We start from the raw sequence: 144179 nt of genomic DNA, 5'->3' as shown, positions 1-144179 counted from the left end.
ACTTTTTTTCAAAGCGCCGAATCGCAGACTAACGGATAAACCTTGGTACGAAACCTATATAATTGTGATCAAGTAAACGTGTTCCCGAAATCGTCGACAAAAAATTGTATCCGCAAACTCACGCATACATATATACATACACACGCATACATTTGTGCCAAAGTGTTCAGAAACCTCTGAAACGTGAAGATATAGAAAAATTATCATTCTCGATTTTTTTAGAGTACTATAACTTACTTTCATAAATATAATATTGTAAGTTGACTATTATTTTTCTTTATTGATTAGTTTCTAATCACAATTTATTAATATTTTATGAATTAACCTTAAACGTGAAAGGCAAAATTATCATATAGTTACACATCACACTAACATTTTTGAGATTTGGATTTCTCGAAAATGTGCTGCATTATATTATTGTTGAAAAACTTCTTCTACTCGAAGTTTTTGATCGAATTTTCATATCTGTTGATGACAATATCATCATCATCCACAATAAGACTTGTCCATCATAATTAAAATGCATGGATACTCAGCACATATAGAAATTCAGTTATGAAATGTATCAAGTGAGCAGTCGACAATTTCTGGGGCACATGCAGAAGCAATAACGGGCGGGCACTTGCATCAAATGACATAATATCAGTTTACGACAACAATATTATATATTTGATGTAAATCTAAATTAATATCTCTACAATATTAACCAATTTGAAAAGGCGATAAGTGAAGGATAATCAACGTTAAAGTTTATGAAACCTTGATAAACCGAGTTCAAAACCAATAGCTGCGAAAAATAATGAATTTATTCCTTAACAAAAAGAAGGTTAAAATAACATACTGTTTTAATAGGATTAATTTAAGTGCCATAAAGGTGCGCTTAATGAATGCAGTTCGTGACATCTATTTATCGTCTTCGTATGAAGCAGAAGTACGTTTAAGTGCACGTGAACCGAAAAGCATTTCAACGAAATCGACAGTTCTCAACAATTGGAACTTTAGTGCTTCTACTATCTGCAATGAATTGTGAAGCAACAAAATAATGATACATATTTATTTTGTGAAGTAAAATGAATTTTGTAATAGTGGTTCTCTGCACCTACACAGGAAAATGTGATGGGAGTAACCAACAGATATAAGTAACTAATGAAATGTTAATACAAAACGCTTAAAAAAAATAAGAGGGTTTTAGACTGATATGCTTTATTGATATAACTAAGGTAATAATAAATAATTTTCCACAAGTTTATATTATATATATATACACACACATTTATATATATATATAATCTATAATATATATATATAATCTAATTCTAACTAGTCAAATGACAATTCTATATCGGAACCAGGGTATATCGGTGTGAGTCGGGCACGCTACTGACTGAGCCATTCCCGCCCCAAATTTATATTTCATTTTCTAACGATTTTAGGTATTCTGTCTAATATTTCCATATTTTGTTTTTTATCTTTTGTAATATAATAACAAGTTTGTGCATGTTGCATCATCCAATTTAGTTTCACACATATCACATTTTTTCTATTATGAAAACATTTTGCAATTGGTTTTGTTGCTTTTTCATGAGGACTATCACCGTATTTTTGGGTCCAAACGAAATAAATCAGCTTGCTGCCCATTCTGTAAAAACAGCTTTAGCGTTATAAAAGGCAAAAATATCGATACTATATATTAATATAAATAATAACAAAAACAACAGGCGTATTGTGAAAATGTAATTCCAAAAGTCATAATTTTAAAAATTGTTGTGCTAGAGAAATCGTATACTATAAACTGACTAGTCTAAGGTAAAACCTTTAAACTGGCAATTTATTAATTAAATTGCTTTTAACTATTGTAATCGCCCTTTTTTCCATCTACAAGCAATAATTCATTGAATCGAAAAAAAAATATATAAAAATCAGTTTAAGTATTTAGGCTACTCAGAAGGTATGTCATCGATTAGGGTAAAATGAGTTTCAACTACAAAAGTGTGAAAAAATATTTCAAATTCAACATTGATGTGATGAACCTGGGCAAACTGCCGACGTAGACATTGAACATCTGAATTTCCAACGAATCCCGTATAGGGCAACCGGTCCATCGGACAATAGGTCAAGGAGCAAGAAATTGAACGCAGCGCTCGTCCCAGAATGCGCTTGCATCGATGAGCCGGGTTTTGCACCGGCTCGTTGGCCCGAAGAAAACGAGTTGGAACTAGTGTTGGAAGTACATGAGCAAAGTATCGATACAGGGTACTAACTAGCTGTAAGTAGAATTCTGTCTTAAGGCAGTTAGGGCATCGTGCCTTGAGGCAAATTGCTGGAACTTCCCGTACCGCAATTCAAAATTCGAGTAATTAAAAATAATCAATAAAAGTTGATCAATGATTTGAAACTTATAATAGAATTTTGAACCATATTAAATCATTCTATCTTAAATCATTTATTTTGAAATATTTTGGAAATTCTAAACTTTTCTTCAAAGCAATCGTACTGCTTTAACTGCATAAAGACGAAATATCGAAGCGCGTAAGCGCCACGTCGCCGTCTAACGCATAAGCATTGGTACGGAACCCATAGAAATGTAAAAAAATGTTATACTTATTGTTAAAATCTCTATAAAATATCTGATAATTTGATGTGCATATGTCTAATGTTCATTTTTGACCGCCAAATGGCTCCTTGTTTTACTTTTTCCTCCATATCTCTAAAGTCGTTGGACCTGCTTCCCAAAAATTTGAACAGTTCTTCATTTAGTCAATACAAATAAAATGTTTTTTGAATTATTCAAATCGGACGCTCCGTTCTCTTAAAAACTGAGTTACCGTTTTCGGCACTTCTTGCCCCGTATCTTCGGAACGGCTAGACCTGCTTTTGCCAAAAACTAATCAGCACGTCTCCTTATCAATACGAATCGAATGTTTTTTTAATTACTCCAATCGGTTGATCCGTGTTCCCGAAATCGTCGACAAAAATTTGTATCCGAACATACATACATACACGCACACACACACATACACACACACACATACATTTTTTCTAAGGTATGACAAAATGTTCAGAAGGTTTTGAAACATAAATATCTATAAAAAATTTCATTTTTGATTTTTTGCGATTACTATAACTTGCCTTACGAGAAGTTAAAAAAGTATTGAAGCGAAATATCGATAGTAAAAAGTATTGCGAAACAAGGGCCAGAAATACTTCTAAATCAAAAGTCAAAATTATTTATATCTAAAAAAATATTTAAAATCAAGTTTACCCATATCCTGAAAAATAATTTTTCTGAGAGTGAAAGTAAAAATTAAGAATAGGGCAAAACTCATAACATAATTTATTTACAAATTAGATAAACATAATTAATTTTCTGTTGTTGGTCTTCATTGCAAAAAGCAGTACATTCATTGGCTATATCCGTTAACTGACCCTTCTGTCAATCTTTCAGAATGAATTCGCACATTTTCCAATGCCTCCTGTTCTTTATTATTTTTAATATCGCAAGCTGGATCTTCAATGTTATTGCTTCTTCTAATATTTTTTATTATCAGTTCAAACTTTTTATAGTCTTCTAGAATTCTTCTGGATATTTCTGAATATATATACGACATATGACTTCCTCAAAAATCAAATCTTCCGGGTTTAAAATACCTTTCTCGATATTTGCTTCATCTTGATCAGTTTCTTTACTATTTCCATTTTCTTTAAAATTATCTTCCACATTAAAGCTAATAGGTAAAACTTTTTTTATATAAATTTTTTTAATGGATTTATTTTGCCCAAACGTTTTTGCCCAGCTTTTTTTTTGTTTCTTAACAAAACATGCATGTCCAAATGATATAAATAATATCGAATCTAGTTGTCAGAGAATAGAAGGCTTTGGAAAAACTTAAATCCTCTCTGACAACCCTTATGTTCTGACACCATCTCATATTCAAATCGTCTCTGATCATATTGAAAATATTTTTCATATACATTTATATGATTAAAAAATGCCAAAAACATCAGAGCAGTATGTGTCATTGGACAATGTTCGAAAATAAATTTTAATGGCAGTACCGATGTCCATTTTCACAAATGATGTCCATTGAAACAAAAACAAAGTTTGAAAACAAATTGAAAATCTCTCAAGCTATTCTTCGCTGAATCGAGTTAGAATTTAACTCAGCTCGCGGACCTACCCTGGGACAGTACTACCTATTATTATTATACATAAGTAATAAGAGAAGTGAATAGAAAATGGCCTAGCGGTACCTCAAAAACTTAGCAGATTAATTTGAACTGTATTTATTTATAACTCATTAGTCTATAAAGTGGTAATCTGATTGTTAAAATAACCATATTTTTTATATAATCCAGAGAATTCTAACTGGCAATTTATAAATATTAACCAGAAGAATATTAACTTGAAGATTATCGATTGATCGATTATTTTGAGTAGGAGCGAGAAGCACAGTGCTGAAGCATCGAAATCAAAAGTACTCATTATCGATAACAAAGTATCGATACTCAGTCAGTACTCGATACTTTCGTTAACCACTAGTGGTAACACGCCATAGTACACTTTCTGTTCGTTATGTAATGTTACGAGAGCTGATTGCCAAACGGAGACGTAGGCAAATGATAATAGACCGCGACTGCCGCCGACTACATGTAGGGATGACTTGACGAAACGATTATTTTTCGCACATCGTTAGCGATATCAGGCGATCTAAATAAAATTACTTATTTACTCCGAAGTATTGAATTTTTCGTTGAGTATACGATTACACAAAGAAAGTAAATTGGTTGGAATAGAATGAAGAGATAACTAGTAGCGCATGGCATCGTGACTTAAGGCAAATTGCTGAAACTTCCAGCACCGTAATTTAAATTTTTTAAAAGCTTTACCATTTCTGAAAACTTTGAAAAACGTTACTGTTTTAAAGATCGAAACGCGTAAGCGCTGCGTCCCAGTCTCTGTTGAACATTATAAATCTTGGCACAGAACCCATAAAACAACTTATTATTAAACGTATTACTTATTATTAAAATCTCTATAAAATATTTGATAGTTTGTTGTGCAAATATCAAATTATCATTTTTGGCTGCCAAATTTCACTTTTTTCATTGAATCTTCGAAACCGCTGGATCTACCTTCCAAAAAATTTAATAAGTTCCTCATTTTAATTTAATTTTTAATACAAGTAAAATGTTTTTTGAATCATTTAAAAGAGATGTTCCTTTCTCTAAAAAATTAAATTAACATTTTTGGCCCGTATATTTGAAACGGCTGGAATTGGCTTGGCCAAAATCGAATCGAATATTTTTTGAATCATTCAAATCGGCTGATCCGTGTCTCGAAACCGTCAACGAAAGATTGTATCAGCACATACATACACACACTCACACACACAACGTTGAGACAACGTTCAAACAACAATGATAAATATGGGTACAAAACATCTGAAAATATCTTAAGGCCTAGAAGCATTAGTTAATCAGAATCATTAAACCTTATTTGTCTATAACATACTGACTGATTGTGAAAAGAACATTATGCTATCTTCGGTGATTAGAAATACCCCAAACCCTGAATAGAATGTGTAAATAATATGAAAATTTTAATTTCATTTAAAAATCGAAGTTACTAATCAGAGTTTTGCATCAGCCTAAACAATAAGCATTAATATTAATAAATGGTGATTAATATCTTAAAACTGGATCAATTTACTTCCATTAAATGTGGTATTCTAAGAAATAGTCAAGTTATAAAACTTAAGTACTTGTTTAATTGCGAGCTCATCATCAAATTTTAATATAAATGCTCAAAATACTAACTCAGAAACTGTTAAAGTTAATGAAATATCAAGGTAAATCATAATATATTTCATTAATAAACATTCTTAAAACTTTTTTTCAAATTCTTGCTTATTATATAACAACAAGCAAATCGATAAAACTAATTGCCAACTTAAAAATAGTGGAACAATATTATTGTAGCAATCTAATCAAATTTTGTAATAAATAACAATAATGATAAAATTAATGATTTAATAATAGCTTTGTTTTTTGTGTTTTAATTATTTTATTTTGCGAACGAAAGCAAATTACTAAATTAAGTTCTGCATATATTGAACTTCGACAATATAAACTCACCTTGAAAAACAAAACTTTATATAAATTGAATACGAATACGAAACATAATATGTATAATTTTCTCTTATTTTTGACAGCCAATGTTCTTTTTGACAATTTAATTTTTTTTATGTTATCATTATTAATCTAGATCAATTATTAGTGATCATTTCTAAAACAATGCAACCATTTTATTGATATTACAAATTGTAAAAAATATTTTTTACATACAAGCTTTGCTACAGAAACTCTTAAATAAATCAAATAAATGACATTTTGTTAGGTATGAAATTATAGTAGGGTAAGGCAGGGCACAAAGGTCCAATTTGACTTTGAGTAATTATACCGTCTAAACCAAATCAACTACATCAAAACCAAAACACATTTCAAACAAACAATTACCTAAGTATGTTCAATAAAATTTCCGGTTAATTCCTTATTACTGAAATGTGTTTTTACAGTCTTTCGAAAATTTGTTTTTTTTATTCGGCCTCTTATTTACAAACTAGCCATATACAAAGTTTCCTACATTCAAATTCTAATTTTAATTTAACTAAAAAATTATATATAATTTTATAATATTCAATATTTGACACTAAATTAAATAAATTAAATGGTTTGACTTAATTTTTAATTCTATATAATTCATATAATAAATAATCCCTATTTTCTTAATATCTACTACAGGATAAAATTATATGCTCTAAAGATTCCACATCCTTCCCACAGTCACAAATAGCTGATTTTCTCATTTTTATGAAAATTTGTTATTTATCCCTTTTTTATTCCATAGGATAGGTAAGAAGGGACAGCCAGTAGCCAAACAGATCTAATGTTTTAATTTTGAATTTAAATGGGTTTTACGAAATATTACTTACATTATTCAACAAATGAAAAATATATATTTCATGGGCACATTTTTCACAAAGATAACACTGTATATAACCTTGATCTGATATTTTGTCTGCAATTTCATCAGCAAAGTTGGAATTTTATATATATATATATATATATATATATATATATATATACAGGGCCGGTCCTGGGGTCTTCAGCGCCCGCATGCATGATTTGTTCTAGCGCCCCCCCCCCGCCACTAATTTTAACTGTTTTAACAGTTATTTCATTAAAATTATATAAACATTTACGTTAAATTTTTAAATTAATTTTTAATCATTCTGGAGTTACTACAAAAAAAATTAGGCATAATCTGAAAGCGTATAAAATACATTGATTTTAAATTTATTTAGGAAATCGAAACGATTCGCGGGTTGATCATAATCAAATATTTTTAACTTCTCAATTATTTCTAACGTATGTGTGATATTAATATTTGGGTTTTGAAAAACATTTAACTTATTTATTGTGCGATTTATTCTATAGAGCAAATCACGCCAAAAGAGCAAAAAAACTAGTCTTTAATTTTTAAACATTATACTAGTATTTCATGTTTTAAATTAAATTTTATTTCAATTTATTTTTCTATTTTTTACAATATTCAAAATTGCATCGTAAACTCCTCCTTATTGGTATCGCAAGGGCCGAATTGTATTCAGCTTTACATTCCCATCAGATTCAGAGTATCAGATTGTTGTTTTAAAGTTAAACTTTTAACGTATGTTCAAAGTATTTTCTAAAGATTAGTAAAAGATGCAAAGAAATTACATATTTCCTTATCTATACTGAAACAAACAAATTATATTTGTTTCTGTATTATTTCTGCATAGTTAATAATTATGTGTAAAAAAATGCCTAAAGATACAATAGAATTTTTCGGAATAAACAAGCCATCTTCTAAGCACTGACTCTCCATTTGTCATTTTCTCTATTATAAATAGTATGTATTTCTTTAACAAGTTCCATTTCAACTAAATCAGCTCGCCATTTTTCACCAAAGACGCCTAATACTTAATTTAAACTTTCGTAGGTTTGCTCTTACGGGATTGAACACTAAATAATATCTTTTTCGATTCCACGTTAAATTCAAACAAAGAAAAAAATTAAGAAGTACATTAAACAATAAGCAGAACAATAATTTACAAATTTGCAGAGTTTTTATTTGGTTAATTGTTTCTATTGTTGATCACATTGCAAACTGTATATGCTTTTTGTGTCTCATAGTTAAATTGGATTGTTTATTGTAATCTATTAGGTATTCTAAATTTCATATTTATAATAAATAATATATTATAAATTTCATTTCCGAACCTCGTTTTGGCGCCCCCTAAGGCGTGCGCCCGCATTTTTTGCATGCATCGCATGCAAGGCAGGACCGGCCCTGTATATATATATATATATATATATATATATATAATATATATATATATATATATATATATATATATTAGGGTGGTCCTTAAAATGGTCATTTTCGAATTTCCTTGCTCCCAGGGGCTCAAATGGTTCCAAATAGATAAAAAACAATTTTTATATTTAAAAAGTTTTAGCTCTTAATATTAACGTTTAGATAGAGCGCAATTCAATCAAAGTTTTGTATGGAAATTTTTCAAAAATTTTAAAAATGTTTTTTAGATGTAATTTAGCGAACAAATGAATGAATAAAACTCATTCATTTGTCGCTAAGTTATACCTAAAACATTTTTTTTAAATTTTCAAAAATTTTTCCATGCTCTTTCCATACGAAGTTTGATTGAATAGCGCTCTAACCATTAATATTAAGAGCTAAAACTTTCAGAGAATTATTTTTTATCTATTTAGAAACATTTGAGCCCCTGGGAGTAAGGAAATTCGAAAATGACCATTTTAAGGACCACCCTAATATATAAATATATATATATATATATATATATATATACATATATATATATATATATATATATATATATATATATATAAATGAATGTATATATGTATGTATATGTATGGCTGTATTAGTATAAAATAATAATTTTTTACTAGAAATTTCATACGTGCGAACTATTGAAATTGCGTAATGACGGGCACAAAATATGCGCCAAAAGAGAAAAACTCAATAAAGCAAAATTGATTAGATATCACGTATAATACACCCGTCCACAAAATTTCTCCTGACTCACCGGATCTCCAAATTAACTCTTTTGTTGCGCTATTCATAATTCAGAATCGTTCGATTATAGATTATAGAATTATTAAGTGAAACTTCTTACACAACATCTCCCGTTGCAACGGTTTTGCTCTGCGGACGAACACAATTGATGTTGAAGGCCTGATTGTTATTGCTAATTGCAAGTTGCAAAAACCACTTGAAATAAAAAAAAACATATTGCAGACTCAAATTAATGAACTGATGTGTAGTTATTTTCAAGTTATATGTCATTTAACAGATGCTTTCATATATCCTTTGTAATAGCTCACACGTGGGTGGAGTAAAAAGGACTAACCCTGGAAAACGTATGAACAATAAAAAATAGTAAAAACATGTGTAAATAATAGGCAGTATTATAACTGAAAGTTAAATTGAACCTTTCATGAAAATACCCAATTATTTTCTAATTCTAAAAATATGTTTTTTTGATATTTTCCTAAAATTTGTAAACATCTCTTTTTAGCCCACATATGGTTTAAATAGATCCAATATTCTATTTTTAATTTTAGAAGAATTATACGAATTAATATCTACATTAATATTATACGAATTAATATCTTGAGACTTTGCTAGAAATATTCATCTGCATACTTGAAATAACTAATCATTTAATTTATCTTAAGCGAAATTTTCTACCCTATATAAAAATGTATTAAAACAATGCTTTTTCGTTTTTACAGAGTACTTTCTACTTTCTATACTTTTTAAACATTTTAATACCTTCTGATTTATAAAATATATTTATAAATTATATACCAGAATTATCCAGCTAATATCCAAAATTTAATGCATTTGTCGATTATTCATTTTGAGACTTTGCCGTGATTCACAAATCTTGCGAACAATATAAAACTGAGAGTCACTTCAAGAACTCACATAGCATGGACGATCATGGACAAATGACCTAAACTAATAATATAACATAATTACTACTATTAATACAAAATATAAAAACGTGACAAACACAGAGCTCTAAGCGATTAAGTTTTTATATGTACCACATTATAGCACAACAATAATTTCTGCTACCAGTCACTTTTCTTCTTCATCGTAGCAGTTTCAAGATGTGACTAAATAGTACAAACAATTTTCCTTCTTTGTGCATTACTTCTTTCACTATATTGTATTGGGTTTTTGCATTAATATCAATTTTGTTGTGTTGACACGTTATGTGTTGTATACTGCATTTATTTGTTATATACTTTTGAATTATATTTGCCATACTGGGACTTTTTTTTATTGGCCTTGATTACTCGAGCATTTAGCCACCTACAACATATTTCAACTTTAATACAATATTTCAATTTTAATACAATCTTCATGTTCATAATATTTTCCTTTTATGAATCCTATTCTTCTTTATATTTTATATTCTATACTATTCTATGTACTCTTCAACGTAACTTCATTCTTCTTTCTCTTCTTTATTATCTATTATTGTATCTTCTACCTTCTTACGTCTTCATTACTTCTATTCTTACTTTCATTACTTCTATTTAATTTAATTTTTATTCTCAAGTCTTTTATACGCGAGTGAACTATTTTTAATACTATTTCAAACTATTTTTAACATTATTTCAAACTATTTCTTTTAACAGTATTTCTATATTTTGGGGAATTCGAACTCGTGAGTTTGTCGGGAACGCTACTCATGAGCTAATCCCGCCACTACTAGGACATTTAGTAATTGTTTTGACGTTTGTAAGTTTCTAACTTTTTTAAACAGACTCTATAAAATTACGAAGTCTCCAGATAAGATGCTCCAATTGTAATTTATGCGGATAAATCTTTTCTGTCGTCATTTAGTCGCTGACTACGCTAATGACACCGTTCCATAGGAAAACCTTACAGAAATCATCTCATATTAGCCCTGTTTGGTTTAAAGACTTCATACGAATCTGTTAACATTAGTTTTTTTTATTATCTATAACATTGTGATAATTAATGAAAATATTGGGACATTAAATGGTAAAAAGAGTTTCGTCTCGAACAGCCTGATGTTAAGCGGTTTTGACATCGGTTTTTACTTGAAAATAAAGATAACAGTATATTTTCAAGTGAAAATAACCCTTTCCGGCATTGATGTACCCATAAATAGCCATCGGTGTTAGAATTTCTAATAATAACGTCATCATATAGAATATAGAACATAACAAAGATAGGACAACCGTTGGGTTTCCATCTATAAAGCCACATTATTAAGAATGACAACACTCATTGGACTTGTTAAGTTCTAATTGCTGTTAATAAAAAATAAAAATCAAATGTAAAAATTGCCTGTTAGTTTAATTTAATTTTACATTAAATAAATCAGAAACTTTCCATTAACGACAATAAAATATTATTAAGTCATTGTTATAACCTATTGTTTCCTGTTTCAAATTTTAAATTGTAAACGTCAGTTAATCAATTAGTGAAATGAGTCAATAAAAATCAATTCAATTTTTATTTACAATTCAATGTTTACACGTGCAGTTAATTATTATTTGATACGGCTCGAAATAATTATCGAATATTTAAACTTATCGTATCAACATTAACCGCGTAATCACGATTAATAAACAACGAACAATAGCGTTGTGTATATTTTTTTTTAAAATTAAATTTTTATTATACATTTTAATTTTTAATTAGAGTTGGTGCAGGTCCGCGCAATATACACACCTAGGCACACACACAAATGTACATAGAATAAAACGGGGCTTAAAGGTTTGCGGATAAAAAGGCCAATATCTCAAAAACAAGTAAAGTTAGGAATTCATTTACAACATGGTTTGAAGAGAAAAAAATATGTATATAAACGGCAACGTTTAAAAATCCACAACAAAACTATTTTCTTTCGTTGTTATTTTATTGCCTGTGAGCACCATTGTTTAGTTTACGAGACCTTAATAGAATTTTTAAGTTTACGTTACGTAATTATTTTATATGATGTATTATTAATTTTAAGTCAGATTCAACCGTTTTTTTCATATAGCCTTTATAAAAACTAACACGTGGCTGGGGTAAGAAGGATCCTTCACCTTGGCATGGACGTAAATAATAACAAAACTGTGAATAAAGTGAATTAAGTTAAAATAATCAATTTTACAATATATAAGTTAAATAAATATTTATTCCAATCTCGCTGGTGATTTTTTTTAGGAAATACCACATCAAGGTTACATGCAGTATTATATCTAAGACAAATCTACTCGTAAAATTTATATTTTGCATTGGTTGCATAATGTAGCTGTTCGTAAAAAACCCTTTGAAATTTTAAATAAACATTGGACCTGTTTACTCCATGGCCGTCTCATTATACCCCACTTATGGGGTATGAGGAAAAAGAACCAGGTGACAAATTTTTGAAAAACAGCAAAAAACACATTTCTACAATGATGAATTAGCTAGGACTAGTTTTTACTGAATATAGTTGTTTGTTTGAAATGTGTTATTTATTATGATGCAATTGGTTTGGTTTTCACAACATAATTGCTCAAATCAAATTGAACCTTTGTGCCTCGCCCTATCCTATATATATATATATATATATATATATATATATATATATATATATAGCCATGGAATTTAAATATAATAAACGTATTTATGTAAATATTAAAAAACATTAGATATGATTTTTTTTTTGAAAAATAGAGCACATATTGAAATTATATGATTATATAACATTGTCGACAAGAAATTAATAAGGTATGCATCAGAAGCACTATATATTTAATGAATTTTTATACCAAAACTACCTTTGATCTCTTCATAATAGCCTGGAATGTTAGGACTAGTTTTTATGCTGTTTCAAGTGTTTTGCATTCGCTTTGACGTTCGATCGATTTGCATATTCGTATAATTTATGCAACTTCTAGATACATTTTATCATTTTTATATAACACAGAATGTCTTTTTAGCTTGAATTAGAATATAAGTAGTGTTCCATGTGCAGGCAGGGGAAGATCGTGTAAGGTCAGATTTTTCTTAATCAATTCAATTGATTAATTTAAAGTATTTTTATTATTTTACTTTTTGTTACAATTCCATTGATGTGACTAAACTACGCAAGTATGCACAGAAGTTTTTCTCTTAGAAAATAAAAAAAGCTAACACGTGAGTAGGTTAAGAAGGATCAACTAAACCTTGAACCTGGCAAAGGTGTAAACAATAAAAAATTGTAAATAAAAAAATAGCTAAAAAACAATTTTACAAGTGATAAATTAAATAAATAGTTATTGCAACTCCGTGATGACGAAACACCAGATCAAATTTATACACAGTGTTATCTCTGTAAAAAATGCCAATGTGGCTATTAATTCGTGAAAGCCCTTTAAAATTAAAATCAAAGCAGTGGACCTGTTTGCCCCCTGGCTGTCCCATTTTACCCCGCTTATGGGGTGAAAAGGACCAGGTAACAAATTTAAAAAAAAAAACAGCAAAAAACTTGTTTTCAGAATGATTTGCTGGGAGTTTTACTGAACATTGTCAAATAGTGCTGTGAAATTATTGGTTTGGTCCTCACAATATAATTGCTCAAAGTCAAATTTGACATTTGTGTCCCGCCTACTCTATATATGTATATATATATATATATATATTATTATATATATATATATATATATATATATATATATATATATATATATATATATATATATATATAATTTAATTAAAAGAGGTTGTGCTGTTTCGATTTCTTGATCTTTGTCTTTTCTGTGACTTCAACATTTGTTTTTTTCGAATAATTTTTCTACAAAGTTTGTGGCTAGTTTAAATAATAATCATCACAAAAGCTTAAATTAAAAAAGTCTATTTAATCATAAATTATGTAAAATGCAATTAAAATCACATTACATATGAATGTTGCACCCAGCACGTGCTAAGTGTCGAGGTCTATAGGTCTTGAATAAGTATTCCTACAGAAACATTCCAATCCGTCGGTTTAAAGCACAACCTCATTAACAAAAAAACATCCTTAAGAATAATTAGCAACGAATGCACAACTGACGTAATAAAGAGAAAAAATATTGAAACAAAAAGCTGAAGTAAACAAGATACTCTGGAACGCACATATAAAATGTAATAAATACAATGAATTGATTATTATAAATATTAGTATGCATTTATTTAATATTATTTGTATTATGAGATAACGATGCAATTTTCACTGACGACTTTGAATGAAGTATTGACGCATTATATCATAAAAAAATAATGTTTATTGATAAGGTATAAAATAAGTTATATTATTTAATAAATTTATTCATTCAAATTATATATTCTTTTAACGCGTTTTATTATTTTGCATAACTTTTTCAATATATCTTTCAAACCTTGTTTTTTGCAGCCAGGGGCAGAAAAATTCACCATTTTATTTTTGTTTTAAAACAGGTTTTATGGCATAATAGTTACAGTATTTAATTAATGTGATGCAGTTTAATTATTAGGTTGTAAAATATCACATCTTATAAAACAATTAAAGAAGGTACAGTAGAACCTCGATTAACCGGACTAATTGTTGTCGATAGGTTATTCAATTCGGATAATCAAAAATCAAAAAAAAAAACTCATATATATATATATATATATATATATATATATATATGAGTAAGTTCTTTAAGGGCGATACGTCAAACAGCAAAAAACAAAGATTTCTAAAATAATCTTTAATTCCAAACATCCCGATATACCATTTGATGTCATCATCAGTGGATATTGAACTTGTTATTTTACATCTAAAAATGTGTACACATCACAAAATTTTGCACCAACATTGATACAACTAACCAGTCAATAATCATGAATTTCTTGCTAATTTCTAGTGTTGTATACACATCATTAAATGTAAGCTACCAAAGTTAATATACTCTGATGATGACATTAAATTGTATGTCGAAACGTTTGGAATTAAAGATTAATTTATAAATCTTTGGTTTTTATTCTTTGATGTATCGCCCTACAAAAACTTACTCACACACACACACACACACATATACGAGTATATATATATATATATATATATATATATATATATATATAATTTGCCGCGATATTATCAACAAACAAGCACAAATATAATTGTGTGATTGTACGTGTGCATAATTATTTCCATTATTTAACGAACTATATTCCTTATTAAAAATCATATCATTATATTAGGACTTTGTTAAACAATTTATCATAAGAACAATAATGAAATTAATTCCTTATGTTATAGCTTTGACGCCAATGAATCGATGTTTATCGCAGTGTATATTAAAAGCTTTATATACTTACAACCGTAAATGTTACCGAGTCAATGAAAACCGCGTTTTTTATTCGAATTCGCCTTGCGCATTTATATAATTATGTGTTTTTATTACCATTTTTGTGTCCGCGGACTATGACCTTATTTTTTAACAATATTGTTAAACCCCCGCTAAGTTTTTATTCGCTTATTATGTGTCTAAATTGTTTGATAAGGTGTCGTTTTTCGAAGAATATGGCACTGACCTCAACCTTCAGATTTGAAGAAATAAATTTTTTCCTAACGACTTCGTCAAATGACGGAGAATTGAAAAAGATATTCTGCCGCGGCCTTTTGTTATGTAATGCAAAAACCGCACATTGTTAACTTAACAGCTAAGTCATATGATGCAAATATTGTGATTCGTACTTCCTAGATTTTAATGTTTTCCATCGCCTTATTCAATACTTGAATATGTGCCAGTCATATATTTATGTACGTAAATATACTTCTTATTCTGTAAAACAAATGATTTTGCAAGAATTAAGTTTGTGATAAATTTTGTATTCGAACACTCAATTTGTTGGAAACTTTCATTATAAATTGATTGCAAGCATAAAATTTTATAGGCTTCCTAAAAAATTCTCACAATATCTATTCTTATACTAATGATAAAAGAAAACAAACCATGCAAAAAAGGGGTAACATTTTACAGATGATATTAATTTCTCGATCGCTGAGCTTTCGAGCTTTTTGAACAAAATTATATTTTTTTACAAAACATTAATTACTGTTTATACTTATCACAGACATATAATATGGGAGACGGTTGTGTCAGGATATGGTAGTGACATTCGTCATGACAGCTAAACTATACTGATTTTGAGATAGGGTCCAAGGGGTGAAAGATGAAGTATGTTTGTTCGAACAAGTTTTTATCATTGCTTTCAGCCAGTGCCTTAAAAGTCAAAAATAAGATATAACTAGTGGTGTGTGGCATCGTGCCTTAAGGCAAATTGCTGAAACTTCCCGTAACAAAAATTATTTTTTTTGGAAAAGATTAAATTTTTTTTGGGAAAATTAAATTGACATTTGGAAAAAAATGTTTTTTTTATTTTGAAATATTTTGAACTTTTTCTCAAAGCAATCGCACTGCATAGAGACGCAATATCGAAGCGCGTAAACGCCGCGTCGTCGTCTAACGGACAAACAATGTTACGGAACCCATACAAATGTAAACAAAATTGATACACATTATTAAAATCTCCATAAAATATCTGATAATTTGATGTGCATATGTCTAATGACCATTTTTGACCGCCAATTGGCTTTTTTTACTTTTTCCACTAGATCTTTAAAACCACTAGACCTGCCTTTCCAAATTTAATTAGTTCTTCATCTTGCCAATACAAGTAAAATGTTTTTTGAATTATTAAAGTCGGACGCTCATTTCTCTTAAAAATTGAATTACGTTTTTGACACTTTTTGCCCCGTATCTTCGAAACGGCCGGACCTGCCTGTGCGAAAAACTAATCAGCACGTTTCCTTATCAATAGAAATCGAATGTTTTCTGAACAAATGAAATCGGTTGAACTATGTTCATGAAATCGTCGACAAAAATTTGTATCCGCACACACACACACATACACATATGTTTTGTTATATATTGTTACATTTTATTCATAACCTTGTTCGAATGTTTATGGTATATTTTGTTACATATTATTACTATTAACGGCAATAAAAGTTATTATTATTATAAACTATTTTGGTGTTTATACCTTGTTTTAAAACTATTTTTAGGTCTGGGGTGTGGACGGTAACATTTTAAAATGTTAATTTTCCATAAACATTTTAAAATCATGATTTTTCTACAGCTTTTAGGCATAGATATCTCCATAAAGTCAGTGAAGAAATTATCTTTTATGATACCGTCCGTCTTTTAGACAATGTTGAAGATATAGTTAAATGTAATTTATTGTCTCGTTATATAAAAAGCAATAATTTTTATGTTGTTGGTATAAAAGGCAGTGAAATAATTATAATAGGCCACTTATTTTCGAAACAACTTTAAGAGCTATCATAAAACTTTATATTTCAATAATAACTATGAATATTTAATGAGTTTATTGTATTATGCAATCGTGAAATGCGTTCAAAAGCATCGTCATTTGTACATACATTTTAAAGGATAAACAGAAATAAACAAAACAAAGAGCAAGTTTATATTATTTAATATATTGACAATTGAACCTACAAATATATCTAACGGTAATGTCGTAATCTTTCGGTTTATAAGGAGAAGTGAATGAACAAATGAAATAGATGAATAGAATTAAGAATCAAATTAAAGCTGGAATTTTATATGAAGAAACTGAATATACCATAAATATTTGCAGCTAGAAAATAGCTATTTTTATTATTTTTCTACGGTAATTCTAAAATGTTTTTCACACTATTCATTCGAATGTAATGTTTTATGAATCATTCAACTGATTGATCTGTTTCATCAAAAATATACTAGAAAATCTGTTCTAGGTACCTATATATGTTCATATATTTTCATACAAGGTAGGGCGCGGCACAAGGTTCAAATTGACTTCTAGAAATTATATTGCAAAAACCAAATCAATTACATCACAACTAATAGCACTATTTAACTAAGTTTAGTAAAATTCTCATTTAGTTCATAATCGTAAAAAAATTTTTTTTGCCATTCTTCAAACATTTTGCTATCTGTTCCTATTTGATTTGATTTGATTCGAATGATCACACTTTTAATCACAATTCGTAATTAGAAATCGAATAATTATAGATTTTATCTCATGTAAAATTGTCTTTTTTAACTTATATTCTTTTAATATTGGGTAAAGTAAAAAGTTTGTTTCGTTTTCCGCGATAGACGGCTTTAGTTACAAATAATTCAGAAATTGCAAATCGCAGCGACACCAGTGGACCCTTGTTAGAAAGGTGACACTCTGAGTATTATTTTGATGGTATAATCAAAGAAATTGATTCAAGTGGTTAAAAAGTTATTTGTGTTCGAAAATGGAGAAAACTAATGAAAAAATTCGCTATTATTTGCAATATTATTATGATGGAGGGAAGAACGCTGCGCAGGCTTGTGAAAAGCTGTATAAGGTGAAGGTATTTTATCAAAATCTGCTACTCGGAAATGGTTCGCTTGCTTTTGATCTGGTAATTTTGATGTGGAAGGTGTGCCACGTTCCGCTCGTCGAATCACTGATAAAGTTGATAAGATTTTTGAAAAAGTAGCGCACGATAAGTAAATTAGCTCTGTCGACATAAGGACGGGACTAGCTAAGTATAAAAGGAAGCCCGATGTGTGGAACCTTCATGAGTTGGGCGCGATAGACCGAATCAACTTCTGCGATAAGCTACTGAAATGCAATGAAATCGATCCATTCCTGAAACATTTCATAACTGGTAAGAAAAAGTAGATCGTATACGACAATCGAAGGCAAAATAAATCATGGTTTAGTGATGATGAGCGACGACAAACCTTTACAAGTCAGAAAAAGGTAATCGTCACTCTGTTTGTGGTGAGACTGGAAGGTGATCCTCAATCGTGAGCTATTTCCAGTGGATCAGACAATTAATTATCAATCCTACTGTAAATAAATAGAGAGATTATGCCAGATAATTGAAAGAATACGATCTTAATTAAAGATATTGTCTTCCATCATGACAAAGCTCGACCATACACTTATTTGATAAAGTGGCAAAAGTTGCGAAAGCTTAGTTGAGAAATGTTTATGCATCCACTGTTTACTTCGACTATACATAGTACCCACTGACTAATATTTGTTCTGATCTCTGCAAAACTATCTTAATGGAATGATTTCAAAAAGAGTTTGCAAAAAGTACTTGATTTCGTTTTTCAACAAGAAACCACAGAAGTTCTTCATCAAAGGGATCATAGCTCCACTCTAAAAATGTCGAAACATTGTCGATATTAATGAAGCATATTCAGTTTGAATAAATTTATTTTCACCCTATAAAAAAAACTTGTTGAGTTTCATTAAATGAACGAAACGAACTTTTTACTTGACTCAATATTTACTATTTCCTTACAAATTACACTTGGTAAATTTTCAGGGTGTGCTTTATACCTCAACCACATGTAAGCTATTCTATAAGTAATATATAAATCTAACTTAGTAATAACAATTCTGTACAGAAAAATTATATCCAGGTATCGTAAATTATATAACACTGCTCAAAACGAGAAGAAAAAAAAATATTTTCATTAATAAGTTTACACTATGGCCGTTTATCTCGCCTGATTTAAAAAGTTCTATACTTTACTTGTTTTTGAGATAATGGTGGTGGACCTTTACGGCCCGCTCTGTCATATGTATATACATATACATAAATATATAAATGCATATACATAGTCTATACCTAAATCTACTGCCATTTATTTTTTCCTATGTGCGCCAAAAATAATACAAATTTTGAATACGTAAATGTGAATTTTCGGTTCTGAAGAAAGTTAATCATGGCGAGACTTCTAAAAACGGTTTTCCTGCTTTATTCTCATAAACGGATTAAATCTTAAATATTATTTTGGTTGCCGACAAAACTGAACTTATCAGATTAAAAATGATAAGTATCGTTTTTTGTACGTCTTTATGTATGCTCTAACATGTCTTATGATTTATTCAGTTTATTTCCATTATGTCTTAGAAAGCAAAAATCTGTAATAGCCACTCAAACCGCACGGATGGCCTCTGATATGATACACAACATTCTTGGAATGAAATAATATTGAAGGTTTCAGAAGCTATTCATACAATTTATTACGCATGCCAATGATTATGAATATTGAGAATTGTTAAAATGGGAAACTTACTTAGTAGCGAAAACAAATACTGATTTACTTTGAAAATTCACTCATACTTTCCGAGAATAGAGGACGAATTTTAATATTATTCATAATGATCTTATATCAATTCTATTCAATACAGCATAGAAATACATTTGATTCAATCAAAATTATTTTAGCTCAATTGCTTTCAAAATACATACAACGTTAGTTACAATTATTGAGTTTATTTATTTATAAATATTTCGCTTTTTATTTCTTCTCAAACTTTAACAAAACTTCCTAACGAACTAAAAAAAACTCCTCAGCAAACTTCAACAAAAATGTCTGTGAATGAATATGTCGTCTGAATTGTCTCATGATAATAAGAAGATCATTTTAATAATTTCCTAAGAAACGAAGAAGTTTACGACGTTAGTAGGTACTTGTACAATTATAAAAATGTGACCAAAAATACAAGAATTTATTGGGGCATATTTTATTCTGAAAAACATTCATTCCGTATAAAATATAACTTTCTACAACCTGCCTGAAAACAGTTTTTAGTAATTACTATTCATAGTAATTAGTTATATATATTTTAAACATGTTATGAATATTTGAAGCTTTTCTTCTAATTGAAATATTCTACATAGAGACTGTTACCAATGGTATTGATTTTATTAGTCATTTTAAATGCAAGCCAGTATGGTGAACATTAAAAAATTGAATATATGCGAAAAAAAAATTTAGAGATCTCAAAGCGGATCCGTATAATTGTTTACGTTAACGACGGAAATCATCGACTCAATTTTTATCAAAAATCTTTATAAAGTGCAGAAAAATGCAAATGTAACCGAACAAAGAATATTTTAGTAAATGAAATAAAATGCACTCTTGCATTCGCACGAATTCATTCATTTAGTAAAAACCCTCACTAATCAAGGCTTCTTGGCTTATCTATAAAACTGTTTTACATAATACATATTAATACTATTATTTTAATTATTATTTATTCATTCATTTATTCTATTTCTTTTCTTTAATTTCCTTTATTCTATTTTTTTTCTTTTTGATTTTGATTTTCAATACCATAACTTTTAACTTATAGATTGTATTGTAATCTGATTGTTAAAATTAACAGAAATAAAAAAAAAAAAAAAAACATAATACATGTCATCCCAGTGAATAAGTGATTAAGTAACTATTTTGTAAGTTTGAATATTCGTGTAAAAACGCGTAGTATAGAGTAGAGCGGGGCTTAAAAGTCTGCGGGTAAAAAGATCCAACACCGATATCTCAAAAACAAATAAATTTTTAACGAAAATTTTCGAATGTAGAGGAAAAAATATGTATAACCAGCCATCACCTTAATTCTTACGACTTTTGTATCGGAAGATACACGTAAATGTATGCAAATCCACAATAAAAGAATTTTTTTTCGTTGTTAGTTTTTGGGTTATGAGCACTGTTGTTTGATTTACGAGATCTTCATATAATGTTTAAGTATAAAGTACTGAATCGTTATACGATGTTTTGTTAAGTTGAAGTTAGATTCAACACTTTATTCTATATAACCTCTATAAAACTTCACACGTGGGTGGGGTGAAAAGAACCAACTGAACCTTTACCCCGGCAAAGTAAACAATAAAAATAGTGAATTAAAAAAAAATAAGTAGAAAATATCAAGTTTACAACAGATAAAGTGAACTAAAATTAAAATGTTTTCCCTCTGCACTTTCCATTTTAGTCCGGGGTAAAAAGGACGGGGTAACAAATTTTTGAAAAACAGTAAAAAACACACATTTCTATAATAATAAATTAACATAGTCAGATAATTGTTTGTTTGATATGTGTTATTTGTTGTGGTTTAATTGGTTTGGTTCTCACAATATCACTCGCTCAGTGAAATTGAATCTTTGTGCCCCGCTCTACCATGTTTGAAATTATACGCTTCTGGAGTTTATATAATGTTGTTCTTAATTATTTTTGTTTTTCACCGACAATTGTTTAATACAATAACTATTAAGTTGACATGACGGCTTGAGACATTTTGTTCGAATTTCGACTTCGAACTATTAAGTTGAAATGACGGCTTGAGACATTTTGTTCGAATTTCGACTTTAACTGTTATATAGTACTCTATATTTATATAGAGTACCGAAATCTCTAGAAATATGCAAGTTTAAACTAAATCTTGAGGTTCAATAGTTTTATAAAATAAATTATTTTTTTTTAATTCAATTCGATTAAATTTATCAATAACAAGAAAATAATATAAAATTTATTTATTAAAATTTAGTTCTAAAAAACTTAAAATCAAATTACAAAATAAAGTTAACAATAAATACGCAGCATGAGGTTATTTTAATTTATTTCAATGTCTTTATATTGAAAATCGTCATAATGAACAAGAGATACTATCGAAAAGATTTACGCTTTTGTTCGATCGACGTCAAATTTTCTCTTTTCGATGGTACAAGGTCTCGTTAGCTTGTTGTCTCAACGAATGTGTTACAAATGCGAACGATAAATACTCTGCTACTTTATGATGCAATAGAGACATGGTCAATAAAAACAGCAAATACTCGTACATTTAGAAATTATTATAATAATTTTCCCCTTTGTTCACAACTCATTTTGCAACTGAAATGTTTGCAAGTGTTAAATTCACTTTCTTTTATATTTTTTTTAATTTTTTATGCAAAATTTTTGCGAAATAATTCATAATGAATTCACAGAGATAAATTATAAAGTCACAACTTACATGATTCATATAATTAACTTTCCGTAGGGTAAGTTATAGTCAGGGCCGGTCCTACCTTGAATGCAATGCATGCAAAAAATGCGGGCGCACGCCTTAGGGAAATACGAGTGTTATGTTTAAAAATCATAGACTAGTTTTTTTTTGCTCTTTTGGCGTGATTAGCTCTATAGAATAAATCGCGAAATGAATAAGTTAAATGTTTCAAAGTCTAAATATTAATATTACACATCCATTAGAAATAATTGAGAATTTAAAAATATTTGATTATTATCAACCCGCGAATCGTCTCAATCGTCTAAATAAATTTAAAATCAATGTATTTTATGCGCTTTTAGATTATATCTAATTTTTTGTGTACTAGATCCAAAATGATTAAAAATTAATTAAAAAACTTAACGTAAATGTTTATATAATTTTAATGAAAAACTGTTAAAACAGTAAAATTATTGGGGGGGGGGGGCGCTAGAACAAATCTTGAATGCGGGCGCTGATTACCCCAGGACCGGCCCTGGTTATAGTAATCGCAATGAAATCGGAAATGATTTTTTTTTATTTTTTTTAAATTGTTTCAAAGATTTCTGAACATTTTGGCACACCATAAAAAAGGCGTATGTGTGTGGATACAATTTTTCATCGGTGATTTCGGGAATACGGATTAAACGATTTGAATAATTCAAATCCTATTGATGAGTAGACGTGCATATCAGATGCAGGTCCAGCCGTTTCGAAAGATGCGGAGCAAAAATGCCAAAAATGATAATTCAGTTTATGACAGAGTGTCCGATTTGAATGATTTCAAAAAAATTACTTATTTTGACTACATAAAAAACTGATTAAATTTTTGAAAAGACAAGTCCAGCGATTTCGGAGACTTAATGAAAAAGGTGAAAAAATGCCGTTTGGTGGTCAAAAATGATCATTAGTCATATGCAAATTAAATTATTAGATATTTTATAGAGATTTTAATAAGTACCAACTTTTCAAATATTCAATGTTTAACCGTGACTCTGCAACGAAGCGCTTCTATATTTGCTTTAAAAAAATCAATTTTATTAAAAAGTCTATTTTTTTTCAAAATTCCCAAAAGCTTTTCTTTCCAAAGTTTTCAATAAATTTTAAAGCTTTTGCAAATTTTCAATTACTGTATGGAAAGTTTCAGCAATCTGCCTTAAGACACAATCGCGATGCACCACTAGTTTAGATTTTAAATTCTACAAAGCTTGAATTGACAAATTGAAGGACTGAAGTGTTTATAGTTGTTGTATTTAACAACAAATTAATGGATGTTTGGACTAAACGTTTTTGCACAATGACATATGACCTTTCAGAAAAATTCCATGCAACATGAAGAAAACAACAAAAGCCTCACATCATCAAAATAGAATCGCAATGTGTTCAATGATTATCTAATAGAACAAGGATATTTGCATTCTTCAGCATCAGAACATTAATCCCAAAACTAATAATTACGAATGTTTTTCAAACGATTAGTTAATCAAAAACTGCCGCGGAATGACGACCTTAACATATACCGACCTACGAAATTGACTTAAGCAAAAAGTGACACTTAATAAAAGAAATATGTTGTTATTAAATTTTGAAGTTTTTTAGTATAAAAGAGTACATCCGTAATTGATTATAATTTTATTAAGAAAAGGCAAATGATCCTTTCCATATGATGAAAAAACTATGTTTTCTAAAATATGCTTAGATTAAAGAAAATTTTAAATGAAGTAAACAAATGATTCTATAGGCAATAACAAAAAAAATGTTTCAATTGCTCTTGGTATTGCCTCTGTTCTGATGATCTATGTTCTATTGTTATATGCTAGGTTTCCCTCTTCAAAAATTGTTACACATAGTATCTTCTCCTACTCTATTTTACTTTATATCTGGACAATACATGGAATGAGCATTAGAGTATGGCAGAGATAAAGGACCGCGGGTAAGAAGACCCACCGCCATTATCTCGAAAACGAGTAAAGTTAGAAAGTTTTTAACAACAATAAGTAGACGGCTTTAATTAAAAAAACAGTTCAATTATCATTCCAATTCTGATGATGAATATTTCTGACAAGGTTCTGTATGAGGGTTGTATCCAGTGCGATCTTTTGTGCATTTAGACCGCACAGACACAAAAAATGTGCATATGAAATATGTTTTTGAAAGAAAAGTTGTATTCACTTTATTTATAATATTTGTATTTCAATGCAGACTAAGTCTGATTGTGATAAATTTAACAAAATACATACCAAAGCATCAAATTATGATAATAATACGAGTTGATAATTATTTGATTATTATATTTAAAAATACCTATTTAGATTATGTAGTTCAATTCTGTTGTTCAACCTAATAATAACGTCATCGCATTAAATAAACTAGTGGTAGCATCTTGGCATCCAGCAAAAAAACGTATATTTTGGCCATTTCTTTTCGGGCGGAAGAAAAAGTAATATAATCATGATATCAAGGATAGTTATTTATTGCACTTTGAAGTAACAAAATAAAATGTAATTGTAAAAAAAAATTAAAAACGGCGAGGCGGTACCACACCCATTTCGGCGAGCCGCATCAAATCAGCAATATCATATAGTGAATCCTTATATGAGCAGACTCTTTACCGATTATCAAATGCTTAAAAATGCTTTTACAGTTTATTTATACAATATAAATGCTTTATAATAACATTTTTAGGATATTTAAGAAGATACACGTTGTCATTTAGCTTTATAATATTTTTTGTTAATGTATTTGAGCGGTGTCGGTTCGGAGCAGTCCGACACGCATGGGAAATAAAGTTATAAGTATGAAATATTTATCCTCATATTCTGAAAGGTTCAAAGTATATTTTAGACCTAAATTTTTTTTTTTTTTTGGTTTTTCGAAAAATCTACGGTGGTGTAACCCTTTAAGGCAAATTTCTATTTCGTAATTCAAAAAATATTAAATGTTTTCAATTATATTATTATAAATACTGTAACTTTCATTATTTATATTTTATAGACAAAAGAGAAGAGCTTATGAATCAAACGATGACGTTTATATAAGTTTACATAAAAAGTGAATAAACAAAACTTAATGAATCAGAGTTAGAATTTCATATTTCTAAGAATTAGATAAACTGATTTGCAAAGTTTAAATTATTTATCTCAAGTATATAAGTAAGCTTTAGAAATATAAGGCAAATTAAAATTAAAATCCGAATTATTTGCGATATTCAAAAAACAAATTTAGCTTTCTCCAAAAATAATAGTTTTGTCAATGCAAGCAAAATGTTTTTTTAATCATTCAAATCAGAGGCTTCTCACAAAAACTGCCATTGTTTGCACATTTAGCTCACTATCTCCGGCTGGACCTGCCTTTGCCAAAAACTAATCACCACTTTTCCCCATTATTACGAATATAATGTTTTTTAACCATTCAAATCGGTTGTTCCGTACTCTGAAAAACTAGATTTCTTTTTTCTACACTCTTCGCCTTGTATCTCCGGAACGGCTCGACCAACTTTTGCTAAAAACTAATCAGCACGTCTCCTCATCAATAGGAATCGATTGGTTTTTGAATAATTCAAATCGGTTGACTGCTCCCAAAAACGTCGACGAAAAATTGTATTCATACTACATACACACATCCTTTTTTACAAAGCCAAAATGTTCAGAAACTCTGAAACGTGAAAATATGCAAAAAATTTCATTTTCGATTTTTGGCCCATTTCTATAACTAACCCTACGGGAAGTTAATAATGTAGCTATCATGCCATAAATCATGTTTAAAATAAAATAGTGGATCTTTTTGCTCCTTAGCCGTGCTTTGTACCTCCATAAAGTAAAAAGAATCAGGTGACAAATTTTTGAAAAATAGCAAAAAATACGGTCCTACAATGATGAATTAGCTGGGAATTATCCTGAACATAGTCAGTTATTTATTTGTTTCGATGTAGTTGGTTTGATTTTCACAGTGCAATTGCTCAAAGTCAAATTGTACTTTTGTTCCCCGCCGAAATCAGAATCTTAAACAATAGAGACATGGTAATTACAGAGTCGTACTGCTTTTGAACAGAATAGGCGAATATTTGATGAAAGAATTATCAAAAAAGTGCAAAATCCCCAAAAGTGTGTCCAAAGATGCTGCATCATCGTTGCCGCGCACGCGAAGAGACGATGGGTTGATGGATGGGTGATGTGTCGTCCGTCCAGAAGGCGACAATAGAGCAAAGGCGGGATAGAGGCCGCGGAGTGGGGCTAGCGCAAGACCTCGCGTAGTATCGGAATCGTTTCCACCGGTCAGTTCGTTCAAGTATACAAGAAAGAACAGTCGGAGAGGCGACACTCTTGCAAAATCGCGCATGCCGTCCGTCAACACGCGAAAGTGTACTAGCATGCTATTTATTCAAAATCTTTTCGAAATGTCTGTGTTGTAATAACCGTCGACGGAACCGATTCGCTCTCATTCGAAACACGGCTTGGTGAACGGTGGATTATATATTACTGATTACAAGTGGATTAATTTAAATTAAGTACAGTGTGTTGCTGTAGTGTACAATTTCGTTGTGAAGTTTAACTGTTAATTGGCCAAAACGGAAGGAAAGCTCAAGAAGGATAACGTAAGGCAGGAACCGGCCATTGGGATGTCTGTCTTACCGTCGCGTGTGACGCCGCCTAACCCCACCGAAATTCCCATCGGGTGTGTTAATATTTACAATTTTACAAATATTTTAATATTCATATTATATTTGTGCTTGATGTAAATCGCTGATTAATGAAATATTGTTCAGTGTATAATCCTTATTCCTTAAATCGATCACTGATAATCGATCAATTGTGATTGCCTTGCGACAGTTTAGCGAAAATGAAGTAGCGAGTATTCAACTTGCGTAACGCATGTTTGGTCAGTCTGTCGATTGTATCGATTGCGTACTTAATTCCATATGAATAATATAATTAGCATCGTGTGGCCTCATGGAAATTACGAGCGGGAAATTTCAATATCGAAGACGTTACTGTCATATTGCTTTCGATATATCTTATAATTAAAACAAACTACTGCTCGATTAATTACCATTTTTACAAACCTTAGTGGAAACTGGGTACGGTTGTGCCAGGGTACGGTAGTTACAGTCATCATCACAGCTAAACTATACTAATTCTGAAATAGGGCCCAAAGCGAGAAAGATGAAGCATTCGTGTTCAAACAAATTTCCATTATTGCTTTCAGTCAGGGCTTTACATAAACATAATCTGAAGTTTCCATGTTCGAATTATTTTAATAATAACTGTTAATTGTATACAGATAGATTACTTTGTTTGTCATTTTGCTGAAAGTTGAACATAAGTAGTTAATTACCAGTAATTAGTTTTTGCGTAGATAATTTAGCTCAGTCATAACGATGATTTGTTTTGAAAAGTGTGCATTGGATAAGGTTGTGACAAATTTTGTGGGAACGGTTGTGAACATTTTTGTCCTTTTTGCCTGATAAGACAAAATCAAAAGAGAAAGGAAAAGGAAAATGCAATACAAAAACAAAAATTATACAAAGAATTCTTGTTTACATTGTTTAATATGTTTGTTATATTTTATTCAAAAGCTTTGTTTAAATAATCATGTTGTGTTGTGTTATATATTTCTGACAAGAAAAGTCTTTATAAACGATTTTGGTGTTCATACCTATCGTCCTGGGGTTGTGAACGATTATGACATTCTTTTCTTGTACAATTTGATTTTATGTCAAATCCATCGTATTTAAGGACAGTATTTCAGTATTTCGACGTAGATCAATGTTTAAATTACCATTTAATTTAATTTTCTCCCAGATAACTGGTTAATTAACAAAATAGTAGTTGATCAAAAAAATGGCACAAACGTACCCAGTGTCCCCTACTATTTGAAATCATGAATTATGAATCATAAGTATAACAATATTTGAGTGTGCATAATAATTGTAAATGGCATTTTCAACATATCTTTACATGTGGAATATTTACATATATGTGGCTCTTAATTCCTTTGAGATTTCTATATGTGTTTATATACACAATTTGGAAAATGATTACCAAATAAGAAATTTTAATTTAGTCTTTGAGAATATATAAACCTCGAATGTTTTTTATTTAAAAGTATTTAACAACGCTTATATCATTTATATAATCGTAAACATAAAGTAGTTTAATTTACGATGTTCAACTTTCCTTTATTCGGAATGCAAATTATTTACTAAAATTGGATAACGGATGTAGTATTACAAATATTTGACAAACGTGTTCATAGACAGATTAATTTATGTTGCGAATAATAAAATAGTTATACGGTACATGTAATATTTTATGTGTTTTAAACACAACTATATACAGTAATACAACTTCTATAACTGAAAAGAAATGGTTTCACTATCGATGATTTTTTAAATTTATTGACATAAGTCTTCTGAAAAGATTCTGAAAACAAGTTTTTTTTGGTAAGTCCATAATGCAAATTTCGCATAGTATAATAAATGGTTGCATAATAATACTTTCAAACAAGTGTGATTTCGTTGTTCAGCCGTCTGGCAAAATCCGGTGTAAAGCTTAAAAAATTCTTGATATCTATAACGATAGTCGGTATCTATTTTAAAACTTCTGAAAAGTTTGTACGCTTTTATGCTTTCATGTGTATATAGGTCGCACCCGTAATACTTGGCTAATTACCAATGCGATAATATGTCTCCGGGCGTTCCGCAGACACGCGTCCACCAATAAATGAATTGCGAAAGAAAAAAAAACGTATTTGCTTTGAATGAAATACATCTTTATTTTCCATTATCTAACGAGACTCAAGACTATTTATCTGACAAATAACTATCGCATAGAATTCCACAAAGTCATTCCAACAGGATGCACTTTCTTTCCTTATCTCGATGCTTTTAAAAAATTCCTGCGTAAAAATTGCGCTCGTCAAGTTTTTTGTCTTCCTGTCGAGTAATATAGAGACATGTCATAATTTTAACTATAAGCAACTGGTGTAATATAACCATAGGTTGCATTGTTTTTTGCAGTATGTTGCAATGTAAAATTTGTGATAAATTACGTGCACAGTTTGATAGGAAAAGTATTTAAATCAGAAAAATACAGTAAACAACTGTAGTGTACTTATCACAAAGGAGTAATTCATCAATGTATTTTATGCATACAAAGAACAGCTATAAGTTGCTATAAAATACATTCTTCATTTAAGTCAATGCTCTATATGAATAATTGATAATTTGTTTTTTACTATCCTCACGTACTTACAATTAGAACATTTACTATTTTTATTCTTTATTATCTTCATATATATATATATATATATATATATATATATATATATATATATATAGCTACCGTTGTGCCACTTTATTTGTTCAGTCATAATTTTGTTAATTTACCAGTTAGCTGGAAGAGAAAAAAATTAAATAGCAATTTGAACATTTGTCCACTGAAATACTGTCCTTAAATACGATATATTGATCTTAAAATCAAATCATACAAGAACAATAGCGAGTGTCACAACAGTCTACACTCCTAGAACGGTTGTGACAGACAATATTGGTTATAAACACCAAAATGGTTTATAACGACATTTATTGCCAGAAATATATAACACAACACAACTTAATCATTTAATCAAAGCTCATGAATATAATATAACAACATACAGCAAACAATCTTTTAAACAAGAAATCTTTGTGAAATTCAATACAAGGAAATTGAAATGAATTTTTTTTTTCTCTTTTGCATTTTGTCTCAGCTAAGTTAGATTTTTCTTCATCTGTTTAATCTTCACCCGCAAAGGACAAGACCCACAACAACGTCATTATGAATGAGCTAAATTATCTACGGATAAACTAATTGCTGGTAATTAACTACCAATTGTTCAACTTACTGCAAAACATTAAACAATGTGATCCACATCTTCCCCCTTTGGACCCTATGCCAAAATCACTATAGTTTAGCTGTTATGGTGACTGTCACTAACGTACCCTGGCACAACCGTAACCATCTAACTTTTTTATAACTGATTTCTTCATTCTTCTCTTCTACTAAATCTGATTTTTTAGGATTCTAATCTTGATTTTTCTCCTTACCTCCAATTTTATTCAAATTCAACCCAACAATTCAAGTTCTACTTAATTTTATAATTACTATGTCGGTGACAGAACTCGATCCGAGGATCCCTGTCGTATGAGTCGGGCACTTTACTGACTGAGCTATGCCCGCCACAGATAATTGAGTAAAAATAAATATAAATCATTTATTTTATGTAATCATTACGTCAATTATAATTAAATAATTATTTTTTTCGACGAACTTCAAATAATTTTTAATAGATTCGACGAACAAAATTAATGATTAAGACAAGAACTATGCACATTAATTCAACACCTTGAATTAATATTAGCACTTCAAACTTTGAATATTTATGAATTGATCTGTATCAGTACCAAATTATATATTAATTTATTTGGAAAATATATAAAAAAAACAAAATATGTAAAATATATAATTAACTATTTAAGATAAAGAAAGGTTGAATATTAGCACCTAATTAAAAACTGAAAAATAGACTGTTATTCTAAATGATTCATACACCAATAATTCTCAAGGCAAAAAAAAAATAATTTTGTGTTTATAATATAATTATTTGCTTATTAAATATAGACTCCCAAAATAAATTTTCTGTTTTCAATTTATTCTTAACATCAGCTCTGAATTATATAACAAATTCTAATTTATTTCTTGAAATTTTACAATTCATTCTAATGCATATTAATTATGACTTTATATTATTATATTTTTGATTATATTATTTATTATTTAGGAATGTCATTAATATGATTGCGTTCAGGAATGCAACTAATTATAAAATAAAATAATTTGATATAAATGAAATACTTCATTGTGTACGAACTCGTAATAATAGATTTGTGACAAATATATATATAGGAAAATGGTATTGATATTAAATGAGTTCTCAGCAATATTTATTATATATGGTTTTGCTGGAATATGTGGCTGTGACATATCATAATCGTTTAATAGAAAAGACTTATATAGCGGAAAAATAGAACGTTTAGGAATTGTTCCTACAATTCCTTAATGCGGAAAAAAATGTCTAGAGAAATATCTAGTTACTTGAGAAATGCTTTTATATATTATTTATTAAGTGACTGATTGTGTTTTTGAATTTTGAATTACAGTATATTAGTCCTATAAAATTATTAGATAAAATGATAAAAACATCTTCAAAATCCAAAATTTACAATAAGGAAATGATAAGGCTAGACTGCCTGTAGACGACAGCACCATGAGCTGATTTGAAACTTGAATCAGGGAATATATTTAGTATATATTTACTATATTTTCAAGTAAAACTGAATATATATATATATATATATATATATATATATATATTCAGTTTTACTTTGTACCAATAAACTTATTTACTATTATATCTTTATTAAATAATGCTACCCTTGCAAGTGTTTTAGTGCACATTTAAATTTTGTGCATTGAAATTTTTATAAAAATATAATTTACCAAATTTAATATGTGAATAGTTAGATGAAATAATACTGGCCTTTATGCAATAACTTCAGTATCATAACATAATGTTTGCCGATTTGGCTCATATAAATATTATAATACAAAATTTACACGGGCGATTGGACGAAACATAGCTTGTAATCTCAACATAATCTAATAAAGCTAGTAAAAAAAGAGTGTAGTGTATTCAAACTTAAAATTTTTTGATTATAATACTATTCATATTTTATACATTACATCTACAAATAAAACAGAACATTACTGTCGTTCCTAAAAAATCAATAGAGCAATTTATACGCTCTATTCTCCTTAGGAGAAAATGTCAACAGTCATACCACGTGCAAACTCCAACTAGAGTAAAACAATCAATAACAAACCGAGAGCAGTAGAATTAATTGCAACTCATTCTGCAACTTTAACTACTTCCCAATATCCCTTAAATAGATACTGTTTGTCCATCGATCATTTGTCATTAGACAACCATTTAGTGATGATATTGCGAAACAAATGTTGTACTTTGAATTTTTAATTAATGGGTAAATTTTGTGTCGTAACAGAGCAGGATACTTTTGTGGGTTACTAATTACAGCATGTTTTTGTTTTATTATTAATTATGAACAACACTCATATTAACCATACGTAGGTATTTCATGCATTGATATAAAAAATTAAATTAAAAAATAATGGGTAGTACTACCAACTCGTTTTAGGGAAAAAAGATTTCCCATTGCCATTCCACACCACAATGCTAGAAATGTGCTATTTTCAATTGTAAAGATATTTTTGATCTATATTTTTAAGTGAAACTGGACATTGCTACTACACGATGTCAGGTTGCCGGAGCGGTTTTAAATATATATATATACTCGTATATATATATATATATATATATATATGTATATATATATATATATATAAATAATTAATAAATTATGTTACATCGGTGTGAATAGTAAGCTTTGTAAATTGAAATATGTTTCAAATTTATATGATAACTGTTTATAGATTAATATATTTTAACACGATATTATATGGAATTATTTAAAAAAAACTGAATGATTGGTGAACCATTTTCAAAAGTTTTGGTCTAATAGGTGGTAATGTAATTTTAATAATCTAATATAATAAATGTATTGAAATATTTAAATATTTACAAGAAAATCAAACAAAACATCAGTATCTTCTAGTTTATAATTTGTAAAAATATTTATAACTTTTAGCCAAATTGCCATCGTCAACCGTCATAATAAATTGCTAAAGGTAATACACTTACTAATATAATACACTTTGTTTTAAACTTATTAAAATCTCTCTCTCTCTCTCTCTATATATATATATATATATATATATATATATATATATATATATTTATATATATATATATATATATATATATATATATATATATATATATATATATAGGGCGAGGCACAAAAGTTGGATTTGACTTTGACCAATTATATTGTGAAATGCGAACCAATTATATTTACATATAAAAAAGCACATATCAAACACACCAAATATTTGACTATATTCAGTAAAACTCCCGCCAAATTCATCATTGTAGAAATTTAATTCTTTTTTGTTGTTTTTCAAATATTTGTCACCTTGTACGTTTTACCCCAAAAGCGGGGTAAAATAGGACAGTCAGGGTGCAAACATGTTCAATGTCTTATTTTTAATTTTAAAGGCATTTTAGTAAATAATAGCTAAATTATTCAACTAAAGCAAAGTATAAATTCCATAGGTACATTTTTTATAGAGATAATAATACTAATATTAGTATTATAACTTTGATCAATTATTTTGTCAGAAATATTTATCAGCAGAGTTAGAATAACTATTTCTTTAATTCATCTCTTGTAAAATTGCTGTTTTAACTTCATTTACATTTTTATTTACTATTTTTTATTGTTTAAACATTTTCAAGAGCAAAGTTATAGTTGGTCCTTTTTACCCCAGTCACGTGTAAGATTTTATGGACGTTATATAAAAAAACGGTTGAATCTAACTTAAAATTAACAACGCATCTTATAAAACAATTAAATAACTTATACCTACTTAAAGGTCTCGTAAACTAAACAACAGTGCTCACAACTATAAAAACTTACAACAAAAAACAAATACTTTGGTTATAGATTTTTAAACGTTCCTGGTAATCTCCCGTAGGGCATTAACTTCCCGTAGGGTAAGTCATTGTAATGGGCCGAAAATCGAAATTGAAAGTTTTTACATTTCTCGACGTTTTGAAGGTTTCTGAACATTTTGGCATACCTCAGAAAAAATGAATGTGTGTGTGTGTGTATGGATACAAATTTCCAGTCACGTTTTCGGGCGCACGGATCAACAGATTTAAATTGTTCAAAAAACATTCGATTCCTATTAATAGGGAGAAGAGCTGATTAGTTTTTGGCAAAGGCAGATCCAGCCGTTACGGAGATACAGAGCAAAGAGTGCGGAAAATAAAAATCGAGTTTTTGAGCGAATGGAGCATCAGATTTGAATGATCTAAAAAACATTCAATTAGTAATGATTGGGAGAAGTGATTATTAGTTTTTGGCAATGGCAGGCCCAGCCATTTCGAGGATACAGAGCTAAATGTGCAAAAATGGCAGTTTTTGAGAGAACTAGGCGTCCAATTTAAATGATTAAAAGAACTTTCAGCTTGTTTTAACAAAATAATTGATTTTGGAAAAAAAATTGTATCATTTTTTAAATTTTTTTTCTTGTATATCGAAAATAATTCAGATTTTATTTTTAATTCTGACTATAGTTCTAATATACTTTAAGCAAATATTTTCAACTTTGCAATTTAGTTTATATAATTCTTATAAATATTAGACAATGTTACAATATTAATAAAAATCTATTTGAAAACATTCAGTATTCCTCGAACATTTCATTACGGTACGGGAAGTTCCAGCAATTTGCCTTAAGGCACGATGCCATACCCCACTAGTTTTCATTTATAATAGTCTAATCTTAAGCCTAAGGCAAAGATCGTTATGAAATCGTTCTGCTATCCGATATCTTAGCTGGTATTTGATGCATTTCGTCGGAGTCTTATTGTCGTCCGTCCGGCCAGCCGGGTTTTCACTTTCTTCCATTTCCGGTGCGAAGAAAACGAGAACTATGCGTTCGGTTCTTGACCGCATGCGTAACAAACCGCCACAAACCGCGATTCGAACGAACTAATTCGTTTTTTATTCACAAATAAAACGAGAATTTGTCACGAGATGTGAGATATTTGCATCGAAATATATGCATGACTCCTTATAGTCCTATCTACTATTTTTTTATAAATAATCATTCTAACAACGAAAATTAATTAAAAACCAATGCATTGCATTGCTGTAACATTCCCTACAGTCATTCAAAATTTTTAAAAGCTTTAATTTTTTTTTGAGAAGATTGAAAAAAATAGAGTTTTGAAAATGTTGAGAAAATTCGACACTTGTGGAAAATTTGTATTTTTTTATTTTTTTCAAAGCGCTGCATAGCTTCACAGGCGAGACGAATCGCGTAAGCGCCGCGTTCCAGCATAACGGTTAAATATTAATTTCGTTGTGGAACCCATAGAAATGTAAACAAATTTTTGTACTTATTATCAAAATTTTTATAAAATATCGGATAATTTAGTACGCATATCTCTTATGATCAATTTTGACGGCCAAGTGTTTACTTTTTCTATTGAATCTCCGAAAAGGTCCGCTGCCTTCCCAAAAAGTTAAACATTTCTTGATTTTCCCGTCAATACAAGTAAATTGTTTTTTGAATCATTCAAATCGAACGCTCCGTTCTCTCAAAAACTGAATTTCCATTTTTGGCAGCTTTTGCCCCTTATCTTCGAAACGACTGGATCTGCCTTGGCTACAAACTAATCAGCATGTCTGCCCATCAATAGGAATCGAATATTTTTTAAGTTATTCAAATGGTTGATCTGTGTTCTCCAAATCGTCGACGAAAAATTGTATCCGCACATACATACACACTCGCACACTCACGCTTTTTGCTAAATTATGCCAAAATGTTCAGTAGCTTTGAAACGTAAAGATATATTACAATTTTTGTTCTGGATGTTTTTGCGATTACTCTAACTTACCTTACGAAAAATTAATAAATTATATTATTGGTGGTCAACAATTAAATGATAAATCACTTAACAATTGAAAACAACAGACCTGTACAAGGTATTTCTCTATTCTCATCTTACATTTTGTTTTCAGAAAGCAAAATAATTTCATAAGCTTACAAATACCTAGACTTATACAGATGTAAAAATAGTATATTTAACATTAAAATTTATTATTTATCAAAATAAATTAACTAAATTTTTTTGATTTACTAAAGCCACATTATTTAAAAAACTACATTTTACATTTATGCAATATTTGAAAATGTAATACAATAATTGTATATATCGTTTATTTTTATATAGAACATCATTTTAAATATATAAAACAATGTTATATCTATAAAACAATTTTATATCTATAAAACAATGTAACTCATTTTCATATGAAGTTTGTTTATAAATAAATGAAAAATAATTTAATTTGAATAACCAAATTGTAGTTTTCAATAACTCGATGGCACATTTTTAGAACAAATCATTTCTTAATCATTTACTTAAATATGTTATCGATAATCCAGTTTGAAGCAAAAAACTGTAATATGACATACGACGTCCTTGGTATGTTCCAAATCAATAATATTTAATAAGTAAAGGATAAACCAATAGAACTATGTTTGTGTTGTATTAAAGTAAACTAATCCAGCATCTGTAAAACGTCTTAGATAGGTTAAATCGATTCCATCTTCTAAACAGTTATGGATTCTTATTTATAGAACTTAGAAAACGTGGAGATGATCTCGAGATAAATATTTGTGCATCTCATTATTCCAAACATAATGCGACTGGCTGTGTGTTTCTTTGTCAAAGATCACTTTGTGCATTATGGTAAATGGGCAAATAGCAACAAGATTTTAAAATAAACATCAATTATAAACTATTGAAACTGCTGAATAAGGAACAAATAAATATATATTATTGAATAAATTTACTACTTCTGCAACTTAGTTTGTGATATAATGTAAATATTTGATTTAATTAGACATTCCCACCATGGAATTTTAAAATTCAAGCATTTGCGACTATTATAAGTTATTTTCATTCAGATTCAATTATAGGGTAGTAGTGTGAGGTTTAAAGGTCTGCGGGTGAAAAGTTTAATACCTATTATATATCTCCAGAACAAGCAAAATGAGGAATTTTTTAACAACAATATTTAAAAGTAGAGGGGAAAGATATTGAATCAGCTTAAATCAAACAACGTCGCTATCAGAAGATAAACTATCATGTTTGAAAATCTATAACACAACTATATTTTTTTGTTATTAGTTTTTTTGGTTGTGAGTACTGTTGTTTAGTAGTTAGCTTAATATTATATAAAGTCTACGACGTTTAATTCTTTTATAAAATGTATTGTTATTTATAAGTTAGATTCAACATTTTTTTATATAACCTCTATAAAAACTTACATGTGGGTGGGGTAAAAAGGACCAACTTAATCTTTACCCTGGTAAAATTGTAAACAATAAAAATAGTAAATAAAAAAGTAAGTTACGTTAAAAAAAGCAATTTCTAAATAGAATAAAATAATAATAGTAAGATAAGTTAAATAAACAGTTATTCGAAATCTGCTGATGATTGTTTCTGACGAAATATTAGATCAAGGTTATATACAGTCTTATCTTTGTGAAAAATGTATCCATAAAATTTATATTTTGCATTGGTTGAATATTGCAGCTATTATTTCGTAAAATACTTTTAAAATTAAAAATAAGTTATTAGATTTATTTGCCACTTAGTTGTCTCATTCTATATGCCTATGTGTTAAAAAGAACCAAGTGCCAAATTTTTGTAAAATAGAAAAAAAACATATTTATACAATGAATTATAGAAGCCAGGAGTTATACTGAACATAATCAGATAGTTGTTTGTTTGATATATGGTATTTATTTTGATATAATTGGTTTAGTTTTCACAATATAATTGCTCAAAGTCAAAAATATCAAATATATCATATTAGATCTAATAAATTAGTGCTAATATAATGTTTAACGCGCAACACATCAACTGCCCCAAATTAACGCCGTTAACTGCCATTTAAATTTATATATATATTTATATTCTTTTTAATTTCTTCAAACAAACAACGAAAGCTTCGCAACAAGAGTAATCTTATTGCAAAATAGAGAGATCAGATATTATTATTACAGGTCGTTAAAGTTAATCAATCGTACGTCAAAACTGAACAATAACAAAAAGTTAGGTCATTGTCACGCATGAATCATCTATAAACATCTAACTCAATTTGCTGAATATAAGGTTAACGCGATTTTAAATTAAAATTTGAATAGTTTCAAACTATTATTTTATAATATCGACATAACGTGTTCAAGCTAATGAACACAATGCGCTTAATTTTTTATCTTACAAGAGAGGTCGGTCATAAATTGCAGGCCACAATTTTCAAACAAATGTATGATTTATTAATTATTTGTATAATATATCGTATAGTTCACACATCTTTGAAATATCTTAATTTATAATAGATGCATTCATAAATTCCATGTGCATTGAAACTTCATATAAACAGTACCTTCTCTAAATATAACCAAAATTATGCATTAAAAGTCTATGATATTAATTAATTCGGCAATATTAGATTTTCATACATTTTTTACTCGTGGAGTTCTTATGTATTTGTTGTAGAAACTAAGGAATTTAATAAACAATGAAGATTTTCTGATAAAATTATTTTTCAAACGTGCATCTATCTATAAGAGGCTTTTGTCAAAGAAAAATATACACAAGTCTAATCCCAAAGAAAGATATTATAACTTGTCTGTAGTTAACCAAATATTTATAATATAATGCTTTCGATTCAGCCATATAAAATCCCAAAATAAAATTTATTTATTTATTTTAGTTTTGAAATAAAACTTTCCATACACAATACCAAAGCATTATAACTTAAATATCTTAAATCAAAAGGAGATAAAGTGCTATTCACTGTATTACTAGGATTAAATTATAATAAAATAGTAAAAGAGAAAATTATAGTAATATTTCTATAAGATAGAGAAATCAAGTATTTTTAAAATAAGGCGTGATTGTATGGATTTCTCAACATTACAAATGAAAGTCCAAAGTCAACCAAATTAATTTTAATACTGAATATTGACTGAATTATAATACGTTTCTAATACGAATTATAAGTCTGCAATGGGTTCTTACGTTAATTCTTAAACAATAAGAAATAGTGATTAAAAAAGTAAATTAAGTCAAAAAGCAATTTTGAAGTTAAATTAAGTCAAAAAGCAAGAGAGAAGTTAAATAAATCATCTGTTGATGCTTATTTCTAAGGAAATACCTGATCAAGGTTATATACAGTGTTATCTCTGTTGACAATATACCTATGAAATTTAAATTTGGCATTGGCTGAATTAAATAGTTAGTCTATGTTATTCTAATGTAGTTATATAACAGGTTAAATAAGACATTAAACCTGTGTGCTACCAGGCTGTATTATTTTAAACCGCCTATAGGATGAAAAGGACCAAGTGACAAATTTTTGTAAAATAATTATACTGAATATTGTTTGGTTGATATGTGGTATTTGTTGTGATATAATTGGTCTAGTTTTCACAATATAATTGTTCAAAATTGCACTTTTGTGCCCCGCACTACCCTTCCTGGAATGACGCACGATTAAAGTATCATGGATCATGGATTTAAATTTAAGTCTACCACGCTCTAATGGTACGCTTTAGTTTAAATGGATTGTAATTTTTGCCGTTAAATTATTAAAACCATTCTAATAGCGCGACACGAAAACGTAAGCGTGATAAGGCAAAGAAATTTTACATCACACTATATAATACAAGTTCCGTATGACGACAATTTCCAAGTCCGGTGGATCGCGGTGGGCTCGCCTTCCTTTTCGGGAACTTGCAAATCCAAGAAATTGCACCAAGGGATATTATGTCATATTAAATATCTGGTAAATGTGTACGCACGCACATACAGACAACACCTCACATCTAAATAACAATTATCGTCTGGCAGGCCTTGAGCGTTGCAAAACGCACCTTGTATATCGAGTTGTATGAATTTTGTAATAATAATTTTAGAAAGTTCACAACTTTAATCAACGATTCGACGTCTCGCACTTGGCAGAAGGAGCAGCGGTCCGAGTGGTCACTACAGACGAATATCGGCGGCGGCTCATCGAAATGAGAATTCGCGGGATCGGCCGCTACAGAATGAGATAAATGACAATGTAATCATTTGATTTCGACATGGGTTTAGAATAATAAATATGTGCATTTTTTCTAACTGTATATTTCATCTATTCAGTAGTACCGCAGATTTAAAGTACCGAAAAAAATAATATTAACGCTTTATATGTACCATCTCATTTGATGACGCACAGTGACAATTTAACTCATATTATGATAATAAATACTAAAAGTGATTATTTAGAAGTTAACATCTTATATAAGACGGTGCACAAAGTTCTATTTTGATTTTGAACAATTATATTGTGAAAACCAAACCAAACAATTATAACACAACAAATTACACATATCATAGGAACAAATATCTGACTATGTTCAGTATAACTCCCAGCTACTTCCTCATTGCAAAAATATGTTCTTTTTGCTGTTTTTCAAAATTTGTAACCTGGTCCTTTTTACCCTATAGGCAGGGTAAATTGGGACGGCCAGGGGACAAACAAGTCCAATGTTTTATATCAGTTTCAAATGGTTTTTACAAAATAATAGCTACATCATTCTACCAATGCAAAATATAAATTTTAATGGTGCATTTTTTACAAAAATAACACTGTAAATAACCTTGATCTAGTATTTTGTCAGAAATAAACATCAGCAAAGTTGGTATAACTATTTATTTAATTTAACTTTGGTAAAGTTACTTTATTTAAATTAATTTACTTTTTTATTCGATATTTTTTTATTCTTTACAATTTGGAATGGTAAAGGTTTAATTGGTCCTTTTCACCCTAACTAGGTGCAAGCTTTTATAGAAGTTATATAAAGGAAATGGTTGGATCTAACTTAAAATTAACAATTCATCTTACAAAACAATTAAATAACATATACTTATGAATTATATTAAGGTCTTGTGAACTGAACCATAGTGCTCATAACCAAAAAAACTAGCAACGAAAGAAAAAACTTTTGTTATGAATTTTCAAACATTGCCGTTTTTCTCCGGATAGAGACATCGAGGCAATCAAGGTGATGACATCTTTTTTCCTCTACTTTCAAATATTGTTGTTAAAAAATCTTAACTTTACTAATTTCCGAATTGCGATGGTGAATTTTTTTACCCGTGGAGCTTCAAGCTCTGTTAATAATAGCAATAGTTTTATAAATTTTTAACAGAAGTTTATTCAAAATTTATACATTTTGTCTAAAATCCTAGTTGTCATTCTGCAATAAGATTGGTTCTTATATATTCCGATTTTTATAAATAGTATTGACTATTAACATATTAAAGAAATGGATAGAACTGTCCTAGGGTCGGTTCGTAAGCTGATTGTGAGTTAAACTCCAACTCGATTCAGAGAAGAATAGTGAGAGGGAATACCCTGGCCTAAAATACTGCTAGTTTTATCAATAACAATGGAATACTATTATAATTATAATTTTTCATTGAATAGAAGCTAGGCTTCTGTGGAAACAAATAGAATTTAAATATACTTATATATAATAATTCAATAAGTTTCTTATGGATGTAACGCCTGATCGTTATAATATCAAAATTCATAAATAGATCAATAACATATTCATATGTGTATTTATGAATATATTGGAAGCATGTTTACATTTCCACTATATCATGTAAAAAGTCTGTTATTGAATATGTACACGATATTGTTAAACATTATTCTGTAGCTAAATCCGATCTCGTTTTGCTATCAATTAATGTAATGCCGCACTTTCGCCAGAGCACGTTCAAATACTAACAAATACAGAGCAATGAGAATATCCTTCAAGCAGGAAGCAAAAGTTACATGGATTCAAACCAGTTTTCTAAATTTATCATCATATTAATGTGTTCAACCGTAATTATTATATTTGTTCGATACTTAAAATGAAATCCACGTGTGCGCAATAAATGCTTATAGAATATTCTGGTTAATTAAACTAGTGCAGAGTTAGAGGTTATACGAGTAATTATATTAATTTTATACTTTTTACCGCAAAAACATCTTTACAAGAAAACAAGACATGATTTGTATGCCATTGTAGCAATAAATGCAAATTGCGTGTAGTGGTTAAGGTCTTATTGTTGTATTATATTTATTTTTGTACGATATTTTTGTACTTCTCTATAATATGAAAAAAAAACTGACAAAAATATTACCCTACCCCTTAGGGTCGGTAGAGTTATCTAAATCAGCTATCAAGGCCCATATTTTGTGTAGCCCATGACACGTTGGATCTAATAAAGAAATACAGGAGCTTATAACAAAATTTCTATAGTCGATAAAAGACTTAGTTAAGTACCTTTATTTAATTTAGCATGTTAATTGATTTACTTAATTTAAAACTAGTGGTGCATGGCATATTGCCTTTAGGCAAATTACTAAAAGTTTCTGTGCCACAATTTAAAACTTTTAAAGGTTTTTGAAAATTTGGAAAAAATCATTTTTGAGAATTCTGAATTATTTAAGACGTTTGATAATTCTGAATTGTTTACGCTTTTGCACTTCGTGGTTATTTTAGAGACGAAACATCGAAGCGCGACAGCGCCGCGACGCCAGGTGATTTTCATCCCCTACGAATCTTGGCACGGAACTTATAGAAATGTAAATTAATTTTGTACTTATTATTGAAATCTCTATAAAATATCTTATAATTTGCTGTAAATATCTAATCTAAGGGAGCATTAATTACGTGAGGCTTGAAAGGAAAGGAATAGTTTGTTGAAAAATCACGAATTATCGCTTGAGGGGAGAGAGGGTCAAATAAAATAACACGTGTATTTATTTTTCACCTAGATTTAATAAAAAATGATTTTTTTTTAAATCCAGAAATTTTATGTTTTTTAGATTCTAGGTGGGGGAGGGGAGAGTAATTTTAAATATTACTAAGGGGAGAGAAAGGCGCCCAAAAATCCTTGAAAATCGATCACGTGATTAATAGAGCCAAATGATATCTTCGACGCTTCATTCTCTCAAAAACTGATGTGCTATTTTTGGCAATTTTTGCCCCGTATCTTCGAAACGACTGAACTTGCCTTGTCAAGAAATTAATCAGCACAATTAATAGGAATCGAATGTATTTTGAATCATTCAAATCAGTTGATTCGCGTGCTCCGCGGATCCGCGAAAATGTTACCGCACCTACATACACACACATACATCAATTTTTTTTAAGGTATGCCAAAATGTTCAGAAACCTCTGAAAAAAATAAAAAAAATGTATGTATATATACATATTCTAATAACTAAGTACCTATGCTTGCCAAATATAAACAGGAAACGTTTAAGAGGATTATCTAATCAGACAATATTATAAAATCACTAATAAAATTAATGCTAAAATTTTAATACACGTGCACGGAATATGAAACCAAATAGTTTTCCAACATCGGCCTTCGATCATCTCATTTGTATGTAATGCGCTCCGCAGAATTCTCAATTTGCGTAATGACTTCAAAAAGCAAAAAGATAATGATTTTTGGCCAATAGAAATCTATGAATACCTATAATCAAAATTTCAAGGGCATTCTGCACCTGTTGCCGATGAGTGATTTTACAAAATATGAATTCGTAATTTAATGAGAAGAATTACACTTGAACCTTGCGTACGATTTAGTTTTAAAATTCTAAGATGAAGTCTTCACACATGTTCTTTTGTCGTTAATTCGATACTTTAAACGTGAAATTTATTCATATTACGATACATGAGTTTACAATAGTAATGCGTAAAAAATATGTTATTTGTAGTAAAAAGATATTATATTCATTCATTTAAAAATATTCTATAACTTCGAATAAAATAAAATAAGTTCAAACCATTTACAATGTTGGTCTATACTATTTTATGTATTTTCTAATTCATCGTATATAAGTTATTAAAATACACAAATAATTGTACATTATTTAGTGCTTTCTTTTTCAACACTACAAAGTTTGGCACATTTTTGCCAAGTTTTTGGGAAAATTGATAAACCAATTTTTGGCGTGGAGAATGCAAATATATGGCGTTTATTGAATTATAAACTTTTTGTAACATTTTTCGTTAAAATACATTTGGAGATCCTCTGTTTATATTTCTTCTACCAATTTAAGTAAAAATAATTTTACAAATATTGTTAATTATTTCACAATTAATCATTTTCTAGAAAAAGTGTGGTGTTACAATTTACCTCGTGTTTAGGGCCAGTTTCAACATCTACCGGGGCAAGTAGTTACGACAAAAAACAACTAGTATACCTCTGGTTATTTATTCTTTATTTATGTTTAAGAAAATTGACTTATTTCTTAATAATTCTCTTCATAAATCAACGCAAACTATTATTAATACAAATATAATATATAATGTCATCTGTGATGTATTTTTTTATCAAATCAACATAAAGTACAATCATCATCATGATACAAATAAAAAAAGTGTCTACTACTATACCACATTTTACATGTGTCCACATCTTACAAACTATAAGTTCCTCCTGACTATTTAAATGAATCAGCAACCACAAAAATTGTTACATATTATCAAAGATTGATAAATCAGAAACGAAATAAGATATATATGAGATTCACTAACAACATTTCTTCGAAATAAAGGTGAATGAATGCTATATAAAATGGATGTATAAAATAAAATGGGTGTATATGAAATTTAAAATTAGTCGATAACAATAACGGAAACCGAAATTTATGATCGTACAATTTTATAATACATGTCAAAAATAACGCACCTGCACAATTCTGTTTACCGCATCGGCCTGCGGAACAGTAGCTATGATAATATATCATACATTACATATCCAATCGAGACAAAAAAAAAATAATATCGTTTAGGATCATATTAAAAAATGCCTATTACTAATTACCCCTGCTAAGTCAATCGCCTTGTTATTTTACAAAGCTTCAGATTTTCTTAAAAATATTACTTATTATTGATAATAAATAAATCGGTAATAGAATTAAAAGCTCTAAGGTTACATTACAAATTTTCAATTTGAATCTTTGCTATTCCAAATTGAAAAGCAAAATGTTTATGACTATCGTTGAATAATTTCAGAGATATTTTCTTATTTTGAACAGCAATCATAAATTAACAGTTCCTCTTAATGACTTCGCTTTTTAGAAAGCAACACAATAGTTGAAAAACCTAAATTTTATATATTTTATTATCAGAATTTCTGCAATACTTATGATATATTTTGATGCAGCAACGTTGGCGAAAAGCTATTTTTATTTCGAAACATGTTTTAAATGTATATTTCAAGTGAAAACGGATGTCGCTACTGCTTTATATCAGTCTGTCCGAGTAGAATATCGAACCTGGATTCTTGTGGTTGCAAAGTGCAAATCAAGGTTTGACATTACTATTCGTTTGTAACTAAACAAATAAATGAGTGAAACCGTTAACAATTCTCACCGAAAGATAATCATTAGTGTCATAAATTTTCTATTATGACTCTTTATGACCATTTTCCGGTACCCATGCAAAGAATATGAATAGTATATGAACAATGTTGCGGTTAAAACGATTTTATATTTAATTGCTAGAATTATTAAATTTAAATTATCTGTCACTTTTGTTAAACGGCGTAATATACTATGAAGGTATATAAAGAAGTAGAAAGTTAAATGAATCGAAATAAAAAGTACATGATGTTATATAAGAATTTATGATTGTGACATTGGATAATGAATTTCAGTTTTTTATATTTTATTTGCTATTTTTTCGATTATTTAATATGCATCAGTTACTAAATTATAATATGGGAAGCTAGGGGCTTGTTGTAAGAGTTTTTTTTTTAAATTAATATATCTTGAAATCCACTGATTATAATGCTATGAAATAAAGATGGAGAGTTGTTGCAACTATTCCTCTACTAAATCAAGTAAAAATATATCTATAAATGTTGTTGATCATTTCACAATTTCAACTACTAGATATGATGATTCACAATTCAATTTCAGTTTATAGAAAGAGTGTGGCGTTACAACTTACTTCATGTTTGGGGCTAGTTGTAACATCTATCGGAGCAAGTTGTAACTACATAAAACGACAATTATACCTCTGATAATTTATTCTTTGGTCATTTTTAAGAAAATTAACTTGTTTTTCAGTAATTCTTCTCATACATCAACGCAACCTAAAACTGATACAAATAAATATATAATGTCACCCATAATATACATTTCTATTATAAGACGACGTAATTTTACAATTACAACATAAATTACGATTAATATCTCAATGCAAATAAAAGATACAGTGTCACCTGTATACAATTTATATTTGTCCGAAAACCAATCCGAAATTTTATTTTATGATAGTACAATTTTATATGACATGTCGAAAATGACGGACCTGCACAGTTCTGTATATTGCGTCGGCCTGCAGAACAGTTGATATGACAATATAAAAAAATATTTCTATATCGTTCAAGATCCTATTGAAAAACACCTGTTACTAGTTACCCCGTTACAGATAGCCTTTAGTTCCCCTACTTTGTGAAGAAAACAATCATATTTTGATCTCTAAGATAACCTTAATTTTCATATCTGTAGTTTCTTTATCTATTGGTTTTTTATTTTTAGGTCTATTTTCATAAAATAGTAATTTCTATATCTACAATAATTTATAAAATAATGCGATCTCCAAAGAAGGGAGGAAACTAAATATCCGGGACTTCAGTGAGTTTAAATAAATGTAATGCTATGTAACGTTTTTCATGAATTAGTTATATTAGTATCCATTCAATTTTATTATATATTTGTAAAATATAATTATTTTTGATGAGGCTTTGCGAATTTGTGTAAATTTAAAGTTTTATGTTAGTGCACAGTGTTTGGAGTTTAATGTAAAAACAAATAAAATCAATAATCAATTTTCATTATAGCTAAAGAAAGGAACTTTCTTTAATATGTGTATATTATGAAAAAAAATTGTTATGAAAAATGGAAGACAATTTTCACTATAGAAAACCAATACATATTTCTAGATATTATCTTTAAGGAATACTACATTTTATATCGTTTTTACCATGATCAAATGAGTCTTTATGGGTTTTAATGTTTTTACGACGATTATACGGTAACATAATCTCAAAATATGCAATATATAATTTTGTTTGCATTGCAGATTTTGAGACCTCCTTTCTTATTAAACACCTGTTGCCAAATAACACATATAGGTTATAAACAATCCGTCGATCAGCAATTATATATCGGTCATTGCCAATTGATTAATTTAATAATAATATAAACAACTATTTAAATATACTTTGTTTACTTATTATCTGCATTAAATTATTGAGTAATTTATTTAGTTTGGAAATCAAAACATTTGCTAATTAGATCGTATAGTTAATAATTTAAAAGATATCTTATTTTTTATAAAATAAATTTAAATGTACTGAATTGAGCTGATCGTGGTAAAAACTTGGTTTAGCAACAACTGATTCCGGATTTGATACCCAACGTTGCCATTTGGATATCAAGCAGTAGTGATATCAAATGCTCTGATTAATAGATTAATCCGTAAAAAACTGTGATATATATATATATATATATATATATATATATATATATATATAGAACTCATGGCTTGTGAGTTTGTTATTCATTGAAGTTTTATTATATACCGTTCAACGAATAAATGTAAATATATACATTACTAATTATAAGAATTTACAATAGGGTAGGACATGGCATTGGATGAATACTATTTACAATAATGCCTCGGATAATTTATTCTTTATTTGTTTTGAAGAAAATGAAGTTGTTGCTAATTTATTCTTCATACATCAACGCAAACTATAATTAATACAAATAAAATATATATATTTTTTTATAATATAAATTTTGATCATAAATCAACGTAAACTACCATTATCATCATAATATAAACAAAATATAGTGTCTCTTGTAACATCATTTACATCTGCCCACAATTACAAACTATTAATTTCACCAAATTGTTTTTACTTGAATCTGTATATAATTCTTGTATGTTACAACTAGCCTCAAAATTTTGTTCCAACTAACTAACCCTAAGTATGATTTTTTACATTAATTAAGATAACTATTAATACAATGCAGATTTCACAAAAATTGTTACACATTATGAAAGATTGATAAACTTGAAACAAAATAAAATAAGTAAAATTTAAAGTTAGTTGATAATAGTAATGCAAACTGAAATTTTATGATAGTACAATTTTATATGATATGCCAAAAATTTCGGACCTGCACAGTTCTGTTTATTGGATCGGCCTGCGAGACAGTAGATATGATAATATTATACAGGACGGTTTTCATGTCCAATCAGGATAAAAACTAGCTGTAAGTGGAATTCTGTCTTAAGGCATCGTGCCTTAAGGCAAATTGCTGGAACTTCCCGTACCAAAAATTATTATTTTTTTAAAAACGATTGACATTTTTAAAACAAATTTACTTCGAAAAAATAAGATTTTTGAGAAACTATAAATTAAACAAAAAATTACTTTTTTTTGAAAAAAATTTTTTTTCAAAAAAAAATCAATTTTTTTTTTTTTAAATTTTTTTTGGAAAAAATAATGTTTTCTTTATTTTGGCATATTTTGGAAGATCTTTTTTCAAAGCAATCGTACTGCTTTAACTGCATAGAGACAAAATGTCAAACCGCGTAAGCGCCGCGTCGCCGTCTAACAAATAAATATTGGTACGGAACCCATAGGAATGCAAACAAAATTTATACTTATTGTTAAAATCTCTATAAAATATCTGATAATTTGATGTGCATATGTCTAATGATCATTTTTGACCGCCAAATGGCATTTTTTACTTTTTTCGTTAGATCTCCGAAACCGCTAGACCTGCCTCATGAAAATTTGATCAATTCTTCATCATGTCAATACAAGTCAAATGTTTTTTGAATTATTAAAATCGGACGCTCCGTTCTCTTAAAAACTGAGTTACCGTTTTCGGCACTTTTTGCCCCGTATCTTTGGAACGGCTGGACCTGCCTTCGCCAAAAACTAATCAGCACGTCTCCTTATCAATACGAATCGAATGTTTTTTGAATTATTCAAATCGGTTGATCCGTGTTCCCGAAATCGTCGACGAAAATTTGTATCCGCACATACATACACACACGTACATACATACATACATACACACACACACACATACACACACACACACACACACACACATACATCCATTTTTTCTAAGGTATGCCAAAATGTTAAGAAACCTCTGAAACGTAAAGATATATAAAAATTTTCATTTTCGATTTTTTTGCGATTACTATAACTTACCCTACGGGAAGTTAAAAATTTAATATCTGTTATGATCCTATTGAAAAACGCATGTTACTAGTTTTGATGTTATTGATTTATGTATTTACAGATAGGTTAATATTTTTCAAATATAATTATATTCAATTATAATATAATTATGATCAATATAAACTCAGAGCTAAAATAAATAATAAAAAACTATATAATTAACTAGATCTTGAAAATAGAATAAATCTCACTTGCTTTTTCTAATGATATAAATGGTTGGAAGTACATTTTCAAATATGCTGACTGCAAATTATATATATGGAGCAATAATATACATAACTAGTTTAACAATATTAATTATTGACAAAACATGTTTAACTACCACGATATGAAACACTGATTTTTCCCAATTAAAGTTGTTGTAATACGAGAAATAAATCGTATCATCTGGATATAAAAACGGCATAATACCTTTCAATCGATTCAAATCAATATTCATTCAACATAAATTTTACATAATTTATAATATGAATTAGATTTATTATACGTCTGGTTTATCCCAATGTTAAACTCAAAGATCGTAATTCATTCATGTTTTGAATGAGAATATAAAGTTTGGAATAAAATATTTTGAAGAATAATTTAATTTTAGCCGACAACCATTATGAGCAAATTATATATAAATTGATAAAGTGAGTTAATGAAATAACTGAATATAATTATTGTTGGCCAATTTCTGTTTTTTGTTTAATTTTTAGTACCGTCTTAGGTATACTAATATGAAAATTATCTACAATGACTATATATTTTATGTTAATAACTTATAATAATTTGGTACAATGTTTATTATAATTGTTGATAAAAATATTTTACTTTGATTAAAATAATACCCAAATAATAATAATCAGTTCTAATAGTTCATAATGCTTTGAATTACTAAATTCAAAAATATACTAAAATAGTCAAAATTTAAATGTAGAAATGTGTAATACGTATATGTTCAAATGTATGTGTGTTCGAGTATACCTGTATATAAATTCTGATTCAAAACTCACGGACATGTGCTACAATAAAAACTTCATTGCCTTGTATCTACTTTTTCAACACATCACCTATTATGATGGAAATATGCGTCTATGGAATTTAATATAATAACAACTCTTATAAAGTCTAAAAAACAAGTTATTCTGTTAAAACAACGCGACCTTTCATAGAGATTACAAATAAATGTGAAAAGGATTGTATATAGGAAAATATACAGATGTTTCTAAGTACTTGATGACAAAGATAAAATTTCCAATCATTTAAAAACTAGTAACATATTAAACTTGAACTGTTGAGCTTATTATATGAAACGCAAACAAGTTTTGTTCATAATTAATTTGCAATTAGAGTCTTTTCCTTTTACATAATCAAAGTTTTTATACTGCCAACCTGGTGCAATTACACACAAGAAATATTGGATTAAAATTATTTAACTTTTTATACAGAGTACGAAGATTACACATTATCAACGATTGAATTAATTCAGGGACATATTAATGGACTTTTTGTCCCATCGTAGCTTTAGGGTATAAAGAAAATCCCATAAGCAATAATCCACTTTTGAAAGTTGATTGTTATGTACATAATAATCTTTTTTTTTAAATTCTGTAATATATAGAATGATTTTTAAGGAAAAAACTATTTTTTGTTTTATTACGAGATTTACTTGTGTTTGTCTTTTTTTTTAAAATAATCTACTGACATTTATGTAACTTCTCTTTTAACAAACACAGGCATGTTTAATCCATAATTTGTCGTTTTAATTATTTTTTATAATTAAACCATTTCTCATAGGACTCTATTATTTTGAGGGATTTGTCCACGATTGACTCGTTCACTATGCAAAGTTCTACCAAAGTCCTAGACAAATAAACTTGAAGTTCTCCTTGTTAGTATAAGAATGACTTTTATGAAATATTCAACTAGTTATGATATATCCAAAAATATTGATTAGCTTTAAAACCTCTAATACTCAAATGCAATAGAGTAGAGCAGTTAAATTACGAATTTTTTAACAGCAAAAAATGTGCTCATAAAAATCATATTTTCATTGGTTATATATTGTAGCTATTCTTTTGTAAAATCCCTCTAAAATTAAAAATAAGACATTGAACTTCTTTGCTCCTTGGTCGTCCCATTTTACCCCATCTATGAGGTGAAAAGAACTAGGTGACAAATTTCTGAAAAACTGCAAATAAAAAAAATTTCTACATTGGGATTACCTGGGAGTTTTACTGAACATGGTCAGATAGTTGTTTGTGTTATTAGTTGTGATATAATTCGTTTGGTTTTCACAGTATAATTACTCAAAGTCAAATTGGATCTTTGTGCCCTTTTTAAAAAATGGAATGAATACGGGACACATATTGCTTTTAGAAAAACCTGTAACACAAAGGTGATTTTCCGAGACCGTCCAAGCCAAACCGAGACGTATGATCACCATACTACAATAAAGAGCAATTTTACATTTTTCTTCAAGCGTTCATTGGGAAGCAGAAAATTTTAATTTGTTCTGTATTTTGCGACTATCACATAGGAATTCTAATTCCATTCAATAACATTCCATAATTTTTTATTACGTAAATTACGTTTCCAGCTCTCCGACTGTCAGACATGAATGTGTTCAGTTCTGTTCGGCGAGAGAGAATGCACACAGAGCATTCAGTGACCGGCTGCATTGAAGCACTTTCGATTTCTCTCAGAATCGCTGCACATGCGAACTATGCATTTATTCATTAATAATAATCAAATACTGATAAACTGAGTCCTTTCTTAGAATACTACGCATGTTTACTTTCCGAAAACACAAGACCAATTGCTACAAAGTCGTTGCACAATCTTCCATTTCGAATTTCAACGTTGCCTTATATGGCACGCTCTATATACTGCTTTAATTGACTATACCATGTGTAAAGAATAAAGGAAATGTATTAAGAAAATTGATGGCATTTACAGAATAGATTCTTATAGTTTTAGAAAATCATCAGAGTCATAAAAAGCTTTGACTGTGGTCGTAATGGAAAAACGTGCATGATGAACGTACACAAACTTTTAATTTTGTACTTTGAACGATGACACATATTAAGTGTCAGAACGTATGAACAAGGACGTGAAAATGTTATTCCTTGTAATTCGACAAGTTAGCTGCTAATTATATCAGCTCAGTTCCTCAAAGTCACGTTGTGGGTCAAATTATGCTTTTGTCGAAAGATTTAGTTGAAATGTTACTTCAATCTCCTATATAAAGTATGAAAAGAGATCAAGTGGGGTGCTATGTGGCGCAGTGGCTCTGCAACCACAAGTTTCCAAGTTCAAAACCAAAATTGGCACTGCAAAATGAAACATATCAATCATAAAGGAGACCATTAATCACGTTATCGATTTCTTAAGATTTTTGGATCCCCTCTCCCTATTGGTGATCCGTTTAAAATTACCAGCCACCCTTCCACATCAAACAACACGTGTATTTTTAGTACCCAAAAAAATCGTCATTTTTTTTTTAATTGTAGATTTTATTTTTAAAATCAGGTAAAAAAATAAATACACGTGATATCTCACTAGATCCCCCTCCCGCTTGTGATATTTTGTAATTTTTTGACAAACCCCCTTCCCGTTCTCACGTGTTTAATGAACGCCCCCAAAATATTCTCAAGTGAAAATAGTCCCTGTGGGCATTACTACAAAAAACTTAAATTATTATCTCAATTAGACAAGGATAACCTCTGGGTTGCCTTCGATATATCCATTAGCAAAAATAATCATCACAACAGCTTTTAGAATAACAAAAATTCTGATTGCAGTTAAAAAAAATCTCTGATATAGATTATTATCAATAATGTCATTGTGATACCAAGCATATGCTTTTAGAATGAAATAATATTTGACTTTGACACAAAGTTTTTGTCAACACCTCCGTATTAATCGTTTGCCCAATTAAAAAAAGTTACATATGTTCTATTGAATATAATTTCATTTACTAGCCATACCTCTATAAACCGCTCTGGGCATCAAAAAACAAATATCCAAGGGACATCATTCAATTCTCTCGTATATTTATAGAATATGTATATTTATGTAATAATAAACAAACAATTATGGTTTGCAACACGAAGAACGGTGAAACAAATATCATTAAACGTATATTTTCGTTGTCTAGAAACACGAAACCGGTTTCAAGCTGTGAACTCGCACGTCACGGCTATTGCAAGAGTCGGCGATAATGCGAAAACTCGACAGATTTTTGTTAATATCAGTGCAATCTGGAAATTTGTTTATTGCATCATGCTGTATCCGGAAACAGATACCGGACAATACTAAATTGACTTCCAAAACATACTACCATGTATACTACATTATGTTTTTTGCCTCTTGAACGTGTTGTCTAATGCGGTTTCGAGAACTGACGGGAAGTCCACAACACCACAAATCGTTCTGGGTTTGAAAAGTATAATGTTCATAGGATTTAAAAATAAACTATGATGATGATTTTAATTACATCAAAAGGTGAATGAATCCGTTTTATTTAAAAATTTTGTATTTGGAATTCATTATCAGTTTCTATGAGATAACAACTTAAATTGCACCCAGCAATTCGTAGTGGACAATACTAAAGAAAACAGTCGTTGTGGAATGATAAAGATCGTGGACTAGCAAAAACTAGTTTCCGATTCGAGCCGAACCTCGACTAATTCTAAAATTTTCACTTGATGTCACAGATCCCAAATATGTCATAATGACCTTCTGGGGGCATTGCTGCAAAATACATATGCCCATCACTATTATATAATGAGTAATACTATTTTTAGACAGGCCCGTGCGTCGAGTTAAACTCAAAATCAATTCAAGAAGGAATAGTGTGAGAGTTTTCCTAATGTTATTTCACACCGCAGTGCCCTAAATGGGCCATTTTCAATTAGAAACATATTCTTGATCTATATTTTCAAATAAAAATAGCATCGCCACTGCACGATATCAGATTATCCAGAACAGAGGCTCGAACCCACGATCCGGTTCACACGAGGCGAGGCGATTGACCATTACGTAATGAAACACTTCACTATTAGGTATATATATGACGTGGATTTCATAGTATTTAAAATAAATTATAATGGTGGTTTCAAAAACACAAAACTTGAATGATTCATTCGTTAGATATCAAACAATTCTTACTCGCTTACTCTAAATCCATAATCTGACTCAATATGAAAAAATTATATTCAACCTGGAAACTCGTATTGGACAATACTAAATGGACTTCCAAAACAAAGCATAGTAGATATTCAGCTCTTCACCTCATTATGTTTTTTTCCTCTCCGATATTCTGAACTCTGGTTTCAAGAATTGCCGGGAAGTCCATAATATCACAAGTCATTTTGGATCTGAAGAATATAATGAACATTTCACAGAATCAAAATAGCAATTTTAAGCATATGATGTATGTATTCTATATAATGTTTAAATGAAACTTAATGTGATATATCATCATGATTTAAACATTTTTGTCAATATTGGACAAAGATCAATTTAATGCTTGAAAATGAAAGAAATGCTTATATATATATATATATATATATATATATATATACAAATATATACATATACATACAAATTGTGTTCCCTTGTTAAATATCTTGGTGTGTCTCAAATGTCAATCTTTAGCCTTTCATGATATTGCCAAAGCCGCTCGTTCATTGCGATTTGTCATTTGTGATATTTAAACAATGACGCTTAGCAAATTCAAAAATTAAATTATATTGCTTAAAAACGAATTATCTATATTCATTGAAGACTCAGAATAACTGAATAACTGTAAGTTCTATGTATTTAAGCGAATTATTTAAGATTATCAACTTATGTTTGGCTTATATACGACAACGACTAACTAATATTGAACTTGATAACTTCCCGAAGGAGAAGTTTATGTTTTCATCAAAAAATCCGAATCGCTAATTTTATGGTTTCTCGACGTTTCAAGCCATTCTGAATCGAATGAGACCAAATTTGGAAAAAGTATGTGTGTGTGTGTGAACAGATTTTTTGCAGTAAATTGACGTTTTCTCGAAAACGGCTGGATCGATTTCAAAAATTTAAAAGCCACTCGATGTATGTCGATGAGGACTATTGTTTGTCAGTTTTGTGCGACAATCGGCCAAGCCGTTTCTTTATAAATCGCAGAAAAGTGAAAAATTTTTCGTCTACGTTTTAGCCCGCAATTCTGAATCGATTTTTAAAATTCAAAAACCGTTCGAAAGATATTGGTTGGGAATCGTGCTGATTAGTTTTTGGTAGAGATCGGCCGTTTAATAAGAATAAAGTTTAAAAAAAAAAATTCGACGATTTTTATATTAATTTTTTTGACGTTAGATACCATAGTCTTCTAGATCATACTAAAATATTACGGCTCTACGACAACTGGTTAAGCTTTAAAAATTCGTCAAAGTTTGCAAAAATTAGCACGGTCTTTTTGGCATTTGTCAAAATTGCCATACTATTGTCGAAATTAGAATCAGGTTTTTGGTGAAATTTTGAATAAATATTCATTTTTGTTCACTCTCGGACAAAATGACATACCTTTACAATGGACAAAATGACCATTTTGCAAGAACTATAGATTCAAGAAAAAAATAAAACCTCTGAAAAGGTTTTTTCTAAATATGCAAGAAAATATGCTAAAAGCAGATCAATAGATCCACCGGTGAAAAAGAAGAGGCTTACATTTGTTGCAAAATCCTTTTATTCCCTTCTGAGCCGGCGAAGGTTGGTCAGGATGTATGACTACCCAAAGGGTAAACCTTAAGGTAAAACCTTTAGGTTTATGCTTCATGTGCTGGTGTTTGAAAGAAGTCCGTACTATATGCACAAAATGGATGTAATAGGTTGCATTTTATCTTGAAAAATATTTTATTATAGTTCCTACTTAATTAAAATACTATCTTACTGGTAGTCAATAAACCAAATATGAGTAAAATCGAATGATACTGGTTATATCATTAAATAAAAAATATAATTAAAATCAAAACACCATGTCATTTTGTCCGTATGTTTCCTGTGTTTTGATATATGTCAATATACATAAAAAATCTATTCTTTTGCGTATTTTATATTTCAACTTTAGCACCTGAGGCAATGTGTAAATTGCAAAATTGTTACAACTTACGTCTTATGTCATAAAACCATCTTCATTATATTTAATTGAAATGTTATTTCTAATGTTTTATATATTAACACACTGCTTTTGCATATTTATTTTATCTTTTCGTTTAGCACCTACAAGCATTAATCGAATGTGATCGCGGTGAAAATATATTTCTAAATCACTTTTTGAAATTTTGTAACGTAGACCTCAGATAAGGAATACTTGCTTCGTAATAATTAATCACACGTATTTTTACATGTATCATTAGTATTTAATGAAGATTTGTCGTTAAATTGTGGTTTATCACACTAGTAAATTTACCTGTAATACTGTTTGTTCCTACACTTGGTGGTTTTATAACGCGGTTCTTTATGCTGTCCCGCCGAGATGCAAATATTTTTTGTTCGTTGCATAACTCGAATCAGCGGAAAGAGAAAATGCAATATTTCATGTTTATTTGCCTATGTGAAGTCGCTAAATATTCCGTATCCGACAATTAAAATCTCAATTTCTAATGCTATAGAAGTATGTTATAAATCTTTTACTTTTATGAGTAAAATCTAAATTTTGAGCAGGGTCAGAAAAATAATAGCCAAGGTAAATGTAATCGACTCAATGTAGTTTATTATTTTTATCATTTATGCAATAAAAATAGGTACTCTTTTATTGAGGCACAATAAAAAATATCTTAAAATTAGTGGTGCATGGCATCGTGCCTTAAAGCCAATTGCTGGACTTCCCGTAGCGTAATTCAATTTTTTTAAAAGCTTTGAAATTTTAAACTTTTAAAAAATTAGATATTTGAAAATTTTATAATTCTCATAAATAAATATTATATAAATTTTAATAAACTTTTAATTTCTTAATAAAATATTGAAAATACTATAGTTGATATAATATAAAATAAATAGATATCTGAACCTTTGTGCAAATATAAGTTTATAAGTAGTAAATTGTAAGCTATGGTAAGTTGTTATTATTTATAGTATGAACATTTGTTAATTAAATAATAATGTAAGTTTAGTAAAAACTTCTCTTCACTAAAACTACAGCGTGCATAAAAGAGAGTGTGGAAATACTTCTGAACTACTATTTTCGTGGACAATAATTAAAAATAATTCTAAACTATTACTTTTCTCGAACAATAGTTTAAAAATTATGTAATTGTAACCACTATGTGAAATACTTGCAATACAAAATATAATCACAATACTGAAGCTTCAACATACAATTTTATGCGTAAATCTTGTAACATGCACAATTAATATTTCATTTCTTTCTTGGCTACATTTTTGACTACATTTTCATTTTTATTCTTTGTCAAAAATTCTTGCTAAAATCAGTTGCTATGTGTTATAATTTTTGGCTTCATTCATGTATATTCGACTGCAAAATGTTAGCATTTTATACAAAAACCTTATATATATGTATATATATACATTTTATTTAAATAAAAACTTTATAATAATAATATATTATCAAGCGAAATGAAAACAACAATCATTATGATGTTTCTTTCATCGTCCAAAATTCACTCAAAAAATGTAATCCAAGAATGTCGATATCAAACTCGATTCAACACTTTTTAACTTTACAATTATTCCATTTAGTACCGCCAATTATAAATTCACTTTTTAATTATAAGGCCACGTGTAATCTATAAATCTATTTCCTATAAACTACTATGAATGCGTGATTGTGAAAACCCCAATTGCATCAAAAAACAACGCATTTAAATGAATGAAGGAAAATTTCTACTGTTATAAAATACGCATAATTCTTTGTAATTATTTGCAATATATCTGTTTCAAATGACGAACGCACTTGCAAAAACTTATATGACGTGGATTCAACTCATGCGCTAATTAATGGAAGAAATAATTCCAAGAAATTGCCCACTCATTGATGTAAATCTTCTGAATTCTTTACATATTTTATGAGAAAAATAGATATAGACTTGTGGTTAATGACAATGACTAATAAATAATCCATGGACAAATTATATTAATATATATTAAATAATTAAAATACATCTGTTCAAATATTTATAATATACGTGAAACGTGTTTTTAAATGATATTACTTTAATTTTAAATTTTTATTATTAAATGATATTATTTTAAGCTGACAAAATCAATGGTTTTAAAAAATCATACTATAAAAATCGGTAAAAATTTTGACTTAAATTTCGATATGTATGTAGTAACGTGCTGTTAATTTTAAGTGTCAACTATATAATTGTTGACACTTTTCTACAAAAAATAATATAGGGTAGAGACTTAAAGGTCGGTGGTTAAGAAGGTCCACTACAGATATCTCAAAAACAAATAAAGTTAGGAAATTTTTACCAATATTTGAAAGTAGGGGGCAAAACGTGTCTAATCAACCATCACCTTGATTTTTAGGATTTCGCTATCAGGAGATAAACGGTTTGAAAATCCATAAAAAAATAATTTTCTTTCGTTGTTAGTTTTTTGTTGTTGTGAGCACTGTTGTTCAGTTTACTGAATATAATTTTTAAGTATACGTTAGTTAATTGTTTTTACAAGATTTTATTTTTAGGTTAGATTCAACAGTTTTTTATATAACTTTATAAAAGTTTACATGTGGGTGGGGTGAACCAAATGAACCTTAACCCTGGAAATGTGAAAACAATAAAAAATAGTAAATGAAGAAGTAAACTAAGTTGAAAACAGCAATGTCAAACGAGATAAATCAAATTAATAGTTATTTAAACTCTGCTGATAAATATTTCTGACGAAACATCACATCAAGATTATATACAGTGTTATCTCTGTAAAAATGTACCCATGAAATTTATATTTTGCATTGATTGAATAATGCAGCTATTATTTCGTAAAATCCCTCTAAAATTACGATATAGACATTGGACCTATTGTCCCCTGGCCCTCCTATTTTTTCCGCCTATGGTGTAAATGGCACCAGGTGACAAATTTTTGAAAAACAGTAAATAAAACAATTCTACAATGATGAATTAGCTGAGAGTGCTACTGAGCCTAGTCAGATAATTGTTAGTTTGATATGTGTTATTTGTTGTGTTATTAGTGATTTGGTTTTTGCAATATGATCGCTCAAAGTCAAATTGGACTTTTATACATTAAACTTATTCTGATATAGTGGCTTTAGAAAAATACATCAACTTAATCATATTTTTATTAAAGTTTCATAACAAGAATTTCAAGGGTTTTACGGAACCAAAATGTCTTTGAATTTTCGACAATTCAGTTGTTCCGCATTTGTATTATTATACAAATATCAAATTCAATCTGATTATAAATTTTACCCATCAGATTTCTTTTATCAATGGGAAGCCCCAGCAATTTGCTTTAAAACAGAGTGCAATACACGACTAATTTAGCTTGATGACGTTACATAAAGATTAAAAAATTCTGGAGAATCGACAATTTAAAATCCGTTATAGTCGGCCTTGCGATGTCCAACAACAAAGCCCGGGAAATACCAAAAATAAGCCACCAGAGATCCGAAGAACACCCGCGCGAGGGCCTTCGGCAATCGGAACGAAATGCCGCGGATGCATCGCGCAATGCGGTCGAAAAGTAAAAGTTATGATGTATTAATATGGAATGATATTAATTATTTAATGTTACATGAGAATTGTAAAAGAAACCACGAATAAAAAAAAAGATTGAGACTTAAGACGATTTGTATTTATTGCAACATTGAAACACAAAAAAAACTACTCGAAGTCGTAATAATTGCTAACAATAAGTTTTGAATATAAGTAGATATATTATATATAAGTAGATCTTATTAATTAATAAATTTTGAATATTTAATATCTTTATCATACATATAAGTATGACAATACTCATCATATATATAAGTAGATTCTAATAATTGATGTATTGAATATCTATTATCTTTATCATACAATTCACAAATTTCATTAATTGTTATTTCAATTTGTTAGTTTGATAACAAAATATAAATTAAACTAGTGGGGCGCATGGCATCGTGCCTTAAGGCAAATTGCTGGAACTTTCCGTACCAATTTTTTTTTAAAGATTAACATTTTTGAAAAAAAAATAGATTTTTGAGAAACTATAAATTAAATATTTATAAAACTGAGTTACCGTTTTTGGCACTTTTTGCCCCATATCTTCGGAACGGTTGGACCTGCCTTCGCCAAAAACTAATCAGCACGTCTCCTTATCAATACGAATCGAATGTTTATAGAATTATTCAAATCGCTTCATCCGTGTTCCCGAAATCGTCGACAAAAATTTGTATCCGCACACACATACACACATACACACACATACATCCATTTTTTCTAAGGTATGCCAAAATGTTCAGAAGGTTTTGAAACGTAAAGATATTTAAAAATTTTCATTTTCGATTTTTTTGTGATTACTATAACTTGCCCTACGAGAAGTTAATAATATTGCTATTTAAAACATGTTTAAATATTAATGACGAATATAACAGTATATTAATAATATGTTTATGCTCGGATAATAAGATACGTTACACTGAATAATATACTAATATTCAAAATCTTATATTAAAATTATCACATTATTGAATTGGATTTATACAGACTTGAATGAATGGTCCAATACAATGACACTGAAAGGTGGGGCACAAAGATCCAACTTCACTTTGAGCAATTAAATTGTGAAAACCAAACCAATTATAACACAACAAATAACACATATAAAACAAAGAACTATCTGACTATGTTCAGTGAAACTCCCAGCTCTTAATTCAACATTGTAACCATTTGTTTTTTTGTTGTTTTTCAAAAATATTCCACCTGATCCTTTTTACACCATGTAAAATGGAACAGCCAGAGGTCATACAGATCCAATATTTAACTTTTAATTTTGAAAGAATTTTGCGAAATAAAAACTACATTGTTTAAACAATGCAAAATATAAATTTCATGGATACATTTTAACAAATATAACACTGTATGTAACCTTGATATAGTATTTTGTCAGAAATATTCTTCAGCAGAGTTGGAATAACTATTTATTTAATTTATATTTTGTAAAATTGCTTTTTTATGTTTATTTACTTTTTTATTCTCTATGTTTTATTGTTTACGCCTTTGCCAGAGCAAAGTTGAATTGGTCCTTTTTACTCAAACCACATGTGAGCTATTATAAAAATTATATAAAAACATCTGTTGAATCTAATTTAAAGATAACAATACATCTTATAAAACAATTAAATAAGGCAGAATTAAAAATTATATTAGGGTCTCGTAAACTTATCAACAGTGCTCACAATAAAAAAAATAATAACGAAAAAAAACTGTTGAGGCAATAGCTGATCACACATCTTTTCCCCTCTACTTTCAAATATTGTAGTTAAAAAACTTATAGCTTTACTTGTTTTTGAGATATTGGTGATGGACCTTTTTACCCGTAAAACTTTAAGTCCCGCTCTACCCTAAGCATTTTACTTGTGAAAATTAGATATAAAATTATAGATTTTCAGATAACATGTCCATTATTAATTTATTTATATTAATTCATTTATATTAATTTATTTATAATAATGTATTTATACTTAATATGTATTACATTGTTGATTTATGATACAAATTAATAAGTTTCTCAATTCGCGTTCACGTAAATACACTTTTCTAAAAATATATCCGGAATAATTTATAGAAGTGACTAACGATCAAGAAATATTTAACAGATCATAATCAAATTACTTTTTCTAAATATATACTCATTGTCAGATAAATTGTACATGACAAAGATCAAGAAATATTTTAAGATTATAATCTAATAGGTATTAATATCTAAATTGGAATGACAAACATTTGAATTGATATTTTTCAATTAAAAATATATTCTATAAAGCTTTATGTCCTGATTCAGGTGAATTAAGTTATCAGTAAGAGTCAACTGAGCTTTAGTGACTGAGCTTAATTGAGTATCGGCACTATATTCGTTTTCTGTGTCCTCTTTCATTTGGATTAAAGTGGATCAGATGAAAACGCTGACGTCGCTAAATCTAAAGTCACACGTAATCCTAAGAGACGCTTTTCTGGAAAAACTCATCTAAACGCCCTCTGACGTGAGAATTAAATACTTATTGCTATTCTTAATTAAACATTCTTAAAATACATTTTAAATTCTGAATGACGAAAAGGACAGTCGTATATGTAAAAAATGTTTACGAAACATGTTATTCACGTTCAACGGCCAAAGGAATATTTTTGTTGAAAACTTGTTTTTTATAGATCCCATAATCTTGATTTTGAATCAAATACCTTTATTAAAATATGCTTAAAGTGACATATACTCGATTCATATTTCATTTTACTTTGCGGCATTTTACAAAAACAAAGATTTGTACATATTATAAGATGAATTTTGCAAAATAAATAAATATTGTTAGTTAACAAAATTATCATTTTACAGAAATTTTTAATGTATATTTATATTAAATATGAGGTAAATAATAAATTTGAATGTGAAACTAATGTTTATTTATATTGAGGGTTTTAAATTTGGGATAAATATTGTTTATTTATATTGAGCTCACATTGGTTTTAAATGGGCCTTCATGAAAATTTTACCAGTTGTTCATTTCGTCAACACAAGTAAATTGTTTTTTGAATTATTAGAATCGGGCGCTCCGTTCTCTTAAAAACGTTTTAACGAGTTACCGTTTTTGGCACTTTTTGCCCCGTATATTCGGAACGGCTATACCTGACTTTGCCAAAAACTAATCAGCACGTCTCCTTATCAATACAAATCGAATGTTTTTTGAATGATTTAAATCGGTTGATCGGTGTTCCCGAAATCGTCGACGAAAATTTGCATCCGCATACACACACATACATCCATTTTTTTCTAAGGTATCCAAAAATATTCAGAATCCTTTGAAACGTAAAGATATATAAAAATTTTCATTTTCGATTTTTTTGCGATTATTAATTAGGTCAAATCAAGGGTTAGATATTTTCAATAAAAAAGCGAAATCGACGTTAATTTTAAAAGCAAAGCACTACTAAATCGATCTTTATGCGCTCCGAGCAAAGCCAAATTAATTAATAGTAATCTACCTATCCTTCAGCAGTACGGAAGTAATTAGTAGATACACGGATACGCAAAATAATTTTCTAGTTTCAGTTAACCCTTGAACCGATATATTTTCCGATGTCTGTTGCATTAGAATTGTGTGAGAGTTATCGAAATGTGATATTATAAGAAGGAAGTATCCATTAAAAGAGAAAAACCATCGACACTGAGTCAGATTTGATGAAGGAGTGTTATTAGCTTAATGAATATAATTTAGCATCACGAAATACTTGCGCTGGCGAAGAAAACTACTCGACGCGCAGACGGAGGTACGTGGGTTAAGAAATACGGAAGAGACTATTGTGTACGATTATGATATATATATATATATATATATATATATATATACAGTATAACCCCGATAAGACGATTTTACTAAATGTGATTTACGCGAGAAAGCGTGCTGTGCAAGATAAGGAGGACAATATGTTTCATAGTGCAGCAGCGACAGACGTTGAGTGGCGTATTATACGAGAAATCGTCTTAGGCATAATCGTCTTAACGGGCTTCTAAAGTATGTAAATTTTAGGAAATATCATTACCAAACTGATGAAAAATAAAATCTCCTGAGTCAAAATGAATTATGTTCTAAAAATATTAAGATCCACTTCAAAACTTTAAAACTTATCGTGAATGAATACCTAATGCACCATGTTTACTAATTATGTTAACAAATATTATTTATTGTACCGTAACTGTGCTTTGGTAATTGGTCTAGAATTTTGAATAGGGAAGCTGTGGGCTTATTGTAACAGTTTTTTTTAAATGTATATGCATTTTGAGATCATATTATTTTTACAAGATTGTATTTCTACAAAATAAAGATGGATAGTTACTGTAAGATTCCTCCAGCCAATCAAGTAAAAATAATTTCACAAACGTTGTTCATTTTTCACAATTAATTAATTTTTGTAAAAAAGTGCGGTGTTACAATTAACGCTGTTTTTTCAGCTAGTTGTAATATCTACCGGGGCTAGAAATAACGACAAAAAGCGACAATAATACCTCTGATAATTTATTATTTGCTGATTTTAATGAAAATTGACTTTTTTCTAAGTAAGTCATTTTATAAATCAACGCAAACTATAATTAATACAAATATAAGATATACTGTCTCCTGTAACACAATTTACATGTGCCCACATCTTACAAACTGTACATTTCACCCAATCTTCTTCACTTGAATCTGTGTATAATTCCCAAGGTGTTGGGAATCTGTGTATAAACCCCAGGTGTGATCAGATTACATTAATCAAGATAACTATTTATACAATTTAGCAATCACAAAAAATTACACATTATCAAAGATTGATAAATTTGAAATAAAATAAGACATATGCAATTTAAAATTAGTCGATGATAATAATGCAAACCGAAATGTTATGTTAGATCACCTGTCTAAAATAACGGACCTGCACAGTTCTGTTTATTGCGTCAGACTGCGGGATAGTAGTTATGACAATATTATGGTTTACATGTCTTGTGGAGACAAAAAATATTTAATATCGTTTAAGATCCTATTAAAAAAACTTGTGTTTCTGATAACCCTGTTACAGGTATTCCCTTGCTCCTCTACGTCTACTGTTAAAAAAATTTCTATCAAAACTGTATCATATAAAAAATTATTACTTATGAATATATATGGTAAGTGAAGAAACTAATATAAAAATATTTTAAACTAATATCTTAATAGGGCGGTATGATTGTTGAAGAAAACTCGTTAACTGACAATTGTAATATTGTCTTAACAATTAAATTCAAAAAAATTTTATTTACTATGTATAAGACAAAACATAAATTTAGTCGACATTTTTGAGTGACAATGAACTTCACTTGATCAGACTGACGCCGAATCACGAAACGTGTTCATTGCTCTCCTAATGCTCTCATAGTTATAAGATTTCACTTATTGCGAGCAAATATGAAAGAGTATACAGTTAATTTCCTTGCAAGCAATTTCTGCGGCCATAAAAATCAACGAAATTATCAATAATAACAATTTACTCAAATACAAAATCTCCTAACTGGCCATAAATCGCGACGGCAAACTGTTACGGATCATTTAGGTTATTACATTTTACGACTGCGAAGATTGCGGCATCGTAAAAAGAATTATGGGACGTTAAAGTATGAAACTATGAATTAAAGCAAAGCAAATACTATTGTTTATTAGAAAGTAATTCGTTCGTTATATTTAACGACGTCTCTAATGTCACACGGATTATATTTTCCTCGGAGAGAGAGAAATTCGATTGAAAACAAACGAAATCGAAACCGCTTCGTTATTTCTGCATGAGATATTTTGTGAGTAATAGCGCTTATTTATTTTATCTTATTGTCGCAAATATGATTGAATTCAATTAGATAAAAACTAATCGAAGGATCAAATAACCGAAGATTTTACATTGGCGATCTTGACAGTGGAAAAAATATAACAGTTAAAAATTAACAATGCGTCAGTACCACAGGAACTGCAGTCACTCTGAAAAACAAATGACTTTTATTTTTAAATATTGTTGTAAGACCATCGATGCAAGTACATTACAAAATTAATTGGTGTCATATGAAGTGCATGTTCAATTTCAATTATTCGGCCAAAAATTTAATGTAAAACAACAGTTTCATACAGGATAGGGCGGAGGAAAGCTCCAATTTGATTTTGAGCAAGTGTATTGTGAAAACCAAACCAATTATATTAGAACGAATAACACATGAAACAAACAACTATCTGACTATGTTCAGTAAAACTCCCAGCTAATTCATTATTGTAGAAATATCTAAACCACCACCGATATCTAAAAAACAAGTTAAGATGAAAATTTTTCAACAAAAATTTTTGAATGAAGAGGGAAAAATACGTATAATCAGCTTTTACCTAAATGTTCATGACGTTTCTATCAGAAGATAAACGGCCATGTATAAAAATCTATACCAAAAATATTTTCTTTCGTTGTAAGTTTTTTTAGTTGTGAGCACTGTTGTTTAGTTTACGAGAACTTAATATAATTTTTAGGCATATGCTATTTAATTGTTTATTAAGGAGTATTGTTAATTTTAAGTTGGATTCAACATCTTTTTTATATAATCGACCAACTGAACAAATAGTAAATAGAAAAATAAATTATGTTTATTATGTGCAATTTTACGAGAAATATATTGAATATAATATAGTTATTCCAACTCTGCTGCTGAATATTTCTGACAAAGTACTAGATTCCGGATATATACAGTATTATCTCTGTAAAAACTGTACCCATGAAATTTATATTTTGCATTTGTTGAAGATAAGCTACATTAAGCTACTATTTCGTAAAATCCCTTTAAAATTAAAAATAAGACACTGTTACTACTACATACATTTCGAGAAGTATTTTAGATTCAAGTATTAGTACTTTAGATTCAAAAAATGAATATAAATTTCATAAAACTTAAGAAATATCATAACTATTAATTATAATGTGGTTCTCAATTGAAAAACTTATTTTAAATAATAACATGTTATAATGCTCTTAACATAATTATTTCATTTGAATTAATATCAAACTAAAATGGTATATGAAGTTGTAATAGTTTATTACTGAAATTGAAATAATTTGACTTAATTTCAATATCGTGTCTAATCATAATAATATCGCAAAACAAAGTTATCTAACCTAACTTAATCACGTGAACCTAAGAGTTCAAAGCACACGCGAATCATAGACGTAGAAAAATCGACAAATTTAAAAATAAAGTACCAAAAATTAATTAAATTAATTAATTAAATTTGTGTTCCAAATTATATATAAATGTCAAATTGAAATTTAAAATATTTATATTTTTGTGAATGATGTGCAAACGTATCGAATTTTTGATACCGGTTAATTTACACGATTATTTAAATTGCTAGATTTATTCACAACTCTATCATTAAAATCTATCTGAATCTATTTTATTCAATATATGATTCAAAATCTTATTAAAAATTTGTATCGAGTTTACTGCTCCCTTCTGGTGAAATAAGAAATTAAGATATTTCGTAAGGTACTTTTGAGCTTCTAAAATTGTAAAATCGAAGAAAATGATCTTATTTTACGCTAACTTGTAAGCCATTAGTCAGATAAAGGAGCTAGTATATCTGAGGTTAAGGTTGTTATTGATTATATATAAGAGTAATTTAATTGTCATTTTATATATAAGAGTAATTCTAATTTTGCGTAAGTATTCCATATAAAACTGCAGTCCTATAATTGCTGCCTTTATTAAAATCCATTTTATAACCATTTCAATATCTTAATTTAATTTTTTTTAAACTTATAAATATGGCATAATATACTAATTAACGTCATATATATATATATATATATATATATATATACATTACTTTTATTATTATTTTGTTGAGCTTCGAACAAAGAATCCAAAGGTAATAAAAAAACCTTTCGGAACGAAGTACGTTCCATCTTCAGGACGTCTATCAAGAAACATGATCTTTATTAGATTGAAATAAACAATATATCTACGAAAAATATAAATTGATGGATTTTTACAAAATAAATAAAATTGTGAAAGAGCACCCATTATATAAAATATGACAATACAGGGTGGTCCATCTAGTGGTCCTAGTGATCTAGTGATCTTACGGTTTAGATATTTCTGTAAAGATAACATATAAAGTATTATACATCGTTAGAAAGATCTCAAAATTACTACAGGCAAGTTGCTATCGATAAATTCAAATTTTTAAATGGGCCACCCTATATAATAAAATAATATATTATATTTCATATATTAGGTTGGCAAATATCTCCCTTCCGCCTTTTTGTATTATAAACCAAGAGCAAAAAAGCGGGATATTTGACAACCTAATATATTACTGAATTAGTGTTTCCCATAGAAATAATCATATACATTTGAAATTGAAAAGGAAGATTTTTTTATTTTTTTATTTTTAACTCGTTTTATTTAGCAATCAGAAATACATAAAGATTCCTATGAAAAAGGAAGATGGAAATATAAAATTTTGCAACAAAAAATTGATTTGTTATATATCAAAATTCTATTGTAGTTCTACTACAATCATGATTGTTCTATTACCACCTACGCCTATGGACGTAGAGTAGTTGAATATTTCTTTTCAACAACAATTGAACATTTACAGTAGACACCATCATTAATCAATTATCAGTGGCCATTAGGTGCGTCCAATTTGTTCCGTCTTTATATAATTGATAAGTTCCAATTGGGGATCCATTACTCACGGCTCTATTAGCCCAGTAACATAGGTGTGATTCGGATAATACTTTCTATTAAACCTGATTGACAGGTCAGAGTAGGATAAATTGAATAAAAATAGTGGAGGAATTAACAGTAGTCGATCTGTTGACGTGAGATAATTGATTGTTGGATTTTTTTATACTACGAGATTAGTTCCTCTAAGATATCTTAATTAATTGAATAGAAATTGATTATCAAAATGTGTAACATCAAACAAAAACTTAACTTTAGGCGTAACTAATGAAATAAATAGGAGAAATAAGTAAAAAGAAATTCTGTCAGAATTTTGTTTTAATGATACTTGACTACGAAATACTGAAATTTCTCATTTCATTTATATTGTTTTGGATTAGTTCTCATTAAGATCTTTTACATTTTCCCATTAGTGAAACTGATCGTTTATTAGCATAAAAACAACAATAGGTGATGGCAATTATAAAGGTTAATTTACAAGTCAATGTTCAATGATTACTTATTTAATTATATGTTGATTAATGGATTTTAAACAAAAATGGTTCTGTTTGAAATTTTAATACTAAAATATTCATGCCACAACAATTGTATACACGAAATATATTACGAAAAAGCCATATTTAAAACATATTCATGAAAATTTGTACGTTTTTATGGATAACTGAATGAAATTTGTCTTATATTTAATTAGTTTTTCTTGTACTTCTATTTGTTCTAAATTCAAGAATATAAAAAAAACGTTTTAAAATATTTATAAAACTAGTGGTGTATGGCATCGTGCTTTAGGGCAAATTGCTAGAGCTTCCTGTACCAAAAATATTCAAATTTTTTATCGCCAAATGCATTGTTTTAATTTTTCAGTGGATGTTCAAAATCGAATACAAATAAAATGTTTTGTAAATCATTCAAATCGGACGCTTCGATCTCTCAAAACTGAATTACCATTTTTGGCACTTTATGAGCCGTATCTTCGAAACGGCTGGAATTGCCTTTGCCGAGAAACTATCAGCACGTCTTCCATGAATACGAATGGAATGATTTTTGATTTATTCAAATCGGTTGATTCGTGTGTCCCAAAAATATCGACGAAAATTTGCATCCGCACACACACACATACATACATTCGTTTTTTCTAATGTATGCCAAAATGTTCAGAAGCCTTTGAAACGTAAAGATATATAAAAATTTTCATTTCATTAAAAGTTAACACAAGGAACTTCTACATTTACACGTTCTATCATATAGCTAGAGGTTATTTTAGAGGTTAATGTTTTGCAACAAATTATTCAGAACTGTTCAAAGGCAACGCTGTTAATTAATACTGCAATTTATACTAAGTTTGTGATTTATTATATTAATTAAATTGCCCTACAAATATATCATTATCCAATATTTCTCATGACTACCTCTATTAATGCAGATCATTCAATTTTCATAAATTTTCAATATCGTCTCGTTGAAGAGACGAATGTGTACATAACAACCAGTTTGTAGTAAAATCGAGTTACTCCTTGTAAAAGCTGTTGAAGGTCTGTGCAAGTAAACACGATGAACGTAAGATCTCAAATTATCTATGCAAGTTAATTTATGCTAATAATGTTTATATTAAGATAAAAACTGACTTATATGAATTTAAATTTGCGGATTACATTTTAATCAGAATAGATACATATTCATGAATAACATAAACACATACGCATATGCATATTTACAAGACATAAATAATACATATGTATTCCAATACTATATTTGTCCACTATCTTTAATGAGATGTAAATGCCATTTTAGTCGATAAATAACTTTATAAGTTATAATTATAAAAATGAATTAGATTACGAACATGATTTAATTATTCCATTTAATCATAAATATCTAGTTTTTAATAAGTAATTTTATTTTTATATACCAACTTGATTTAAACTTGAATGTGAGATAAATATACAATTATTGGTTAATAAATAAATTATAATTATTAGTCGTACACAAATTAATCTAACTACATATACGTTATTGCACTGTCATTTTAATTCCAACAATAAGTTCAAACTCATATGACATTAAAACTCTAAAGTTTATAATAAATTAAATAAAATTCTGAATTTGATTTAGAATCATTTTTCAAAACATAGCGAAAGTGAATACCGGGTTTTACATTTAAGGAAATTTTACAATTTTTTAAATTTTGAAATATTTAGAAAAACTGTATATTTTTTAAAAAGTTTTATTAAAACTCGGTATTCACTCGGTATATATAGTAATTTTTGACTCTGCATTTCAGTTTCAAAAAAAAAAATATTTCGAGAATGTTCATGTACTGTACCGGAAGTTCCAGCAATTTGCCTTAAGGCACAATGCCATGCATCATGTTTTAAGTATTTTTTATAATTTTTGAACAATACGTATTTTTTGTATTTTCTTTACATTACAATTATTAATCAAGGCATTATGTTAGACCCTGTTATTATATCCAAATCAATTACATTCACAATCGTTATTTTTTACAAAGTTATAATACGAATGCGTTTAAAGATAATAAGTTTATATTTATATTTCCTAAAATTCCCAACTTAGATATTTTAATTTAAATAAATTGTTTTTACCGATAAAGCCATAATTTGAATAAAAAATAAGGTACAATTTACATTTAATTAGTTCAAGATTGCAGTCGTAAACAAAGCGTTCAAGATTATTTTTACATTTTTTGTAGAAAATGAAATTTCAAAAGACAAACTACTAACATGCGCGAAATATCTATCTCAATTGTTCATTAAACGCTAATTTCGAATGTGTCACCCTTATTATTTATGTTTCTATTTAAAATTGATTATTATTCAAATTGAAGGTAAACTCAAATTTTTACTTTCAATTTCGAATGATATATAGTTCTATAGATTCCAAGGCATACTTGCTTGTAAATCGCTAATCATGTAATAACATTACTTATAATTAAAATTAAAAAAAATAGTTTGAGGGCAATATTAACACTATTTTTTATTTTTATTTTTTTATAAAGATTATTTATACCCGATTTTGTAATATTGGGTAAAAATATGAATTTGCCATATTGCAATCCTTCGATTTTATTGGATAAAATTTTTATCAGATTTACAAAATAAATATTCTAACTGATTTATAAAATTAAAGATCTATCAACATAAACCTTACTTTCTACGATAAGAGGTTTCTCTGAAAATCCTACCAACAGCATTGAGTCTTGGCAAATTACTAGAATTGTTCGCTTTGTAAACAAAAATTGTTGAATTATTAAAATGATAAATAGATTAGTTTGTACAAGATTTATGCAAATTATTAAAAACGCCAAATTAAGATAGCTAGATCCGCTTTCTTGAAAACGTGGAAAAAACTAAACATTAAATATTTTTTTAAAAGTATTCCAAAAATGATAAGAAAGTGTTAAAAGATAAAGATTTTATTTAATTTTTATTGCAGGGAGTGCATGGTAAAATATTGACTTTGAAATCTCAAGGTTTTGAGTTCAAATCCCGCGCTGCTCTCAACAGAAAATAGTTCTTCTTCCGGGTACTATTACAACAAGGTTCATGCCATTAAATAAAAAAAATGATATATAAAAAGTATTTTTTATAATATACATTTGTTTAATAATAAGTAATGCAATATAATAATCATCAGATTACAAAATGCTGTTTATTGTTATTTTTTATAATATATTATTTTGTACAGCAATCAGGACTTAAGAGCTATAAGCTGATGTGCTGATTTGACTTAATACTTAATACTAGTCGGTTCCACATATGGCAACCCAAACAGTTATCCTATCTCTGTGAGATAAATTATTATTACAATTTTTGTGACAGTGCGAATATTTACGGATGCAGCAATGCCGGATCAGAACTATTTTCACTTGGAAAGATATTGCTATATATATATATATATATATATATATATATATATATATATATATATATATTTAAGTGAAAACTGTAGTTACTACTGGTCATACTCTCATACTCTCTGGGTCCTCTGATTCAGGTCCAGATGTTCTAGCTTACGAGCGAGCCCTGTTGTTAAAAATATTTCAAATTTGCTCTGCGGGAATACAATTTGTCTTTTACTTCAAAATATTACTAGTCATGACTAATGATTTTATAGCAATGGCTGTTTGTTAATAAATAATGAATCGATGCAATGGCATTAATGAAATAATGTAATGAATAGCTATCAAGAGTATAAGTTCGTTTGTGAAAGTTTATGATATCCGATGGTTTCGTAAACTGACTGCGCTATGAATCAAAAACTTAAAATATAGCGTAACAATACAAGATTTTGAAACGCTGTTAATTTTACGCAATTGAATTTATGCTATGAAACACATGAGTTATTTCTAAGAAAGAATACTTTGTTTTATTAATTAATCAAATTGAAATGATACATAACTTTTAGATGTGTTAGGTCATTTGTAAGAGAACGCAATCGATTTAAATATAGCTTCCAAGCAAACATGTTTAAAAGACGAGATATAAAGATTGCCACAACATAGTAGGGTAGGGCGGGACACAAAGGTCCAATGTAATCAATAATTATACTGTGTGAATCAAATTAACTACATTACAATTCATAACACGTATCAAACAAGCTACTAGAAATATGTTTCTCACTGTTTTTTTCTAAAATTCGTAATTTGTCTCTTTATATCCCATAGGCTGGGTAAAATGAGCTAAGGGGCAAATAGATCCAATGTCTTGTTTTTAATTTTAAAGAATTTTACGATATAATAGCTACATTATTTAATCAATGAAAAATATAAATTTCGTGGGTACATTTTTACAGAGATAACATATACGTATATATCCTTGATCTGTTATTTTATCAGAAATAATCATAAGGATAGCTGGAATAACTATTTATTAAAATTATCTCTTGTAAAATTGTTTTTGTTAACTTAATATACTTTTCTGTTCACTATTTTTATTGTTTACATCTTTGCCAGGGTGAAGGTTCAGATGTTTTTTTTTACTCCACCAAAATGTTATATAGAAAAAACTGTTGTATCTAACTTAGTTGTATACATTAACGTATTCCTCTATTATGAATAGTTACAATTTACTAAATTGACCTGACCCCTAATTTGTTAAAAATGAATTAATATATAAACGTATAGAATGTATTAAAAATATTTATAATACATCAATAATAATATAAGATTTTAAACCCAAAACGACAATATTTATGAGTGCAAATATTTTGCAACACTTAAAATATACTTTATTCAAATACCCACCCCGTAAAATTGCTATGAAATTACATCCGTTCGTTATAGAATTATTTAGATAAAATTTAGTCAACTATCAAAATTTTCAAAGAGCTTTTGTTTTTATTGTTTTTAAAAATTATTTAATAAATTTTTAAATTAATAAAATCGATACAACAGCGATCATAAATACCGAAGTAAATAGTAATCAATATTGCTTGAGTGAATATTAGTATACTGGTCATTCAAGTTTTATAAATAGACAGTATTGTGAAACATTACGTATATTTAGAAATTATTTTAGTACTATCGATAATTTGATTGAGGTAACGGTTCGGAAATGAATTGTTTTTGAAGACCGTACCAACTACTTCTCAAGATAAATAATACTCTGATGTAAAATAAATTTATACATGAAAATATTTAAATCCTAATATTGTGATAATTTAAAATATATCAAATTTAATGAATAAATAATGTTAGTTTTAGCATTTGTACGAAAATATATTGTCAGAACTTTTTTAAGCTTCAATCGGATTTTACATATTTGAGGTAAAGCGACTAGAGGCTTTAATCGTACAACTAACTAAATATTCAATAAATTCCAAAGATTTTGTTTTATTTCCTTTATAAATATATTAAAGTATTTACTAGTCATTTGCTTAATTTTTTAAAAGTTTTTCATAATATGTAATTGTGAGAGAGCATTTACATGCATCACAAAGGTCAAAAAATCCTTACTTTCTATTTTTGAAAGAAAGTTCTGGTAAGGTGACCATACGTCCCGGTTTGTTCCGGATTCCTCCTTGTGTCCCGAGTTTTTCTAATAACAATATTTGTCCCGGATTTATATGTTTTGTCCCGGATTGTCCCGGGTTTTCGAAAAGGTAAATTTACAAAAATTATGAAAATAAACAAGCGCTATTTTTTTAAAATTATTATAAAGAAAATTGAATAGAATTTTATATAAGGCTCAAAAGCGAGAAAAATATAGAGCTAAAACATAGATAAAAGAATATTACATATAATTGAACAACAGAGTTTTTATTAGAAGTCCGCAATTGGGATTAAAGAAAATTGATTCATATAAAAAAATATTTTTAATGTATCCTTATTATGCAGTGTTATCTCAGTAAAACAGATACCCATGAAATTTATATTTTGCATTGATATAATAATATAGCTATTATTTCGTAAAATCTATTCAAAATTAAAAATCTCTTTGCAATCTGCGCGTCCCATTTTACCCCGTCTAAGGAATAAAAAGTACCAGAAAACAATTTTTTGAAAAAAAAACAAAGAAACACATTGCTACAATAATTAATTAGATTATAATCATAAAAATTTGTGGTTTGGCGTAAAGAATTGCAAAAGCAGAAGTCTTTATAATAGAAATATTTACTCCTAGTTTACATCACCTAGGCTAAAGGCAAGAACGCTCTTGGCATTAAAAAATTTTAAAAACTAAATTCGTGTGTCCATATACATTCCTCAGTTTGCTCAGACTTTTGGATAATTGCACTGTAATCATAACTAAATTAATTGCGAAATGGTACAAATTTGTTGCGCACACCAGACGATTCAATTCCTTTTTAGTTCAGTATGTTTATTTGTCCATTTTCACTTTCAATCCGAGCAATGATGTATTCATCTGCGGATCCAAGTCTGCAGAAATAATAAACATACGATAAACATTTCACATAATATAAAAGAAAAAAATCTAGAGACCTGTTACTGCGTTGCGACCAGTTCTCTGTCTGGTAAAACCCTGCGAAGCCAAGGACTCCCGTATCATAGCACAAGAACGTGCGTTCAAATGTCATGAAACCGAATGCTACTAACATATCAAAACAATCCTAACAACTGCTTCGGAAACTGGATTAACTTTTATTCATAACTAGATAGCATGTAAAAATAGGCTATTGCTGCATCAGTAAAAACATTCATCAATAATACAGAAATTGTGGTAATAAAATCAATCACATAGAGACAGGACAACTGTTCGGGTTGCCATCTCTGGAACCGGAGTAACTAGTTGAGGAGTGTTCTGGTCTACATGTTTTTTTAACATAAGTTTTGTCTCTTCGTATATTTTCTCAAAACTGTCATTTTCGATACGTTACTCATAAATTCTCAACTTCCACTGAACCGATTTGCTTGAATTTTTTATAGAGTTTACTTCATAAACTTTTCTTTACTACAAACTACGCTCACTCCTAAATTCAGATTTTTACTATTTTAAAAAAATTCGAGATCATAAAAAAAAGTAGTAAAAGCTTTTATTTTTCAGGAAGTTCAGTACGATTCCAAATTATACGATTGCAACATTAATATACTAGATTAATAATATATAAATATTTGGGCTAAATATTAATAAATATGAGGGCTAAAATCATGAGTATGGTCCGCTGCCAATTTTTTGAGACCTCCCACTTTATAACCTTCTGTAATAAAAACTTAATGACTGTTTTTAATAATTAGGAATCGGATACAATTTTTGCAGTATGTAGTTCAAAGTTTTTATATCTTATATGCCTACATAAATTTTAAATTTAAAATAATTTTTGTTTATAAATCAAGATGTTTAATGTTTTTGAGACTTGCCTAAGTTGTGAGGACAAATAAAAAGACTGAAAAGAAAACAGCCCAGCTTTTTGCAGCAATGTCCACAATGATTTTTTCCGTATTTCGCACACTTGGCATTTATTTTTTATCTTCAATTTTTGTTATCTCTATCTCAGTAGTTTTTTTACACTTATCTTTCGTTTTTATTTTTTTCAAAATCCTCAATTTTAACATACAAATCACTAATGAGAAGTATCATTCAGTATCAATAGATAAAGCTCTTTCTACACTCAAACATTTTGTTTATATATTTTTAATGGATATTTGAAAAAAAGAACTTATTTAGTTTCATATAAAATATATAGAACTATATATTAATAGTGTAAATATTAAAACTATATAGTTAATTGTGTAAGATAACCAGATAATTATCATTTTTAAATATTCACTTCAATCAACAAAAAACACATTTTTGCAAACCAACTTCAAAAACACATTATGTTTCTCCCATTTTCATATATTTATTATTGTACTTTGTTAATATAATAGTAAAATCTAAAACTAACTAAACTAACTAAAATTAAATCTCACAAATTTCAAATGTCATCGCGCTTATAATTGACTCTGAATTAATTATATGCAGAACAAACAAGATATGTGTTTCGTTTTTTTTTAATTTAAATAAATTAAACAGTCAAATTATTCTATAAATCTTTGATAGCTAAGCTCAGAAGTCCCTCGTCAAGCGTTTCTTTTTTATATTTAAAGCATATAAAATCCCGCAACGAAAATACTAATATAAAAGCGACCTCCAAAATTTTTGAAGGTGTTAATCCAAAAGATAGTTATTGTAAATACAAATTCGCACCTATAATAGACTCCGTCCGATACCACAAGATCATCGAGAATAAAACTACTTTTAAAAAAATCTAAACATTCTTATTGCGGATGTAATAAAAATAAATGTATGTAATAAAAACACTATATATATTAAGTAAATACCGTTTTGCTTATTATCATAAAAAGGAAAGTTGCTAATATCAAGTGTTTTCATGTTTGAAAATCTACAAGTTAAGTATATCATATAATTAGAAGAATATTCTATGGGAATTTAAAGCAGATTCATAGTTTTGTTCTCAATTTGCAAACATTTGTTATTTGATGGAGTAGTAACGCGGTCCATTATCGATATCTCAGAAATCAATAAAGTTAAGAATTTTTTAACATCAATTTTTGAAAGTATAGGGAAAAAGATGTATAACCAGCCATTACCTTGATTCTTTCCCTGTCGCTATCGATAATCCACAACAAGAATATTTTCTTTCGTTGTTATTCTTTTGGTTGTGAGCACTATTCTATAGTTTACCAGATCTTAATATAATTTTTAAATATACGTTATTCGATTGTTCAACTTATAAAGTCGGATTGTTAATTTTGAGTTAAATTCAATAGTTTTTTTTATATAACCTCTATGAAAGCCCCCATCTGACTGGGGTAAAATGCTAAAAGGAACCAAGTGAACCTTCACCCTTGCAAAGGTACAAAAAAAAATAGCGAATGAACAAGAAAATTAAGTTCAAAAAAGCAATTTAACAAGAGATAAATTAAATACATGATTATTGCAGCTCTGCTTATGAATATTTTTATTTTGTCGAAATACCCGATCAAGATTATTTACAGTGTAAATATGTCTCTTGTGAAATGCATACATAAAATTTATATTTTGCATTGGTTCAATAATAAAGCGATTATTTTGTAAAATTACTTCAAAATTAAATTAAGGCATTGAACCTGTTTGTCCTCTGGCCGTCTCAATTTAATCCGCCATGGGGTAAAAAGAACTATGTTACAAATTTTTGAAAAATAGTATAAAAAACACATTTCTACATTGATGAATTATCTAGAAGTTTTACTGAACATAGTCAGATAGTTGTTCGCTTGATATGTTGTATTTGTTGTGACATAATTGGTTTGGTTTTCACAATATAATTGCTCAAAGTTAAATTAGACATTTGTGCTACGCCCAACCCTATTATGATCTAATGTTTTGATACATAAAAATATTTCAAATCTTACGTGTTAGTTACAGTATCCACAATATTATTGAACAAATGACTTATATTTTCCAGTTAAAAATCTCTGTTTACTTATTATTTTAAAGATGATAATTTTAAATATCAGTAAAATATTTGCATAAAAATTTCAATCAGCTGATCGAAGTCCACTCGGAACTCGAGTTTACCGCAAAAAAATGTACCGAAACTAATGGAAATACACAGAAATTTGAACACGTGCCAAATTTTGTGATATCCGATCTAACATTAATATTATGCACAGAATTAGTTATAAATATAATCTATATGAATCTTAATTTTTTTATTCATATTTCTGTGACGTAAATCCGAGGTGTTTGTTGCAGAAATATGTTTCTTTAAATTTCAGCAAGGCCACAAACATATCAGACGCTATAATTTCTTTGCATTTGCCAGCAATATTATATTACGTCAATAAGATTTGGACGTCAAATAATTTCGATGATTATTACGTTTCAATTTGTGATGTCACAATGCACTAAATAAAAAATACGCTTTGTCATTCCCATCCGGCTGTTTGAATATTTGGCGAAATAATTGACTATTAATTTTGTTTATCAAGTTTTTTGGTAATATATTCAAATATATTTTTTACTTCCGCAATAATTTGTACGTATTTATGATATATTATTTCCTATCGAGATTATAGTTTGAAATGTGCAATAAAATCAAATTATTACAATTATGTTTTCGTAGAATATAATCAAATCAATCGCTACACATTCTTATCAATTATTTGAAAGTCAAAATAAAAACTCATAAAGTCAAACAAACTATTTATATTATAACGAAATCAATTGCACTGATCAATGATTACATACACACACACATATATGTGTATACATATAAAGCTGAGGAAAAATTTCTTATAAATGGGGCCCAAACGATTATAATATAATAATAATGAAGATAATTATCGATCTATGGGTCATTTCGGAAATATTTTTTTTTTTTTATAATTTTTGAACAGAAATCAGAATCTAATATAATAGTCCTATAAGCTGTTGTGCTGATGGAAAATAAATTTCAATAAAGTTTCGCTCTATATATTTAAAAATTACTTTGTAAGGATCACACGTTTACTCATTTGGGGATTTGCAGAATATGTTTTTGATGGTCCATAAAATATTCTAGACCTATGCTTGAATTCAAAAGAAAATGGTTAGGTAAACTATTCTACTTATTCTACTACATTTTTATAGATAAGTATTGTGATTTTAATACAGTAAATAAAAAAGGTAAAAAAGAAGAAAATAACGTTATTGGAAACTTGAGCTATAATAGAAAAATATACCGAATAAAATGAAAGAAAAATTATAACATAGCTCGAGGGCATAATAAAATATCTAATTACATTTTTTATCTATCCTTTAACTTAATCTTTAATTCAACACTTCTGCAATTTTACATGGATGTAATTTGATTAATTTACATAAATATTTAATATATTATTATTGTTGTCTAGATTCTATTGCCTATTTCCTAGTATGTGGTATTTTCCACCAGCACAAAACATGAGATCACAAAAATAAAATGAAATTCATTTGTCCAGAAAATAATGTAGTTAACACATTTAACTCAAGAGATAAAAATACAGATAAATAATAATTAAATTATGAAGTTATAATTGTTTGGCGTACAATTCATGGCGTACGAAAAGTCAAAACAATGCACACAATTATTCACTATACACATGGGTACCAAATGAATCTAAAATAATAACAATGGTAAATAGTATGTATATCATGTCTCCAAGATGTTTTTATTAATTTTCCGTAGTTATTTTTTTTTTGTATTTTTGTGTTTCTGCTTATTCTGGGATACAATAGAAAAATTTAATGTAAATGTATTTGTGTGTGTAGTATGCATTATATTGCTAGAAATATCCACAGTATGTCGTAGAATCTATTGGGATGATTGAAAACCCATTTTATTCGAATTGACAATGCGTCAATGCCCAATCGAATATATAAATCTCTTTTTTCGGGGTGAAAATTTGCACTTAGCATATTAAAAAACAAATATTTTTTATACAGATTTTTGCTAAAATTCTAATTTTGTTCCAATAAATAACACATTTTCAATAACTTTTAAGATTCACGTTAAAAACATATAAGAAGCGAGAAAGATTTCAAATTTTGAAAATTATAGATAAATTGGTCTTCATTAATTTAGCCCGTAACTATTTACAATATTTATTTTGAACTGTAATTAAGAATAAATCTGTTGAACCTTAAATGAACCTCCCCCATAAAGTGGTTGAAACTAAGAACTTCGAATCAGAGTTTTCTTCGTGTCAATAGGTTTTTACTTGAAAATACAGATAGCAATATGCAAATCAAAATATGAAATTGCTGCATCAATAAAAAGTCATCAGTATTAGAGTAATTGTAATAATAAAGTCATCAAAAAACTATGGGCCAAGCGTTGGGTTGCCCTCTATAAATCCTCCTCATTAAGAATGCATTGCAACTTTATAGGACTTTGATTGCTGGTACTAATATAGAAAAAAACAAAGAAAAGGTAAACACAAATACATATGCAGGAAAAAAATATACAGGTGCCAATTCCGCCGTAAAGTAGTCCAATATTATGACAAGGCTATGTTAAGTGGCAGTTTTCATATAAAGAGGTACTAAAAACGAACAAAATTCTATGTGTTTACTGTGCAGTCAGGCGTTTTAGATAGGAAACCTAGCATAGAAAACGATGTTATCATAACTGCATCTTTGGGATATGGCTTGATAACATATGAGTGAAGTTGCATTTTATGTATAAAACATGGCATTTTGATAGTATTTAGTAGCATAGTAGCATAGTAGTATGAATACTGGAACGTAACATAGCCTTCCCATAACATTGGTCTATTTTACGACAGAATCGGCCCAATAATCTTGGATTTTGCACAATATATATAATGAAGTTCTGAACTTCTCTATCTTTTGGATAAATACTCTATAATATTTTCATGTGAAGTAAGAATTTCATAGATACACGTTTACTTATTTAAAGTCTACTCATCAAATGGTAAATTCTAGCAAATTGCCTCACAACTAACCACTAGATCTATTTCCTGAATTGAAACAAATTAGAGTAATTAAGAAAATTATTACAAGTTTTGTGAATTGATCCTATTGCGTATAAAAAATACGCATATTATTTATGAATTTCCAAGTCGTAAATCTGGGTTAGTAGACCTTTTATAAGTATAAACTATTGCGAAGTGTTATTAGTATTGCAATTGTCCATATCGTGCATGTGTGTGGAAAAGTATCGGAGTCCGTAGGTACCTTGAGCATCAATTTTGCAACAGTACAATTTACAATTCCATAACTATAGACACTTAGAGAACACTGTGGAAACTATTTGTTCATAAGATTCATATATATGTAAGTAATGAAATACTGTTTATCGTCCATATTACATCAGCGCTTTTAAAAAGTATATTTACGGAGTGATTAGCATCGAATTTCGCAACGATTGTTTGTGTGCGCGATTGTTCTAAATTAGTGAATTTCTCGTTTTTTATTATATTTCACATTAATTTTTTATAAATCTTTTTAAACTGAAAAACGAATTGTAAAAATATTGGTTAGGAAGCAATTATTTTCCAAACATTTTGAAAATATACTCGTGCTGTACAATAGTTACTTTAATATTCAATTATACAAAACCGAATAACTTAAATCTAATTAAGTTTCTAATCTTTCTTCATACTAACATTAGTTATTAGTAAGTTAATACATTCGAAAAATAGCAAAACATACACATTTCTACAATGACGAATTAGCTAGAGGTTTTACTAAACATATTCAGATACAAAGTTGTTTGTTTGATATGTATAATTTGTTGTGATATAATTGGTTTGGTTTTCACAATATAATTTCTCAAAGTCCAATTGGACCTCTGTGCCCCACTCTACCCTATATGTATAAGCTCATCATGAAATCAAAATATTGTCAGAAATTATGTTTCTCATATTTATATATTTATCACAGGTATATTTAAATTCTGAAAAACAGTTTTGACCCATCAATAATTATGAATCTTTATTGTAAATTATAATTGCATTAATTATTAATAATAATTCATAATTACCAAAACTAATTGCAGTTAGATAACATAATTACTACATTAAAATGTAAGATAATAATATAAATTGCTTAATTATTTTATTATATAAAAATATATGATCAAAATTCAGATATAATAAATTTTTGCAATGAAATTCTAGAAGGAACGCGGTAGAAGATTGTAAACCCTTCCAAAACTCTGTAAGGAATTTAGGGAAAAAAAATATCTAAAATTTAAAAAATTCTAATTTAGATAAAAATACTTTTCTCCGACCTCAACTCAATCCAATCCAATCAAGTAAAAAAATACAAGAATGTATATTTTTACTTAGAGTTTTTGAAGGCCAAGCTAATTGTAAGTTCTTTGTAACATTTGTCGTTTCTCGTTTAGCTTTGTTCGTTTTAATTACTATTTCTTAATCAAAACATCACTAATTTTATTACTACTTTATATTTTGTATAAATAAAAACATTTTGCATACTCATAAACTTTGTAATAAAAGTTTTATGTATGACCAAACGTGTTTTAAATGAATTTTATATAACAAATATAACTTTTAAGAACCAATGTACTTACTTATTTTGAAGTTGGTAATATTTTGTTCATAATCATTCTCATTTAGTACAATCGACTTTATACAAAAATTCAGCAATTCACTAATTGTAAGCGTTTGCAAAATAAAACTCATGGCGTGCTCTATTCTTCTTTGCAATTTTACACAAATATCTAAAAACTGTATTTAATTATTTTTTTACTTTTTACACTTCAGTGCCTTTCTTTCAAAAGCGGGCGTCGCATTGTCGACCAACTTTAAAAATTTCGAATTCATACTTCAACAAAAAGTCTTAATTTTTGAAAACTTAGGGCAATTGTAGTATTTTTTTTGAAAGTGATCCTAGAAATTATTCACGATTACGGTTCCAAAGTTTAAATGATCAAAGTTTATGAAAGTAAACCACAATAACCGAAAAATGGTCAAAATTTGACCAAAGCTTTAGGTTGCACTGCAAAGCTCATAGTTTACAAACAACGAGCAATGAAATATTTAAAAATCCGAAGAAAGTATTCAGTTGATTCATCGAAGAATGTATCAATTTGGTACTGCGTTGTATATCTTCATAATATATGCCTAGTCTAGAATTCCCTCAATATAGATCACGGCAACTCTAAATATGTCACCAGGTTACGATGACTGACACTGCTTAGTTAATAGTTTTTAATTGCACCTATCAGCATTAATTCTAATAATAAGTAATAACAGAATCTGAACATCGAGTGTTAAAACAATAGCTGTATGTTTATATGTTCGATTTGTTTTCGATTAATATCATAACATTAATATTTTTAACCTATATGTACGTGACCGAGTTTCGGTATTGGAACAGTTGTAGTCGGGACCTCGTCTAATGCAATTCGCCAATTTGTCCGCATCGGAGTTTTAGAAAGTGACATAACATGCGACTTAGTGTACGAGTTGTGCCTCAATTCTTAATTAGTGTCTGTGTGTGCTTGTGAAGAAGAACAATTAAAAAAATTTACAACTAAATTTATAAATTATTTATCAGTTTTCTTGAAGAATCGCCAGCGAACCGGTTGGCTACTTTGATTTGTTGCCGATAAGTGTTAATCAGTGCAAATGAAAGTGTAAGTGATCAATGTTATAAGTGCGTTATATTAATTTTTAAGTTTTAACCAAACTAAAGATAATTTAGATTTATTAATAAACCATTCACAAAATAATTCCTCATATTTTTTTTAATTTCAAATAGTATTTTCTACTACACCAGAAAATTTGTAAATATTTTGTAATCTGTGAAAATAGGTGCTACCTCCAATAACAAGCTTAGATTCCCGCTATAGTAGAGAAATCCATTTTCATTTGAAATATATCTCAAAGCTATATTCAATTCAACTAGTGGTGCATGGCATCGTGCCTTAAGGCAAATTGCTGGAACTTTCCGTACCGCAATGTAATAATCAAAGAATTTTGAATGTTTTTAGCCTGAATTAAATTTGTTTTTTAAAACGTTTTTTGAATCATTGTAGTCAGATGATCCATTCTCTTATTGCTATTTTTCACTTTGTGCTCCGTATCTCCTAAAAGGGTGGACCTGTTTTTGACAAAAACTAACCAGCATATCTCCCCGTCAATAGGAATAGATAATTTTTAGAATCATTCGGTTGATCCATTCTCTTGAAAATGGAAATGACAATGCATTTTATGCTTCGTATGCCACAATGCTCAAAAATGTCTGAAACGTGAAAATATGCAAAAAAAAATATTTTCGATTTTTGGACGATTGCAATAACTTACCCTACGGGACGTTAACAAATATACAATAAAATATTGAATTATTTAAAAAAACTTTTCTGGCAGTTCATTACATTTTAGTCCTTTTTGTCATTAAAGTTAAATACCAAATATTTATTTATACATATAGAGCCCGACGTTTTTATCTCACAGAAATTTTTTCTTAGCTATGATTTTCTTAAAGTTTCTCTTCTCGCGCGACTTGCAAAACAAATTTTTGGTCTTTTTCGCCCTAGTCCTTCTATGTTACTCTATATAAATTGATATAATAAATTTTAATTCCATTCCGATTTCATTCGGATTAAAGTATAAATCTCCACAGAAGGTCATTTAATTTTCTTGTCACACTCTCTTGAATAGTTATAAATATGCGAAGCTTAAAAAAGGCAGTAATTGACGTAATTAAACAGACATAAAAACATAAGAATATACAAAATATCGGTCTTACATTTTATCACGAATATTTATTTCTTAACAAGTTTTCAACCATAATTAATTAGCTCAAAATATAAATAATTAGTCCAAGATGCAAAAAAAACATAATAATATGATAATCAAACTAATGCGTTTAGAATCTAATTTAATCAAAAGATTAATATATGCATGGCATTTAATATTTTAACAATTGAATATCTTACTTCTCGTCTATCTAATGATGATATTTAAACTACGAAATAGTATTAAATGCGAATTTAAATTGTAAAAGATTTTCGGAGATAACGAAGATATAAAAATCCATCTAATCGTAGCAGATTATAAAAATGTGCTAATCTCATGTTCTGATATTTATAATAATAATTTGAGATAATACTATGAAGTATTATTTGTAAATGTCTATAACATATAATTTTCCACTTGAAAGGTTAATAAGCATTTAGAATTAACAAAATTTAAATAGTTTGGTCTATTTTGATCAGAAAATACTTAAATACTTTCTCTATTAGATGTGCATGTAAGTAAGTTTTTGTTGTAAGTGAATAGTGAATGATGGTTATATACTAAATACAGATATAATGTTTATCTAATAATTTTAAAAACTATGTGTGAAATGAAATAAGAGTAAACAGTTTAAACCAGAATTATTCATTTTTATTGCACAAAATTGTTTATGTGCCTTTGCATATTCAAGCTATCTATTATTATTGATAGGAGAAATGCAGATTGGCACACATTATAACCAATTTTATTTCATTATGCAAGGTGCATTTATAAGTATTATTATGAAGTTTGGATCCAAAATCTATCTGCAAACCAATGCAAATTTAGAAAATTCTTCAGGAAATATTTAACATAATATCAATACTTCATATCTTTAATTTAATATGAAGAACAAATTCTTCATATCTTTGCAAATATCACAGACTTTCGTCATAAGTATGTGAACGGATATATATTATCGTGGAATCCATTCGTTCCGTTGATTTGTACTTTGTAAGCATTCTGTGAATTTATTCTAGACTAGATTTATTAATTTTTGCTATGACTGGCATTAACTCAACAGAACTCTGGATGAAAGCCAAATAACCCATGACGTTCATGAACTGTGGATCCTGAACTGTTTCCAAAGATTTCTGGATTTGTTTTCTAAAATGATCACCATATCTAAGTAATTTCTGGTCAGATTCTGTTTGCATCGAAAAGTGTTTGAATAGTACATTTTATGCCCCACAATATATTTAAGAAATTATAAAATTAAAAATGCATAACCTGGCATAGAGCGTGCGAGATCCACTCGTACTCATATTTTTCATGTTAATCGTTTACCTCCATCAGTGCGTAATTCAAATAAGTAGCTATTGAACATTTACTGGAAGGAGTTAAAACTACAAATTGCCCAACTAAGATATGAGAAGTAAACCTTGGTCATCGTCGTATAGAAAACTTGTCGAATTCAGTCCAATGACGATATGATCAAAGGTCGTTCGCCTCACATCACGGCTAGTCTGATCGTTTCCATGGATGATATGAATCATGACCCAAGGACGCCAATATAAATGTACGGATCAGGAATGGCCAAGAAAGTGATGGTTTTCAAGAATCTTAAGTTATCTATTGCCAAATCTTCAGAATTCATAGCATAAGCAAAAGCGTAGTTGGTTTAGCATAATCGTATTGTTGAACATTTTAATTAAATCATATCAAATATACCCTTTTTTAAATATCTGCACCCATTCTATAAAGAACATCAGCAAATTTTTAGTAGTACTTAGAATGTCTAAAATAATGTCCAATATTCGGGATTGAGCCTTATAAAAATATGTTAGAAATTATACAATACATTTCAAATATCTATATCATTAAATATTTTTCAACTTTTCTCTGAATATTTTTGAAGGAGTTTTGAATAATTTTGTTCAAATTTTGATCGAATAGCATTGACCCACTAGTTACAAAATCAAAACCGTGTTGAAGATCATTTCGAACACATTAGCTTATTATTGTCAGATTACTCGGGTTATTGAAGTTGATTTGTATAAAAATATTTATATGATAGATGTATTAATTACAGCTTCTAGAACATTTTGAATGATTTATTCCTAGTCACAGGTTCTGGTAGATAATAAAAGCATGTTTATTTAAAAAATAGTAACTACAATAATAATGCCATACGTTATTAAGGCGAATCGGATATAAATATTGTAAATTATTATTTAAACATAGAATTCATATTTTTATTTCATAATTAATTAAATTTTATTTTGGTGAAAAAATTCTAATTAGATTATTAAATGGAATCGAATCGAGCTACCTTAAATAGTAATTGTAAGTTACTAATACAACTAATACAAAATATATTAAGTAGTTCTAAATTGATCACACATTTCTTGATGTCGTACTACAAATTATTTAGTTAGTTAAAACAGCAAATTTGTATTACAAAATATTATTTTTTTTAAATAATCCGTGGTGCACAAGGACTACAAGGTACTCAGTTAAAATCTATGTGAAATCCAGTTTCACTTAAAAATATGGTTCATCGAAGAAAAAACTCATTTGAGCACTGCGATGTACAAACACAACGGAATTTTTTTTACAATAAAATTTCTCTATATTTTACCTGAGATATCGGATCTGCTCAGATTATTACACCCATTATCATGAAAACCAATTTAAATTTATACAATTTTTTAAAAAAATTGATTTATGAGAACTATCAATTACCCATCCTTGATTCGTATGAATCTATTACTTAGCATTTGTTTACAAGCGACCAGTTAATTGTCCGTAATCATATACAGCAACTTCAATTACACGTTAATAAAATCGAACAAAAGGTTAACTTGTCGACTTTTAGATGTTGATGGTGTCATTTAGTGTAAAATCCAAGTCATCAATATATTTATCACATACATAATATGAAAAGTTAGTCTAAAAGAAGATTAAAATTGAAAATGAGAAACATTTTAGCGAGGTGCAATATTTATGAAATAATGGTCGGTGAAAATTTTGTACATAATGAGTGGCGTCGACGTTAAGTTTTAGACAATTGGCACAAAAAATTAGTATATATCTAATATATAATCTATTTTCTTCCGCAAGAATATTCTTGGCAAAATTTGTTTATAAAAAGAATTAATGATCACCAATAACGACGATTAACAATAACGATTTTTTTTGTTTAATTCAATAATATAATCATAATTGGCCTTTATTATTTTGCACAAAAATATATCAGAAAAAACTGTTGAACCAGAAGTTGCTGAATATATTCACGTAGACCACATGCCGGCCTTGTCTATAACTCAAAGACCTTTATATATTATACTTTCTAAATGAATTTTTCTTCAAATAATTTATTTTGATAAAGTATATTGCAGTGGAAGTTGCCTTTACACTAGACACAGTATACATATTTTGTCAAAACGACAAAATCTCCAATCTAGCAAGTCTTCAGCATGATTATTAAAATGCCCTTTTTACCTTAAATGACTATTAGGTTTCACTTAAATGATCTATTAAGTTATTTTTGTAGAAAATAGTAGTAATTTGCAAACATATTTACTTCCCATTGCCTCTGGGTAATGTGCAAATATATTTGCAATTGAATATGGTTAGTGGTTAATATAAAAATAACACTAATATAAGCTCCGATGATCAATCAACATTGAAAATTCTTTCCGTTTAATATTCCTCCCTCGCATTTTATTATCACTATATGCAATCTACATGAAACATCTTTGCATACAAATAGAAAGTTAACAACCTTATATATTCTATTATTTATATAAATTCTAGTATATGTCAAAAGTGGTAAACGTTTATCGTAAATATGTCCAAGTCATCGAACCAACATTCATGTACAGACAAGATTCAAGAAAAAAATGATCTGCATAAGCTGTAAATTATTTTTTCAGTTATATTTTTAAATTTTTAGAACATTGCTGCATTGAGCTGAGATCTATAATAAACAAAATAATTGATATTACTATTAATGAAATTTGTTGACGTTTGACGCGATTGTGACGACGAATGACGCATTGAATAAAATTATGAATAATAAAATTAATGAAGATTTTAATTATACTTTTATTATATAATTTTTGTAACAAATTAATGTATACATATGCTGTTTTCATTTTAATGGATTAGATTAGATTTTAGTAATAGAATTTTAATTATTACTAATATTTATTATAATACTTAATAAGGATTAATTAAAATATTTTTTGTCTTCATTGGACATGTAAACCATCATGCATAATATTGTCATATCTATTGTGCAACAGGCCGTCGCAATATACAGAACTGTGCAGGTCCGTCATTTAGTATAAAATTGATCTATAATGAAACTTCGGTTTGCGCTAATATTATTGACTAATTTTAAATTATATATATATATATATATATATATATATATCTTATTGAGTTTCGAATTTATCAATCGTTGATAATGTGTGATCATTTTTGTAATGATTAGATTGTTTAAATATTTTTCGTGATTAATGTAAAAAAAATCACAACTGAGGTTGGTTTAAACACAACCTTGGGGCCAGTTGTAACATACAAGAATTATATACAGATTGAAGTTTTTGTTTGTAAGGTGTAATCAAATTAAATTACGTTACAGGAGGCACTAAATCTTTTATTTGTACTATTATATAAATTGTAGTTTACGTTAATTTATGATAAAAATTTATAATTATATAATTTATTAATTTGCGTTTATTTACAAAAAGAAAATTACTCGAAAACATGTCAAATTTCTTAAAAATATGTAAAGAATAAATTATCAGAGGTATTACTACCGTTTTTTTGTCATTACTACTTGACTTGTTGGACGTCACAACTAGCCCCAAATACGGGGTTAGCTGTAACATCAAACTTTTTCTAGAAAATGATTAATTGAAATAATTAATAATAGAATGGTAGGTGAATAGTTACAGTAATTATCTATCTTCATATCTGAGATATATAATCAGTGGATCTCAAGATAAATTAATTTAATAAGAAAGTCACAACCAGCCCCTAGCTGTCCTAGTTAATATTGCTGTTCAAACTGAATAAACCATTTCGGTTTTAGTTCACTTATATTGTTGTTAGAGGACAGGGTATGAGTGCGATCTTTTCGAGAATAGTCTACTCATAAAGTATTGTGAAACAAACGATAAAACAAATAATAACAATTAAAACTGCAATAAAATGTTTCTACGTCACAATAGCAATAAATAAATTAATTATCGCAATCAACAATCACTTTTATTCTATTTCTGCGTAAATAATTGCTAATAAATTATTTTATATCATAATAACCGATTGATTAATTAATTACTTATCTATCTAACTATTTACAGTGATGGTCCGATGGGTGCCCCGGACGCAAATCCGGACGCGAGCTCGGCGTGGTCGCGGAGGCAGCACGCGGTCAGCGTGAGGCATGCCTTCAAACACTATGGCTCGAAAAGCAAACCAAATAACGTGTTGTCTAATCTCAACATGACTGTTGCCAAAGGAACTATGTAAGTTATATTTATAATTAATAAATGTTAAATTATGCAGCCAATAGTAAAGTAAAACTAGCGGTGTATGGCATCTTGCCTTAACACTATTCCTACCGACATTTCATTTGCCATTCCTACCGCGACCGGTCAAATGACCGGTCATGCAAAATCGGTATTTTTCAGTATTGAATGAAGAGTTAATGCTGGTTTAAGAGTTTATAAATACAAATACAATATATTTCTTTTATTTTAGAATGCAAAATCTACATTTTATACTGTTTTATCCAATTTTTTCACGATTTTTTTTCTTAGAGTGTATTTTCTGCACGCGCATTTTTTACGTTTTTGGCTGATTTTGTTTGTCCTATCCATCTTTCTGAAGCATTATCTGGAATATTTTCTTTTAGGGAATATGTTTTGTACTTGTACTTAATTGATTTTTTTCTTAATTTTTGTTGCAACTATACTGCATGTTAATTGGAGTAGAAAGTTCCTGTCCTGTACATTGTCTTCCCGTAATTTCTTTATGTGACAACAATGGATTTATCCTGAATAAATCCAAAATAATGTATATCCTTGATGAATTCTCTCTAAAATGACATCTACGCCAGTCCCGACGCTAATACCAATTGAATTAACTCCCGTATTAGTGTAATTTCAACATATGTGTATGTAAGTGAAAATTAGAATCTTCTTTCTTATCTTCAAAAATTGTAAATACTATTTGAGTGTTGAAGTCCTTGATTTTTAGTTCTGCCAGTATTTATAGCGGTTATATTGCTTCAATTGTACCTACCATCAGTTTTGTTTTACTAAAAGTTTAGCTATATGTAGGATAGTAAAAACGTTATATATTTTTTACATCGTGTTAGCGATTTTGATAATACGTTTTCATTAGTTATAAATCTTTAAAGAAATTCTCAGTTTGCTACGTATACTGGATGGCTATCAAAACTTTACACCCTATTTGTGCGATTTGATGGGCATAATTATATTTACATCATATATTGAACGGTTACTAAAATTTATACGTTTTCCTGAATATTATTGAACATGTGGTGAGTAAGTTTACACCTTACCTTTCTTAAAAATATAAGTTTGTCGATAGTAATACGTGGTCTTTTACAACAATTTTGATTGCTGTCAATGTAGTTGAACCAACCGTTGGATTCAAAACAAAACCTATCAATTTGTTGTTTGGATTCCTTCGTAAAAATTTATCTACACATAGACATTGAGCAAAAATGAGAAAACTCACTTTTTATACCGTAGAAGTGCAATATTTATACTCCTTGCCTCATTTGCGCAGCGTGCAACAAAATTGAAAAAATGCATATAAATTTGCAGAAGGTAGTTTTTACCACTCTAAATTCTTCTTAATTTACATTTTTTTATAAGTTTGATCATATTCTTAACAAAAACTACAAAAAATGACCGAACTTCGTCTTTCGTACAGTATACAATTTTTTTTCCAAAAATAAAAATTCAAAATACAAATTAACATTGAAAAATGTTTTATACTCACATATTAGGAAAAGTCATAAAGTTTGATGACGATTCAATTACGTTTGATATGAAAAATACTAATCGAAAAATCAAAAACGGTTATTTGACCGATCCCGGTAGGAACAGTGTTAAGGCAAATTGCTGGAACTTCCCGTACCGTAACCAAATGTTCGAGGAATATTAAATGTTCTCAAATAGATTATTATAAATACTGTAACAATGTCTAATATCTATAAAAATTACATAAGCTGAATCGCAAAGATTCGAAAAAATTATTTATTTAACGTTTATAACTGAGTTTTAGAACTTTGGCCAGAATCAAAATTAAAATCTAAATTATTTTCGATTTACAAAACATACCCATTGTTTTGTCAACACAAGCAGAAAGTTTTTTGAATCATTCAAATCGAATGTTTAGTTCTCTCAAAATCTGCCATTTTTGTAAATTTAGCCCTGTATCTTCAAAATGGCTGGACCTGTTTTTGCCAAAAACTATTCACCACTTCTCCCCATTATTACGCATTGAATGTTTTTTGGATCATTCAAATCGGATACTCCATTCTCTCAAAAACTCGATTTCTATTTTCTGCACTCTTTGCTCCGTCTCTCAGTAACGGCTGGACCTGCCTTTGCCAAAAACTAATCAGCACGTCTCCCTATCAATAAGGATCGAATGTTTTTTAAACCATTCAAGTTGGTTGATCCGTGCGCCCGAAAAAAGAAGTTGTAGTTAATTATTACGTGACTTTACATAAAATTTAATGCTATAATAACAGAAGATGCTATCATAAGATAGTTATCCTTCATACGCCATGATATTAAGTTTTGTCTACAATTGTTTCTAATTGTACTTATTGCATAAATTGCTATGAAAAAAAAGTAAAATTATTGAACGACTACGTGCGAATCCCATTCGGATGCTAAGGAATACAGTAATAAGTATCAGACACTTCTGTCCGACTGAAATATAGAAAATATCTATTAGGGTAGAGCGGAGCACAAAGGCCCAGTTTGACATTTAGTAATTATACTGTCTAATCCAAATGAAATGCATTTTAAGTGACCATACGTCTGTCTCGGTTCCGCCGGGACAGTCTCGGATTTCCACCTTGTGTCCCGAGTTTTTCCAAGATCAATATTTTTCCCGGATTTAGATCATTTGTCCCAGATTGTCCCGGGTTTTGAAAAAGTATAGGAAAAAATTGAATCTTCGCAATCATTAGATAATATAATTACAACTGCACGTCAGATATCTGACAATGATATATGCAGCGAGTATGATTATTTGAAACAACACGTTATGAATGAGCAAATTGCCGAATGAAATTCCAAAAACGGTTAAAATAGCCTCTCATATTGATAATTTAGAACTTTATTCACGAAAATTAACAAAAATTATGAAGACTTATCAACAAGTGCTTTTTTTTTTTCAAGTTAATTATGAAGAAAATTGAATAGAATTTTGTTCAATTCGAAAAATATAAGATATATATTAACATCATAAGTAAAAATAACATGTGATGGAATAACAAAGTTATTATTAAAAGTCCACACTGATTAAAAAAAATATTTATTTAAAAAAAACTGTTCTCTGTTGAATCCTTAAATACCATTTATTATTTTAAAGAATATTTAAGTTATCTAGGATAAATTACCACCACCCCCCCGGTTTAGTTCAGTTAAAAATTTCCGACCCGGTTTTGACTTTAAAAAATATGATCACCTTAGTGCATCACAATTCATAATACGTATCCAACAATTCAACAAACTATGTAGAGTAAAACTTTCAGTTAATTCCTAGGTGAAACTACTAGAAACATGTTTTTTTAATATTCTTCTAAAATTTATTATCTGTCCCTTTTTATCCCATACGCGGAATAAAAATGGACAACCGTGTGACAAACAGTTCTAATGTTTCATTTTTAATTTTAAGAGAATAATACGAAATAAAAGCTGCAACATTGAACCCGTGTGAAATACCAATTCAATGGGCGCATTTTTTACAAAGATCACACTGTACAAACCTTGATCTAGTATTTTGTCAGGAATATTTATCAGCAGATTTGTAATAACTATTAATTTAATTTATGTCGTGAAAAATTGCTTTTTTAAGAAATTGCATTTTTTTATTTACTATTTTCTTATTGTTCACATTTGTCAGTGTAAAGATGTAGTTTGTCCTTTTTACCCCACTCACATGTAAGCTTTTATAGAGCTTATGCAAAAACAAACTATTGAACCTAACTTAGAAATGAAAATACATCTCTTAAAATAATTAAATAACGTATACCGCAAAATTATATTCAGGAATCAAAAATTAAATAAAAGAGCTCAAATTCGTTATTGATACATGGCCGTTTTTCTCTTGATAGCAACGTCGTAAGAATGAAGGAGATGCCTGGTTATATATTTTTTTCCAACTACTTGAAAATAGTATCGTTAAATAATTCTATACCTTAATTGTTTATGAAATAATCGCTCCACACTATATCAATCAAATAAAAAGTTGGATACATCATAAGACTAGTTAAAAATATGGTTACTATTACACAGGCAAGGCGATAGTTGATTTTTTTTGTTGTTTTGTTGTACATATATTCATAACTTATGCGCACAACATACTTTTTGTTTTTAGCATATAAATGGTATTTTCGTTTTGTTATGCTTGAATTTTTCTATGATTATGAAAAAGTGAAATGCTTCTAGTTTTATGACAAAAACGAAATCAAGTGGTCTAAAACATTTAAATGGCTTTTGTAAGGCAGAAAAAGGTTGCAGATGATACAAACTATTACAAAAAAAGCGGAGAAGATATAACGAGGGTAGAAAGTAATTTTTCAAAATCTTTGAATTACTATTTGAGAATTTTCTGAAGATATTAGCTTTATACGTCAGCGCATACTATGCTCTTTTATTAGATGTTTTGGCATAAGAAGTGTGTCTGCAAAGTTCTTCCAAATCGTCGGAATTTTCATCATAAAAGTTGTCACAAATGTACTTGGGAGCTATTGAATGGCATCAGTGTGTGGTGCCAAATAATGGCAATATGAGTATGACGTCAAAACCAAAGCACAATTGTCAAATCTTTGCTATATTTGTTTTAATAATTGAAAATATTTCAGCACAACAAAATATATAGGTTAGATCCGGGCTTAAAAGCCTGCGGGCAAAAAGGTCCATCACCGATATCTCAAAAACAAGTAAAGTGAAGAATATTTTGACAACAAGTTTTCAAGGTCAAGGGCAAAAGATGTATAACCAGTCATTACGTTGATTCTTACGACATCGCTAATGGCAATGTTTGAAAATCCTTAACAAAGTGTATTCTCTTTCGTTGTTCGTTTGTGGACACTGTTTTTAGTTTACAAAACCTCAATATAATATTTAAGTCTACGCTATTTAAATGTTTTATAGGATGTATTGTTATTTTTAAATTAGATTCTACAGTTTTTTTGTATAACCTCTATAATACCTTACATGTAATTGGGGTAAAAAAAACCTTCTATGTAGCTATTATTTCGTGAAATCTCTTCAAAATGAAAAAAGATATTGGACCTGTTTGGCTCCTGGCTGCCCCATTTTGACCAGGTTACAAATTTTTGAAAAAACGGCAAAAACACCTTTTTACAACTTTGAATTAGCTAATTAATGTTTTACTGAACATGGTCAGATAGCTGTTTGTTTAATATATGTTATTTGTTATGACGTATTTGTTTTGGTTTTCACGATATAATTTCTCAAACCAAACTGGACTCTTGTGCCCAGCCCTGAACTATAACTTTGTTAAACGTTAAAAGCAAACTAATTGTAAGTGCCCCATGTACTTTAAATTATTAAGATACAGAACTAATTAGCATGAGAAACGGCCGGAATAGTGTTTTCATTATTATTAATTATGTCAAAATACCTTATTAAATACCTACTATCGTCTCGACTTTGGTATTTATTGTTAATTATATCTTTCTGTTTTAGTTTTATTTTTGCCGTTATATCGCTGACGTCTTTTTAAACATTTATTTATCAAATGACATCATTATTCAACGAATAAAATTTTAGTCATAATGATAATATTCCATTTAAACATTTGGAATCAATTATCACCTGTCTCTCTAAATGCGATTTTTTAAACAATACCTGTGAATTAATCATCACACAATCACGAGATTCTTTTATATAATATTAAGTTGCAACAAATGATTTAGCCTTGAATTTGAAACTTGATATAGCTCATTTTAATATGTTGACTAAATCTCGGAGACCAACTTTCTTCGAAGAATTGGAAAAGTATTTCAAAATTATCGCGTGAAACAATTAACAAACAAAAATATCTTAGTAAAACGTTACGCAAATCTTAACTGGATTTAATGCAATGTAATAAATTTCGACACCAATTTGGAATTTAGTTAGATTGCAAATGCAAACATGTGAGTTATGATAATTGTTGGGTAATTTCTTGAACATAATTCACATAGAATTTTAAATATTCTGTACATTTTCTTAATGTTGCATAACTTTTAAATGAAAATTTAATTTTGAGATAGTAGAATTAGTGGGTAACAAAACTGCTCGTCGTAAATTAGAACATGTAAGAGAAGTCATTGGACTTGCTGAAATTCCAAATTATGCCAAAAATGTTGTCAATTTTAGTATTTGTAGCTATATACAATTAATAAAGTCGTAATGATAACGATGTATGTATATTTAAAAATATTAACATCACTGCTACAAAGTAGACCATATTGTTAAAACTATATAAAGTTTGTTTTGATTTATGTTGGCATTTTTTTCTATAATTGAAGTAAACCTTTGATTTTAGCAAAATATTGTTTTACTTATTTTATTTATATTATGTTTGTAGATTTTTGTATTTTGAAACGTTTAATTGATTTAAATTTGTTGGATTTATTCTAAGTAAAAATTGCGACTAGGTTCATTAATTTTGCATATGTAACATTGCACTGAAACATCTAAAACTCAAGTATCTGACAAAGTATTTTTTAACAATTAAACAAATAACTGAAATACGATATTCTGTCCAGATGTACGAGGAAGAAATTCTCAAAAGTATGTCTATCTTAACAATGGTATAGGCGAGCATTTGTAAATAAATTTTTCAAAATATCTATTGTTTCACTACAAATGTGCAAATACTGACTACGGGGAAATAAATATTCAACAAAAAGTTGTTTAAAAATATTTATGAACTAAACGCACAAATACTTTTAGGTTATTAATATTATTAATAAGTGTTAATAAACAGAACTCTGCAGGTCCGTAATAAAAATTGTACTAAAACAAGATTTCGGTTTGCGTTATTATTATCGACTAATTTTAAATTTTAAATATATAAGATATCTTTACAAATTTATTAGTATTTAATATTGCGTAACAATTTTTGTAATTGCTAAATTATATAAATAGTAATCTTAGTTAATGTAAAAAATTAAACTCAAAATGGAAATGTTAAAAATTACACATGGGATTAGTTGAAACAAAACTTTGGGGCTAGTTGTAATGTGCAAAAATGGTATTGCCTGGTGTATAGTGAAACTTATACAAATTCAAGCGAAAATTATTTCTATTTCTATATATCAATTAAAATTATTTAAGTAAAATTTTTATTACAAAAGACACAAATATTTTATTTGTAGTAATTATAGTTTACGTTCAATTATAAAAGAATTACTTAAAAATAAGTCAATTTTCTTAAAAATGAGTGAAGACATTATTGTCGTTACTACTTGCCCCAGTAGATGTTACAACTAGCCCAAAATCAAATTATTTGTGAAATACTTATTTTGCGAACAATAGTTATAGAATTATTTTTACTTGGTTCGGTAGAGGAATAGTTACAGCAACTATACATCTTTATTTCGTAGAAATATAATCAGTGAATCTCAAGATATAATAATTAAAAAAAAAACTGTTACAACAAGACTTTAGTTTCCTTATTTTTCCCATTATTGAAAATAACTAATAATTCGTATGTCTTCGCAAACTATTAAATTTTAGTAGGACGTATTAAATTTTTTTTATAGAAATGTTGCAACCAATAATGATGTTAAATCTAATTTTGTTGAGTAATTTAATTAATGAAAATAACTAGCTGTAAGTGGAATTCTGTCTTAAGGCAATTAGGGCATCGTGCCTTAAGGCAAATTGCTGGAACTTCCCGTACCAAAAATTATTATTTTTTTAAAAACGATTAACATTTTTGAAAAAAAATTACTTCGAAAAAATAAGATTTTTGAGAAACTATAAATTTGACAAAAAATACTTTTTTTTTGAAAAAAAAAATTGAAAAAAAAAATTTTTTAAAAAAAATTTTTTTTAAGTTTTTTTTTTGAAAAAAAAATGTTTTCTTTATTTTGACATATGTTGGAAGATCTGAACTTTTTTCAAAGCAATCGTACTGCTTTAACTGCATAGAGACAAAATATAAAGCGCGTAAGCGCCGCGTCGCTGTCTAACGGGTAAACATTGGTACGGAACCCATAGGAATGTAAACAAAATTTATACTTATTGTTAAAATCTCTATAAAATATCTGATAATTTGATGTGCATATGTCTAATAATCATTTTTGACCGCAAAATGGCATTTTTTTTTACTTTTTTCGTTAGATCTCCGAAATCGCTAGACCTGCCCTTATGAAAATTTAATCAAATCTTCATCTTGTCAATACAAGTAAAATGTTTTTTGAATTATTAAAATCGGACGCTCCGTTCTCTTAAAAACTGAGGTACCGTTTTTGGCACTTTTTGCTCCATATCTTCGGAACGGCTAGACCTACCTCCGCCAAAAACTAATCAGCACGTCTCCTTATCAATACGGATCGAATGTTTTTTAAATTATTCAAATTGCTTCATCCGTGTTCCCGAAATCGTCGACCAAAATTTGTATCCGCACACACATACATACACGCACACACACACACATACATCCATTTTTTCTAAGGTATGCCAAAATATTCAGAAACCTCTGAAACGTAAAGATATATTAAAATTTTCATTACGGGAAGTTAATTAGAGCTGTATCAGTATTATTAGTTTTGCTAATAGTTTTGATAATATTTTCAAAATAGTTTTATCTAAAAATTCTCATCTATATTATTCATTTTGCAGTTATGGATTACTCGGAGCGTCTGGTTGTGGAAAAACTACCTTATTATCATGTATCGTAGGACGAAGGCGGCTGAACACTGGAGAAATTTGGGTTTTGGGAGGAAAGCCAGGAACAAAAGGTAAAGAAAATGATATCTGGTGTAGATATTTAATTTTTTTCTACCTTTTTTCGTTTAATAAGATATTTTATAATAATATAATTGGAGGCGAGTGGATTTAGTAGCATACCCACCGCCAACAGATTTTGATATGCATACATTTTTCTCCGTACCAACAAATGAGAATTCATTTGTTGACATGAGTTTTGATTTTTTATAAATAATTCTTATAACATTCACCGCAAGCAAAAATCTCAATTATTCGTGTCAAATTTTTAAAAAAAGTTTATGGTGATTAATTTTAAAGTTCGATAATAGCTTTTTGCCTGATTCAGGGTTTAACACATGAAATTTTGTGCGTGTTGAAAAATGAATTAATATTGTGCACACAAATTTCGAAAATTTTGATATTTGCTTTATAGATACTTTTCATAAGGCATAATGATTTACATTAGTCGGTTTTTCAATGGTTACTAACATCTTCTATTTTATCATAATGAGATATCTTACAGAAACGTTATAATTAGCAACCGATTTTTTATCGTTAATTCAATATGTAACACATCGAATAGTACACATTAATAAAACTTGTTTTCATTTCGATATTTATGTAGCAATCATAAAACTTGATGTATACTGGAAAATTTTCTCTATTACGTTGGCTTTTCGATATTTAATTGCAACAACAATGTTAATATATGAGTAAAGCATAAAATTGAACAAGATACTGAACATCTAAATCTAATCTCGTGAATTTATGCCGAGTTTTTAATAGTGTTATTACTGTAAAAACCGTTTATCTCTTTATCGTTAATGAATAAAATATATAAAAATTATATTTTAATCTATTACATTTTGGGCGCTTTAAAATCGGATTGTAACAGTTCATATATAATCTTTCTTTGAAACTTCTCTACTTTCAGTTCAATTTTTTTTAACGTCCTCAATTTCAACAAATACAAAGAAATTTTGTTAAAAATATCTCAAACATAATAAGATCATGTCATCATGTTTTGCTTAAATTTATTATAAAGCGTTTTTATTACTTTGATCACTATGTTTTTATTTGTTTGTTATATTTGTTAGTTAAATCTAATACTATTGGAATTCTATTCTAGAGACGAAATATAAACTCGTTTTATTGAATTTTATGTCTTTAAAAATAAATAAATGGTTTTATATTAATCATAATAAATAGAATTTCGATGACGCTACATCGTGATAGTTTAGATCTAATTAGTACACCACTTCAGGAATAACACACATGCATTAGGATAATTATTCCTGATTTATTGCTCATTAGGATTCTTAATCAACAATCCGCTAAAATTAACCATTAAACTATGTTTAATTTATTCTCTAATAAATCTTTATTATTAATTCTAGGATCCGGTGTACCAGGTAAACGTGTCGGTTACATGCCACAAGAAATTGCCTTGTATGGCGAATTTTCTATAAAAGAAACTATGATGTACTTCGGATGGATTTTTGGAATGCAAACATCCGAAATCAATGAACGATTACAGTTTTTGCTCAACTTCTTGGATTTACCTAGCCAGAACCGATTAGTGAAAAATCTCAGGTAAGAATTAATTCTAAAATCATAGTAATTAATAAATTGATGGTGTCATAAAAATAATAATTTACATAAGCATAAACGTGCGCAATAAAATTTTGCTTCAAACATATAAATATACATAAACATATAATATAAAAAATTATAAGTATATATTTGAAAGGAAAAAAAACGCAAATCGGTAATATTATAAAAAAATGTATAGTAAAACCTAACTAACTAAAGGAGTTGAATATAAAATATATAAGCATATGCTAAAATAATATGCTCATAACAATAAATAAAATTCTATGCCAGTCAGTTCATTCAGTCTACCATGTTTCTAATTTTCTGCCTTATTATCAAGAAGGCTATTAATTTTTTTTTGTATTATTATTAACTATGTAGATAACGATCAGAATACCAATGGGATAGAATTCTTTCTATAAGATATTATTCTAGAAAGCATCTAATTTAGTTTGCATTTATGTTGAGTTAGGAGTTGATAAATCAACTACAAGACTTAACCTTGCTTTCAAAATCTAGATCATTTTCAAATAATTAGTTAGTCGTTTCAGTTATAGTATAATTAATATAGAAGTCAATTTTTTTGCACATCGAATGTTCTCTTTGTCCTTCATCGAAAATATAGCTAAGTTAATTAGTCAGTTAATTCCTTAAAGTCATCATTAAAAGAACATGCAGTTATTTATTAAACCATTTTTTTCAACATGTTATCTACCACATTCATCTAGTCTAGTTTTCCTACAATTACGTCCATATCTACAAAGTTTGCAATGTGTTTACTTAAATCTCATTAAATAAATGAAAATTTCACTGCTACCTCATTGTTAACAAATAATTTTTATGCTGTTTTCTAAAATTTCAAAATAAAAGAGTGCAAAACGAAACAACGTTAAGTAGAGTCTTACTGTATTTTATAATAAAAGAACCGCGATTCGTATTTTTTATTGTGTCATTTATTCAAAGTATTTGAATAACTATTTAGGTTTTGATTTAATATGTATTTATGCTTTATTAAATAATTTTCCATATATGTGAAAATATTGACTAGTGTCTGGTTTTGTATTCGCTTTGAAGGTCATTGGCATAACAACGGTGCAATTATTTATTTTAAATATTTGAACTAATATAGTACTACGGTACATATTCCTACAAAAACATTTATACATGGTAATAGGAGACTATATATAAATATATATATATATATATATATATATATATATATAAGTAATGTTAGATGTAACACCTTCAATGGTTTTGAATTGTTTTTCCGGTTGATGTTTCAGAGATAAAAATTGTCTTTTTGTGAAGAAATAGCTTGTCATATTATATTTCTAATATGACTGATTCCCAAAACAATTATTGGGAAAAAATATGTTACATTATAAAAAACTAAAAAATTAAAAACTCATGAGACCTCATCTTTTTAATAAAAAAAAATGCTTGTTGGTTCAGAAAAAGTGCTCAAAATAATATCTGTCTTGAAAACAAATATAAATTTAGATCGATGCAAATTTAGGTATTGAACACAGCCTCTTCGTTATTTCGTTATTCAATATTCACATAATATGTATACTGATAGTTTTCAAATAATTTTTATTCAAAAACAATTTATTCCGTTTGAATTATTCTTTGTTGGTGATTTTTGTTTTTAATCCAAGTAATGCAATTATCTTAAAGTTAATCATCATAACGTCGATCTAGTTTATTTCGTATCAATCTCCAGAAAAAATTACTCAAAACGCTAGTAGTAGTCATAGTTTCCTCATTAATTATTATTTTTACAATAGTTGTTTCAAAGCTTTATTAAAATTGCTTATCTATTATAATCGACGAAGCTTGAAATAATTAAAACTTATAATGATGTTGCAAGCGTAGCAAAGTTTCAGTTTTCATTAAACGAATCAAGGTACTTTCATAATTTAGTATTCCTTTTGATAATTTACTTTATATTATATTTCCGTATAAATTACAGTCCACCAGGAAGGAAGTATTAAGAACTTGCTCTAGTAGACCGGTGTATCCATTTAATTTTGTAAATTTTCTATTATTATAACATCGCTTTCCCCAACGATACAGTAACTTGGGAATTAGACCGTCTGTATTCATAATCATTTCAAAGTATTTCATCTCTAGGTAAATAAATACCTTAGTTTTCTGAATAGAAAGAATGTTATGATAATACGTTATTTTACGGGATGCTACATTTTTTTTCTTTTTTTTTTAAATTTGATACTAAATTCAAGCTAAATTTAAATAAACCTAGTAAAATAAACAGTTGTTTTAAATAATATAATTTTTGACATATTTAAATTCAAAATTATAAATTGCAGAATTATAAAATTAAGTATAATAGTAGCGTAAATCAAAACTAATTTTGAATAAATATTTAATCCTATTTAATTTTAACGCATACAAAATCAAAAAATCAAAATCGCTGGATGTACTAAATTTGTATCCTGACGAAGCTTACTAAAAATGTCTTTTATAATTTTGAACAGTAAATATTTTTGTGTTCATTAAGATTTTCAAATAAATATTTCAATATTTATTTCGATTTAAGTGCACAAACATAGTTGCGATTATTTGTGTTCTGTATCTTATTAATGAAACAGATTATCTAAAAAGAAATCACACTAATGAATATGATTTTTTTTTCACAACATTTTCAATGATAAAAAGCATTGTTTTGAGCACTCAAACGTATTATCTAAATAAATAATTCGAAGTTTAACTGATTTTTTTCAAACTAATTAAGTCACAAATAAACTAGCTAGATCTTCACGATTAAATTAGATGTTTACCTTATGAATTCACTTCTATTTAGTTAACCTTTGCCAATAATTTACCTTTTATGATATTGGAAAATATACTTAATACGAATTTCTAAATAAGATAGGGGAAACTGGTTACGGTTGTGCCACTTTTTTTATCAACAATAATTTTGTTGATTTACCAGTAAGCTGGGAGAAAAGAAAATTAAATGGTAATCAGAACATTTGTCTACGTGAAAATACAAAAACACTATTCTTAAATACATTTTTATTTTATTTATGATGGCTTTATCTTAAATACAATGGATTCATCATAAAATCAAATCATACAAGAAAATGGCGAGTGTCATAACGGTCCCTCGTGTGTAGGCATAAAAATAGATTAAAAAATAAAAAATACCAGAATAACGACATTTATTGTCGTTAGTAATCTATTGTTACTTATATGAACACAACACAAAATTTAAACAAAGCTTATACATGAAATATAACAAAACATAATGTTTTAAACAAAGTTAACAAGAACTTTTTGCGAAATCTTTTTTTTATTGTATTGAATTTACCTTTTTCTTTCTCTTTTGTATTTTGTCTTAGTTCAGTTAGATTTCTTAATCTGTTTAATGTTCACCCGAAAAGGACAAGAAATACATATCACAACCGTGCCCAACGCACGCTTTTGAAAACAAATCATCATTATGACTGAGCTAGATTATCTAAGCGAAAACTAATTGCTAATAAATATCTACTAATGTGCAACTTTCAGCAAAATAACAAACAAAGTAGTATATCGAACATAAAACTTAGTTTCGACTTTTTAAAAGTAATGCGGTTTACAGATCATACTGCACATTTCTCTCTTTGGTCACTATCTCAAAATCAGTACAGTTTAGCTGTTATGACGACTGTCACTACCGTACCCTGGCACAACCGTACCCATTCTCACCTACTCTTTAATTTGGTTACATGTTATGAATAATCTTAAGAAGGGTTTAAAGTAATATTTATTATCTTTGCCACGGACTTCTCATAAATAAATATTTAAATAAGTAAATTAATAACAACGTCAATCTCATTGCTTATTTTCAGTGGCGGTCAACAGCGTCGTGTGAGTTTCGCCGTTGCCCTCATGCATGACCCCGAGTTGTTAATCCTGGACGAGCCTACGGTCGGCGTAGACCCTCTGCTACGTCAAAGTATATGGAACCACTTGGTTCATATTACCAAAGGGGGTAACAAAACCGTCATCATTACTACTCATTATATCGAAGAAGCCCGACAAGCACACGCGGTGAGTAACAAAAAAATATATATTTATTAATAATAATCACATTATTTTTAACCCTAACCGATTATTTTATCTACCATTATCAATTTTACTTATTATTATTTGGTTATTCATGTTTTAGTGCAATTTCACAACGTATAGAATTCAATAAATAATCCTCATTGTTTGTATAATTTAATCATTAAAACGACGTAGTAAATATTGATTCATTTATAAAAATTAGAACAATAAAAATATTACATTTACTGACCTATAATCTACTTTAGTGAAAAATGTAAAAATGGTATTTGAATGTAATAATTAATAACATTTAAAGTAGTATATCGGAGCTCAATAGTACTGTTATAAAGATTCTAATTCATTTTATCATTTATTTGTCATAGCCCATCTGAACTTACGGTTCAATTAGGTTATCTGCTGTCGAGAAAATGAGGTTCAGAAATTCCTCCCTTGCGCAGTTTCTTTATATAAATGTGTTGTTTGTCAATTTATAAATTCTGCAGCAACTAAAATTAAACTAATCACGATATTATTTCCATTTTCAGAAGTTAAATCAAATTGTTTTTCAATTGTTATACAATCAGAGTAATTGATACTAAAACTCAATAAATTGTAAGGTTAAATTAAAATATAAACTAGTGGTGTGTATGGCATCGTGCCGTAAGGCAAATTGCTGGAACTTCTCGTACCGTAACGAAATGTTCGAGGAATATGAAATATTTTCAAGCAGATTATTATAAATAAATATTGTGACATTGTCTAATATTTATAAGAATTATATAAACTGAATTGCAAAGTTGAAAATATTTCTTTGAAGTATATTAGAACTTAAGTCAAAATTACAATTAAAATCAGAATCATTTTCTATATACAAAACAAATTTTTTTTTTCCAAAAGCTATTATTTTGTTAAAATAAGCAGAAAGTTCTTTGAATCATTCAAATCGAACGCTTAGTTCTCTCAAAAACTGCCATTTTTTGTATTTTTAGCTCTGTATCTCCGAAACCGCTGGACCTGCTTTTGCCAAAAACTAATCACCCTTCTCCCCGTCATTACGAATTGAATGTTTTTTGGATCATTCAAATCGGATGCTCCGATCTCTCAAAAACTCGATTTCTATTTTTTGCACTCTTTGCTCGGTATCTCCGAAACGGCTGGACCTGCCTTCAACACATCTCCCTATCAATAGGAATCGAATGTATTTTGAATCATTCAAATCGGTTGATCCGTGCGCCCGAAAACGTGGACGAAAAATTGTATCCATACATACATACACATACTCACACATCCATTTTTTCTGAGGTATGCCAAAATGTTCAGAAACCTTCAAAACTTCGAGAAATGTAAAAATTTTCAATTTCGATTTTTGGACGATTGCAATAACTTACCCTACGGGAAGTTAACAAGCTAGCGGTGCATTGCATCGCATCGTAATTAATTATTTTTAAAAGTTTTAATTTTTTTTTTAATTTTGAACAGTCTACCTGCCTGAATATCTGATAATTTGATTTGCATATGTCTAATGATCAATTTCGCCCCCAAATGGCATTTTGTTACCTTTTTTGTTGAATCTCCAAAACCCCTGAACCTGCCTTACCAAAAATCTCTTCATTCAGTCAATGAAGAATCAGTCAGTGAAATATTTTTTGAATCATTCAAATCGGTTGTTCGAAGCGCCTGAAATCGTGGACGAAAAATTGTATTCAAATATACATACACACCATTATTTCTAAAGAATGTTAAAATGTTCAGAAACCTTTGAAATGTAAATACATGCAAAAAAATCTATTTTTTGCGATTACTATGACTTACCCTAAGGGAATTTAATTAATACAATTGCATAAACTGTAAGTTTTTTGAAAGATATTTAGAGTTGGAAATCGCATTGATTAATTTATGACGAAAAGCAAACATTTTATTTTCTAAATAAGCAATTAAAAATTATCTAAATAGCTAAATCTCTATTCTTATAAATTAGGTATATTATTTCCACTTTTCGGAAAGTTTATGCGATTTGCCTTAAGGGGCACAACTAGTGTGAAATTTTCAAACAATCAAATTTTCAATTTTTCCATATTTCGATAGGTTATACCTTTAAAAATAACATAGAATATTCCAAAGGCTTCAAAATTTGAGTATATAATTTGTTTTTATCAAAAATTGCAAATAAAATAATTACTGGTCACAATTTATACGCATGACGAATATGCTCGTTAATGCATAAAACTCTGCCATTTCTCCATGACGAGTATACTCATATGTAACTGTTAACCGGTTGAAGTAAATAAAACGAATCATACAAAATATTACATATATTATTATGTATCAATATCAATATATCTTATAACGAGATAATCGAATCTTGTGAAAATAGTTCTCAATGTTAGTTCCTCAGAAGTGGACGTGCAAAGTGCTAAGGAACGCATTCGCCGCATTCGTTCGCGCGAAAGCGAAAGCTGTTACACGGCCGCTAGCTAACAGCTGATACACAACTCGCGGTCGATTGTCTCACTTTAAGTGATATTAATACTTAACTCGGCTGCATTAATAAATAACTCGGATGTAAACCGATTGAAATAAACGTCACAATATTAAAGTTTCAAGAAAAGTTAGGGAATTCAACGAAAAGGTTAAATTATCCGAATATTGGTTTCGCCGTTCTTACTCTACATCAGCGGTAGCGAAACTCTTTCAATCATTACCCAAACAACCCAATCAAACAAACAACTTTCTGAATATTTTCAGTAAAACTCTAACCTTATTCGCATTGTAGAAATGTGTTTGTTTTTGCAGTTTTTTTTTAAATTTGTCACCTGGTCCTTTTTCAATAACTTAATTTTAATGAGATTTGACGAAATAACAGCTATTATTCAACCAATACAAAATACAAATTTCATGGGTACATTTTTTACAGAGATAACACTGTATATAATCTTGATCTGGTACTTCGTCAAAATGATTCATCAGCAGAGTTCGAAGTCCATTATTTCGACTATTTTTTTGTTAAATTACTTCCTTAAAGTAAATTTAATTTTTTTTGCAATATTTTATTGTTTACGCCTTTGCTAGGGTAACAATGCAGTTGGTACTTTTTACCCCCAAGTGAACGCTTTCAGGTGGGTTATATAAAACAATACATCTTACGAAACAATTAAATACCGTATACCTAAAAACTATATTGAGGTTTCGTAAACCAAACAACAGTACTCACAATCAAAAAACTAACAATGCCGTATATCTCCTAATTGCGACGTCATAAATATCAAGGTTATACATACAGCTGGTTATACATACTTTCCCTGTATTTTCAAATATTGTTTTTAAAAAATTCTTAACTTTATTGTTTTTGAGATATCGGTAGTGAACCTTTTTGTCCGAGGATCTCTAAGCCCCGTTCTACCCTATATGTTAAAGGTTGCAAATAGTTATTGCAACTACTGGTTTATATACTTCAGTCCATCTTATAGTTTTTGTTTTAGACAAGCTATATATCGATTTTCAACTTCCTACCTCATCATTTTCCGAGATCACTTTTTGGCGGAACTGTAAGCGACATAAAAAATATTGCGAGATTTTATTCAAACTGGCGTGAGCTATACTATTTATAGCAAAAATTGCTGAATTATTATTTATTACAGTACTAAAAAGTAAAAATAATCTTTCATTTTTTATTTTCCACTAGTGCGTCTGTCTGGTCTACTTTTTAATTAGCACTATTCGAAATCCTTTATGTATACATGGGATATGTAACAAATAATAGAGATATATAATATTTAAAAATATTCATTTTATTAATACAAATTTACTTTAAAAAGCATGTAAAGAGTAAATCGTACAGACACTCATAAAGAGTACATAAACACATACAAACTAAATGCAGATTTAACCAAAACACAACACAGCCAATTTTCCGAAAAATAAAAAATATTGTGGTAACACTATATTATGGATCTTCGTATGAATTGGTAGTGACGAACTCGAAAAAGCTATATATTTGCTGTGCTATTACACGCTAAGCAAACAAAACCTAACTTCACGAATGTGTTATCAATGAGACACCAGAAAAATGCATTTATGATAAAAGTGTCATTTGACTTTCATGCGTTTTGAAGATTAGAATTTTTGACAGTTTGTTACTTCCAACTATTACGAATATAGACCCGTAACATTGTGTTATCATAACATTTCTATTTTATCGGAGAATTGGCTTCAGCATTTGCGCTATTTTTAAGATACAAACATTAATACTTTCTTCAATGTAAATATTACAAAATTGTTGTAATTGTAAATGATCTTAGAGTTATGACGTTTCGTAACTATGATTTTTCAGCATCGAGGTAAAAATTAATAAATAATTATAGTTAATTAAATATAAAGTGTAGTCTGGAGATGTTTGTAACATCGTTTAATAAATTAGTACGAATAATGTGTAGTGTGTTTATATTTTAAATTATAATACTCTTTTCACTCATAACTCAACTGATATATTGATTGTATAATTTAAAATGAAATAATTTCATATAAAATTGTTATTAGGCATACCGATCATATTCGAATGGCCAAGCAAATATTCTAATTATGTCCGAATAACTTTCGAAAACAATCGCGATTGCGTGTTCTATGCTTAAGTAAATCGACGAAATATTTATTCGAACGGTAAATAGAAAAACCCGAATATTATAATCGCATAGGCGTAAATAAACATACGAGCACTTACTTTGTAGAAACTATATTTAGCGAACAATTCGGACGCTTTCGCGGGAAATCATGATCGCTTAAAATTGTGTATATATTTTTTTTTAAATTATCAATTAAAGTGCACATCTGATTGCTACTAATTCATAATTATGTCTAATTTAATATGATCGCTTTCTCGAAAAGTTTTTGGATAAATCAAAAAGTTCTTTCAAATCTGAAGAGGACTACTTTGAACCTAGGCAAAAATTGGCGAAAGCACTATATATTAACCCTTTCGACTCGGATGCTGGCGGCAAAATTCATATGAATCTCGCAATTCGCTAGTGGAAAGGGTTAAAATAACATTATTAAGGGTCCGCCATATAACTTTTTTTTATTGGTAGCAATTTAGAATTCTTGACAGCCATTAAAAAGTTAGACAGCCATTTCAATGAAATTACTTTCGATTATTAACCAGAAGGATTGCACTTTCAAATAGAAAGGATTTAAATTGAGAAAATATTCAGTAGTTTATATATAGCATTTTCAAAAAAAAAAAAATAAAGTTATCTGACGGACCCTATATACAGCACCAAACGCCAAAAATATGATTAATCGATAAATTTTGATAAACAAGTCAGAGATAATTCTGATAATTTAATCGAATTATTATCGTTATTTTCCAAAATTCATTTATTCTGAATTTGATTTTCGGTAAAACCAAGCCAGACAAATTCCTATAGTTTTTCATTCTATCTTAAATATAAAGAAATTTAAATTTATGTGATACTTCTTATTTGAACATTAATGATCAACTTCGAGCAAATATACAAAAAATATTAAATTGTTCATAAAGTATAAAAAATAAATCTCAGAACTACATCTAGTGATGCAACTCCTTATAATGGTGATAGAACAACTAGAAATGATTTTTTACTTATTACCAAATTAAGTCAAAAGATTTTTTTTTAACATTTCCATTATGGGCTTGATCTAACAATTTCCTTGCTAGACTATTAGGATGATCAATCAACCTGTATTTATAATTCTGTATATGTAATATAACTACTGGTAGTTTCACACGCTATGAGTTAATTTCGTTAGTTGTCATTGCCATTCCGATGAGCTGTTCTGTTCATATTTAAATTATAATATGTGAGAATATTTTATAGGATTACCTAGTATTTTTCTAAGAAATAACTATGTCATTTATATTTTTCAGATCGGTCTGATGCGTTCTGGACGTTTGCTGGCGGAGGAGTCACCACAAGCTCTACTGACGATATACCATTGCCAGAGTTTGGAAGATGTCTTTTTAAAATTATCGAGGAAACAAGGAGCATGTAACGCCCCACAAGAAGTTAATATAACGTAAGTAGATAATCATTTAGAAAATCTAAGAATGAAGAACAAATTCTTGAAACTTTCCAAGTTATATACAAATATTAGACGTATAAAACTGAAAAGTTGGAAAATTGAAATTTAAAATCTACATGAAAGGTACTTGCTTGAAAATTTTAGCATTCTGAAATATTTTGAATATGTTGAGTTGTTTAAAAAAAAAATTAAATATTTGAATATACTCATTGGTCACAAGAAAATTATAACCAATAGTCAAAATTCTGTAGTATTTTTTAATTTTTTTCTAATATTTGAATATACTCATTGGTCACATTTGTACTAATAATTTCACAGACGAAAAGGAAATGAATGTATAAATCGTGAGGAACGCTATATTGTATAAAAATAATACGAATTTATATCATTGCAAAGAAGTTCTAAAGCTCTGGTCTGATATTTCAATAGCGTTTATTAGAATGTTATATATGAAAATATAAAGCATTGTATATTATTTGACAAATGTTTCATAATTTCACAAGTAGTTAATCAGAAAAGTTCTAATATACTAATTTGAAACCAAAACTTTTTATCTATGATACTAGATAGATAGTATACGAAATCTGTGAATTTGATGTACCAAAAATACTGATTTTTCTGGCGTATTTACCGCTTGTTTCTATGAAACTCCAAACTCCGTCGATACGGATCGAATGTTTATGAATCATCACATCATTTTTCATCACTTAGAGCATCTAATTGCATAATAATCTTTTAATTTCTGCTAATCAGTATCCATATTTATTTTCACTCAGTGATATTATTGCTCCCGTTAGAATGAAGTAGAAAGTCAGTAAGATCTCATAATTAGCGTAATATTTATATGCATATAAATCACATTATATATATATATATATATATATATATATATATATATGTGTGTATATATAATTGCATGTATGTATATATACTACAACAACAGCCAACTGATTTGTATACATACATTTCTTAATTAAAAATTTAAATAGTCTAAATAAAATTTAAACATTTTAATCACCGTTACGTTCTAAAACAATTGCTAAAAAATTTTTTAAATGTAAAATAAGATAAATCAATATATATTTATTTAATGAATATGATACATCATTAGAAATAAACAAGTATTTTCTAAATCTGAAATATTTATTATATAAATCTCTGTTAAGTGTTTAAAATAAAATAAATCACTCTTAAATTTACCTACAAATTTTGGTAAAATCCAGATTCTAGTTTAATATTATCTAGTCAATATTTTTTTGTAATGATTACACAAAACTAACGGTTAGAGTAATAAAATGTCAAAAATAAAATTAGCAATTCAATAACTCTGATAATTCATCTATAATTCTCTGATTAATTCATCTATAGAGTGAGCTATTGAGCTGACTTATCAGACCAGCAATATAGTAGAGAATGAGCAATTTTCACTATCAACAATTTTTTAATGGCAGAAGAACTAAATATGTAATTGTTGATAAAATAAATTCTTAATCAGCACTTAAAATAAAGAATTGTAATCAAACTCGAAAAAAAGATGAACAATAGAATTAGGGTAGGGCACGGCATAAAGGTCCAATTCAACTTTGAGCAATTATATTGTGAAAACGATAACAATTATATCACAACAAATAACAACTATCAAACAAACAACTATCTGACTATGGTCAGTAAGACTCCTAGCTAAATTCAATAATGTAGAAATGTATTTATTTGTTTTTCAAAAATTTGTCACCTGGTCCTTTTTACCCCATGGGCGGGGTAAAATGGGAAGGCCAGAGAGCAAACAGATCTAATATCTTTTGAATAACTAACTTTTGAATTTAAAGTGATTATACGAAATAATAGCAATATTATTCAACCTATGCAAAATATATATTTCATGGGTACAATTTTACAGAGTTAATATTGTATATTACCTTGATCTGGTATATCGACAGAAGTAATCATCATCAGAGTCGGAGTAATTATTTATTTAATTTATCTTTTGTGAAATTGCTTTAGTTAACTTAATTTACTTTTTTATTTACCATTTTTTTATTGTTTACAACTTTGCCAGAGTAAAAGTTCAGTTGGTACTTTTTACCCCACCCACATGTAAGCTTTTATAGAGGATATATAAAAAAACTGTTGAATCTAAATTTAAAAAAAACATCTTATAAAACAGATGAATAAGGTAATCCTCAAAGATATATTAAAGTTCCGTGAACTGAACAAGAGTGCTAAAAAATCATAAAAAATTATATTTTATTTCCTAGATTGTTGTTTTTTAATAGAAATGTTTTTAGCAAATATGTTAGAGATTATCATAAAAGGGTGAACAACTAAAACTGCAAACATTTCAATTTACTTATCTATCTGTCATAGCAGTAATTCTCCTGTCTATCAGTTTTTCCGTTTCTGTATATGAAACGTCCAAATGTCACAGTATAAATAACCATCGTCATCTATTATGGCATCGAATTAAAATGACGCCATAAAATTGCAAAGTAACAAACACTTTCACTTAACTGATTTTTGGACTCTTAATCTACAATATTGCTTCATCATTTCGATAAAAACTTCATATTAACTCGTTCCGAATTCTGTTCAGTCGGTCATGTCAGTCGTACGAAAATATGGTTCAAGTTGTTTTTGTCTCTTCCGTATTAAATTGAGCCTGCCGAGTGTGTAGAAGTATTACGTGTACAATGTATAATGTAGGTATATAATATATAATAAGAGAGAGAGGCCGTAAAAACTAGTACGACGAATGCAGATACAAAAACCTCAATTTGACTCGCACGGTTGCATAGTCTACTATGGTAATGTGTTTTGAGAACGATATGTACCATTATGTCACTGGTAAATCTTGGAAAAACATATTATTGTTTATGCGAGAACTACAGTTCATGGCAAATTTACCCTGTAAGCAATATGTTTAAATGTTTTTCATAAACTAATTTAAGATTCTATTTCACTACGTTGATATTATCCAATTTTCTAATTCTTGTGACATTTTGTAGTATGACTTCAAATATGATAGTGGACGAGAGATTGTTAAGAAATTATAAAAAAATGTCTAAAAAGCAAAATATATTGCACGTTGGATGAGAAATTTTAGTTAAAACTTTATATAGTAGGTAGGCTGGATAGTATTATCGTTTTTTTGCAATAACCCTTTCTCTACGGCAGTGGTTTTCGGTGAAAACTGCTGTACGAAACAGCGAGCGTCTAGTAGCGCTGCTGAATGCACCAGACACAACATTTTTTGAGAATTTTCGATCATTATCAATTAAAATGTTTTTGAAAATTGAGAGTAACACTTCGAAAAAAACTAAAACTAAAACTTGCAATAACAAGTTAGAACTCTCAATAATTTAACTCAGAGTATTAAATGTCATAACATTGGAAGACGTCTATAGGCGACGCTTATACATACAGGTAGTTATGTGGATGACGTCTACAGCGAATGCGTTAAATTTTTAACCTAGTTTTTATTTATGTGCAATATGGAGGAATCTTAGATAATATGAACAGAATAATTGAATCATTTATTGAAGTGATTCTCTAAATATGATTGTAATATTGATCCGATAAATTTATATGTGTGTTTGCAAGTGTGTGTGTATGTGTGTGAGTGAATGACATAAGCCAAGTAGCTCATAGAATAGTCATGTATTCTGATTGCTATTGAAAATAAAAATTATAAAAAAAAAAAAAAAAAAATTATGTGCAAATTTTCAACCCTAAACTCGTAAAAATCGATCGTTTCTTGATCAATATATCTGTACATACATGTATGAAAAATATCATTTTACAAAAACTCTTTGATTAAATGTTTTCGGTAGAAAGCATATAGTATTCCTTCGTTGGTTCTCAAATTCGCCTAGTTCTAAAATTTCACATTCAGTATTCTGTTAATTATTTTAGTCTCCATCTTGGTAATCTTATTATTGATTTGAACCATATTCCAATAATATTTGGACAAGTGCCGAATTGGCAAACAAAACCTCTTACTTTAATAAATGAATTACATTTTGAAACCCTCCGTAGAACCCCGGTCTCCAAGACATTCTAAATACAAACATATTTATTTGATTATCTGCGGTCAGGGTGCTATGAAAACAACAATAATTTTGCACTACCAGCATAATGTCTATGAATCTTCTAGGATAGATCAATCTAGATATTTATTTAGAACACATCAAACGGTTGGAATTATTAAAAAAAATAACAGTGCCAAACATTTGAGTTATTGAAATATAATAGTCTAAAGTAAAGCATATATTTATTGAATAAAATATATAAAAAACACAAAATAAAGTTTTAAAAATTAAAACCGTGTCATTATTAAGCTGTCTAAAAACAAAGCTCCAGCACGTGCATACTTTTTATTGTTTTCATATTAAAATCACCAAATTAATCAGTTGCAAAATAATTATTTTTAAAGTTATGCGTATGATTTAATTGTTAATATATGATTATTCTATTACAGAAACAACATTTCGTTGGCGTCTCTGGCCTGGGGCAACAAACGCGACCAGCCTGTGTACGTGAGCCAGGAGAGCGGAGTGGTCGGATTGAATTTCCATCAGAGTAAAGAAATTCTGATCTCTGATAGCAATGGATCGACAATCGATGTGAGATGAAATTCATTATTACCTAAAAGTGTACCGGATCCTAAGAGTACACTATATTTTTTATAAAATTATCAAATTATAATATCGACCTTGTAGTTGCTCGGAACGAGAATTTATTAATTCATTTTAATTATGAATCTGTTTATTGAATATTAGTCATTTTCTCTTATTTATAAAAATAAGCTACCTACTAGTAATCTGACAATTATTACAAATGTAAAAATATTATGAATAGTGAACTATTCTGCGGCGCGTTACTTTTTGAATTGCAAACTAGAAAATTATGTATACGAAAAGAATTATATAATTAGTAATTGGATCAAATTAAATTGCATAAAACACTTTTTGCAAATAAGTTAAATATAATATAAAGCTACAAGGATTATGTTCAAATCAAAAAAAAATATTTAAGCAATATGTTGTTTATTTATAACAGCAACGTCGAAGACGAAATGTAAAATGGCCATTTGTTATAAAAACACATTAGTGAAATACTTGCTAAAAATTAGTATTTTAGACATAGTAAAAATGACATAGTTGCAAAATTTTCTAAATCTCCGAAGTAGTATTCGAAGTATCTATTTATACACGACAAAGTACACCATATCTCAACTGAAACGATTTTTTTGGTGCAATAACATATTATTAGGTGCATATATTTTGTGGATAAAGTAGAATACAAATATAAATATATTTTACGTACAGAGTTCTTTCAACTCCAATAAGAATACATATCATAATACTTATACCACTGCTAAATATTACAGGTGAACGGAAAAACTGTTGGTGCATCTGATTTATCAGTTGATTGTGATGATTGCGGGGACTGCTCAGACTGCTTTCAGGTAATAATTCACTACTGTCATCAAAACATTAGTAATATTTATTATTATTATTATTATTATTAAATCATTTTACTAATTTATTATACTCATCCAGGTCACGTCTCGAGGAAAGATCAGAGCTTTACTACAAAAGAATTTCTTGAGGATGTGGCGTAATGTTGGTGTGATGTTGTTTATTTTTGCCTTACCAGTTATGCAAGTAATATTGTTCTGTTTGGCTATCGGTCGAGATCCTACAGGACTACGAATGGCTGTCGTTAATAGTGAAATGAATTTTACTACTATGGTAAGTTTCAAGATAAATTCAGATATCTATTTCAACGTTTAGATCATTTTATCTAAATGATGAAATGAAATTTATGACGACAAAGTTTAAAATTAATACAAAACAACTTCTCTTTATCATCAGGAATGTCCTTTTGCGGATTCATGCAGTTTTACAAATTTATCATGTCGATATCTATCACATCTAAATACAAGTATAGTGAAAGAGTATTATCCAGATACAGAGTCTGCTCTTCAAGCAGTGGAGACGGGCAATGCCTGGGGCGCTCTGTATTTTACTGAGAACTTCACGGATGCCCTTGTTGCCAGAATGATTTTAGGTCAGTTCAATTAAACTACAATATATCCAGCCATACAAAACTCAATTTTCGTCTTGTATCTTTATTGGTAATGATAATCCTATTATAAATTTAATGATCAATTTCTAGGTCGAGATGCTGATGAAGAAACTCTTGATCAATCAGAAATCCGAGTTTGGCTTGACATGTCTAATCAGCAGATAGGCATAATGCTCAATCGAGATTTGCAGTTAGCATACCGTGAATTTGCTCAAACTCTCCTTGATACTTGTGATCAGAATCCAAAATTAGCTGATGTACCTATACAATTCAAAGACCCGGTATACGGAACTATGGATCCTTCCTTCACCGACTTCGTTGCACCTGGTGTTATATTGACGTAAGCGTAATAATATCCTGATGATTAATTTGTAACAAGAATTATCACAATAATTTAATACTTTATTCTGTCCTCAGTATCGTGTTCTTCTTGGCTGTGGCGCTAACATCATCAGCGCTGATCATAGAACGAATGGAAGGATTATTGGATCGTTCCTGGGTAGCCGGAGTTTCTCCCGGTGAAATTCTATTTTCTCATGTTGTTACGCAATTCGTGGTGATGTGTGGACAAACTGCATTAGTTCTTATTTTCATGATACTTGTCTTCGGGGTTACATGCAATGGTGACATCGGATGGGTGGTCGTCCTCACCATTTTACAAGGTAATTTTTCTTATTTTATCTCTAATTTTATAAAACGATCTTTTATATGTAATATTGTCAATGCCAATGAGAATAGAATTAATATATAACAAAATAAAATATTTAATAATAAAATTGCTATTATTGAATAAAATATGAGATAAAAAAATAAAAAGAATCTTTGATTAATAATTGAAATCATAGTTCAAATTGCATTCAATATCTATATATATTATATTTTCAGGCTTATGTGGAATGTGCTTCGGTTTTGTTATATCAGCTATCTGCGAACTCGAAAGAAATGCCATTCAATTAGCTCTAGGATCTTTCTACCCAACTCTTCTCTTGAGCGGAGTAATTTGGCCCATTGAAGGAATGCCACTAGTACTAAGGTATAAACAATAAGAAATTTGCATTATGTGTTAATTATGTATCATACATGTTAATATAATTTCTTCCTATTCATCCGCTTAATTTTTAAAAATTTGCCTGTTGTATTGCATTTGTATAAACCAATCTTTAACATCATAATTTGCCTTTATTATATTAAATATTCTTTTTAGGTATATATCTCTCGGACTTCCATTAACAATGGCAACAACTTCCCTTCGTTCCATGTTGACCAGAGGCTGGAGTATATTTGAACCTGATGTATATAATGGTTTCATATCTACATTAATATGGATTGTGTTATTCTTAGTAATAACAATGCTCGTATTAAAATTCAAAAGAGGTTAAGTAGTTGGCAGAAAAATAGAGTGCATGAGTTATCTTTCTTATCCTTTCTGGATTAGTAATTTGTTGAGAAAATGTTAAATATGATTGCGAGATTGTGAAGTTGAACATAAGACAATTGTTTAATTATAAGGAACGAATTTAGTGAGATTGTGTATTAAATAAATATATATGTATGTATATATAAATAAAAGCATATGAAGTCATGTTTAATATTTTCTTTTTCGTAAGAAAATATTAAACACGCCAACCAATTCAATCGACTGTGATTTTACTGGGTAAAATCATCTAATAAGTAATTTAAGATTTTTGTTAATTTTATTTTTTCTTATACCCTGAAATTGTTTTTTTTTTGGTTAGGAGATATTTAAGTTAATACATTTTTTTCAAAAATTCGTATTTGTCAGTAAAACATGGGGTCTCTAAAATATGTTGTTATAACTTGCCATGACCTTAAATTTTGTTTGAAAAATAAACCAATCTATTTATATTAAAATTTGTTTAGATCATTATTAGATTTTAAGTAGGATTATTATTAAATTGTATGGTTTAAGTATTTTAATACTTTAATATGTAAATGTAATTATTATATTGTGTATATTACTTTATTAATAAAAAAATAAAATTCAATAAATCTATTTATTATTTTAGCAACAAACAAAACAAAATATTTTCACATAACATATTATTATTTCAATTTATACACAACAATTTTTAATTAGTTTAACTAGTTAATAAATGCTTGGAAGACATATGATTAGCTATAAATCTCAAATCCAATTTCTAATTATTTTACAGGCAAAAAATAGAAAATAACCTTTAAAAATGTTTTGGAACAAATTATTGTATAATCCCTTTGATAATTAAATACACAAATAAATATGATTCAGCAGAGGATATAACATTATTAGTTATTTGACATATTTAATAGCTTAGTTCTTATAGCTAAATTTTTACCCACATAAAAAGTTATATTTTGCACATTTATGAGTACAACTCGACACAATTGTTAAATATACGAAACAAAATTACATTTGATTCATATATTTAAAAAAATAATTTGTTTAGAGTATCAAACCAACAAAAAGTTGTATCATTATCTTTTTTCTCAGGTTATTATAGGCCCTTCGTTAAATTGAAACGTCAAAGTTGAAGAAAATGTTACATTGTAATATTTAATACACTTGCAGATTATCACATCTTGACTTATTTTATTTCCAAAAATATATCATAGAACATTTGTTTTAGAAGTAATTGCATTTACTACAGCGAGTTAAAACTAACTTTCATTTTTCTTGGGTCTGTACCCAAATATTGCAGTTCCTACACGAACAATATTGCTGCCCATTTCAATCTAAAAACATATATATTTTTTAAATAAAGCATTGAATCAAATTGAATAGAAGCTATTTATTATCATTGTGGGAGTTTGGTAGATGGTGACACAAAAACAAAAATAAAAGTAAGCCGTAAAAAAAATAAAATGTATAGGTGTGGTTTTATGTATAAAAACTATCGGAATGTAAAAAGATTAGTAAAAAACTTATCAAAGAAATTAGTAATTTATATTAAACCAAAGCACATTAAAGGTCATGAAACCTATCCCCCGATTTACATGGTATTCGTTTTATACGTTTTCGATCTTATATGGTTTTTGTTAATATTTATTTTTTAACGAAATTTATTAATTTTGCATTTACCGTAAATTACAAATACTAAACTATAATTCGCTTATATCTAGAATAACATTTTAGTGTCAAAATACAACACTACAAATTCCTTATTAGTATTCAATTATTAATATTTTATGTCTATGATAAAAATATGTGAATAAGAGAGAAACTCCCTGTTTAAAAACCAAAATTAAATTTTATGTATGTATAAGCTTGTTTGTTTGAAATAACAATACTAAGAGCTTTTTTAAAATTCGTTTTTAATTGTAGCAATTAACTTAAATTTTCTTATTCTAATTTTAATCTATGTATAAAGAAAATGCAATATTTGAAATAAGTTTTTTTTTTAATTTGTTTTATTATAGAAATAAATGAATATTATATTTATTAAATTAATTAATATTAAATGTATTAGTAATTCATTTTTGTTCAATGTGTGTTCGATTATATTAAAAACTGGCAAAAAGGGCTTTATAATGATTTTTGTTAAGTACGGTTTTTCTAAGAGTTTTCGAGTTACATGTTTTTTTATGGAAACTATCTTCTATGAAAAGCAGGAGATAGGTATATGCACATGAAGTTATAATACCAGAATAAAATTTGTTTGAAATGTTAAGGACAAGAAATGAAATTATAGAAATGAATGTTTTAATTCACAGACAAATATGTTTTAACATTAGCATTGTCAAATCCTTTTCACTCACGAAGACAAAATCATTAATTTGTAAATAATACCTAAACAGAAATAAACCACAAGTAAACAAAGTTAAATCAAAACAAAATTTTTAGATGATTAAATTATAAATGTATATCTTAGTTTTTTTTTTAATTTAAATTAATTTGTTTCTATGTAAGCATACACTTCGACCAGCTTAAGTGGTCTAACTGATCCAAATCGATACCATAAACATTGAAACACAGATTTGAACAGATTTCAGAACAATATCAATATATACTTATATTAATTTAATACCATAATTTCAGGACAATATAAATAAAAACCATATTAGTTTAAAAACAGGTAATTTAAATTCTTTCATTATGTACGAGTGAAGTTATTTTATTATTCTAGGTGCCATTAGCACAAAGAATAAGTAAAAATACAACAATCCAGATGAGGTGAAAAATATAATGCAAAATATGCTTAATAATACCAAACAATTGTCAATATGATAAATGATATCAAACTCTTATCAATAGCAATAATGGCAAAATCATTGCTCATCTTTCGACAGTTCACATTTTGTGATTCCCAGCAAGCCAAAAGCAATATTACTAATATTTATCAATGAAACTATATACTCTTACCGCTTGTTCAAAGTCATCAGACATTCCCATAGATAAATTAACTTCTTTTGGTTCTAAATTTAATTCCTTGCATAATTGCTCACGACATTGTTTTAAAGTGAGAAAATCTGGGTTGGGTCCTAAACTTGTATCATAGCCATATTTTCCAATAGTCATTAAACCATCAACAAGTAGGTTTGGGCAATTTTCTTTCACATATTTGTATAGAGTTGTTGCTTCATTTGGGTGAACACCATGTTTTTCTGCAAAGTGACAATTTGTCAAAAATGTAATTCAGAAATATCATATAATCTTAAATATTTCAAATTAAACTACATACTATTATAAGTATAGCATCAAAGTTTAAAAAAACAACATTTCACAACTTGTTTTCTATGTTCAATTATGAAAAACATACCAGTAGTTCAATTACATAGAACTACTATGTATCTATGCAGGTAGCAATAATGAAGTTGCATAATATAAGGTAAGCTTTGTAATATTTAAATAAAATGACAATCAATATATTTAAAGAATAATATACATAACAAACTAATTATTACCTATTTCACCACTTGTATTTATTTGAATCATAACTCTTAATTTATCACCATGAATTTTATTAGCTGAATCTAATTTTGACCAAGCATTCTGCACACTGTCGGCTAATTTAAATGAGTGAATTGTTTCGACCATATATATCCCAGGTATGTTAACCACCTATACTGATCAATAAAAATATATTAGTTTTCAAGCCATATTAAAAATTATATAAATATAAAAGCCTTATTAAAGCATAGGCATTAATTAGCATTTTATTTATCACTTCTTTATCAAATTCTTTTATTATAATAAGAACATTACCTCTACTTGATGTTATTAATAGAAGGTTATGATCTCAAAAACACTGTATTAGTAGAACCTTTATAAAATAAAAAATACTCAAATATAACAATAAGCTTTAAATTTAATATATTCTTGTATTATTCTAAAATTTTTTTTATCATTTATTTAGTTATATGTAATTATAATTCATTGCATATTATTGAATTTGTAAAACGTATAATTGAAAAACAATACATTCAATAGAAGATCAATCAATCATATGTTTTGCAAATTCTATATTATAGAATGAATTATAATTATAACTTAAAATTTGAATGTTTTTTATTCTATAAACTTTCTACTAAAATATAGTGTTTTAAAAATAATAAGCTTTGATTAATAACTTCAGGATTTTTTTTTTTCTATTAAAAAAATAAAAGTAAATTGTAATCGAAGAATATTGTATGTTTTGATATATCCAATCAAGGGAGTATTCTCGTGTAGAGGCATAAATTTTAGCTCATTTTTAAATCATCATAAAAAAGGCAATACATTTTTTTACTGGTATTTTTTTATAATTCATTTATCAACATGTTAATTTTTTAAAATAATTTTAAAAATTAGCAGTTGTTGAAGAGGGTAGTCACTAAAAATTGGCAAGTCACCATGTCCTCGATTGCAACCCTCCTGGTAATACAAAATTAAAAAAAAAAAATAATTTATAATCATGTCCCAATGACATTTACTAGAATTAAGTTAAAAATTTTTTTTTTGGTAAAATGGCATTTAAAAAAGATCATTTGCTTCCAAATTTGATAAGTTTCTCAATTTTCTAAAAATAGTAAAAAAAATTTATTGGGGGATGATCTCTAGTATATGCCAGAGAGAAGTCTATTAAGAAGATACTCTGAAATTTTCAATTGAAACGGTTCAGTAAAACTCAAGAAATCGTGGACATCATATGGCAAAAGATAGTTTTGAAAAAGCGTGTTTAAAGTTTCACAAGAGGAAGAAAACAGATGAGCGTTGTCATGGTCAAATAGCTATATCTCCAAAAGTAATTGAAATTTTAAAAAATCCTCTCATACACATATTCTTAATGAAAAAAAAAAAGTTTTTGGTATTTCTACACTAGAACACCTCCTTAAACAAAAAAATGATTATGTCATTGAATTTGAATTAAGAATACAATTGACTTTGCAAACCTATTAAATACTTCAGTATTAAAAGAAAATAATGAACATAACAATTATTCTCATGCAACAATTGTCATTTGTCAGGATTTTTTACTATTTTGCCAGGAAAAAATAATACATTAGTGCTAAATAAAGTTTTAGTTCAGATTCTATTCGATACATTTACTATAATAATATCAATACTTAAAATTGTAGTAATTTTTTTTAAATATATAGCTCAATATAAAGTATAGCTACTAAATTATACAATCACCTTATTAATTTTATTTCTTTGAAGATGACCTATAAAATGCCATTTTATTTCTTTACAATGTTCTAAAATATCTTTGTTGTGGCCTTTTTCTTCCAATTCCTGTACATAATTTTCCCCAAAGTGCCTTTGGCCGCATTCGTAAGCAGTGATAACAGATTCTATGGGTTTAGTTTTGCTCACTGCTACTAAAGTCGGCTTTGCATATTTGTATTCCTGAATTGAAATAATTATTTATTTATTTATTTATTTATTTATTAAAATATATAGCCCACAGATTTCTCCAAGAGGACTCAAAAATACAATTATTTGACATAATGAATAACAATTAAAATATATACAAAATTATAATATATAGTTAGTAACATAAAATGCTAAGATAAAATTTCATATAATGCAGAATGTAACAATAATATTTATAAACAGAAAATAATGAGATATTTGAAAGAAAATAAAAAGATTAACTTGTGCAGATGGAGATTATTTGATTAGGTGAAGTGTTGTGAATGTCTATTTCATTATTAATTAAGTTAAATTTAGAGGACATTAGTAAAATTGGCGAATTTAAGAGAGAATTAGATTTAGCGGTAGGATAATTGAAAAATAATTGTGAACGCGAAGATAGCCTTGGAACATTAAAGGATAGTTGATTGAGAATAAGAGGACAGTCTATAGAATTATTGCAAAGCTTAAATAAGAACATAATTGTACAGATAAATCGACGTGAGGCAAGGGAAGGAATACCAAATTCTTTTAGTAAAGTGTTGTGGTCAAAGCCACATTCAGGGTAAATTTTATATGTTTTATAATAAAGGTATTTCAGAAATTTTCGCTGAACCTTCTCTATCGCATCAGAGTTGTTGATATGATGAGGATACCAAATAATCGAACCGTATTCTAATTTTGAACGTACAATAGAATAGTACATGCAAAGAAGTGCATTGGTAGACTTAAATTGTTTACAATTTCTTAGTATCAAACCTAAAGATTGATGTGCTCTATTGCAAATATCAGTAACATGATCTGTGAATAATGCATTGAAATAACATTGTTGGTCATAATTAGGTAAATATTATTCATGGTATTATTATTGGTACTATTATTCATGGTAATATTATTATAGTGATATATAATTTCTGAATAAAATCAAAACTGCACGATCCAAGCAGACTTGTGATTGTCTACAAAAAGTATGATAACTAACTGATATGTTACTTTTACAATAATAATATTAATAATGTTCATAACAACAACAATGATATTTAACATAAATTACTTGGTGTAAATCTACTGACCTCTGCTCGTCTTTCACAAGCATTTTCAAATCTTTCTTTAATTAATTTTAAGCCTAATTTTACATCAAATTCGGCCATTATTTTACGACTGGCTGACATCACATGAATTTACATAATTGAATTGAAGATGTTATCTTATCAAACGATTTTTAATCTTATTTATTTTTTATTTAGAGTTTTGACATTACAAGATACGAGCCTAGACAATATAATAATATAGACGTTTCATTCTAGCGATATTGAGGTTCAAAAAAATTAGTTATTGCTACGATCGCTATATTGCAATGGCGCTTCAATCGCCTCCCAATCGCCATTCAAATTGAAGCGCTAAAATTTGAAATAAAAATATTTGTACTTTAAAAATATTGTACTATCAATAAAAAAAAATAATTTTAAAAATAATTAGAATTTTAATTTTGCATCGTAATTGTATTAAAATTTGCGAAAATATAATTATAAATTAAAAATATATTAAGTAATAATAAGAATATTTCAATCAAGAGTATATATTATGATATATGCTGGGGTCAAATCAAATCAATAAAAGAAGAAAAAACAAATATGACTACAGGTTTAAATATAAATCACACATTATCATAACAATTTTTATTGGACTCTAACTTGTTACTACAATAATGTTAGTGAAATACAGTCATATGTCATTAACAAATTATAATACATGATTCAGAAATACGATATCTAATGATAACAAAATGAATTAAAATACAGTCTTGAGTATTCACATTACATATAAGTTATGATATCTTCATTCAAGCTAGACTAGCATAAGGCCCTGTCTGAAGCTTTTAATATAATGATAATGCTTTTAATGAATTAATCGCACCTTCCGTTTTATCAAGCGTAATACACAGCACACTACATTATGTATTACATAAATTCTAAACTTTCTATTATATACACTACACTTCTTCTGCATTTAAGAGTCATACTTTTTGTATAAACAACAAACCTTATAAACAATTATATACAACACCCTTTAACAGAACAGTCACAAACACAATAACCCTTACAATAACAATCCCGATCAAAATGGCCGCTTAATGCTAGAGACAGCTAAAGAATTATCAACCTGTCACTTGGTATCGGCGCACTAGCGCCAAATTCTCACCTTGATGGATACCACGAAACACGGTTTTTGAACGAGGATTTTGCACTGAGTGAAAAGGCCCTGGATACGAGGTTGATTATTATATTGTCGAGGTTGATTTTCTATTTCAATGTCAAACATATAGTGTTCAAACTCGGCTCATTTGGTTGCCATCTTTGCTCTGCTCAATCTTAATATGGTAATGTGTTAATACTCTCATAGATGGCGCAACCGGTACTGAAAAGAGTCCGCAACTAATGGTGTATGGCACCGTGCCTATGGCAAATTGCTGGAACTTTCCGTGCCAAAATTCAAAATTTTTAAAATAAAAAAGCTTCAAATTTTATTGAAAACCTTGAAAAAAAAATTCTTTTTTAAGTTTTGAAATTTTTGAGTAAGCGCCGTGTCGTAGTCTAACAAATAAACATTAGTAAGTTATTTAAATCAGTTGATCCGTGTTCTCAAAATCGTCGACGAAAAATTGTGTCCGCACATACATACACACACGCACACATACATCCATTATTTTCTAAGATAAGCCAAAATTTTCACAATCCTTTGAAAAGCAAATATATATTTTTTTCAGAAAGCTTTTCATTTTCGAATTTTTTGAGATTATTATAACTTACTCTAAAAAAATTGGTGGTGCATGAAATTATTCCTTAAATCAAACTGACGCTGAGAACGCTGGATATTTCCGTACCGTATTTTTACATTTTTAAGTTTTAAACTTTATGAAAACTTTAGAAAAATTAATTTTTGAAAATCTACAATAAAATATTTTCAAAAGATTCAAATTTTTTGTAAAATTTGATTTTTTTTTAAAAAAATTGAAATTCCTTAAAAAAATCGACGAACTTGAATCGATCGAATTTGACGAAAATCCTGAGAGTTCTTAAAAATTTTGAAGCTCATTCAAGTCGGTCAAACCATACAAAAAAAGCTAAGGACGTTTGTATGATCTATATATAATTTTATAAGTGAACTGTAAACATTTTTATTTTTGGTACGGAATCTATAAAAATGAAAACAAATATTATACTTATTATTAAAATCTTTATAAAATATCTGATAATTTGATGTGCATATGTCAATTGAATAGCATTTTTTAAACTTTTCTCTTCTGCATCTCCGCAACCGCTGGGCCTGCTTAAAAATTTAGTCATTTCTTTACTAATTGTAAGTAAAATGTTTTCTGAATTATATAAATCGGACGCCTCGGTTTCTCAAAAACTGAATTGCCGTTTTTTGTGCTTTTTGCTGCGTATCTTCTATACGGCTGGACCTGCCTTTGTTAAAAACTACTCAGCCATCAAGCAATAGGTGTAGAATGCTTTTTGAATCCTTGAAATCGGCTGATACATGCTCTCTCACGTACATCGGCTTTTTTTAAGATATGCCTAAATGTTCAGAAGACTTTTAAAACGTAAAGATATGAAAAATATTTTATTTTTGCGATTACTATAACTTACCCTAATAATAGGAAAGTTTAAAAGAAAAACTCGAATCCAAAACAACGCAACTTCGAAAATGTAATGACGCACAGTGAAGCTTAATATTATCATATTATTAAAAGTGGCGAGACTTTGAGATAACTGATATATATTACTTATTTGATCACTTTTATAAACATCACTTGCAAATTCAGTTTCGCCATACATTTCAAACCTCATTTTCTTGCACGTCATTTTGCATGACAGAGGTTGTAAATTATAAAATATATTTTATCTTAAGAGTAGTCAATTGAAAACTTTTAGTAAAACATGAACTTTATATCACTAATAATTTACTAACGAGAGATAAAATAATTTGAAGTCAATTTATTTTTAAAATATTGCCAAAAAAGAGCAAATATCCCTAAACTATATTACGAAACAGTTACATTCTTATTATTGGCGCTTTCCTAAAATAGTGGAATTAGCAAAACTACCCGGTGTAGGTGAGATAAATGTGAAAGATGTCGAAAGAATAGTACAACAAAACAAAATTATTGATAGAAGTGATTTCAAAGAAAATCATTCAATAGTGTTTGTAAATAGGTATGTGTCCACTATGATTGCGATTACTAATATTTTGAAAATAATCCAAAATCTGACAGGAATTCATAAGCAGGACGGGATTTATCCATAGATGCTTTATCCACTTATATCAAAAACTTTTTTTATTAAAACTTATCTTAAAAAGAACGCAGTAGAAAAACGCAAACTACATTAGTTAGAAATATTGATAAAAGTGATTTCTAAGAAAAACAAAAAGAATTTTCGATTTTGCGTTGTTTCGAAGATTCGTCGTTGTGAATGGTTCTAATTTTCACTCCGCGTTCTTAGAGTTTCGAAGTTTCGTTGTTTTGAGTTCGAGTCTTTCAGTTTCTTTTTCAATGAATTTTTAACCTCACGCATCTAAGAATTTTTTAAAGAAAAATACAATTTCAACTGAAATTGCAATTTACTAGTTGACAATTTAAATCTTCGAAAACCAATTTTAACCTCTAAATTATATTCAAAGCTATGTGCTTATAATTTTTAACGATTCTGGCAGCAGAGTTACGAACTGCTACAAAAAATATTTTATCTTGAAAACAATTGAGCCAATTTTTGGCAAATAAAAGCCGATAATTTTTTTGAACACACCCGTTATATTTTTTCCTAGATTGATTGATAGTTTATTATGCATTAATTGAATACATTTTTAATGTTTAATTTGTTTAATTTTCTATTTATTTCTTTTTGAATAGAAACACTGGAAACTATCTTCGATCTGTGTTGAATTATGTTATATAAGTAAGGTAGAGCGGGACTTGAAGGTCCGCGGGTGAAAAAATCTACCACCGATATCTCAAAAACAAGTAAAGTTAGGAATTATGTTAACAGCAATATTTTAAAATAGAGGGCAAATGTTGTACATCCAGCCATCATTTTGATTCTTACGACGTTGCTATTGGGAGATAAACGGCAATGTTTGAGAATCTATAACAAAAGCATTTTCTTTTGTTGTTAATTTCTTTTAAATGTGAGCGCTGTTGTTTAGTTTACGAAACCTTAATATAATTTTTAAGCACACGTTAATGAATTGCTTGATAAGACGTATTGTTACGTGGGTAAAAATGCAGCAACTGAACCTTTACCCTGGCAAAAGAGTAAACAATGAAAACAGTAAATAAAAAAAAGTTAAGCAAAAAAAATAATGTTATAAGACTCTTGTAACAAGAGGTAAATTAAATAAATAGTTATTCCAACTCTGCTGATGAATATTTCTGACAAAATACCAGATCAAGTTTATATACAGTGTTATGTCTGAAAAAATGTACCCATAAAATTTATATATCGCATTGGTTGAATAATGTAGCTATTATTTCATAAAATCTTTTTAAAATTAAAAATAAGACATTGGACCTGTTTGCCTCCTGGCCCATTTTACCCCGCCTATGGGGTATAAAGGATCACGTGACAAATTTTTGAAAAACAGTAAAAAAACACATTTCCACAATGATGAAATTAGCTGGGAATTTTACTGAAGATAATCATGTAATTGTTTGTTTGATATGTGTTATTTTTTGAGATATAATTGGTATGGTTTTCTTACAAAGTCAAGTTGGATCTTTGTACCCCGCCCTATAAATATTAATTTGTTATATAAATGAATTTCAATAATTTTCAATAATGCATAAACTATTTTATATGTCATATTTTGCAAATACTTGTTCTCTTATATTAATTCTTAGATAATCTCTTCCTGCGCTACTCGCTTAAGAAATCCGCGTTATATATAGCACTTTTAATTACTACAACGTTTAATTACTGATCTAAGAATCTCTTACAATATTAAGAAGTTGATTTAGATTAATTGGTACATGGGTTTTATAGCTTATTTAAATAAATAAGAAGATTATAGCAATTTATGCTGATAACTATGAAACATAAATTATGATCCAATAAAACCGCAATAAAACAATCGCAGCTGAAGCGCCCGTGGCAAATAAAACGGAGGCTGGAACAGAATGCAAGACTCCAGCCATTTCAAATAAGCAAATTTAAGAATGAAAGCCGAAAGTTTTGAATGTGTTTTAATAAATCAACCATTCTCCTAAAATTTGAAGTTTAATCGAGATAATATAAAATATCGTATTAAATGTGTCGGTGTTAAAGTATCTGTACGGTTAAAACACAGATTTATATTAGTAATAATTATAATTCAATAGAGTTACATTGCAGTGCTGGCATTTAACTTTTCATAGGGTAAGTTACAGTAATCGCAAAGAAATAGAAAATGAAATTTCTTATATATCTTCACGTTTTAAAAGGTTTTTGAACATTTTGGCATACCTTAGAAAATAGGACCGGATTTATAAATTTGGCGCCCCGGGGCACTGGCAAAAATGCCGCCCCATCCCTGAAATTTTACGAACTTTCAAACTTTTTTTTAAAGCAATCGCGCTGCTTAAGCTGAGTAGAGACAAAATAAAGAAGCTCGTAAGCGCCGCGTCGCAGCCTAACGGATAATGAATGTTACTTAAGGCATATGTAAACAAAATTTATACTTATTATTAAAAAATCTATAAAATATCTGATATGATAATACGCATATGTCTAATGATCACTTTTGTCTGCCAAATGTTTCTTTTTCAATTTTTTTTATTGGATCATCCAAACCGCTAAACCTACCTCCCACAAATTTAAGCAGTTATTTATTCTATCAATACATGTAAATTTTTTTTGAATAATATTAAACCCTTCTTTTCTCAAAAACTGAATTTTCATTTTTGGCATTTTGACCCGTATTTTCAAAACAGTTGGACCTGCCTTGGCCAATAACTAATCTGCACGTCTCCCTATCAATAGAAATTGAATCATTTAAATCGGTTCATCCGAGTTCTGGAAATCGACTTGAATAATAAAAAAAATATTAGAATTGTATTGATGAGGGGGAGCATAAGCAGTTTCAAAAAATGGTAATTGAGTTTCGATATTTCTTCTTTGAAACAGCTACGCAGCTCGATTGCGTTGCAAAAAGTTCATAATTTTCAAAAATTTAAAATTGATTTAAATGTGATTGATAAAATTGATTCAAAATTTAAAATTTTAAATGTGATTTAAAAGTCATTTTTTTCATTTTTTAAAAAATTTTAAAGCTCTTTATAAAATGTAATTTTCAGTACGTAAAATTTCAGTAATTTGTCCTAAGGCACAATGCCATGCATCACTAGTGCACAAATTCGTCATTTTAAGAGGGCTCGAGAACTGAAGAACATATTTTTCTTAAACTTTCAGCTTGTTAACGCTGAAATTGCCAAATTTTATAACTTATTAACCATTATTTATTAAATGTTTGGAACGGTAAACCGCTAGGGTTTGGGAGATCGAATAAAAAAGTAAAAAAATGCCATTTAGTGGTCAAAAATGATTTTCAGACATATGCACATCAATTTATTGCATATTTTATAGAGATTTTAATAATAAGCACAAATTGTGGCTATATTTTTATGGGTTCCGTACCAATGTTTTATCTCATCGCACCTAACGCAGCGCGATTGCTTATGAAAAATTTCAAAGTTTTCAATAAATTTTAAAATTTTCAAATTATTTTTAAAAAAATCAAGATATTCAAAAAAGTCTTTTTTTTTCAAAAATTTCAAAATTCTCAAAAATCTAATTAATTTAAAGTTAACGTAAAATTGAAGCTTTCTTAAAATTTCTAATTTTCAATATGGAAAGGTCCAGTAATTTTCCTTAAGGCACGATGCTGTGCACCACTAGTTTAGTATTATCGCCAACAGCATAAGATCGGTCCTGCAATCCCTTCGAATGGTACAAGCAAACAAAGAAGCCATTACCGAGACGTGCATGATACCACGGAATAAACACACAACCAGAGTGGCATCGACGAGGTGTTTATTGGCGAAACCGGGCCCTTAGTCCGGGACCGGCCCGGTCTCCTGTGGGCGATACATTACGCAGATCAGTTCTCGTCGATGCATTGATTATGGCACTTAATGCATCCAATCTTTTTACACATATAGCTGCGTTGAATAGCTGCACGTATATTTTTTTTGTTTATTTTCGCGCTGTAATTTACTTGATAATTATAGGCCTGCGGGTGAAATTTGTATTGGCCGCAGTGCATGTGTGTGCAACGCCTTGTGTACGGCCGGAGACTCATTGTGTGAATCGGATGCGCCTGTATTAGTCCCAACATTTGTTGGGATTCATAAGCGTACGCGTTGGATAATATTGTTTTATTTATTAAAAATATTTAGACTAATAGTAGTATTATAACTAGTGGGGCATGACATCGACTTAAAGTAAACTGCTGGAACTTTCGTACCGCCATTTAAAGTTTTTAAACCTTTAATATTATTAGAAAACTTTGAAAAAATTAAATTTTTTGAGAGTTTTGAAAATTTTTCTCAAAAACTGAACTACCATTTTTGGCATCTTTTCCTTAATATTTTCGAAACGGTTGGACCTGCCAGCGCCAGAACCTAATCAGCACGTTTCCTTACTACTAAGAATCGAATCATTCAAATCGGTTGATGCGTGATCTCGTTATCGTCGACTAAAAATTGTATCCGCTCATATATATATTTACACACATACATCATTTTTTGTAATGTATGCCAAAATATTCAGAAGGTTTTAAAACGTAATTACATTAAAAAATTTTATTCGCGATTTTATTGCGATTATTATAACTCACCCTACTGAATACTTTTTCTTTATTAATGCTGTCTGCATTTTACATTCAAACAATAAACTATTGGATTTTGAATTGACAGATTACGATTTGTGATTCTCAATGACTAATAGTAGTATTATAACTAGTGGGGCATGACATCGACTTAAGGTAAACTGCTGGAGCTTTCGTACCGTCATTTAAAGTTTTTAAACCTTTAATATTTGTAGAAAACTTTGAAAAAATCAGATTTTTGAGAATTTTGAAAATTTTTCTCAAAAACTGACCTACCATTTCGGCACCTCTTCCTCAATATTTTCGAAACGGTTGGACCTGCCTGCGCCAAAACCTAATCAGCACGTTTCCTTACTACTAAGAATCGAATCATTCAAATCGGTTGATCCGTGATCTCGTTATCGTCGACTAAAAATTGTATCCGCTCATACATATTTACACACATACATCATTTTTTTGTAATGTATGCCAAAATATTCAGAAGGTTTACGTAATTACATTAAAAAAAATTATTTGCAATTTTATTGCGATTACTATAACTCACTTTACGGAATACTTTTTCTTTATTAATGCAGTCTGAATTTTACACACAAACAATAAAATATTGGATTTTGAATTGACAGTTTACGATTTGTGATTCTCAATGACATTGTTCTAGGTGTCATTAGCACAGAATAGTAATAAGAAAACACCTAAAAATACAATAACGCAGACGAGATGAAAAAAATGAATGCAAAATATGCTTAATAATACCAAATGTTACCGATCTAATTGATCGGTCCACAAAATGAAAAAAATGTCTGTACTGGTTGTGCGACATATGTTTATCAATAAACTTTTTAACGCTGAAGACTAGTCTAAGGTCGTATTAAGCGTAAAACTGCATAAAACGGAGATTTCTTTCGTTTTCTGGCAAATGATCTGTGCAACAGATTTCTGCAACGCTTTTTTCATCTTTATTGAGTTTTTTCTGTAAAAATCAGCGGCAATGTGCAAATATATTTTTAAATTACTGTAAATATGTTTGCAGATTACCCAGACCAATAGGAAATAAATCTGGCTGAACACTGCCGCTGAATTCTACAAAAAGAAACTCAAAAAAGATGAAATATGCCTTGCAAAAATCCGTTTTCTAGGTCATTTGAAGAGAGGAGAGCCAGGAAATTACAGAAGTTATAAGATTTTCATTATTATACAGAAGAATTACTAGAACGGAGATTTTGTCGTTATTTTTTATTTTGAATTTTACTAAATCAATAAATTTCTATTAACTTACCGGTGGGTTTAAGTCATCAGACATACTGATAGATAAGTTAACTTCCTTTGGATCCAAATTTAGATATTGAGAAAATCTGGGTTTGTCCTAATCTTATATCATAGCCATATTTTTCAATTCTCATCAAATCATCAACAAGTAGTTCCGAACAGTTTTTTTTCATATAGTTGCTTCAATTAGGAGAGCGCAATGTTTCTCAGTAAAATGACAAATTGACAATTTTGACATTGACGTAAAATTTCGAATATTTTGAATTCAATCATTACTAAACCTTATGGTATAAGAAGATTGAAACGACAATGGCCTTTAGACTTAGTCTTAGATTAGGTCTAATATAATATTATTATAGCAATTGTTAAACTGAGAAGATCTCATTGGAGCTCTTCTTAGGCTTCGCTCTTACATTGTCATTTTAGCTCATAGGAATCTTAATGTATTTCTGATTGCTAAACAAAATGAGTTAAAAAAAAATCATTGTTTGATATAGGGTAGGGCGGGACACAAAGTTCTAATTTGACTTTTAGTAATACTGTCTAAATTCATTGAACCATATATCATAACACATAATATGTATCAAACAAACAAATATCAAATTCAATGAATTTCCCAGTTAACTCCTAATTATAGAAATATATTTTTTTATTACATTTCTAAAATTTGCCATCTCTCTTTTTGCTCTATGGACGCTGTAAGAAGGGACAGCAAGAGAGCAAACAGATCCATCGTTTTTTTTTTTAATTTTCTTAAATAATAGCTACATTACTTAATCGATGTGATACGCATTTTATGGGAACATTTTTTACAAAGATTTCGTTGTATATAGTCTTGGCCTTTTATTTCGGAAGAAATATTCATCAGCAGAATAACTATTTGTTTAATTTATCTCTTGTAAAATTGCTTTGTCTTAACTTAAATTACTATTTTATTTACTAAATTTTATTGTTTATAGCTTTGCCAATGTAATGGTTTAATTGGTCCTTTTTAAACCATCCACATGTAAACTTTTATAGAGGTTGTATTGTTGAAACTAACTTAAAAATAACAATACATCTAGCAAAACAATAAAATAATGTATACCCAAAAAATATATTTAGGTATCATGAACTAATTACAAGAACTAGAAACTCCAAAAAACTACCGACAAAAAAAAAAGTTTCGGTATGAATATTGATACATTTTCATATATTATAATCCTTATCGAATTATATATTAAACAATTGGCATATTGAATTTTGCATTAATACATTCCAATTTGTATTCGATTCCTATTGACGGGGAGGCGTGCTGATTAGTTTTTTGCAGAGGTCCAACAGTTTTCGAGATATAAAGCAAAAAGTGCAAAGGCAGTTTTTGAGAGAACGAAGCATCCGCTTCGAATAATTCAAACAGCATTTTGCTTGTTTATTATAGTCTAAATTAGACGCAAGCTTTATGAACTCAACACCTCAATATTAGTATTGAAGTAGTCCTAACATTTTGAGAGTACGTAATTCTAATAATAAAAGAGCAGAAATCTGATAAATAATTGAAAGATAATGTGAAGCCTTAAAATATTAGTATATAAACTGAAAAATCAAGTAAAAATATATAAAATACAAATTTAAAGAAAGTGCAAATAAAAAATAATTCTAGCTACCCAATTTTATTAATATATGTTACATTTAAAATCCGCTCACTTCTAAATGCGGTTTATAAATCATCATAGCGAACGATGAAATCGAATGCATTTGAGTTAATTAAATGTGTACAATAAATCTAAATCAGAAGCGTTTACATATGCGCCACTGGCATCGAGAAAAACTTGGGTATAAATTAACAGCCTGTTAAAATGACTATGATCAGCAGATCAAGACTCGCTCGTGATGTTTGAATATCCATTCGCAAAAAGAAAAAAGGCACAAGTGAAAAATATAAGGTAGTGCGCTCGCAATCTCGAACGATTCACAATAACATCAAACACGCGTCGACTCTTGCTTGAACTTTAAGCAAAATTAATTGATTTACTTTATGAATAATAATACTTTGTTAAGATTGTTCAGAGAACAATTATTGAATCAAGTTTAGAAAATTATCATTGAATCAAATTTAAAAAATTATCATTTAATCGCAAATATTTTATTTAATTTTATAGTTTATCAGAAACTTATCAAATGGGTATGTACTTCTCTTTTCACTGAGAAATTATGTAAGCCAATTTTTGTTTATGCTACCTATTTTAATCCGATTTATGTATTTTAAACAAATCATCTGGGTTTGAATAGAGTAAAATTGTTTTAAAAAAATGTAAAAAATAAGTGAATGATTAACCACCTTTGATATCATTTAAATACAGTTCAGTTGGTCCTTTTTACACCACGCAAGCTTCTATATAGTTTGTGCCTGCGCTTTGTAGGAGCAACATCAAAAGCGTGTCGACCCACGCCAAATCATCTGGGTTAGTAGAATTGACGCTTATGTTTGACTTCTTCATAACTGAGTGCGATAAGTGAGTATTGTATTTGTTAAATATTATTTTAACTTTATTAGATCATTATAATATTAATAGATATATTTTAATTATCATTAGATTATAGAGATTATATAAAAGAAACTGTGGAATATAACTTAAAATTAACAACAAAATTAGGCGTAAAACTGCAAAATATCTTATTAAACAATTAAATAATGTATACTTAAGAATTATATTAAAGTCTTGTAAGCTAAGCAATAATGCTTATAACCAAAAAAACTAACAACAAAAAAAAATGCCTTTGTTATGAAAATTCAAACATTGCCGTTTTTCTTCCGATAGCAATATCAAGGCGATCTTTTTGCCTCTACTTTAAAATATTATTGTTATAAAATTTTTTAACTTTACTGGTTTTTGAGATATAGAAAGTGGACCTATTTACCCCCGGGTCTTTAAACCTCGCTCTATTTATTAAATATTTATTGTTAGTTCAAAAATGTACTGCTTTCTAGCTTCGTTTGTTTTAAACCTGCTATATAAGACGACCAAATCAAGTACATTTTGAATTTGATATTTTCTCAAAAGATCAAGCTTCTTATTTATTTCATTTAAAATTACCAATTGGCCTCTTAAGTATTTGCTAATTTCTGTCTGAATTGATGCTGTTGCAATATTGCGCACGCCAAACGTTATATCACATGCATCCAATATTCATTAAGTATCCCGTGCTCTATAATTATGGCTATAATGTTATACTTCTGATGTTTACAAGAAAATACCAAATCCCAATTAGATTGTGCGTATATCGCGCGAATGATTATCAAGATTCCGGGCAGACATCAGCGGACGGAGTCCATTCTAACCGAGGTATAATTTGTTAAAGTTCAGAATGTGAAAATTGTGCATTTTTCTGAAGAAAATACTTGATAAACTCACAGTCACGTCGTATTACGACTCACTCAACGATCAGAAGGTGAACGTAGAGCGCGATCGGATGCTTTGGTACTTCGAAAGAGTGGAGCTGGATCGCCATTCTAAGACTAAGTACCTCCTTGTGGTTTATAATGTGAGCTTTTACAACTGCTTCGAATACAATTACGAACAGTGGAAAACGTACTGTCACCGTCTAGCACATTGGATTAATAGCGTTCGTACAGATTGTACTCGTATCGTTAAATATTAGTTGCGAATTGTTTGAATTGTTACGCCACAGTATCACAATCTCATGGTACCGAGTATTAACACTCATTATGTATGGTAGGTAGTCGTTACGACGAGTTAGCAAGTTGTTATGGCTGATAATGACTGATAGATGGGCTTCATATTCACAATGTATGCTTGATAATCGCTCTAATTTGCTTCAATCTGCAAATTTTACTGTTCTCGAGTGCTTTGCGATAAAACATTAACTTTTATTTCGGCGTTTAACTGGATATCATTATTAAAGATTATGAACCAATAATGCGAATAGACCCATCAATATTAATGGCTTAAGTCATTAAAATATGTGTAATCAGAATCTACTATTAAAAAGGTTAACATTATTGCTTAGGGGGCGTCTATTAATCACGTGAGCGATTCATATGGATTTTTGGATCCCTTCCTCACCCTTGGTGATACGTGGTAATATTTGAAATTACCCCACCTCCCCCACACAACATCACGTGTATTTTTAGTACCAAGAAAAAAACTAAAATGTATGAAGTGTTTTTTGAAAAATCATAGATTTTTTTTCAAATTGAGGTCAACAACAAATACGCGTGATATCTTACTCCCTTTGGTAATATTTTGTGATTTTTTGTCAAACAAACTTCAAAAAACTACTCTTTTACTCAAACTTTGATAAATTTTTAAAGTTAAACTACTTGTCTTAAGGACGTAATATTTTAGTAAGTTCTATAAGGCCATGATATATATCGCCAAAAAAAAGTTCCATCCAAATCGGTTTAATTTTTTTCTTCAACAGTTAATTACAAGAAAACAGCTCGATACATTTTTGTCTAAAACGAATTAGTATCATTCACAAATAATACCTTTCGAACAGTTTTTCATTTTTTAAAATCGATTCGGCAGTACGAGCTTAAGTGTGGACGAAGAGTTTAACACTTTTTTCCAAATTACAAAGAAATGACTCGGCCGATCGCCTCACAAAACTGAGGAAAGATAATCCACATCAAAATACATCGATTAGCTTCTAAATTTTTGAAATCGGTTCAGGTGATTTTGAGCAAATGTCGATGAAAGTTATAATTTTGACAAACGCCAAAACACGACACTAATTTTTGCAAACTTTGACGATTTTTTTAAATAAACTAAAAACGACCTGTCGTGGGACCGTAATATTTTAGTATGATCTATAAGACTATAGTATCTACCGCCAAGAAAAAAATCATAAAAATCGTCGAAAAAAAAAAATTCAACACTTTTATTACAAGAAAACGGCCCGGCTGATCTTTACCAAAAACTAATCACGTCGATTCCTAACCAATATGTTTCGAACAGCTTTTGAATTTTCAAAATCGATTCAGAATTGCGGGCTGAAACGTGGACGAAAATTTTTTCACTTTTCTGCGATTTACAAAGAAACGGCTCGGCCGATCGTCGCACAAAACTGAGAAACGTCAGTCCTCATGGAGATACATCGAATGGCTTTTAAATTTTTGAAATCAGTCCAGCCGCTTTTGAGAAAACGACGATTTACGGCAAAAAATCTGTTCAGAATGGCTTGAAACGTCGAGAAAACATAAAATTAGCGAATCGGTTTTTTTTATGAAAAATCTAAAACTAGTTAGACCGGAAAAACTAGTCATTCCAACTCTGCTGATGAAAGTTCTGACGAAATACCAGATTGAGGTCATATACACTCTGTAAAAAAGTACCTATAAAATTTGTTTTTTGCATTGGTAGAAAAATATAGCTATTATTTCGTAAAATCTCTTTAAAATTAAAAATGAGACATTTGGACTGTTTGCTCCCAGACATTCCCAATTAATTCCGACTATGGAATAAAATTGTTGACAGATGAGAAATTTTTGAAAAACGGCACATTTTTTCAATGATAAATTAAGTGGGATTTTTACTGAACATAGTCAGATAGTTGTTTATTTGATGCGTGTTATTGGCTGTGTTGTATTATAATAGGTTTGGTTTTTACAATATAATTGCTCAAAGTAAAGTTGGACCGATGCAATTAATACATAACATGTATTACAAATGTATTGTAACTCTTTTCAAAATTGATAATCGTTATTAAAATATTATTATTGGTTATTTTTATATAAATTATAATTAAAGATCAAAACTGCCAATTAGAGTTATTTTAGTCTTAAGTTTCAAATAGGAAAATGATCTTTATTCTCACTACAAGTTGCCACAAGACTTTTGAATGTCATTATCTACTTATTTGTCTATTCTTCGAAATAACCACTAATCCAGCGTAGCTTTCTATTTCGCTAAAAGTCGCACGGGATCAATAACATATACTTTTGAATTTTTGTGGAATATGCTGGCATTCCATTTGATTTGTACAGATATTAGTCTGCAAATACGATAGTTGCAATTGCAATCCGTTATCGTACTATATGGCAATTTGTGTCTTTGGAAACAGGAAAGCTGAAAACCGTAAACCGGCGCAGAACACACACATACAATCTGGTAATAATGCAAAAGAAACTCAATAGTTTATCGGCACAATATTTTAATCATGTCGATTTGTCTGTACATAGAGTTCCATCCTTAACTGGTAGTTTGTTGTGCCCTCCAACTGCAGGCCATGCAATGACATGATTGCTCTCACGAGAAGTTGGAATCGATCGATTCGCAGCAATTTCAATAATTCGATTGATCACGGCGTAAATATATGCAAAATTCCCTACTATAAGAAAAGGAAATAAAAATATTTGGTTTACAATTCTCCTGTTTCCTCTGTTTAGTGATATCAAATAGACATGAAAATAATTGATTTAAAACTCGAATCCAACTCAGAAATAATTGATATAATTAAAAAAAGTTTAATCAGCAACAAATGCTACTACCCAATAATAATATAACCGAATGATAACATGGACGAAGCAAAGCATTTGTAGTTTTGTCCTAAGAAACTTTAAATATAAGACACATGACAACAGCATGTTGATATATTATTTGCAACTATAGAACATAATAATGTTACGGTGGCTATTTTACGCTGCTTACTAAAAACTGTCAAAATAAAATCAGGCGTTTTGCACATAAAATCTGACTTTTCGCATTTATTACTATGACGCTTCAAAAAGATGCACTTATGATAAGATTCTTTTTTGCGTTTGTTCGTTTTCTAGGTTATGTTTTATATCTAAAACGCCTGCATGCACAGCAACCACTTAGCATTTTGACAGTTTTTACTACCATTTATATGAAAAACGCATCGTAACATAGCCTTGCCATAATATTGGTCTATTTTGCGGTAGAATTAGTCCACAAATCTGAGGAAACTGACAACAGAACAGGTTTATTCGGAAAGAACTTGTAAAGTTTTTATTTTTTTTCTCTATGAAATGATGATAATTATATATTATTATGTCACTTTTTTATATTAATTTATTTATAATATTAATAATTTAGAACTTCTGGCAATTTTTTACCACTATTGCTGTACCACATATTATCAATTTATAAAAATAGTGCTAAGGCAAATTGATAAAAATATTATTTTAGTAGAAACTAAACCTACGTGCTGTGCTGAATATATAATTTGGTCATAAATAATTAATAATAATAATTATTTCAGATTTTCCAACAATGAGTAGAACTTATATTGAAATGTTACTTAATCATTCTGAAAATTCTTTGAGCTCAGAAAGAGCCCAATATAATGTTCATTGCTATTCAAAAAAAATATTTGAAATACAAAAAAACACAATTTAATGACAATATGAGAAATCACAGGATTCACCTTTCGATATATGGTAGAGCAAAGCTTAAATATCCGCGGGTAAAATGGTCCACCACAGATATCTCAAGAGCAAGCAAGGTCAAGAAATTTATTAACAACAATATTTGGAAGTAAAGGACTAATGTTCCGATTCTGTCGCACAATAGAAAAATGTTATGGCAAGTCCATTTTATGAAGAACTTTCCATACTGAATATTGACAAAAGCCATGTGGTTGCTGTGAAGACAGGCAATTTTCTCAGGTTGTCAGATAGAAAACATAATCTTGAAACAGCACAAATGTAAAAAAAAAACGATGTTAGATAACAAGGTTTTTCTGACTCAGGTTCATAACATACGAGTAACGTTGCAGTTTACGTGTAAAACGCCTGAATGAACAGCAAGTACATGGTATTTTGACAGTATTCAGTATGATTTAGTAGCATAATATGTGGAAGTTGGACCGTAACATGGTCTTGCCATAAAATTTGTCTGCTATGCGGCAGAATCAGTCTCTTAAGATGCATAACAAGCCTTGATTCTTTCGTTGTTATTTTTTATGAGTGTGACCAATGTTATAAAGTTTAGTTGTCCTTCATATAATTTTTAAGTTATTTAATTGTTTATAAGATGTATTGCTGTTTTAAGTTGGATTCAACAGTTTTTTATATACCCTCTATAAAAGCTTATCCGTGATTGGAGTAAAAAGGACCATTTGAACCTCTGCCTTGTAAAGCAATTTTACAAAAGATAAGATAAATAAATAGTTATTCCAATTCTGCTGATGAATTTTTTTAACCAAATTATCAGATCTAGTTATATACAGTGCTATTGTTGTAAAAAATGTGCTCATACAATTTATATTCTGCATTGGTTAATTAATGTAGCTATTATTTCATAGAATCCTTGAATCTGTTTGCCCACTGGCTCTACCATTTTACCACGCCTGAGACAATTTTTTGAAAAATAGCAAAAAAGAAAACAGTTCTACAATAATGAATTAGCTAGGATTTTTACTGAACATAGTTAGATAGTTCTTTGTTTGATATGTGTTACTTGTTTTGATATAGTTGCTTTGGATTTTACAGTATAATTGCCAAACTTTAAATTGGACCTTTGTGTCCCGTCTTCTCCTACATCATATTAATCCATAAACTTATTCTAAAAGTGTTTTGGGTCTGTGATATATTTGCAAGTAAGGAAAATATATAGTATTTCAATGCTAAATACAAGTACCAAAATAAAACCCTTAACCATGTTTTACAAATGTAGGCAATCTGTAATAAAACCCAAAATTTTAGTGTATCTGAAAAAATACAATGGTTTTTCAAAATTTTATTTGCATTTATACTAAATCATGCAGAAACAAAATATTATATGGTGTCGGATTAAATTAAAATGTTGATCAACCAATAAAAATTAACGTTCCATAAAATAAACTAATTTTAGTTCTAAAAGAGTAGTTTAATGTAGTACGATGTTCCTAGAATTAATTATTATTTATTATGGGTTT

The 144179-nt window shown here is 28.6% G+C and overlaps 2 protein-coding genes across 3 annotated transcripts; one reads left to right on the top strand and one right to left on the bottom strand.

The window, feature by feature from the left end:
- Window positions 1-27324: 27324 nt before the first annotated feature.
- On the top strand, window positions 27325-119911 carry LOC113378684 (ABC transporter G family member 23). Its single transcript, XM_026619239.1, has 14 exons — window positions 27325-27694; window positions 91685-91849; window positions 100460-100578; window positions 101944-102139; window positions 105997-106198; window positions 112095-112243; window positions 116724-116868; window positions 117636-117713; window positions 117808-117999; window positions 118123-118318; window positions 118427-118676; window positions 118754-118998; window positions 119222-119369; window positions 119541-119911. The coding sequence occupies exons 1-14, from the start codon at window positions 27639-27641 to the stop codon at window positions 119713-119715; spliced, it is 2316 nt and encodes a 771-aa protein (XP_026475024.1). The 5' UTR covers window positions 27325-27638; the 3' UTR covers window positions 119716-119911.
- Window positions 119912-120801: 890 nt separating this feature from the next.
- Window positions 120802-127234, bottom strand: LOC113377540 (pyridoxal phosphate homeostasis protein). 2 transcript variants are annotated; one of them, XM_026617892.1, is made up of 5 exons: window positions 127083-127234; window positions 124947-125159; window positions 123236-123392; window positions 122694-122935; window positions 120802-121066 (listed from the first exon to the last, which is right to left on the bottom strand). In XM_026617892.1, the coding sequence occupies exons 1-5, from the start codon at window positions 127173-127175 to the stop codon at window positions 120992-120994; spliced, it is 780 nt and encodes a 259-aa protein (XP_026473677.1). In that variant the 5' UTR covers window positions 127176-127234; the 3' UTR covers window positions 120802-120991. The 2 variants fall into 2 exon arrangements, with proteins under 2 accessions (XP_026473677.1, XP_026473676.1); XM_026617891.1 differs by lacking the exon at window positions 127083-127234 and adding an exon at window positions 126239-126453 and having other exon boundaries at window positions 120804-121066.
- Between the last annotated feature and the right edge of the window lie 16945 nt (window positions 127235-144179).

The sequence above is a fragment of the Ctenocephalides felis genome, unplaced genomic scaffold (genome assembly GCF_003426905.1).
Source record: "Ctenocephalides felis isolate EL2017-DRISC unplaced genomic scaffold, ASM342690v1 CF-g0.4_SCAFFOLD_01886, whole genome shotgun sequence".
NCBI lineage: Eukaryota > Metazoa > Arthropoda > Insecta > Siphonaptera > Pulicidae > Ctenocephalides > Ctenocephalides felis.
The sequence above is the reverse complement of the archived record's forward strand: the minus strand, read 5'-3'. Positions and strand labels throughout refer to the sequence as shown.

Bases quoted from the DNA above. Each gene is read 5' to 3' on its own strand.
- LOC113378684 (XM_026619239.1), top strand. From the start codon at position 27,639: ATGTCTGTCTTACCGTCGCGTGTGACGCCGCCTAACCCCACCGAAATT. The intron at 91,850-100,459 runs GTAAGTTATATT...TTCATTTTGCAG, and splicing joins ACTGTTGCCAAAGGAACTAT to TTATGGATTACTCGGAGCGT. The intron at 118,999-119,221 runs GTAATTTTTCTT...TTATATTTTCAG, and splicing joins CGTCCTCACCATTTTACAAG to GCTTATGTGGAATGTGCTTC.
- LOC113377540 (XM_026617891.1), bottom strand. From the start codon at position 126,337: ATGTCAGCCAGTCGTAAAATAATGGCCGAATTTGATGTAAAATTAGGC. The intron at 123,393-124,946 runs GTGATTGTATAA...TGATCAGTATAG, and splicing joins AAAGAAATAAAATTAATAAG to GTGGTTAACATACCTGGGAT. The intron at 122,936-123,235 runs GTAATAATTAGT...GTCACTTTGCAG, and splicing joins AAATACAAGTGGTGAAATAG to AAAAACATGGTGTTCACCCA.